The sequence below is a fragment of the Euleptes europaea genome, chromosome 3 (assembly GCF_029931775.1).
Source record: "Euleptes europaea isolate rEulEur1 chromosome 3, rEulEur1.hap1, whole genome shotgun sequence".
Taxonomy (NCBI): domain Eukaryota; kingdom Metazoa; phylum Chordata; class Lepidosauria; order Squamata; family Sphaerodactylidae; genus Euleptes; species Euleptes europaea.
Genome location: NC_079314.1, coordinates 10098500 through 10221641, shown reverse-complemented (window position 1 = coordinate 10221641; position 123142 = coordinate 10098500). Strand labels below are relative to the sequence as shown.

The 123142-nt window shown below is 46.1% G+C and overlaps 4 protein-coding genes across 5 annotated transcripts; 1 reads left to right on the top strand and 3 right to left on the bottom strand.

The window, feature by feature from the left end:
- Nucleotides 1-2939: 2939 nt before the first annotated feature.
- LOC130474268 (cytochrome P450 2F3-like) lies at nucleotides 2940-14827 on the bottom strand. The gene is made up of 9 exons (XM_056845810.1): nucleotides 14651-14827; nucleotides 11755-11917; nucleotides 10546-10695; nucleotides 9739-9899; nucleotides 9049-9225; nucleotides 8453-8594; nucleotides 5425-5612; nucleotides 3807-3948; nucleotides 2940-3121 (listed from the first exon to the last, which is right to left on the bottom strand). The coding sequence occupies exons 1-9, from the start codon at nucleotides 14825-14827 to the stop codon at nucleotides 2940-2942; spliced, it is 1482 nt and encodes a 493-aa protein (XP_056701788.1).
- A 14304-nt stretch (nucleotides 14828-29131) lies between these two features.
- Nucleotides 29132-49568, top strand: LOC130474276 (cytochrome P450 2F3-like). Its single transcript, XM_056845822.1, has 9 exons — nucleotides 29132-29305; nucleotides 32464-32626; nucleotides 37458-37607; nucleotides 38484-38644; nucleotides 39882-40058; nucleotides 44407-44548; nucleotides 45298-45485; nucleotides 46556-46697; nucleotides 49387-49568. Exons 1-9 carry the CDS (start codon nucleotides 29132-29134, stop codon nucleotides 49566-49568), a joined length of 1479 nt encoding a protein of 492 aa, XP_056701800.1.
- Nucleotides 49569-62278: 12710 nt separating this feature from the next.
- On the bottom strand, nucleotides 62279-78107 carry LOC130474269 (cytochrome P450 2A13-like). Of its 2 annotated transcripts, XM_056845811.1 has the most exons (9): nucleotides 77928-78107; nucleotides 72187-72349; nucleotides 69344-69493; nucleotides 67335-67495; nucleotides 66988-67164; nucleotides 66301-66442; nucleotides 65405-65592; nucleotides 62579-62720; nucleotides 62279-62460 (listed from the first exon to the last, which is right to left on the bottom strand). In XM_056845811.1, exons 1-9 carry the CDS (start codon nucleotides 78105-78107, stop codon nucleotides 62279-62281), a joined length of 1485 nt encoding a protein of 494 aa, XP_056701789.1. The 2 variants fall into 2 exon arrangements, with proteins under 2 accessions (XP_056701789.1, XP_056701790.1); XM_056845812.1 differs by lacking the exon at nucleotides 72187-72349 and having other exon boundaries at nucleotides 69344-69502; nucleotides 77927-78107.
- A 32496-nt stretch (nucleotides 78108-110603) lies between these two features.
- LOC130474266 (cytochrome P450 2G1-like) lies at nucleotides 110604-121212 on the bottom strand. The gene is made up of 9 exons (XM_056845809.1): nucleotides 121031-121212; nucleotides 120452-120614; nucleotides 120029-120178; nucleotides 119778-119938; nucleotides 117135-117311; nucleotides 115999-116140; nucleotides 114955-115142; nucleotides 112462-112603; nucleotides 110604-110785 (listed from the first exon to the last, which is right to left on the bottom strand). The coding sequence occupies exons 1-9, from the start codon at nucleotides 121208-121210 to the stop codon at nucleotides 110604-110606; spliced, it is 1485 nt and encodes a 494-aa protein (XP_056701787.1). The 5' UTR covers nucleotides 121211-121212.
- Between the last annotated feature and the right edge of the window lie 1930 nt (nucleotides 121213-123142).

The window sequence follows — 123142 nt, the reverse complement described above, 5'->3', positions numbered from 1 at the left end:
AAGCCTAAGGGGCCAGGAGCTAGTCGTGGGGGGGTGTCTAATAAACAGCATCTCAACCAGACGACGTGGAGATGCTGTGGGTGGGTCACTCGGCAGTTCATGTAGATGCCTATCAACCTGCTTCAGGTACGCATGTGCTCCCCCTGTGGAAATCAGGTTTGCAGCCGGAGGAGGCTCCTTGCAGTAGGCTGAACCAAGCACTCCTGTGGCCATGAGCCCTTTGGCAGCCTCCTCGAAGTTCTCGTGGCCCCGCATCAGGCCAGCTGCACACCAGTGCCCTCTGCTGGGAGCTGCCTCTGAAGAAAACCTCAAGGGGCCCTGAACATGCGCTAGCCTCGGGCAGATGTGGTGGTGGGGCTTTCCCGCATGGGATTTTATCATCGGCTCTGGCCTTGTACTGCTTTGCTTTATTCTCAGATTTCTGAATGCATTTTTTGTGCCTTTAATTTTCACTTCAGTTTTTCTGTTCCCCTCCCGCCAGTTTTTTTCTACCTCTTTTGAGAACACTTGTGTGTTAAGTGCCGCCAAGTCACTTCCGACTCATGGCGACCCTATGAATGAACGTCCTCCAAAACATCCTATAATTGATGGTCTTGCAGACTGAGGGTTGTGGCTTCCTTGATGGTTGTTGTTGGGTCTCCCTCTTTTCCTGCTGCCTTCAACTTTTCCTAGCATTATTACCTTGTCCGGTGACTCTTTTCTTCTCATAACGTGACCAAGGTGTGATAGCCTCAGTTTCATCATTTTAGCTTCTAAAGAGAATTCAGACTTGGTTTGATGCAGAACTTACCGATTTGTCTTTTTGGCGGTCCACGGTATATCTAGAACTCTCCTCCAACGCCACATTTCAAAGGAATCTACTTTCTTCCTGTCAGCTTTCTTCATTGTGCAGCTTTCACAGCACGAATTAACTTGATCTTGGTTGCCAGTGAGACATCCCAACACTTAAGGATCTTTTCTAGCTCCTTCACAGCTGCCCTTCCCCAGTCCACCTTTACCCCAATGTTTTTCTGGAAGCGGATTTTGAATTGGCTTTTTCCTAGAACGTTGAGTGTTGCTCTTGGTTTTCCTCGTCCCACCTGCCTCTAGCTCACTGTCATCATGAATAAACCGCCCGCTCTCCTCCCAGATGAGTGATTTCAATTAAACAAAAAAACTGGTCTTAAAACAGTGATATAGCACTGTAGTGTTGTCGTGATAGTTTAAGCAGGTTCTCTAAATTCCCAGCTTTCATTTTTTTAAATAAAGGACGTATCTATTCCCCTCTCCACTGCGATATAAGGAAAAAGGCATCTCTCTGTGAGAGAGATATATAGAGACTTTTTACAATGAAACCTGGGAATTCAGAGAACCTGCTTAAATTATCATGGCCACACTACAGTGCTATATCGCTATTTTAGGGCCTTTTTTTAAAAAAGGGGGGTGCTCTGACCCCACCGATAAAGACACCCATGACAACAGCACTTTCCCTTGAAAATCCTCATTATTTAAGCTGCATGCGGAAGAAAATAAACTGACTCCACATCTGTAAAAATGCACAGGGGGCAGAAGTGTGGAAGAACCCTGCCCAAACCAGTTCCAATGCTTGTGATTGACTCCCAAGAAAATCAGGAGTAACTCTAGCATACAGAAAAGGTCGGAGTCACTCTGGAATGAAACCTCTTGATGGGTATGTGTAGGAATTTTGTATTATTTATACTGCACCATCAGAGTACATGGGGACTGAGCAGAGTGACAGGGCAAAAACAGTAAAGTCCCTGCCCCCAGCTGCTTACAAATGAAAACAGACAGTGTGTGTGTGTGTGTGTGTGTGTGTGTGTGTGGGAGTTACCAGCAGGGGAGACAGGAAAGAGAGGAGGACATGTGGGGGAAAGACCACTTTCACACATACTTAAACCTTGGCTGGAGTTGCAAATCAGGGGATAAGCCCAAGACCACATGTAGAAGGTGGGTTTGGAGGAGGAATGGTGTGTATGGGTGGCATCACAGAGGTATTCTGGGGTGGGGGGTTGTGGAGCACCGCACACCCTTGGTATGCAGGAATGGAGAAAAGGCAGCAGCAGACCATTGGGTGCCTGAAGGTGGAAGAGCAGAAGGGACAGGAGCAGAAAGAAGGGCTGAAACACCTGGGGGTGGTGGTGGAGGAGGGCTTCTAAGGCCACAGGTGAGGGGGTTGCATGGGGCACAGATGGGAAAACAGTGCAAGGATCTGAGGGGGACAGAGGGGAGGTGGGATTCAGCTGGGTCAGAGAAGACCCTCCAGGGAGCAGAACAGGGATGTTGGCAGCCCAGCCAGATGGGACTAGTGTTGCCAGGTCCCTCTTCACCCCGGGAAGGAGCTTTTTGGGATGGAGCCTGAGGAGGGGAGGGGCTTCAATGCCATAGAGTCCAATTGCCAAAGCGGCCATTTTCTCCGGGGGAACTCATCTCTGTCACCTGGAGATCAGTTGTAATAGCAGATCTCCAGCTAGTACCAGGAGGTTGGCAACCCTAGATGGGACAGAAAGGGGGAGGGCACGCAGCAGCACAGCAAGGCAGAGAAGCGAGAGGGAGCGGAGATGCATAGGAGGAACATGGACGAGAGAGCTGTCAGGGCTGGAGTGAGCAGAAGGAGAGGATGGCGTGTGGCTGCAGGTGGGTGGCCACATCGAAGCGTGTGCCCCCCCCCCCGCACTAGATCACAGTGGTGTACCCACAGACAATCAGCACAGCCTGCAAAACGCTTGTCTAGAAACCAGCCTCTTTGCCATGCTGGCTTGGAATCTGCAGGGATATGTTACATGGGGAAGGATCCGGAACCAGTCTTTCCTACCTGCCATCTGAAGTGGGGCAAGCATCCTCCTGCCTCCACCCCACCCCACCCCACCCCCCTTTTCCTTCTCCTGCATGTGTGGACCTGGCTCTTGTCATGCTCCGATGGGGGGGGGTCAGGCCAGGTTTCACCGGGGGAGGAGGCAGAACTGATAGGGTCGGGGGATGCTCCCCAGGCCCGTGGATTCCGGGGTGATGTCAATGTCTGCGGGGTCCATCAGGGGCTTCAGCTTGAAGTTCTGCAAGATGGTGGTGAGGAAGATGAAGAGCTCCATGAGGGCCAGGCCTTCTCCCAGGCACACCCGCTTTCCTGCAGGGGAAGGAGAGGAAGAGAGCTGCCTCCAGACTCCGCGAAGTGCCTCCGAGGCCCGGTCCTCTGGCCACGCCCCACTGCGCTATGGGGGCCTCGGCAAGGTCTCGTGCAGAGAAAGGTCTTTCCCAGCCCAATTTCTTGAGATGTTTCCCAACCAGACATACTGGGGGATCACAACCTGATCCTTTTACCTGGAGCTGCCGGGAATTGAACCTGGGACCTTCTGCATGCCAAGCAGAGCCTCTACCACTGAGCCACAGTCTTTCCTGAAACATGAGCCCATGTGAAGCTACCTTATACTGAATCAGACCCTTGGTCTATTATAGCCAACTGGCAGTGGCTGTCCATCGTCTCAGGCAGAGGTCTTTCATCTCTGCTACTACCTGATCCATTTAAGTAGAGATGCTGGGGATTGAATCTGGGGCCTTCTGAATGCCAAGTGGATGTTCTCCCAGTGAGCCACGGCCCCTCTCCAAGGGCTTGGGTCTGGCAAACAGAAGGGTAGGCCCAGGAGGTGAAGGGTGTGTCTTACTTGGGATCAAAAATTTACCCTGGGTTAGCCTTGAGTGAATGGCTGGAACAAGGGTAGGTGGAAAAGGCAGGTCAGCACAGTCCAGGTGCCCCAAACCTGCTCCTGCACCTATGGTGATGGTTTAACCCACCCCTGCTCTGCTCTTGTTACCTGCTGAGAAGGCCATAAAGGCGTCGTTCCTCTTGAACTTCCCGTTCTCATCCAAGAAATGATTCGGGTCAAAGGTGTTTGGATTCTTGAACTGCGTTGGGTCGAACTGAGATGTGCACAGCAGAGGGATGATGTTCAAGTCCTGGAATTGGAGCAAGGTGGTCAGTACAGAAGCCCTGCCCAAAGACCCAGGTAGCCCAGCCTCCTGTTTCCCATGAGGGGTCAACAAGGCCCCCACCCCACCCTGAGAAACCCACAGAGATAATGAGCATGCTTAGCTTTAAAAAAATAATACTCCATGGGCAACAGCGCAGCCTGGCCCGGACACTCCTTTTCTATCTCTGGCCCTCCCTTTCACGGCCCATAGCATTCTAAGGTGAGGGACAGGGCCTCTTCTGTGGCTGCCCCATCTTGGGAATGCACTCCCCCTTCACCTGGCATCAGTCAGCTTCTAATTGATTGGTGGGTGATTTATTTTCTCCCCTCTTGCTTTTGGCTGGTTGCTGCCCGTGACTTGACTGTTGCTGTTATGCTGCTATCCTTATGAAACTTGCTTTATAATTTATGGAATTGGAATGTATTGGTATTGGAATAGTGACAATATTGTATTTGATACCTGTTGTTAACCATCTCAAACACTTTGTTGGAGAGGCACTGATAAATATTTTAAATGCATCCACATAACAATAATACTTAACAGTCCTATAATGTACATGTAATGTACTTGGGCCCGGGGAATCTGAAGGACCGTCCTCTCCCATATGTTCCCACCCTGGAATTGAGATCACAGGGAAAGGCTCTCCTGGCTGTCCCACCAATCAAAGAAGCTGTCTCGGTGGGCCTTTTCAGAGAGAGAGAGGGGGCCTTATCAGTGATTATGGAACAACCTCCCATGGTTATGGAACAACCTCCCCAGGGAGGTGCGCTTGGCCCCCTCGCTTTTGATCTTTAGGAGGCAGCTGAAGATGGCTTTATTTAGGACTGCATTTGAATAAAGCAACCGTAAACTGTTATATTAACTTTTGGTTGAATGTATTTTTATGTACTGTATTTTATGTATTTTATATATATTATAAGCTGCCTTGAGCTCTGTAAGAAAGAAAGGCGGATAATAAATGTTTAAATAAATTAAAAGCATAATGAATGTAGGCCAGTATTATTTTGCCAAAACTGAAGACTGGGTGGGGGTCATGGGCAGTTGTGGCAGAGGTGAGATTGCTTTGAACAAGGGATCTCTGAGATCACAGCATGTTTTCTCAGCCATCACACTGCCCCAGCCCCTTCCCCAGTTGTCGTCGACCCCGGCAGCAGGCCTTCTGAACAAGCAGATTCCACGCATGCACCGTAGCTCTTCCTAGACCTGTTCTCCACAAATCCGTCTCTCTTTCAAAGTGATCCAAAGTGAGAAAAACATCGAGAAAGGTCTGGATTAGAACTCAGGAAGGTGACATTCATGTGGTGCTGGCTAATGAGGAAGGCAGGACTGAACCCTGATGGGTCTGGTTTTCGAAAACAGCCCCCAAGAAATCAAAGTGGAGAGATGGGACTGGTTTGGGGAATCCCACAGCATCTGAACCCTACCGTCATGGAATCATGAACGCTCTAAATTTGTGCCGACCTTTGGGAGAGAGTATCCACGGAATTCAATGTCCCGTGTGACTGTGTGGGGCACGCCCATGGGCACGATGTCAGCAAAGCGCTGGATCTCATGGACGACAGCGTCCGTGTAGGGCATCTTCTGCCGGTCCTCCATGCAGGGGCTGCGGTTCACCCCGATCACCTGGTCAATTTCCTCATGGAGTTTTTCTGCAACAAAGAAGAGAGGTTGGCAGTGGCCAGAGGGGCCAACACAGGAGGGATCTGCTAGTAGAGCCTCTGCTTTCCTCCCTACTAGGGGGCTGGGCAGGAGCAGAGATCTGCCAGGGGGAAACCCTGGCGAAGCCCACAAGTGCCTGTGACCAACGCTATCGTGACATTATTTTTAGTCCGTCTTTCTTGCTGAGGCTCAAGGCAGATTACACAGGATAGGTCCATGCTAACAACAGGACGGGACAGCCAATAACATGATTCAGAAAACAGATTAAAATGCAGTGCTATTGAAGTGCGACTCAGAAGTTGCTGATGGACCCAAACCACTAATTGCCAGAAGCCTGAGAGGAGTACAACACCTCCACTTCTCCAGCCTCCTGCTGCCTGGCTTCACACAGGGTTGCCAACTCTGGCTTGGGAAATTCCAGGAGATCTGGGGTTGGAGCCTGGGGAGGGGAGGGTCTTCAGCTGGGTACAATGCCCCACATAGAGCCCACCTTCCAAAGCGGCCATTTCCTTTAGGGTAAAAGATCTCTGTCATCTGGAGATCAGTTGCAATCCCAGATCTCCGAGCTGCACCTGGAGGGCGGCAACCCTCAGCACACTAGAGACCGAAGCTCCATCTACACATTACAAAGTCCTCACGTCCGTCAGGGAACTTTGTGTCATGTGTGTGATGTGAGGTTTGGGCCTACCTGACACATAGGGTTGCCAACCTCCAGGTACTGTAAAAACCAAACAGGGCAGGCTCACAACTACAAGAGTATCAATCGTGTATTCAATGTCACAACAAGTGCAAAACATCAACAAATGATACAATGTGATGAAAATATATATACAGTTCTATACGATATGTACAAGCTCTCTAACAAATAGACACACTGGTAGTTTCTACAGTCAGATGTGAAGCAGAGTCCACTTCGTTAGGTGAGCAAAAGTCACTTCCAAATAGAGAATGTTGCTGCAACAACGATGCGGACAAAGAGCAACAAGGCAACAAGGAAACGCTTTTCCGGATATTTGTTGGCGTTTTCACCATCAAAGCTTCATCAGCCAAATGGAATCACCAAGCAGAGCGAAGAGGCCAGGCGAAGCCGGCTCAACTCAGGACTTCTTCAGCTTGTTCTCCAATCAGGAGTTTAGAAATATAGAAATTTAGAATGCTTTGTATGCTCATGAAAGCTTTGTTCTCTTGCAGAAAGGCGGAAGAGAACAAAGCTTTCATGAGCATACAAAGCATTCTAAATTTCTATATTTCTAAACTCCTGATTGGACAACAAGCTGAAGAAGATTTCGAAACACAACTGGATCGACTTTGCGTTCTTGTCTGATCCACTCGTCCTGAGTTGAGCCGGCTTCGCCTGGCCTCTTCGCTCTGCTTGGCGATTCCATTTGGCTGATGACGCTTTGATGGTGAAAACGCCAACAAATATCCGGAAAAGCGTTTCCTTGTTGCCTTGTTGCTCTTTGTCCGCATCGTTGTTGCGGCAACATTCTCCATTTGGAAGTGACTTTTGCTCCCCTAACGAAGTGGACTCTGCTTCACGTCTGACTGTAGAAACTACCAGTGTGTCTATTTGTTAGAGAGCTTGTACATATCGTATAGCACTGTATATATATTTTCATCACACTGTATCATTTGTTGATGTTTTGCACTTGTTGTGACATTGAATACACGATTGATACTCTTGTAGTTGTGAGCCTGCCCTGTTTGGTTTTTACAATATTGTATTAACAGTGGTTTTTGAGTCCTTTTGCTGCTAACCTCCATGTACTAGCTGGAGATCTCCTGCTATTTACAACTGATCTCCAGCCGATAGAGATCAGTTCCCCTGGAGAAAGTGGCCGCTTTGGCAATTGGACTCTATGGCACTGAAGTCCCTCCCCTCACCAAACCCCGCCCTCTTCAGGCTCCACCCCAAAAACCTCCTGCCAGTGGCAAAGAGGGACATGGCAAACCTACTGACACACCCCAGCTCTTTTCTGTTGGCAACTGCAGCCTGCAGGGAGAAGATGGCCTGATTGGCTACACCGCTGCCATCCGCTGTCTTCAGGTCCTCAGGCCACCCAGTGGAGCTGTGATTGTCTCTGTTGTGAAACGAACATGTAGCCACAGGAGCAGTGAGATTTTACATGGGAGCCAACAGTAGCCAGAGCACAGTCGGCCGGACCAGCAGCTGCATCCGGCAGGCAGCTCAGTGGCCGGCAGTTTGGAGGAGTTCGTGTGAAACACAGCTCAGTCCTGCTCTGCTTTCTTCTCCTCTGACAGCACACAGCCTGACCTGGATGGCCCAGGCTGGCCCAGACTCCTCAGATCTCAGAAGGGGCCGTAGCTCAGTGGTAGAGCATCTGCTTGGAATGCAGAAGGTCCCAGGTTCAATCCCCAGCATATCCAGTTAAAAGGACCAGGTGACAGATGAAGGGAAAGACCTCTGCCTGATTCCCCAGAGAGCCGCTGCCAGTCTGAGTAGACAATACTGTCCTTGATGGTCCAAGGGTCTGACTCAGCATTAGGCAGCTTCATGTGTGTTCATGTGTTCAAGCTAAGCAGGGTCGGCCCTGGTCAGTACTTGGAAGGGAGACCACCAAGGAAGTTCAGAGGCAACGGCAAACCACCACCTTGAAAACCCTGCGGGGTCACCATAAGTCAGCTGTGACTTGATGGCACTTTCCACCACCATCAACAGCTCACACCATTCCTTGTTGCTGCGCATGGCTTGCTCCCTGCTTCCCGCCCCCCACTCCCTTTTCACTTTTTGGCCCTCAAGCTACAAAACAGAACAGAAGAAATGCCCCCATTGTCCTCAAAGTGCGGCTGCCCCACCTGCCCTGGTTACCTTCCACCTCGGGGTGCCTCAGGAGGATGCGCAGCCCGTATTTCAGGGTGGAACTGACAGTCTCTGTTCCCGCAAAGAAGAGGTTCACTGTGGTCTTGGACATGGTGTCCTCGTTGAAGTAGGAGTTGGGGTTGTTCTTTTCCTGCAAAGGGGATGAGAAGTGGCTGTTGGAACTTGCTCATCCGCCCACATGGCAACCCTGGCTTCCAAGGTTTGCTCTGGCTCTTGCGTACCCTTCTGTGAGCTCCAGGCAGCTGGCCTTCAAGGTTCTGTTTCTCAGAAGTTTATGACTGCTTTCTCTCTGTTTGTGTGATAACTGTAATCTACCATGGGAACCAGGCTCGGCTTGGTAACCAACTGTGTATTTGGTTTTCTGTATATGTTCCAACCTGTCTGAATCCCCCCCAGTAGAGTCCTCGTACCTTCCCCTGTAAGTTCCTGCTACTCACCTTATGCTTCCCAAATAAACCAGCCTCTTAGAATACCCTGTCTGGACGTTTGGTGATTGGGATTCCACAGGTGAACTCAGACCTCACACCTTCTCAGAGCTCCCTGTGGGACAGGTGGCCACTGTCATGGGTGCCAAGGGAGGGTACCTGCTGGATTTTGATGAGGAAGCAGTCGATGAAGTCCCGCGGGTTGACGGGGTCCAGCGTTTGCCTGTTCATCTCCAGCCGCTCACCCACAAACTCCGCCAGCTTCAGGTAGTTCTTGTAGATCTGGCGATGGGGCCCTGGAATGTGCTTCATGATCTCTGGGAAGGTGAAGAGCAGCTGCAGCAGCGGGGGGAGAAGGCAGGGGGTTACGGACCACTAGGGTTGCCAGTCCCGCTTCACCACCGGTGGGAGGTATTTGGGAGGTACTATCACCAGCTAGTACCTAAAGGTTGGAACCCTGTGGACCACACCTTAGTACTTAACACCCTATGGACCACACCTTAGTACTTAACACCCAGCACAATAGGATGGGAAGGTAGGGTTGCCAACCTCCACATACTAGCTGGAGATCTCCTGCTATTACAACTGCTCTCCAGCTGATAGAGATCACTTCACCTAGAGAAAATGGCCGCTTTGGCAATTGGACTCTAGGGCATTGAAGTCCCTCCCCTCCCCAAACCCCGCCCTCCTCAGGCTCCACCCCAAAAACCTCCCGCTGGTGGCGAAAAGGGACCTGGCAACCCTACATGAAGAAGAGGCTGGGATTGCATTACCCGCCTTTGCAGTTTTTCTAGGGAGATATCCCAGGAGGCAGGAGCCCTGAGACTCCCCTTCCAGCCTGGGACTCACCTGCCCCCAGGTGGAGCTCATGAGCTTCCAGTTGCTGTTGATGAGGTGCTGCAACATAAGGAATTTCTTGTCTGTGTATTCAAACCGGTTTCCAAAAACCAGGGTGCAGATGATGTTGGATCCAGCGCAGCTCAGGAAGAAGGTGGGGTCAAAGGGCTTACCTGCGGACACAGCAGGAGGTTTGGAAGGATTCTCGTGCAGGAATGGCCCATGGAGCTGGAGGGAGGGGGGCCTCCTGTGCAGGGCTGGTTGGGGGCATCTCCTCCCCTCAAGCAAGCAAGGGGGAGGCCCATCCCCTCCCGGGGCCCTGCTGTCGCCAGCCTAAGCCAAGCTCTTCAGCCACGCCGTTGGCTCAAGTCTAGAAGGGGCTGCAAGGCCCCTCCCATGCCGCTGATGGCTGGGAATCATTGGGGGAGGGGGCTGCAAAGCACAACCTTATGCTTCCCCAGGTGGGTGCCCGGAGATCTGACTGGAAAGCCAGCTCTGGCGGGGAGCACAGAGCACGTCTTTCTGCTGGACGCAGGCCTGGGAATGCTGGGCCGTCAGAGCGGCCACCTTGTTTTCTGTCTTGGCTTCTGGGTCTTTGCCAGCAGCCTCGAATTTAGCGAGTGAAGCTTTTCTGTGCCCACCTGATTTCCTCATGCCCGTCGGCAGTCCAGGACCATCCAAAAGAGGCAGCCACTCCACCCAGGAAGGCCGTTCTGCTGCCACCCTGAGCAGGGGTGCTCAGTCCATCAGGAGAAGAAGACATGGAGGTGGAAAGTAGGTGGCAAAAAAAAAACCTTCCCCCCCAGCCCCGAGGCCAACCTTGGGTTCTGTGGAACTCCTCAATCAGGAACTGGGCCTCCTCTTTGATCCGCTCCTCGATGGACCGCTTCCCCATCCCAAAGTTCTTGAAGGTGGTGATGGCGAACCGGCGCAGCTGCCGCCAGCACTCCCCCGTGCCGTACACAATCCCTGAAGAGACAGCAAGGCGAGGCGGAGGGTCAACCGCGGTGGGCAGCAGCCAAAGCCCTGGCAAGGGCTTAGGCCCACCCAGAGAGGCCGAGGGTCCAGCTGGGGAAAGGGCTCTGGGCAGAGGCTCCACCTGTGGTGCACGTACAGCTGCATCTAGGACTATTAACCACTCCAGCGCTACCAAAAACATGCAGCCCTAATAGGGTTGCCAGGTCCCTCTTCGCCACCGGCGGGAGATTTTTGGGGCAGAGCCTGAGGAGGGCAGGGTTTGGGGAGGGGAGGGACTTCAATGCCATAGAGTTCAATTGCCAAAGTGGCCATTTTTCTCCAGGTGAACTGATCTCTGTAGGCTGGAAATCAGTTGAATTAGCAGGAGATCTCCTGCTACTACCTGGCAGTTGGCAACCCTAGGCCCAAATAGGGTTGCCAGGTCCCTCTTCGCCACCAGTGGGAGGTATTTGGGGTGGAGCCTGAGGAGGGTGGGGTTTGGGGAGGGGAGGGACTTCAATGCCATAGAGTCCAATTGCCAAAGCAGCCATTTTCTCCAGGGGAACTGATCTCTATCAGTTGGAGATCAGTTCTACTAGCAGGAGATCTCCAGCTAATACCTAAGCCCAAATAACCCATTTCCTGTGCAACTTGGGAAGCACCCAAACTCCCCAAGACATGGAGGCTTGGCTATCCAGTGGCTGCTGGGTGGTGGACAGACTCAGCCAGGGCAGCTCTGGGATCTCCTTCCCCAGCCCTGATGGCAGGGTAGGGTTGCCAACTTTGGGTTGGGAAATTCCTGGAGATTTTTGGATGGAGCCTTAGGAGGGCAGCCCTACTGCAGGTTGGCATCCCTACTGCAGGCACCTGCCTCCAATGGCTTTTCTGTGCTGCAGTTCAGCTCCAGGAACACATGGAATACAGCGGAGAGCTCTCTTGAGCATGCACTGAGTGCCCTTCCCTCCTAACTGAGGCTGACAACTGTTCGGCAGCTGGGGCTGGGAACGTGGGATTGGGGGCCCTTGGGGGTGTGCCCACTTCCCCAGCCTCTTGGCCCCAGGCCTTCCCCACCATTGCCTTTGCTCCACATCTGGACAGCAGGGAAGTCTCCGCGGCCACTGAACTCTTCTGCCTTGTCAATCAAAGCCTCCTTGAGCACCTGGTAGCCAGAGAGGACCACGCACGGCCGGGAGCCCAGGTGGAAGGTGTACATTGGACCGTATGTCTTGCTGAGCTGGAAAGAAGGAAAGAGGGGTGGCGAGTGAAGCGGGGCAGGTGGCCCCAAACCAGAATTTTGGAGGGGGGGTTGTGTGTATGTGTTAGGGTTGCCACGTCCAGGATAGGACATACCTGGGGGTTTGGGGGTAGAGCCTGTGTAGGGTTTAGTTTGGGGAATGGAACATCTCAGCAGGGTATCAAATCCACCCTCCAAAACAGCCATTTCTTCCAGAAGAACTGATTTGTGTTGCCTGGAGTTCAGTTGTCATTCTAGGAGATCTCCAGGCCCTACCTGGAGGTTGGCAACCTTAGTGTGGGTACACACATGCACGTGCAGTTGACTGCAGGCAAGAGGAGATTAAAAAAAATGAATATGAGCAGCTCCATGAAATTCAGATGGGCCTAAGAGTCTAAAATGTAATAGAAGACAATAGAGAACACCCCCCAGTTCAGGGCTGCCCCCAGATTTACATTTGGTTACATTTATGATTTATTTTGTACATAACACACTGTCCTTGTACAAATCTGTGGTGAGACCACACTTGGAATACTGTATACAGTTCTGGTCACCACACCTTAAAAAAAGGATATTGCAGAGCTTGAGAAGGTGCAGAAAAGAGCAACCAAAATGATCAGGGGACAAGAGCAACTGCCCTAGGAGGAGCAGTTAAAACACTTAGGGCTGTTTAGCTTGGAAAGAAGGCCGTTAAGGGGAGACATGATAGAGGTCTACAAAATTATGCATGGCATGGAGAGAGTGGACAGGGAGAAGCTTTTCTCCCTCTTTCATAATACTAGGACGTTGGGTCATCTGCTAAAGCTGGAGGTTGAGAGATTCAAAACAGATGAAGTATTTCTTCACATGACATATAGTTTGTGGCAAGAATTTTTCCTTGCCTCTTTCCTGGTTCTTGGTGTAGAATGGGTTTCTCTGTCAGCCTACTCACCAGAGCTTTCCCAGAGAAAGTAATAAGGTAGGGAGGGTCCACACTCTCTCAGCACAACATTCTCACACATACCACTTTGAACATATATTGGTCAAACACACAGATTTATTTAAGTTTTTAAGCAAACATATAGAGCAGGCAGGAAAAGCAAGAATAATTCAGTAAACAGACAAATATAAAAGGTAGCAGACCCACACAAAGACTGACACACTAACAATGACAGTTATCAGAGCGCTCTGAGGTCATTCCACAAGGAGACAGAGATGATCTCTTTCTCTCCTAGGAAGGACAAAGAACTGGGGTTTTGGGTTAGCCTTATGTGTGTTAGACCATGAGAAGGGTCTCGATAAGTGCCCCCTCCCTTTAAATTCCTTAGGATATTAGTTTTCACAAATCATGGCTATAGTTTGTTTAGACCACTGGTTCCCAACCAGGGGTCCGTGGACCCCCAGGGGTCCGCGAGAACTAAATTAAGGTCCGCGAAACAAACTTATAAACTCATAATAAATTAATATTGTCAATTACAAGTACTCTATAATAAAAATATATATTCAAATATTATTCTAAGTTTAATGTTTAACTAACAGTTATGATTAAAGTTTATTTTCAAATTCTCTGAATTTTTATTTTGAACCTTGGGGTCCCTGCACCGAACAAAAAAGTCCTAGTGGTCCCTGGTCAAAAAAAGGTTGGGAACCACTGGTTTAGACGATCCCGTGTTCCATAATAATTTCCCTCAGTGTCGCTCTGATATCAGCTCGTCAAGCCTATCAGTCAATGTTCTGAAAACAATTACTCCCTTAGTGAACAGATAATTTGTTGTCTGTTTTAATAACCTTGCATAAATTTTGGGGCATCCGATGTACATAGGGTGATTAATTACTGGCAAGGCAAGTACTTATGACCCTTTAGGTCAGAGTCCTGATTGGAGCGAAGGTCAGCTAAAAGTCAGGTTCCCATGTGTGGTTTTAAGTTGTAGGTTAATATAGACTATAGATCTATAAATTGGTTTTTCTTAACACAAACTAGTAATACTCAATATGATAATAATATGCAGTGTTAAAAATTCTCGCGACATAGTTAAATTGTGGAACTCCCTGCCCCAGGACGTGGTGATGGCTGCCAACCTGGAAGGCTTTAAGAGGGGAGTGGACATGATCATGGAGGAGAGGGGTATTCATGGCTACTAGTCAAAATGGATACTAGTCATGGTGCATGCCTATTTTCTCCAGGATCAGAGGAGCATGGCTACTATATTAGGTGCTGTGAAACACAGGCAGGATGGTGCTGCTGCAGTTGTCTTGTTTGTGGGATTCCTAGAGGCACTTGGTTGGCCACTGTGTGAACAGACTGCTGGACTTGATGGGCCTGGGTCTGATCCAGAATGGCCTTTCTTATGTTCTTATATAACATCCCTGCTGTCTTTCTATTCCCGCCTCCCACCCCACCATGGGGCTCTCCAGGCGGTTTCAAGTGAATAAAAGGTAATCTCAAGCCCCATGAAAGTATGACAGCAATGTTGAAGAGTAGCAATTAGAGCAATAAACACTTCATAACAGATGAGTTGGGGCTCTGGTGTGAGGCTGTGGACTTCTGCACATGCTCAGAGGCACTCTTGTCTTTAATTGTTCTTTCCCCCGTTTCCACTTTGACCACTAGTTTTAAGAAGCGATTCTGTGAGGGAGGCTCAAGCAAAGATGCCCTCAGATGCTTTGTTGCCTCTAAGCCCAATCCACTCTCCTCCCCTGCCCAAAGCAATGCATGCAACCTCCATCGCCCAAGGGGAAAGAGCTCTTCCTTACTTCTCTCAGGGACTTGATCAGCTCCTTCACATCCACCTGCAGCATGTTGCCAATGAACGGGAGCGGGGTGGGCCCTGGCGGGAGGCCATGGATCTTCTTCTTCAGTAAGAAAACAAAATAAAGGAGGCAGGAGATAGTTGTGGCCAACAGAATGGTGAAGGAGCCACTGGAATCCATCCCGGTGGAGAACTCCATCTCCTTGCGGATCTCCTCGCAGCAGATACGAGAACTGTCAAGTCGCTGGTGATCTTCCCTTATGTTGAACAGGTATATATATAGAGAGAGTCAAGTGGGTTAGGGAAGTAAACTGGCAACTGCTCTTGGCAAACAAATGGTATCTTGTGACCTGGCGTTCAACAACCTCAGCTGCAAATGTTTGCAACTCCCCAGCAGATGTGTGGGGCTTGAGCAAGTCCATTCCTGCACTCGGGGGCAGAATCCTCTCACAGAATTGATTTTCTGATAATCCACCTGCATCTGTTCCACATTTCACGCAGGATGTAGGGTTCCTCAGGGCAACCTATTTTCTGTTCTGGCAATGCATACATCGTGTTGTGGTTGTTGTTCAGATAGCCCTGATAGAGTCCTGAAGAACAATTATTGCAACATGTATTTGGTGTTAATCCACTCCTTACAACAGATAGAACAAGATAACAGGGGCAAAAAGCCCCAAAGCATGGTGGAAACTCCCACCACTAGAACAGCCAGTATCATGGATATATCATCTGAGCCTGAGCCAAAATGGGGCAGGGGGAGGCACGTTATGAAAAAGTTGCTTTCTGCAAAACGTGCCCCTCTTTTGCCAATAGTTCAGGGGGACACACGAAATGGAGTGATGATGGTCTCTCGTTCAGAGTTTAGAGGGAACTCTTTGCTCTGGCTCTGATATGGTCCTCTGGTGTTTTCCCACTTATGTGGCACTTAGAGTTGTCAACCCCCAGGTACTAGCTGGAGATCTCCTGCTATTACAACTGATCTCCAGCCGACAGAGATCAGTTCATGGCAGCTTTGGCAATTGGACTCTATGGCATTGAAGTCCCTCCCCTCCACAAACCCCATCCTCCTCAGGCTCCGCCCCAAAAATCTCCCACCAGTGGTGAAGAAGGACCTGGCAACCCTAGCGGCACCAGGACGTCATCACCCCAGCAACAAGATCCCTGATTGCCTCAATCACGGAGCCAAAAAGGAAAAGAACCTTCTTTATTTAATTTCCAAAAAATGGCACCAAAGCAGCTTCCAAACAGAGTGAAAGTGAAGAAAATGGTTTGGAATAGTAAGGAGAAGGTGTTTTAGAAAGCATTTTGGACACGTTTGAACTTCCCTTTTTGGATAAAAAAAATTTCTGCCCTCTTCCAGGTAAGTGAAAAAATCGAGAATGGAAAAAGTAAGCAAATATCACAAACCCTGACCTTGCCTTGGAAATAGAGTGTGGCCAGAAATGCACGTCAATTCATTTAGAACCCCTCTTCCTATCACCAACAGGAATCGTCCCTCTCAATAGTGGGACTGTCATTCCTTTATAACCGCAGCGCACAAAGATGCCATTCTCCAGATTTGCCATCTAACCAGAAATTCTTGAACAATGATTGGCATCATCACAAATACAGGCTTTGTGGTAGCCAGTTCTCACCTGAACAAGCACCAGGGCTTCTGAGGATAAAAAGCATAATCACTGTCATAATTGACAGGAATGTGCCGTTGGTTTCCTGGGACTGTGGTCAAGAGCAGATTCGATACATGTTTGGTGGCTGTGTCTAAAATTCCATTTGTATGGGAGGGACGGGGAAGAGGGGAAAAAGTAGTGGAGACTACAGACAGTATATCCCCAATGGATCCTCTAGCAGGGTGGCCTAAAGGAACTTGAGATCGAAGCAAGAAGTAGAATGAATGTATTACCAACTGCTAGAATTCTACTTGCTCAGTTCTGGAAGAAAAGTTTTAGAACAAATCATCAGTCAGTCCTTGAGCATTTATAAAGGATGGCTATAATTACTAAGAGCCAGCATGGGTTCTCAAGAACAAGTCATGTCAGACTAAACTTATTTCTTTTTTTGAGAAAGTTACTGCCTTGCTGGATCAGGGGAAAGCTGTGGACATAGTTTATCATGATTTCAGTAAGGCTTTTGATAAGGTTCCACATAATATTATTGTTGACAAGTTGGCAAAATGTACTTTGGATCCTATTACTGTTAGGTGGATCTGTAACTGGTTGACAGATCACAACGAAAGAGTGCTTGTTAATGGTTCCTCATCCTCTTGGAGAGGAGAGTGACTAGTGGAGTGCCTCAGGGATCTGTCCTGGGCCCTGTGTTGTTCAACATCTTTATAAATGATTTGGATGAAGGAATAGAGGGAATGCTTATTAAATTTGCAGATGATACTAAATTGGGAGGGGTAGCAAATACAGTGGAAGACAGAGTCAGGATAAAGGGTGATCTTGACAGGATGGAAAACTGGGCTAAAACAGTTAAAATGAATTTAAATAGAAATAAATGTAAAGTTCTGCATTTAGGTAGGAAAAAATCAAATGCATAATTATAGGATGGTGGAGACTTGTCTTGGCAGCAGTATTTGCAAAAAGGATCTCAGGGTCTTAGTAGGTCAAACATTGAACATGAGACAGCAGTGTGATGCGGTAGCTAAAAAGGCAAATGTGATCTTGGGCTGCATCAACAGAAGTATAGTGTCCAGATCACGTGAAGTGATGATATCGCTTTACTCTGCTCTGGTTAGGCCTCACTTAGAGCAGTTCCTCAGTGGAACAGGCTTCCTCGGGAGGTGGTGGGCTCTTCTTCCCTGGATGTAATGCCAATTGCCACTTTGGGGTCAGGAACCGATTTTTCTCTAGGCCAGATTGGCCAGGGATCCTGGAGGGTTTTTTTTTTTCTTCTTTTTTGCCATCTTCTGGGCATGGAGTAGGGGCCACTGGGGGTATGGGGGGAGATAGTTGCGAATTTCCTGCATAGTGCAGGGGATTGGACTAGCTGACCCTGGTGATCTTTTCTAATTCTATGATTCTAAGAGACTTCAATAATTTAGCAATAGGAAAAGTAGACTTGACCAATCATTGGCCATTTGAAGCTGATGTTGCCATGACCATTCTGCCTCCCCAAAGAGAACCTGACTCAGCCAGGAGGAGGCCATTAGCTCTGCAACGATCAGTCTAAACATTTTGATTAAATCATGATCCAATGTCTTGTTATTTGGCCTCAGCCTTGCCTGGAAGAAAGCACCTCCTGTGCTCTCTGCCTGCAGCTAAAGGCTGTGGAGAAATGCCCTCTACACTGGAACTCACCCCAGTAACTCAGCCCTAGGGACTGCACTCTGCCTGTGGGCTGGGACCCCATTGCCGGCTTGCAGCTAACCAAGAATAAAGGGGATGGGGGTGAGTCTTCCAAGCCCCAAGCACTCTAGCGCTTAGTGATGCGAATGGCTCTGGCTTAGGGTTGCCAACCTCCAGGTGGTGGCTGGAGATCTCCTGCTATTACAACTGATCTCCTGCCAGTAGAGATCAGTTCACCTGGAGAAAACGACCGCTTTGGCAATTGGACTCTATGGCATTGAAGTCTTTCCCCTCCCCAAACCCCACCTTCTCCAGGCTATGCCCCCAAAATCTCCAGGAATTTCCCAACCCAGAGCTGGCAACCCTACTCTGGCTGCAGTAGGACAAAAAGTGTACCACTGTTGAACTCATTTGTTATGAAAGCCAGGTATGACATAAATGTCATTTGGTCAGGCCTGGCCATGTGTACCATAAAATTTAATGCCAGGGACAGGAGATACAAACTTTATTGAAGACACAGGCAAAGCCAATTAATTATATTAATTAAAACTTTATTTTTTTTACATATACATTTTTTTTTACAAATATTTATTTATTTTCCTTATATTTATAGCCTGCCCTCATTCCCTTGGGACTGCAGGGGGTGGGGGGTGGGGTTGGCTGCTTCTGCTGTGGTTTCGCCAAGCCAGATTCGGAGCAGGCCAGATAAGAGCTCTCAAGGGGCGGGATCCAACCCACGGGTCTAGGGTTGCCAGGTCCCTCTTCGCCACCGGTGGGAGATTTTTGGGGCGGAGCCTGAGGAGGGTGGGGTTTGGGGAGGGGAGGGACTTCAATGCCAAAGAGTCCAATTGCCAAAGCGGCCATTTTCTCCAGGTGAACTGATCTCTGTCGCCTGGAGATCAGTTGTAATAGTAAGAGATCTCCAGCTAGTACCTGGAGGTTGGGGTAGGAAAGACTCACAAAAACTGTAAAGTTAGCTTGCATTAAAGAACAGCAATAGGCTCAGCGTTCTAATGACAAATAAGAACACAATTCAGGTAGAAATCTGAATCAACAAGATATATTCAAGCAACGCTCCTAAGGAGCCAATATCACTAAGCAAGAAGGATACAAAATTACAATATTACAATGAATACAAAAGGTGAACAAGCATCAGAAACAGCTGACAGCCAACAGAAGCTCAACAAAGTTGTTAAGGAACGGAATTGCTCACTCCAAAACACAAACGGCTTGTCTTGTCGCAAATTGCTTGGTAGTATCAGGCATAGGTGATCAAGGAAACGCCATCCCAGGTATTCGAGGTGCTTTCATCATGTAAAAGTGGCTTCTTCGGCCAAACAAGCTTGAATTTTTGAATTTATAATCAGCAATAGCTCATATGCTCCCCAGACAGGCTGCTTCTCTCATGGAGTTATTCTTGTTGATTCAGATTTCTACCTGAATTGTGTTCTTATTTGTCATTAGAATGCTGAGCCTATTGCTGTTCTTTAATGCAAGTACCTGGAGGTTGGCAACCCTACCCTCTGGGGACCTTTGTGTTATAAAGGAGAAGGTCTCAGTAGGCCAACGTGCGACTGACCTCTGTCACCGGTGGGAGATGGGCATGGGTGTGGTTGAGCTGTACTCCCTCCTGTTGTGAAATAGGACCTCCTGGCTGTCTTTGGACCAGTCCATTGAGACAAGCTGTCCAAGAAAGCCCGGAGATGACAAAGTAAAGCATTTTGCAAAGCTGTTCAGTTCTTTCGCAAGCTGGTGCCACAAATGGCTTTGCTAGCTCAAATACAAGCTCCTTGCAACATCACCGCTCTCTTGCTAGCAAACTGTACACAAGCTGACTCACTAAGGTATTCATTTGTTTAGTTCTCACAGATTTGTTTGTGCAAGTTTCTGGTCAACGAGCATGGGGAGAGTCACTTCTCCTCCCCATAGAATCCACCCCAATGCTGTGGTAAGTAATTTCTGGGCGCTCCTACCGTCTTCACAACATAACTTTGTGGATGAAGACTATAGGGAGATCTTCCATATCTTGGGCGTTCCCCAGGGCTGTATTTTCCATCCAGATTTGGCAGGGTTAATGCTTCTGCTGCTCGCATGGCCCATTTTGCTTGTCCTGCAGAAGTAGGATTGCCAACCTCCAGGTGGTGGCTGGAGATCTCCCACTATTGAAGTGCCTAGTTGTCTTATAGAGTCCAATGAAGACAACTAGGAGGAGGTTAAAATAAGCAACAGTTCTTTATTTAGCTAAACACAGACCTGGGAGTGAAATAACCCACAATTAAGATGCAGAGTTACTCACCCGAGAAACAAAGGAAGCTCAGAAATATTTATGCATTTGCATGGGGCAGGCCCATGGCTGCTGACAAGCAGATTAATACACAAAAGCACCAATGCACATTAGGTGTCTACTTCACTCTAATTAGCATAACCTATAGATATTGGCCGAAGGTTGTCTCTAAGTAAGTGCTAGGTCTTGTGACCTTAGTAACTAGAAACCACATACCTAAAGATGAAGGTAATTCAGAGCTCTCTACTGGTGAAAGGCCATACCAGACACAGCATGATTTATTGGTTCATGGCTCCCGGATGCCAACTTCCCCAAAGCTTCCATGTGTGTGCATATGAATACATAGTGTTCTAAACCAGCCCTTATATCTGGGCATTACACTATTACAGCTGCTCTCCAGGTGACAGAGATCAGTTCCCAAGGAGAAAACGGCTGTGTTGGCAGTTGGACTCTATGGCATTGAAGTCCCTCCCCATCCCAAACCCCTCCTCAGGCTCCACCCCTAAAATCTCCCGGTATTTCCCAACCTGGAGCTGGCGACCCTATGCAGAAGACTTCTGGTAACGTGCCCCATACCGAAGCTGCAATGAGCAGGCTGCTAGAGGCTTGTAGCTCCAGGCTGAGCTGAGCAACGAAAGCCAGGCGGTGCCTGAGGGAAGAGAGCAAGAGAAGTCTTTAACTCTTCCCCTTCCGTTTCTGTGATGAAATCTGTTGCTGGAGCTGCCTCCCACCCCCACCCCCATGGAGTATAGTTGGGTTGCCAAATTCAGACTGGAAAATTCCTGGGGATTTGGAGAGTGGAGCCAGGGGAGAACAGAGTTTGAGGACAGGAGGGAGCTCTGCAGGGATGAGATGCCAGAGCCTCCAGCCTCCAAAGCTGCTATTTTCTCCAGCAGAACTGATCTGCAGATGTTGTAGTTTGGGGGATATCTCCAGGCCCCGCCTGGAGGCTGGCAACTGTAGCCCCTCCCTCTGTCCCAAGCACTGCCCTTGCCGATCACTCCCAGGGTCACATGACTCTCTGCCATCCTTTTCCCTAAAGAGGGGAGGGTGTTTTTGCTGTGTCAGCAAAAGATTCAGATCTAGGGTGCTGCAGGTGGAGGCCAGGTGGGGGCCAGGCGTGGCTACTGTGCTACTTCGGGGGAGGTTCTGTCCTTGTTGAGCTGGAAAAACTCGGAGTTCTTTGTTAGAAATGAGCAACTGAGCATGCACCAAAATTTTCTGAATGCACAAAGCTGCCGCAAATGGACTTATCCCTGTGACCCATGGCGCTCAGAACTGCCCACTCTGCCGCATAGGAAGTCTCCAGGGCCACAGGGAGAGAAAGGTCATTCCCCTGTTCTTGCTCCCTGGAGGTGGCAGGGATTGGGGCCTTCTGTGCATGCCCTGCAGGTACTCGACCACAGAACCACAGGCTCTCCCAGTCACCCCACAACAGACTCTCTAGGATTGACTGGCAAAGTGATGTTCCGACCCCTGGCAGTAGGGCTGGGGGTGCATTCTCCAAAATGCCCCCTCTGTCCAAATTAACAGCAGCCAACCATGTTCATTTATTTACTTTATTTATATCCCACCTTTCTCCCCAACAGGAAACCAAAGCTGTTTTCATCATTCTTCTCTCCTCTGTTTCAGCCTCACAACAGCCCAGCAAGGTAGGTTAGGCTGACAGTGTGTGACTGGTCCAAGGTTGCCCAGCCAGCTTCCATGGTACGAGTTACCCAGATCTTAGTCCGACACTTTGATCACTACACCATGCTGTTAAGACAAGGCATTAATTTGTGTTGCTTCCGTACAAGCCCCTTTTTCTCAGAACAGACACAGTTTCTTCACTCAGCAGGACTGCTTAGGATGATATAGAGCAACATACTTGCATAACTGGATGTGTGTGTGTGTTAAGTGCCATCAAGTCGCTTCCGACTCATGGCGACCCTATGAATGAAAGTCCTCCAAAATGTCCTATCTTTGACAGCCTTGCTCAGATCTTGCAAATTGAAGACTGTGGCTTCCCTTATTGAGTCAATCCATCTCTTGTTGGGTCTTCCTCTTTTCCTGCTGCCCTCAACTTTTCCTAGGATGACTGTCTTTTCCAGTGACTCTTGTTGTCTCATGACGTGACCAAAATACGATAGCCTCAGTTTAGTCATTTTAGCTTCTGCGGTCAGTTCAGGCTTGATTTGATCTATAACCCACTGATTTGTTTTTTTGGCAGTCCACGGAATCCGTAACACTCTCCTCCAACACACATTTCAAAGGAATCTATTTTCTTCCTATCTGCTTTCTTCACTGTCCAGCTTTCACACCCATACATAGTAATAGGGAATACGATGGCATGAATTAATCTAGTCTTGATGGCCAGTGACACATCCTTACACTTCAAAATATTTTCTAGCTCCTTCATGGCTGGCCATAACTGGATAGTACAGCAATATGTAGCTGCCTGCAGGTAACAGAGGTCGGTCTGGCAGACAAGAAGGTGAAGACTGCGTCCCCCTCAATTAGAAGAAGAAGAGGTTGAAAAGAGTTGACTTTATACCCCGATTTTCTCTACCTTTAAGGAGTCTCAAACTGGCTTACAGTCATCTTCCCTTCCTCTCTCCACAGCAGACACCTTGTGAAGTAGGTGGAGCTGAGAGAGTTCGGCGAGAACTGGGTCATCCAAGGTCACCCAGCTGGTTCCACGTGGAGGAAACCAACCTGGTTCTCCAGATTATAGTCCACCATTCTTAACCATTACACCATGCTGGCTCTCCAGTACAAGGAATCCAGATTCCAGGGTCTCGAGCATATTCTAACTTGTAAGCCAGTTACATTTCAATCTGAGTTTCAACCCCTGGCATCTCCAGTTTAAAGAATCTGGCAGTAGACGATGTGAACAATGTCTGCCCGAGACCCTGGAGAGCCACTGCCAGTCTGAGTAGAGGACACTGATCTTGATGGACAAAGGGTCTGATTCAGGATAAGGCAGCTTCCTGTGTTCAGGTGCACAGCCCCAGATTGTCCAGTCTGGATTGGCATAGTGCTCTTGGGGCACCTGGCCGGAAGCATGTCAGGCTGACCTGGGTGCTGGTGTGCCAGTTCCCTGCACTGCCCCACCCTGCCCCACCCCGTGAACAGTTTCATGCTTTTTTAATTAAAAGGATTATGCAGGGTGAAACTGCTGGCATCCCCTATGTGCCCTAAGGAAAGGGTTTAAAAAACCACTGCGCTCTGCTCCAGAGCAAGAACAGCAACAGGGACAGCAGTGGAGAGAAAGGAGTGGAGAGGAGCAGGCAGAGGAGACAGGCCCCCCCTCTCTCTGTAAAAGGGCAGGGGGCTCTGCAGTCCCCTCCCTCGCAGGAAGAAGCTGTAGGCACCTTCATCTGCCTGCCTGCCTGCTTTCCCTCTCTCCTTTGATGCAGATAAGCTGCCCTTTTGCAGCAGCAAGTCCCCGTCCCCCCGCTACTGCGGCTGCTCCCTGCCACTTGCTTGGATGGAGGGGGGTTCTCCTTTCACTCTTTTTGTGTGTTAAGTGCCATCAAGTCGCTTCCAACTCATGGCGACCCTATGAATCAGTGTCCTCTAAAACATCCTATCGTTAACAACCTTGTTCAGGTCTTGCAAACTGAAGACCATGGCCTTCTGATTTCTTGGTTGCAGTCTACCTTTTGGTTGATGATGGAGCCAAGGAATAGAAAGTCTTGAATAACCAGTTTCCTCATTGTCCACCTTAACGTTGTGTAATTCTCCAGTAGTCATTACTTTTCTCTTCTTGATGTTCAGCTGTAGTCCTGCTTTGGCATTTTCTGCTTTAACCTTCATCAGAAGTCATTTCAAGTCTTCACTATTTTCTGTCAGTGATGTGGTGTTATCTGCATATCTCAAGTTGTTAATGTCCCTCCCAGCTTTCACCCCACCTTCATCTAAATCTAATGCATCTTTCCTTATGATATGTTCTGTGTGTAGATTGAAGAGATAGGGAGATAAAATACATCCTTGTCTGACACCTTTGCCAATTGGAAACCATTCTGTTTCTCCATATTCTGTCCTAACAGTAGCCTCTTGTCCGGTGTACAAACATCACAACAATCAGATGTTGTGGCACACCTTTTTTTAAAAAAAAAGGCCTAGTTTTTCATGATCAACATAGTCAAAAGCTTTACTGTAATCTATGAAACACAAGCTGATTTTTTATGAAATTCTCTCGTATGCTCCAGTAACCAACGTAAATTTGCAATATAAATGCCTCTTCCTTTTCTGAATCCAGCTTGAACATTTGTCATTTCTTATTCCATGTATGGTAACAGTCTTTGTTGTAAGATTTTGAGGATCGCTTTACTTGCATGAGAAATTCATGCGATGATCTGATTGTTGCTGCAGTCTTTGACATCTCCTTTTTTTGGAACTAAAATGTAAATTGACGGTTTCCAGTCTGTGGCCCATTGTTTTGTTTTTCATATTTGTTGTCATATTCTTGTCAATATTTTGACGGATTCTGTTTCTGTGGCTTGGAATAGTTCTGTTGATATTCCATCTGCTCCTGGTGATTTGTTTCTCAGCACAGCTTTCACTTCACTTTCTAAAACTGTAGGTTCCTCTTCAAAAGATTCTTCTTGGAAGGAATCTGTCATCCTTTCATCTCTTTTGTATAGTTTTTATAGTTTATGGTTGTATAGTTCACTCTTATTAATCTTCTTTCACACTTGTGCCCTAATTCAAAATGATTAAAAGCAAACAGACAAGTGAGCAAGTGTACAGACCTTTATAAAGGGATGAGATGGGTGGTGACTTTGCTACAGGGTCAAAGATTCAGACATTGCTAAGGGGAATGTAGGGGTACTTTAAGTGAGCCGTTGAGCCCCTTTTTAACACCACCTCCCAGGCATTGCAGAACAGCAACACCCCAGCAGCCTAAAGGCCCCCAGTGGATGCTGTGATGGTGGATGAAAAGCCTCAGCTGGGAGTCTCCAGGGGTGAACAAGGGCCCTCAGCCCCGTGATGGGCAACGGCTTAAGCCGGGAGCCGCCGAACCTCTAAGTTCGCTTTGACCTCCTTCGGCCACCTGTCCATTGCAAAACTTGTTGCTTCTCAAAAAACACATTTATGTATCTAAAATATTTATATGCCGCCTTTCCCCCCGAATAGTCTCTCCAACGTGATGAACAAGAAGGCATTAAAATATTTAGGACATTAAAAGCAGTTCGGGGGGTTATGTAACTAGTTAGCATAGTAGAGTCTTGCTTGGTTATTGGAAACCGCTAGACAGTCATCGACAGCCATCAAAATCCTGCAGGGAGACATGAGCTTATTTGCCACCTTGCAGAAGATCTCTGTCTCAGAACTTTCCAGATCACACAGCCATGGAAGGATTTGGCACCGAGGAAGGGGGCTAATTCTTCCCTGTTTCGTTGTTACTACTGAACAACCCTCTCCCCCCAACTTTAGCTCTAGCTAAGAAAACAGGCAGAGAACTTCAGTGTTACTCCTCTGAAGATGCCTGCCACAGCTGCTGGCGAAACGTCAGGAAAGAAAATACCAAGACCATGGTTACACAGCCCGGATAACCTACAAGAAGCAGAGAACTACGGCTTTGCAAAAGCTAAAGCAACTGTTTGGGGAGGGGACGTTTCAAGCAGGAAAGGAGCCCACGGGCCCCTTCTTCCTGGCTGCTTTTTGAAGTTAACAGATTTGGAAGATTTTATTTATTTTTTAATTTTATTGACTGTATTTATAGCCTGCCTTCCTCACTGAGAAACTGGGCAGTGTAGTTTGCCCCTTAGGAATAGGTTTTAATTAATGTGAATTATAAATCACCCTGCAGGGTGTTTGGCTTTGATTTTATCAAAGGCTAAGAAAAGGGAGCAGGTAGGGAACAGGATGGAAAGTTTCCTGTTTTGCATTCTTGCATGTTGGCACATTGGTGGGTGCAAATTCCACTGCCGGATTCCACTTGCCCTGCAGAGATGGGCACGTGATCCTAGCCTTGGCACTCTGCCTCTCCTCTGACATTGCAAAAAGGGAGCACAAGTCCTGGATTTGCCCTGCTCCTGCTCTGAGCCAGTTGCTTCTTTGGAACCCAAAGCGCAGAATGCAGGGGAAAGGAGCTGGCACAGGAGAGTTGAAAGCTTGCCCAGAGATGCCTGACCCTGCTGGGGCTCCTGGCACGCAGAGCCCCTTTCTCAAGAGCCCTGGCAGCTTGCTGTACAGCTGGGCTCTGCTGCCACTTGGGGGTGCCAGAGATTACCCTAGGATGTATGTGCGTCCCCTCCTCCAGCAGGTTCACAATGACCATTGAAGCTTTGGCTGGACAGTTAGATGTTCTGAAATAAAGTCACAGAAGGATGAACGGCTTCAGCTTCTCAGTGTCTTTGCAAGCAAAAGAAAGCCCAAAGGCCCCCTCTCTGTTCTTGCGAGCTTCCTCTCTGTCCAGTATGCCTGGCCATTGGACTAGGGTTGCCAGCCTCCAGGTAATAGCTGGAGATTTCCTGCTATTACAACTGATCTCCAGCCGATAGAGATCAGTTCACCTGGAGAAAATGGCCATGTTGGCAATTGGACTCTATGGCATTGAAGTCCCTCCCCTCTCCAAACCCCGCCCTCCTCAGGCTCCACCCCAAAAACCTCCCGCCGGTGGCGAAGAGGAACCTGGCAACCCTAAGTTGGAGCCATGTCCCAAATTGCACTTCTGCTGGCTGCTGGGCCTCTGCTCCTTCCCCTGCTCTGGCAGGTCGAGCTGATAATGAGGCCACAGGGTTCGACTTCTTCTCAGGCCAGACAGTTGAAATCCTCAGGCTGCCAGGCCAAGAATTTTGCCTTCCGGAGAATAGCCAGTTTGGGAACTTTGGAGGAAGAGGTGGGAGAGAGCCAGTGAGCTCCAGCCTTCCAGAAGAACCACAGAGAGGACTGAATGGATCCCCCATCTCCCCCCCACCAGGTAATGTGGAAAAGAGCCCCATCACAGAAGGAACACTTTACTTGCAAGTCAGTTCAATAGTCTTTCAATTTTTCAAGACATAGAAATACAGACATATTCTGAAAAAAGTTAGGTGCATTTATCTATCTTTCATATTTGCACACATGCACTCATGAAGCTGTCTTCTACTGAATCAGACCCTTGGTCCATCAAAGTCAGTATTGTCTACCCAGACCGGCAGTGGCTCTCCAGGGTCTCAGGCAGAGGTCTTTCACATCACCTCCTTGCCTAGTCCCTTTAACTGGAGATGCTGGGGATTGAACCTGGGACCTTCTGCATGCCAAGCAGAGTATCTACCACTGAGCCACAGCCCCTCCCCATTTGTCACCAACTCAAGAAAAAGTGCTGTAAGAAAGAGCGGTGTCTTGAAATGAAGGTTCATGCCCCAGAGCCTTCCAAAGGGCCTGCCTCAAAGCACACTCTTTATGTGACAATGGGCCTGGGAAAGAAATGGGTGGGTTTCTTGGACCGAACGGCAGAGGCGGCAGTTGTGACAGCTGATGCCATGCTGGAGTATTGCTAGAAAATCAAACTCCTTTCATGCATCAGAGTGCTTTCCTATCCTCTGACTTTTTTGGAAAGACCAGCATAAAAGAAGGAACAGATGTAAGTGCTGCATTGGGAAACAGGTGGAGTCATGCGCTGTCTTGCTCACTCGACTGCTCATTTTGTGTGGACGGCACCTCCAATATGGTTATTATGCCAATAAAGGTTCATGTATGTGTGTGTGTGTGGACGGCACCTCACAGTTCTGCTTCAGCTGCAAGGAACAGAGTAGTAGAATCCTGGCTATTGCCAATGCTTTGGCAGGCTGGCACTGATGTCTTCTGCGGGTTGCTTGAAGAATGCCAACATGTCCTCTTGAAGTCCACTGCTAGTATCACAGTGGTGGAAATGTTTTCTGGTTGCCCTTGTCAGCAGCATCTGTGGCAAAGAAAAATGATATTCTCTTCACGTGGAAATGAAACGTGCTTTTCAGATGGTGCTCACAATAGTGCAGAAGTGCCCAGGGGACAGCTTTGGGACCTGGGAGAGCCACCATGCAGGAGCCATGGCATTTTTTTCTTTCATCTACACTTTTTTCTTTAATACAAAATACATATCAGGATTTCTTCCCTCATGTTTTTTTCTGACTTAATTATGTCCCAATCAATAACAAATGACTGCCAAATTTTAATGAATTAATTTTGTATATTCCTCTGCCCACCCCTCACTATTATACTGCAGTTGTCTTCTTCATTAAGAGGGAGAACCAAGCTTTATGGATCCAGACAATTGAGTTGGGGAGCTTATCTTTTTTCCAACTCTAGCAGCCACAAGTTAGTTCCTCACTAGTATCCTTCCATCTGGTTTCCAATGTCTAGGAACCATACCTAATAATGAACATTTAGGATCATTTGAAACTTTTACCCTTAACTACTCTCATGTTTTGATTCTACTTCCAAAATGGCTGGATTCACTTTCAGGAATCAGGCCTGCATACAAATGTTTTGGGAAGACAGTGATTCTGACAATCAGACCATCTTAGCACATATTTGTGTGGTTAAAAACGGGTGTGAATTCTATTACCCTCAAAGGCACGTACATACAATCACCTCCATCCCTAACCCGCTTGGCACCTGGTCTCTTCGTGGGGCTTTCTAATCTGTTCTTTCTTCCTGGCAGAATTGCCAGTATTCAGGTTAGCATTAACAGTGGAGGGGACGGCCTGTGCATGGTTACAGTGTAAGCCCAGATCCTTAGACCAAGAAAAGAATCACCTTTCCCCCTGAAAGCACGTCTTTGGCAGAGCTTGGGAAATGTTTGGGAACCAAGCCCAAAGGCAGGTTACCAGATAACTTGCCCTCTTTGGTAAAGTATGCCGAAAGGAAGCAAGACACGACGCGTGCCTTATAAAGACAACTGTTTCCTTCGGCCCCTTCTAGATAGCCTATGCATGTCTTGGGGAAGCTTCCTGCATCCTAAATGGAGATGCTCTCGGGCTTGTTGCTGCTCCTTGTGGTCTGCTGCATCCTTCTCATCTTGAGGTGGAAGAGTGCCGCAAGCAAAGGCCTCCTCCCCCCTGGGCCCACCCCACTCCCCCTGCTGGGGAACTTCTTCCAACTGGACCGCAAGAATGTGATCAAGTCCCTAATGAAGGTGAGTCCCAGCCCCGTTCCTTTGCATCCTTTGGGCATACAAAAAGTTTAGTCTGCAAGCAAGGTCGTGTGATGCCAGGGCTCCTGGGACAAAAGTAGGGTTGCCAACTCGAGGTTGGGAAATTCCTGGAGATTGGGGGCGGTTAGAGCCAAGGTAATGCAAGGAATGCCTGAGTAAGGTACAATGCCATCGAGTTGAGCTGACAAAGCAGCCATTTTCTCCAGGGAATCTGATCTCTGTAGTTTGGAGATTGGTTGTAATTCCTGGAACTCTCCATGCCCCACCTGGAGGTTAAGGAAAATTCCTATTCAGGAAAATTAATGATCAGCGCACAGCCACTACTATTTACATTAGAGTTACTACTTCAAATTTATATTGCATTTATAACGTATCAACATAAGTCAAGCAGTTACAGTAAATCAATTAACACTACAAGCACAACGGAACTCTTACACTCAAGAACTGCCGTGCATCAAAGTCCATGTAGCAGACGTTTAGATGGTAAAATAAATATCCATCCAGACCTTGAAATTCTTCTGTAACTTATTAATACACCAGGAAAATTAGCAATGACCTATCCTGCAGTATAAATCTTCTGTGCCGAAGATAGAAGATGTTTCCGTGGTCAGCTGGTGATCGCTGGCCAATCCTGTGCTAATGCTCGAGTTCCTTGCTGTTGTGTTCAGCTAGCATACACACGCTGCTGGCTGAAACTATGCACTCAGTACACACAGAACGCTGCTGGAAAAAGCTATGCGTTTAACCACATAGATAGTTTTCAATTGCTATTTTTTAGCTGGTAAGTATTCTTAATATACTTATATTTACTTCCACTTTTATATAATAATATGCTGCGCCTCTTCTAACGGAATGCTGATGCACATTCACGTCTATGGATGCCAAAATAAAACCTTCAGGGACCTGAATGCCTTCCACCCTCTGTATGAAGTGTTTTGTATCTAGTATGTACGAATCAGTTTTAACTGAAAAGGGATGTAGTATATTTTCCAGAGATTTCGCTAAAGGCTCAAGTACTGAGTTTGAGCCAGAGACAATAGGTCTCCCTGGAGGAGGGAATGTGTTTTTGTCCTTAAGTCATTCACAAATTGTAACTCCAAGGGAGTGATTTACATTGTTAAATGTGTGTAAAATTTGATTTATGTGGGTAAAACCTTAAGATCATTGAAGTACAGAATCGGTGAGCATTGTTCGAGGATTCGTAATCGAGTCCAAGACTCTCCCATGGTCTCACATTTTTTAGAAAAAGGACATAGAGACACAGATCTCCAATTTTTTGACATTTGGCAATTGCATAAAAGCCCATATACTGATGCAGAGAGGGTACTTTGCCAGCAGGAGGCACAATTTATCCACCTATTTAAATCTGTACATCCCCATGGATTGAATTCTGAGTTAGACTTGACCTGTTACTTATGATCAATGTTGGAACTGCTTGATGTTGTACATAATGTTATTGTGCAAATCAAAATTTTGGAAATGAAAGTTTTTTTTGTTCCAAATTAACTTACCATTTACGTAGAGATCATGTTGTCACTGCCTGTATAAATAAGTAAATGTAATGATGTTAACACTTATAAAAGTGGAAGTAAATATAAGTATATTAAGAATACTTACCAGCTAAAAAATAGCAACTGAAAACTATCTATGTGGTTAAACGCATAGCTTTTTCCAGCAGCGTTCTGTGTGTACTGAGTGCATAGTTTCAGCCAGCAGCGTGTGTATGCTAGCTGAACACAACAGCAAGGAACTCGAGCATTAGCACAGGATTGGCCAGTGATCACCAGCTGATCACGGAAACATCTATCTTCGGCACAGAAGATTTATACTGCAGGATAAGTCATTGCTAATTTTCCTGGTGTATTAACAAGTTACAGAAGAATTTCAAGGTCTGAATGGATATTTATTTTACTATCTAAACGTCTGCTACACGGACTTTGATGCACGGCAGTTCTTGAGTGTAAGAGTTCCGATGTGCTTGTAGTGTTAATTGATTTATGTTGATACGTTATAAATGCAATATAAATTTGAAGTAGTAACTATAATGTAAATAGTGTCATTAGTGGCTGTGCGCTGATAATTAATTTTCCTGAATAGGAATTTTCCCACCTGGAGGTTGGCAACCCTAGCTGTGTTTTGTCTTCCAGAGTGGAACCAGATGCGAGGGATGCAGCTGTGCCTGTTGCTCCTGTGTTTGCCTGTTGATTTGTAAAGCGGGGCGGTATTGAATTTAGCATCGTAAGAGGCATGAAGATCAGGGGGGGAGGGGAGAATCCCTCTCCCACCATAATGCCCCACACTTTGGTTTCTGGCACTTTCCTCCTAGCTAGGGTTGCCAACCTCCAGGTAGTAGCTGGAGACCTCGTGCTATTACCACTGATCTCCAGCCGATAGAGATCAGTTCTCCTGGAGAAAATGGCTGCTTTGGCAATTGAACTCCATGGCATTGAAGTCCCTCCCCAAACCCCACCCTCCTCAGGCTCTGCCCCAAAAACCTCCCGCCAGTGGCAAAAAGGGACCTGGCAACCCTACTCCTAGCCTGGCCAAGGTCTCCTGCCTCAGCCATGGTGGGAAAAGGCACCTGGGATGACCCCAGAAAGTAGCAGGAACTGAGGGGAGCAGAGGCCGGGGGGAGGGAGGCAATCATGAGACCCCTCTCTGTGCCCTGCATCGTATGCAAACAGGGTAGATGCCACAACCAACATTCCCTTGCCTTGGGCCCTCAAGGACACCTCTTAAAATTCTTTCTGCTGGGCCAACGTTCTGTCCACAGGAACGTCAGTTTCTTCACCTGGTGCCAGCTGAGGTATCAGTCTTGAATGCTGGAACAAAATTGTAAACAAATTTGGGAGGGAAATTTTCAAATCCATATGTGAATGTTTCAGTTTTCAAGTTTGCAGTTTTGATTTTGAGGGGCACTTTAAAGAATAGAAATCTGTTTGCCTCCTTCTGTAAACGTAAACAGCCCTGTAAGCACACTGGCATTCATGTCTGGAATTCAAAAACCCATTCCAAATAGAGGGGTTCAGCTTTTAAAGTAGAATTTGAGCAGAGAGGTTTGGCTGGTGGTTTCCTCTTTCCCTTTGAGACACCTGGTACCTTTCGGGACACCAGAGGGACTGATGCTTTTCTCTGGGCAGATGAGCGAGGAGTATGGGCCGGTGTTCACTGTGCATCTGGGATTCCGGCGAGTTGTGGTCCTGTGCAGCTACAAGGTGGTGAAGGAGGCCCTGGTGGAGCGGGCCGAGGAGTTCAGTGGGCGTGGGCAGCTCCCAGCCTTCTCCAAGGATTTCAAGGAGCACGGTGAGGGAATCTGTGGGGCTGGGCCCCAGAGATCTTTCTAGGAAGATGGGGAAGGTGTAGCGAAGCCCTTCAGAAGGAAGGGGGTTGACTGCCCCAAGGCCTGCCTGCCTTCTATGCTAGGCTTGCTGCCTGTTTTGAAGGTTTCCTTAGATACAATACGATAACGTTTATTGGGTAGGGGCTGTGGCTCAGTGGCAGCGAAGCGGGTCAGTGCCTTTCGAGTGACTATGCTCTTAGAATTGACCCCTTCCTGAGAAGTGGTATGTTATCTTATTCAGTTAGTCACTTACTAAGCAGGACTCAACTACTTTACTCACTTAAAAAGTAAGTCTTTTTATTGATGTGCTCCAATGTAATTGTGTATATATATATATATATGTGTGTATATGCAAGTTTTACAAAGTCTTAAAATTCAGTAACAATGTATACAGTAAAGCAAGAAAGTTCTACATACTATTCAGTTTTAAAACCCAACACTTAAAATATAACAGTTAAAGAAGTCTGATTTAGTTCAAAGTGTCTAATTCACATTCTAGAATTATATATTTGTAAAGCCATACATACCAATACCATCTTCTGAGCCTCCCTTAGAGGTCTGAAGTTCTAGACCTCTCCCTGCTTACATTTATACTGTTTCAGTCACCTTCAATGAGCTTGAAACTAGAGCTCGAGCAGGAGACAGTTGTACTGCACATGCTCAGTGGCTTCCCTTTAGACTACCAAATAAGGACTTCCACCAGGCTAAGCATACTATTTCTTAAATGGTCAGTGTTGAGTTTTGTTATACTTTATATAATCAATTTTATCATCATTCTCATCTCCAGAAAAATACGTTGAGATTGAAACTATTCATTAATTTCTAGCGTCATGCCTGCATGTTTAAATCATAAAATACAATATATTGTTTACATTACATCATTATATCTTAGTCAGTATAGAATACCCTTGGAATGGAGAGCATTTCAGTACTTGAAGTCATTGGAAAGGCAGGAAGCAAACACTCTGTTCTGTAGCTTAAAGAATGCAGGAAGTGTTGCAAAGGCTTTGCTCTCTAGCCATTGAGAAAGCTGAGAAAGGTCATAGAAAAAGGCAGAAAATGCTGCTAGCAAATCTGCACTGACACTGAAATCTTTGACAGAGTAATTCAGAAACATAAGCCTCTGTCAAAGGATATCCAGGCTCTGTTTCCTTTTAAAAGGAAATTTAAGCCTCTGCTGTATAGTTTGTAGTTCATATGTGTAGTTTGGTTTTACATTGAATATTTCTGCATATGTACAACACTAATTCCATAGTTCATGTGCTCTAATATGTCAAAGCCTGTAACAGTAGAGCATCTGCTTGTCATACAGAAGGTCCCAGGTTCAATCCCTGGCATCTCCAGTTAAAGGGACCAGGCAAGTAGGCGATGTGAAAGACCTCTACTTGAAACCCTGGAGAGCTACTGCTGGTCTGAGTAGACAATATTGACTTTGATGGACCAAGGGTCTGATTCACTATAAGGCAGCTTCATGTGTTCATATTGTTTGCAGCAAAAGGCCATTACAATCTGTCATATAAAACCAAGTCATAAATGATAACACTGAAGCAGTCTGGCAAAGAATGCTAGTCATTAAATACATTAAATGCCCTCATTAAATACTTCTATAGGAAACAGATGGATCAACATCTGAGAGGAGCAATAGCAGCTTCTCTGAAAAGAGATTTAAGTAATTTAAGAGTGCTGTAAGAAATTTAGTTCTGGGCTCTGTATAGAGGACAGAATAAAATGTAGTGCTAGAGCTTCCCAAATGGTTAGACGAGAGGCCCACGGTGATTGGGATTAATGTCCAGCCAGCAAAGCCGTTGGCATGGTTTGAAACTGGATTGAGGTGAAAGCTATTCTGACATTGTGGAAGGGGATACTGACCAGATATGAGACTCTGGCATTATCCCTTTTAAAGAGTTTAAACCATGGGGAGAATTTGGACTGGGAGATTAATTGCCTGTCTGATGCAGTGTCACACTTAAACACCCGATCGCAAATGTTGGGACCTGCCATGGGGACACCTGGGTGTCATCCAATATGGAGTAGCAATGCAAGATGTTGTTACAGCAGGCTAACTGGGCAGCATCATTTTGCATCATCATATTAAGACATTGCCTGCAGTGTAGATTGTGGTGCTTTCTCCAAAATCTTAACAAGGCTACAAGGACATGGGCCTTGATTGAGGGCAAACCGGGTTCTCTTCGCATCACGGCTGCAGGGGTGCCTCTGGGTAGAGCTAGAATTCTCTTTAAAAAACATTTTGGATAGATTTCAGTTTTATGACCAGATGATCTTTCCAACCCCGAACCTCTGCACCATATAAGAGTTGGGGGAACCGCCTTACTTTGATATAGTTTCAGAGCTGGATCAATCAGGAAACCTCCTGATGCCTTCTGCCAAGTCAGAGTGCCCTAGGTTTGCCAGGTCCCTCTTCACCACCAGAGGGAGGTTTTTGGGGTGGAGCCTGAGGAAGGTGGGGTTTGGGGAGGGGAGGGACTTCAATGCCATAGAGTCCAATCGCCAAAGCAGCCATTTTCGCCAGGGGAACTGATCTGTATTGGCTGGAGATCAGTTGTAATAGCAGGAGATCTCCAGCTAGTATGTGGAGGTTGGCAACCCTAGAGCGCCTGCTGTGGGCTCTCTCCAGTGAGTCTTGTACTCTGGGGTCTGAGGGAGAGGTCTTTCCCATCAATCACTGCCTGATCCTTTCAACTGGAGATGCCAGGGATTGAACCTGAGACTTCCTGCATGCCAAGCAGATCTGCTCTACCACTGAGCCACAGCTTCTCCCCAATAAGACAAACTAACATGGCTACCACTATGCAGGCTGCAGTAATTATTTAGGAGAACTGGAGACCAAAAAAACAAACAAACGTGCAATCAACTGTGTGTTCAAGGCTGCAATTTTTAAAGTCTCGGGGAAATTGTCCTTGCATGATGCAGAGGAATGGACTTGAAAGCCCTTCCTTGCTCCTTTTGACTGGCTGCCCCATTTAACCCTCCCCCTGTTCCCCAAGGGTGCCAATTAATGAGTAAACACTGACTGCCAACTAACGACTCTTAGGAGTATCTCCTGCTGGACAAAATTATATACCTCACACACTCTGCACCCCCATGGCTGTTTAAAGGCCCCCCACCTTGTAGTTGCAAGAGCACAACTTTGCCTTTTACATCTCTTGCATTCCAGGGACAGAGAGGTTGTCTGCTGCCCCTCCCCAGGACCACACTTCTGATAGCAAGAATGAATAGGTGTGCTGAGTCTGCAGAGATCAGACTTAGAGGGTTCAAAATATAAGAAAGTTTAATAAATGAATAAAATAATAACATGTTCTATTCCAGCTTTCAGGCTGAGTAAGGGGACGAAGAAAAGATAAAAACAAGCATCATCTCTTGCTTCTCTGGGTACTTCCTGATTGATGTTTGAATTAGGATGATGGGCTTTACAGTAAGTTAGTTCATCATGGCCTTTTATCTCCAGGCTGGGACTCCTCTCCATTGTCTCCTGGCTCATGGGCAAGTCGGAGTTCCTTGGGGAAAGGACTGCCCATCATGGCTTGTACACATCCAAAATGAGAGAGACTGTCAGGCTCTCTGCTCTCTGCACTCTGCAGCCTGCCAGACTGTGAATGTTTTGTTTCGCTGTTCCCAGGTGCAAGCCTTATAGCTGCCAAGGCCAACTGTTGAATTCCTATTCCAGTGCTATCTCCCATGGGAACTGTTCTCTTTAGGAGGGGGGTTACCATGGCTGCCAGTGTTATCTCGATATGACCAGTACTATTCTATTTAGGCCCTATGCTGTGCTTCTAGTTCCCATTCATGCCTATTTACCTGTTAGCTCTGTAAACCTATACGTTTTCTAATAAATCAACTCTCTTTTGGACTACTCGTCTGTGGATGTTGTCTATGGGATTACTATAGGGACAAGTGCTTACAGAGACCTTTCTCCCATGTGTCTGGAGTTTTTATAACCTTTCTTCCACCCCCACCCCCACTTTTGGATGGCCTTCCTGTCCCAAAGGAAGAATTTTCCTTTTATCATGTTAGTCAGCTTTCTGGCTGGAGCTGTGACTTACTAGCAGAGAGTGATGTGCACAAGCACAAGTCAGTGCTGGCATGCTCTGTGCTGGGAGCTTAACGACTACTATGTCCAGCCCCCCTTCCTTCTGCAGCAGGGCTCCTGTGCAGGGGCAGAGGGCAGTCTCCGTATCTGAAACATTGGGCTGAATTCATGAGTGGAGAGTGTTTCGCCATACAAATGCCAAAGTTTAAAGGATATTGTTTATCTATGTGGACTTTGTGATTACGATATAAAGGTCAGAAGAAATATCCCCTGTAAACTGGAAGGAGGAAAGCTGTCCCATCTGCTGGATACCTTCTAGGTTTTTCTCAAAGTCTTCTGGAAACTCATGAGTTGACGCTGTTGAGTTTACAATTTATTTTATTTATTTTATTAGATTTATCTCCCACCCTTTTCCTGACTACAGTCAGGCTCAGGGCAGCTGCCAACAGAAAACAACAACAACAATTCAATATAAATACACATTATAAAATTTAAAACCTTATATATGCTAAATTTCAGAAAGGTGCCCGAACAATAATCAACAGTAAGGGATAATTAAACAGGAAAGGGCAGAGAAAAAGGTGAGGGAAACAGCAACCAAAACCAGCTAATAATTAAAGGAAAAATAAATAAACATGGGGGTAAGGATAGGGACGCCATCTGCGATATTCAACAACTATGATGTCTTCGGGAGTCATCTCCCTTGAGTTTCTATGACTGAAGTTGATATGGGTTCTCCTTGCCAGGAGTTGTATTTTCCAATGGGGAGCGGTGGAAACACCTTCGTCGCTTCTCTCTGCACACACTGAGGAATTTCGGGATGGGAAAACGATCTATTGAGGAGCAAATCCAGGCAGAGGCCCAGTTCCTAGTGGAGGAGCTTCGTAAAACTGAAGGTAAATGGTATTCCATTTTTTTCTTGCTCTCTGGGGAAGACTTAGGAGGCAATCCTAAACTGGGCAGCGGGGGCCTACTCCCAGGAAAGTGTTCTTAGGATCTACTCCACAGACATAAACTGTTTAAGTATTCATTCTGTGTCCAAAGGGGAATGTGCTTTTGGGAGAGGAGCTTGTGAGATCTCTAGCAGAGAATGCTCAACTCTGAGGCAAAACTACAAATTCTGAAATGCCTGTGTTATAATATTAATTTCGAATCAATATAACACAGTGGGAGGTTGATAGTTCAAAGCAGTTGTTTATTGAGCCCAATATACATACCGGCTGAAACTGCCCTAATGCGCAGGACAGTTTTCACACCCAAACAAAGGATTGCAACCCCAATTATAACTTCTGGTTAGGGATGTTCCAATTACGTTGACTCACTAGACATTGGCTGTCTACCTTACTTTAATTAACATAGTATATAGAGATTGGTAGAAGCTGTCTCTAAGCAAGCACTTGGTCTTGTGATTCACATTCCTAACAGTGAAGGTAAGACACTGTTTTTCTCTACAGGGGAAAGCCTGTACCAGGCAATGTGTTCTGTTAGCCTCTTATAGTTATGGATACCAACGTTCCCAAAGTTTCCATGTGTGGGCAGAATATACCTGCCTGATGCTATACTCTGTTCTTGAGCATAGCACCTCATGAACCTATGAATATTTATACATATGAAAGAATATATGTTTTCCCATAAATGAAGTTTATAGGCACTTCAATTCCAGGATTTTTCAGGGCGAAGCCATGACACTTAGGGCCGGATAGAGTGGTAGCAGTTTATAGAGCGGACATGTCTTTCCTTTTATTGACATGGCTTCTTTCTGACCCCCTTAGAGGTGCCCTTCGACCCAGTCTTCATTATCAGTCGTGCCGTATCCAACGTCATCTGCTCTGTTGTTTTTGGGAATCGCTTCGAATACGACGATGAGAAATTCCTCATATTGAACAGGCTGATAACAGAGAGGTTCCGTGTTGCTAGCTCACCCATGGCTCAGGTGAGGCCGGTGGGACAGCCCCCATAATCAAACCCCACATTTCCCTGCTACTAAACCATGCCAGAGTTGCCAACAGAAATGCTTGGCTAATTCCCATTTAGCTATTGCAATAGGAACGCCACACTCATCACTAGTCAGAGCTCTCTTCCTCTCCTACATCCTTGATGCTGGCCTCCAGGTCAATATCTCAGGATGATGTGGGCAGGTAGGGAGAAAGAAGAGGGGCTTCTCGCTCATGTGGTTTGTGAGCTCTTATCTGTGGTCTCCTTCCAAGCAAAGCAGCTCAGGATGATACAGACGGGTGGAAAAGAAAGTTCTGAGGATCGGAAGGCTGCATTTGGCCAAGAACTACCAGCTAACTTCACTGTCCCCAAACTGGCTGAATCTGCATGTCTGGCTCAGGAACTGTGAATAGGCCAGGATTTCTCGGTTTGGTGGGTTTGCAAGGCCCAATCTCTCCAGCAACTGTTTTGAGCTCAGCAGAGAGTTCAGGACTATATGGCTTTTTATGCATGGGTAGTTTCTGCTGGATATGCTGCTCTCTCGAATTCTCTGAACTCAAATTCACAAATCATTATGCCCAGGGCCTTTTTTTCTCTGAAGAAATTCCCAGAGTACTTAGGGTTAAATTTATGCATCACCAGGGAAAATGTGGAGCTTCAGTACTTCTCACAAGCATTCTGGCTAGCTGCAAACAAAAAAACCCTGTTCAATGAGGCTGAGGTCTGACACTGACCACACTCACTGTGAAGTTTCAAATAAGACCAAATAAGCAGCCTCATAGTATTCTAGCTTTGAGGGGAGGATTGGATGAGGGGAAAGACAAGTGGGAGGGAGAAAAGAGAATGGGCATGGGGAGAAAACCCCAAATTGATAAGTATGCACAGGACCAGCTTTTGATTTGGGGAGGCAGACGGTAAACTCGGGGTAAAATAGCATCCACAAAATGTGGGGAAAACATGAGGGGAGAGCAAGGGAACTTCTAAAGGTTGGAAAATACATACATAATGAAAACAAAGCCCTGAAGTACTTGGGGCTTGATGGCGATGGAAACAACCTGTGCATAAAAGGCCTATGAAGGAATAGTGGAGACGATTGTGCCAGGAAGCATATGCAGAAGTTGCCTTTCAGGCCAAGATGAGTCCCAGCACCTTTTTGGAGTCAGAACTTAAAGGGATCACTCAGCGAAGAAACCCCAATGTACCAACACAATCCTTCCATCTCCTCCTACATACAGCTGTACAACATGTTCCCAGAGATCATGGACAAAATCCCTGGACCTCACCACAGAGGCAGCAAATGCTCCCAGGGGATTATCAGCTTCATTCTGGAAAGAATCGAGATGCAGAAGGCCTCGTTGGATCTCTGCATGCCCAAGAATTACATCGACTGCTTTTTAGCTAAGATGGAACAGGTAATTCATTAACAAGCTAATGAATGAAGGAGGACAGCAAATTGCAGAATGGACCTCTGTCATATTTGTCCCTCTAGAGCTCTCCTCTAGGTATCCATGTTCTCTCTATTTGGGAAAGCAGCTATGTGTGTTAGTGTGTTATGTGCCATCAAGTTGCTTCCAACTCACAGCAACACTATGAATTAACAACCTCCAAAATATCCTATCATTAACAGCCTTGCTCAGTTCTTGCAAACTGAAGGTCATGGCTTCCTTTATTGACCCAGTCCATTTTATGTTGAGTTTTCATCTTTACCTGCTGCCTTCAACTTTTCCTAGCATTTTTCCTAGCTAGAACCCACTTATTTGTCTTTTTGGCAGTCCATGATATCCATAAAACACTCATCCTATACCATATTTCAAACTAATCAACTTTCTTCTATACGTCAATTGTGGTTCCTCTTTGTTCCTGGCATTACCAGTTCATTACCAGTAGGTCTTTCATTTCTCATGTGGAAATAGGAAAGGAAGGTATGAGAAAGCAATTATTAGTGAGTAGTTCTCCATATGGAGGTTTGTGTGTGTCAGCGAGGCTGGGAGCAATCCCCAAAGGGGTGGAGACTCTGTCAAGAGGCTAAACTCCTAGAAGGGTCACTCAAGGCGGAATGGTCACAGCTGAGACACCAGACGAAGATGCGTCCACCCACTTCAGGGATCAATGGCAGCATCAGCAGAAGAGAACAGACAGTCCCAATGGTGATGGGGGGCAGAGGAATCGTTGAAGGCAGCAGCAGTAGTGGAAGGTGACACTGGCAGAGGATCTTTTGTAGTCAGCTCCAATGCCACTACAGCTAACCCTGGTTAGTACTGTGCAGAAGAAGGCAATGGTAAACCACTTCTGATCAACCCTTACCTCAAAAACCCTATGATGAGACAATCCAAAATGAAAAAAAGATATAGTGTTGGTACCCCCAGGTCGGATGGCACTCAATCAGCTACTGGGAAAGAGCATAGGACAAGTAAGAGTAGCACTGTTCTTAATGACGTGACTGGACTAAAGCTAAAAGGATGTTCAGTTGTTGACATGAATGGATGCAAAAGGATAGTCCAACACTGTTTGACATATACAATAGGAACGTGGAACGTGAGAAGCATGAATCAAGGTAAGCTTGAAATTGTAAAATGAGAAACAGAACATTTAAACATTTCAATCCTGGGAGTGAGTGAACTCAAGTGGACTGGATTAGGATATTTTCAGTCAGAAAATTACAATTTTTTTTACTTGGGGAATAACACAAACAGAAGAAACGAAGTTGCTTTGATAGTGATGCAAGATGTTGCTCAGGCAGCCAGGAGCTATAATGCAAAGTCTGACCAAATAATATCAATCAGACATCAGGGAAAGCCTATCAATATAACCATAATTCAAGTTTATGCCCCAACTACAGATGCTGATGAGGAAGCAACTGAAAGCTTTTATGCAAGTGTCCAGGAAGAAATCGATAACACACCTAAATAAGATGTGCTGGTAATTATAGGTAACTGGAATGCAAAACAAAGCAGAATCAAATATTGTTGACAAATTTAGTGTAGGAGCACGAAATGAAGCAGGAGAGCGACTCATAGAATTCTGTGAAGACAACAATTTGTTCATTGCAAACACATGTTTCAGGCAGCCAAATAGATGATTGTATACATAGACATCACCAGACGGCCAGTATAGAAATCAAATAGATTACATAATTGGAAGCAGAAGATGGAGAAGCTCTATTCTGTCTACTAAAACAAGACCAGGAGCTGACTGTACAATACAGACCACAAATTGTTAATATTGAAAATTAGAATAAAGCTGAAGAAAAACACCAGAACATTCATAGCGCCAAAATACAATCTAAGCGACATTCCTGAAGAGTTTAAAGACCGTGTAAAGAACAGATTTGCATTACTAAATTTAAGTGAATGTAGACTAGAAGAACTATGGGTTAAAACTAGAGATATTATCAAGGAAGAATGCACAAAGATTATTACTGTAGCCAAAAGAAATGAAAAGGCTTATTGGTCCATGGATGACTGAGGAAACTCTTAAAATTGCTAAAGATAGACAAGAAGCAAAAGTAAAAGGTGACACAGAATCAAAAGTCTAAATGCAGCGTTCCAGTGACTCGCACATAGAGACAAAGCTATTATAATGACCAGTATAAAGACATAGAAGAGAACAACAAAAAAGGAAGAATAAGAGATCTGTTCCACAAGATCCAAGAAATCAAAGGGAAATTTAAAGCATGGTTAGGCATGCTGAAAGATCAACAGGGAAATACATTAACTGAATAGGACAAAATAAAGAAAAGGTGGGGAAAATAAACTGAAGAACTATACAGAAGATATGAAAGGATAACAGATTCCCTCCAAGAAGTATCTTTTGAAGAAAAACCTACAGTTTTAGAAAGTGAAGTGAAAGCTGTACTGAGAGCAATTGGGAGAAACAAAGCACCAGGAGCAGATGGGATATCAAAAGAGCTATTCCAAACCACAGAAAGAGAGTCCATCAAAATCTTGACAAGAATATGCCAACAAATACCGAAAACAAAACAATGCCCCTCAGACTGGAAATGGACAATTTAACAAAACATTTACCAATTTCCAAAAAAGGAGACATCAAATATTGCTGCAACTCTCGGACCATTGCATTAATTTTTCACGCTCGTAAAGTGATGCTCAAAATCTTACAACAAAGACTGTTACCATATATGGAATGAGAAATGGTAGATATTCAACCTGGATTCAGAAAAGGAAGAGGCACTAGAGACCATATTGCAAATCTACGTTGGTTACTGGAGCATATGAGAGAATTTCAGAAGAAAATCAGCTTGTGTTTCATAGATTACAGCAAAGAGTATGTAGATCATTAAAAGCTATGGTTTTAAAGGAAATGGGTGTTCCGCAGCATCTGATTGCTTTGATGCACAACCTGTACCCTAGACAAGAGGCTACTGTAAGGACAGAATATGGAGAAACAGAATGGTTTCCAATTGGCAAAGTTATTATTATTATTTACTACATTTCTACCCCGCTCTCCCCAACCCGAAGGTCGGGCTCAGAGCGGCTGAGTTGTTAGACAAGGATGCATTTCATCTCCCTATCTCTTCGATCTGTATGCAGTAGATATGAAAACTGGATTAGAGTTAGACAAAGGTGGATTGAAAATTGGGGGGAGGAACATTATCAATTTGAGATATGCTGATGATACTACGTTACTGGCAGAAAATAGTGAAGACTTGAAACGACTACTGCTGAAAGTTACAAGAGAAAGCGCCAAAGCAGGACTACAGCAGAACATCAAGAAGACAAAAGTAATGACTACGGGAGAATTACCTAACTTTAAGGTGGACAAATTTTTTTAACTTGTTCAAGACTTCCTACTCCTTGGCTCCACCATCAACCAAAAGGGAGACCGTAACCAAGAAATCAGAAGGAGATTGAGACTGAAAATTTAGAAAAAAATCTTAAGTGAAGGATGTGTCACTGGCAAGCAAGATCAAGTTAATTCATGTCATAGTATTCCCTATTACTATATATGGGTGTGAAAGCTGGACAATGAAGAAAACTGACAGGAATGTGGTGTTGGAAGAGAATGTTACAGATACCATGGACCGCCAAACCCCCCCCCCCCAAATAAGTGGTTTGTAGATCGCATCAAGCCTGAACTGTCCCTAGAAGCTAAAATGACTAAACTGAGACTAACATACTTTGGGCACATTATGAGAAGACAAGAGTCACTGGAAAAGATAATAATAAGAAAAGTTGAAGGCAGCAGGAAAAGAGACAGACCCAACATGAGATGGATCAACTCAAACAAGGAAGCCACAGCCCTCAGTTTGCAAGACCTGAGCAAGGCTGTTAATGATAGGACATTTTGGAGGACTTTAAGTCATAGGCTCGCCATGAGTCAGAAGAGACTTGATGGCACTTAAAACACAAACAGTTCTCCACATTGAATGGTCTCGTCCCCATGGAGAATACACAGGTGGTGGACCTCTACAAAGCAGACTCCATTGCCAGAAGGAGGTGTCATCTTTCTGTGGCCACCAAAGTTTATGTGCACCAGGCCTACAGTATCTGGCACCTGTCATTGTCCACTCAGATGAAACTGTCTTCTACTGAATAAGGCCACTGGGGTCCACCAGGGTCAGTATTGCCTACTCAGGCTGATAGTGACTCTCCAGGGTCTTAGGCAGAGGACTTTCACATCTCTTACTGCCTGGTCCCTTTAACTGGAGATGCTGGGGATTGAACCTGGGACCTTCTGCACGCCAAGCAGATGCTCTACAACTGAACCACAGCCCCTCCCACCTCATGTGACTCTTTACAGGAAAAACAGAACCCAGAGTCTGAATTTTGCTTGGAGAATTTGGTGATGACCACATTCAATTTATTCTTTGCTGGTACAGAGACAATCAGCACCACCCTGAGATATGGGTTCCTCATCCTGCTGAAATATCCACACGTACAAGGTAAGGGGGGGGAGTACTCTGGGGAACAGCTCTGGCTCAGTGGGCAGAGCACCTTCTTTGAATGCAGAGCAGCCTAGACTCAGTCCCAGGTTCTCCTGATAAAAGATACCTGGTACCAAGTGTTAGGAATGACCTTTCTCTGAGATGGACTAGTGGTGTCACTCGGTATAATGCAATTTGGGATGTTTGCCCCTCATCAGAAATGGTAGTCCTATTCCACAGGCTTTTGAGTTCCCATGGTTTATAGATTCAGTTGATGGCACATTGCAACCCAAACTTTAATCAGGGGTGGAGAGAACTCTCCCATCCTGCCCACACTGGGTGGTCTGTGCAGGAGATTCCAGTGTGGACAGCAGAGGCACCACACTTCCATACGTTGAGTTCAGGAGGTGTCCCCTGGTGGCTTTTTCCTCACGGAGTATAAAAGTTCCTTATGTCTGTCAGTGAGAATTAGTTGGTTTTGAGAAATGGAAAAAAAATCACATAACCTTAGAATAAAATTCTGGCATAAATATTTGGATGGTGTGTGTGTTCACATGCTGATGGGGCAGGGGGTTAAAGCAAAGAGTTTCAAAACAGTCTCCCTCTTTTTCAAAAGCTAAAATATAGATCCCAAACATAAAAGGCGTTTTGTTTTGAGTCCAAGAATCCCAGGAGAAAGGGTGTTAATGTTTGGTGTGCTCTTATTGTGTCCTCCCAATTTAGAGTACGTTCTTTTCCTTTTCAATCTCTGCCATCTGTTCCCTCAGAAAAGATTCACGAGGAAATTGACCGAGTGATCGGGCGAGATCGGATGCCAGCCATCAAGGACAGGAGCAAAATGCCTTATATGGAGGCAGTGCTGCATGAGATCCAGCGGTTCAGTGATATCCTCCCTATGAGCCTTCCTCATGCAGTCACCCATGACACCCACTTCCGGGGATACGTCATCCCTAAGGTGAGGCTCCCCCTCCAGAACAACGGTCAGAATCCAGCTGCTTAACCTCCAGAAGACACTCTGGATGGCTCTTGGAAGAAGGTGGCAATTCATGCTGGATTCGTTCATTCCCCCTCAGCTCGTGGGTAGCGTGAGCAAGCCCTTAGTTCGCTGGGCACAGTTCTTTATCAGGGGTTTTGTGGCACCTGAATTAAGTTTCCCTGACCTGGATGGCCCAGTCTATCCTGATCTCCTCAGATTTCAGAAGCAAAGCAGGGTCAGCCATGGTTCGTATTTGGATGGGAGACCCCCAAGGAATGCCAGGGTCATTACGCAGAGGCAGGTAATGGCAAACCACTTCTCAGCATCTCTTGCCTTGAAAACCCTACAGGGTCGCCATAAGTCAGCTGCAACTTGATGGCACTTTCCACCTCCACCAAAGCACGTTATCCATCGAAACTCCCAGATAATGCTTGCTCCTAAGAAGTCCAATCCACAGAGATGCTCCATTCATAAGTGACCGCTTCACCACTTTCCACCTTCAGGGTCTAATGCAGGCACCAGATCTTTCTGCCGCCTCTGTGCTTCTCTCTGTCCCCTCCCACTGCAAACTCCTGGGCATGTTTAGCCTGGAGAGGAGAAGACTGAGAGGTGATATGATAACCATCTTCAAGGACTTGAAGGGCTGTCATATAGAGGAGGGTGCCGAGTTGTTTTCTGTTGCTCCAGAAGGTCAGACCAGAACCAACGGGTTGAAATTAAATCAGAAGAGTTTCCATATAAACATTAGGAAAAACTTTCTAACAGTTAGAGCCGTTCCACAGTGCAACAGATTTCCTTGGGAGGTGGGGAGCTCTCCTTCCCTGGAGGTTTTTAAGCAGAGGCTAGATGGCCATCTCTCAGCAATGCTGATTCTATGGCCTTAGGCAGATCATGAGAGGGAGGGCACCTTGGCCATCTTCTGGGCATGGAGTAGGGATCACTGGGGGTGTGGCAGGGGAGGTAGTTGTAAATTTCCTGCATTGTGCAGGGGGTTGGACAAGACGACCCTGCTGGTCCCTTCCAACTCTATGATTCTATGACTTCTCCAGGGAACTGATGTCTACCCGCTGCTCACCACTGTGCACTTTGACCCAGAGCAGCACTCCAACCCCCATGAGTTTGACCCCAGGAGATTCTTGGATGCCAGAGGCTGCTTTCAGAAGGTGGACGCTTTCATGCCTTTCTCAGCAGGTAGGGAGGGCGTGTCTGTTTCCGAGAAGGCAGGCCAACAGAAGGGGGCGGGCTCTCATATCTCCTTTTCAGATGCATCACCTCTGTGTCCTGGGGCTTCAGGCATCGTCATAACCAAGGCCAAATCTGTTATGGATAAAGTGGGAGAAAGGCAGAGAAGCTAATTTTACAATGGGCTGTTTTGTAGCTGTGTCGTGGGAATCAAATGGTTGGTAAAAGCACTAAAACATAGGGTTGCCAATAGGGCTGTTGAATTAAAAAAAATTCGGTATATTTCGGATTCGGCCGAATTCAGCCCGTTTAGATTCGGGATATGCCGAAGTCCGAACTCCCCCACTTCGGATCCGTTCAATTCGGCGGGAATTCAAAGTTCGAAAAAAAATTCGGCCGAATAAAGCCATTAAAAACACAATCACGCCTTTCCGCGGCTCTGGGGGGGGGCATTTTTGGGGTTAGAGGTCCCAAACTTTCGGCAGAGCTTCAAAGGACGTTTATTGAAAGACTCCCCAAGTTTTGTAAAGATTGGGTCAGGGGGGGCTGAGATATGGGCCCTGAAAGGGGTCCCCCCCACCCTTAATGTGCATCTCTCAGCAGAGCTTGCCGCCCACGCACAAAGCTCCCAGCCCCGACAACAGCTGAGAAATTTGCAAAACAACTGCAAAACAACTGCAAAACAACACAACCTTGTAAAACAACACCTTTGCAACACACAACTGAAACCTCCCCCCTCAAACCAGGGAGCGAGAGACTCGAGGGGGAACACACACCCCAGGCAGAACCGACGAAAGCCCCCTTTGGCTTCCCCCCCACCCACAGAAACTGCTCCCTCCCCACACACACACAGACTCTGTTTTCCCCACACACACACACATACACAGGAGAAAAATTATAGATTAAAGCCCCCAAAGGTGTCTTACTGTGGCTGTCTTCTGTTCCATCAAGAGGGGCTGGGGAGGACTTGTAATCCAAGATGATTCCAATTAGGTACGGGACGTTTTGCTCTGGAGAAGATGCACAGGATCGGCTGATCCATTCATCCCAATAGGGAAAAGGGGAAAGGGGAAAGGGGAAAGCCCATATCTCGGGACCCCCTGACCCAATGTTAACAAAACTTGGGGGGTATCTTAAGAACACTGGTCTGAAACTCCGCTCAAAGTTTGGGATCTGCACCCCCAAAAATGTGCCCCCTGCAGTCATGGAAAGAGAAAAGGAGGGGAGGCGATATTTCTGCTTCCACTGAACCCATCTTTACAAAACTTGGCTAGTATCTTAAGAATAATTGTCTGAAGCTATGCTGAAAGTTTGGGGGCTATATCCCCAAAAAAGCACCCCCTGCAGCCACATAAATGGAAAAAGGGGGGAGGGAAAAGGGGGAGAGCCCATATCTCGAGATCCCCTGACCCAATGTTTACAAAACTTGGGGGGTATCTTAAGAAGCTTCATCTGAAGCTCCACTGAAAGTTTGGGGTCTGTACCCCCAAAAATGTGCCCCTGCAGCCATGGAAAGAAAAAGGGGAGAGCCCATATCTCGGGACCCCCTGACCCAATGTTTACAAAACTTGGGGGGTATCTTAAGAAGCTTCATCTGAAGCTCCACTGAAAGTTTTGTGTCTGTACCCAAAAAAATACGCCCCCTACAGCCACAGAAAGGAGTGAATGTGCACAAGCACCCCCCCACACACACACGAGGATTTCGCTCTCTCTCTCTCTCCCTGGCCGGGCCGCACATCAGCTGATTCCTCCAGTACTCAATCCTGACTGATTGGCCAGAAGAAGACCCAGCTTGGCTACCGATTGGCCGGGGGAGGAGAATGCTGCTTACTGACGGTTATGCTGCTTACTGACGGCCCCGAATTTGCCGAATTTATTCACGAACTCCCGAACTCGATGAATTCGGCCCCCCCGGTTGCCCGCCAGTTTTGAGTTCGGTTCCTCCCGAACTAAAAACCACCGAATCAGGGGAAATTCGGCTGATTTTCAGTTCGGGCCGAACCGAATCAACAGCCCTAGTTGCCAGCTTCCAGGTACTAGCTGGAGATCTCCTGCTATTACAACTGATCTCCAGCAGATGGAGATCAGTTCACCTGGAGAAAATGGCTGCTTTGGCAATTAGACTCTATGGCATTGAAGTCTCTCCCCTCTCCAAACCCCGCCCTACTCAGGCTCTGCCCCAAAAACCTCCCGCTGATGGAGAAGAAGGACCTGGCAACCCTACTAGCCACATCTAGTCTCCCCCTGTAGGTGTTTCTCCCAGGCCTCTCTTTGCTAACTGGGTCTAGGAATACCCTCCACTCTGCTGTCTACAGTGGAGCTTCCCTCAGGAAGGATCTCAGGTTTTCCCCACTCAGGGTTTAGTCTGTTCTAGTTGGTCTCTTTACGCAGATCTTCTGGACCTTCTCAGCAGCCAGAACTCCATGCAGGAGTGTCCTCTTTAGATTCAGTCTTCGGAATGGAGCCTTGCTCTCTCTCCTCTTCTGCCTTGCTACCTCAGCTGCACACACAAAACTCTGCCCTCTCCCTCCAGTAAAAAAACCCCACTCTATTGCCTAGTCCCCTGGCAGGTTGGTCTCCTCTTCTCTCCTGTACATTGTACCCTAGATATGGTAAACAGATGGGCCAAGGCCAGTGGCCCATCAGCCAATCAATCAACCAATCCATCAGTTGTCCTGGTTTACTGCTTTTCCCCCAGGGAGGCGTGTATGCCTGGGCGAGGGGCTGGCCCGCATGGAGCTGTTCCTCTTCTTCACTGCCATCCTGCAGACCTTCACCCTCACGTCTCCCGTGCCGCCTGGGCAGATCAGTCTTGTGCCTGCTGTGAGTGACCTCGGGAAGGTGCCTCCTCTGTATCAGCTCTCAATGCTCCGTCGCTGATGTTGGTCTTTCGGCCACAGGAATTCTGTTCATCTCAACATATTCATAGTACGGAATGTCTAGGCTTAAAAGGTTTTATGGATAAATGCTTTTCCTCCCCTCAGCCCCACAAATCCATGGGAAACTGTCATTTTCTCCAAGTGATAGAGCTGTCTAGATTTGGATTCTTAGCCATTCATCCTCTCGGTGCTCTTCTGGATACTTACAAGTAGGTTGTGAAATGTGAAATCGGAACCGGACTGTGCTTTTAAACCAGTCTAGCTTCTCGTTAAGATGTTTTTGTTTTGTTTTGGGTTTTTTGCTAAGTTGGCAATGTCACTATGGCTATTTTTTTAAATTTCAGGCAATACTATTTAAAATAGATATTGCTGAGATGAATTTGTGCCAACAATGAATAGTTACATCTAATTGCAGTTAGCAAAGGTGGAAATTAAATGTTCAAGATACAAAATGATATCAACACACAAAGTGTTTAGTCTGTTTAATGGAATAGCTCCTCTGTCCTGGAAAACGACCTGCTTCCATCGTGAGCCTGTCCTGGGGAATGAGAGGTTTAAACTGGAGCATGACAGCCAAGCATCTCCCCACAAATTTATAATGGTACCAAAAATATGTGTCAGTTTATTCAACTTCAGCACACATTTAGGTACAGTTAAATTATGGGAGGAAGGAATCCAATCTGGACCTTTATCAAATCAATGGATCTCCCAGTGATGCTGTAATATGTCAAAAAAAAATAGAAGGAAAGGAAGATAGAAGTCACTGTGCCTATGACAGAAGCCACTGTGGTCACATCATGCAAAGACGAGACTCACTGGAAAAGACCATGCTAGGAGAGTCGAAGGCAGAAGGAAAAGAGGATGACCCAACAGGAGATGGATTGAAGGAAGCCACAGCTCTCAGTTTGCAAGACTGGAGCAAGGTTGTTAACATAGAACATTTTGGAGGTCATTAATTCATAGGGTCACCATGAGTCGGAAGCAACTTGATGACATTTTCACTCACACGATTAGAAGTTTTTCAAACATTAAAAAACTCAGAATTTATCCAAAAGAGATTACCGATTCTGGACAAAAAAAATAAGATTACAACTGAAGACAAAACACACACACATTAAGTCTAAATTCTAAGATACTGCTGAAGCCGGGCTAGAAATGCGGTAAGGAGGAACATGCAATTTGGGAAATCAAATGTTATGTCCTCACTGAGGGTATGCATGCAAAAATATCAACAACTTCTCTTTCCGTCCCATCCTTAGAAAAAACTATCCAAGTGATTCCTGGACAGTGTATTAAGCTTCATAATGTGACTGTTAATTACAATCCAAACGGTGGGTGAAAAAAGGAAGGAGGGCATTTCCCATTCATGGTGTTCATGATCCACTGCAGTCTGGAATTAAAGAGCAATATTTTACTGAATTAAAACTGAATTGAAGCCCCTTATCATTTCTTTGAATTTACACAAGGTGTATCCAAATATTTACTTGTTCATGCTGCCTCTCCAGAACTGGTTGAGTCAGCTCACAGACTAAACGAATAAAAACAAATCATGCCAATAAAACAATCCAAAATGATGTTGATAAAACAGTCTCCAGGCTAGCGGCTGATGGTGGGGGTGGGGGTGGGACGTTGGGTTGGCAACATCATGGGATTAATGGTGGGTCTGCGAGCATGGCTGTGGAGCTTGGGCGTGCCACGTCAGTCGACAGCAAATATTCGGGTTCCAGGGTTGGCTCTAAGCCATCACTTGGCAATTAGCGGCCGGGGGCAGGACCCCCCCACCAAAGTCACACGCGACCTGAACAGATGCGTGTTTCCACGGCTGTGCAATGGCCGAGAAGGCCGATCGCAGATATAATATGAGCGGCCACGGCAAAAAAGCCGCAGCCGACTGCCTTCTATTGGGTGCAGGTGTCAGGATGGCTAGCATTGGAGGGCCGCCTAACATAGGGTGGGCACGGGTGAGGGGGTGATAGGGGCGCACAGATGTGCACGGGGTCATAGACAATAGCCTTGTGTGTGCTCGGCGTGCCCCAGAGGCGTGTATAGCCGGGTGGGCACGTATGGCCTGCCAGAGGCCACTATTGTTGGATATGCAAGTGAGGCAGCTGCAAAGGCTCAGGGCAGCCACAAACTCTCAGCAGTAGTAACCCCCGGTATCGAGGCTCATTGCAGTGCTGATTGCCCCCCCCCCATCACCCTCTGCCCTCTTGACAGGGCTCCCTCCCACTACATGGCCTTTGCTCCCTCGCCTCCCCCCAGTTGATGGGGACTGAGTTCCGAGAGTGAGGAGGCCATCCCCACGGTGATGCTGGATCTCCTGGCTGGGCAGCATGTACCAGGGCAGCCAGACCCTCCCGTCCACTTCCCCAAGCACTATGCAGGCAGCTGGAGTAACAGACACAACTTTATTTTAACACGAGTTGGAGAGTGGCAGGTGACAGGGCAGGGGTGTAGCGGGAGGGTAGGGCACGGCTTGAGTTCCAGGTATCAGACTGGGTGTTGGTGGGGGCCAGGGGGTTGGAGATCCACCATGGTGCTTGGAGGCAAAGGTAGTGCTCCCTCGGTGAACTGCTTCTGACCTTGTGAAAGCATGTGTGTGGGTGGGTGAAGGCGGGCAGTTGGCCATCAGAGAAACCTGCAACGAGAAAGACGGGTCTGGGGGGAGACGGGCAGCCAACCCCTGGGAGGCATGGCGGTCGCCCAGGGGTCTAGTTCCAATGGCTTGGTGGTGGTCCCAGCCCGTGGCTGTGGCGCACGTCACCAGCATCGTCAGAAGGCTGTCCGTGGAGGCTGGAGGACGGCTGAGGGTGAAGGTGGCGTGAGTTCAGGCAGTTGGGGTGTGGGCATCAGCAGTGATGGAGAGGCAGAGCAGCAAGGAGGTGGCGGCGAGCCCCCAGGCTGGCCAGAGCTGCTCTGGAATCTGAAAAAGAAAACACTGAGAGGGATGAGAGGCTACCTTGCCCTGGCCTTCCACGAAGGTTCTCTCTTGAGTGAGGCCAGGTGTGAGCCTCGACAATGCCAGCAGTTAGAGTGGAGGGGGATAGTATGGCGGTCTCCTTCAGAGCTGGTCCCCCCCCAGAAGCCCCTCCTGGTCCCCCCCCAGAAGCCCCTCCTGGAGGAACCATAGCTCCAAGCCCCCCCCCCAGGAGAGCAAGAACCATGCACAGTTTCCACAGAGAGGGGAGTTGGAGTGAGAAAAATGCAAAGTCCCAACCCCCCAGCACAGACCGGCAGCATGCTGGCCCATGTGAGGCTTATCTGTCAAGTGAACGCCGCCTTTGAAGTGCCACTTATGAGGGAGGTTTCCGCCTCCGAGACCCCGCCTCTGGGAGGGTACTGCCACTTCCTGCCCTGGCCCCATTGGCCAGCCTCCTAGGCGGGTTCCAGTGGTGCCAGGCTGAGATGGGTGGTGCTTGGGCGCAGCGGAGAGATGAGGATCCAGAGCCATTGCATGGCAGTCAATGGGCTGCGCCAGGTCAATACCTGCTGTAACTTTTTGGCAGCAAAAATGGGCGTTCCTGGGCTGAAAGGGCCTTAGGAGGTCTCCTAGCCGGCGGAATGCCCCCGGGAACACCCCCTTGGCCACCAGCAGCCGCTTCTGTGCCACTTGGGCGCTAGTGCGACCCTTGCACTGGCACGGCCGCGCCGTCCCCTTCGCCGCCTAGCACCACTGGAGTAACTTTCCTGATGCCGGCGCCCAGGCCGTTTGTGCCAGCATAAGTGCCTTTTATGCCAGCACAAGGCCCCTCAGGCCTCCTAAGCACTTTCGCCACCCAAGCTCGGGAATGGGCTGTTAGAGTGGTTTCTCAGTAGAACAGGCTTCCTTGGGAGGTGGTGGGCTCTCCTTCCTTGGAGGTTTTTAAGCAGAGGCTAAATGGCCATCTGACAGCAGTGCTGATTGCGTGAACTTAAGCAAATCATAAGAGGGAGGGCAGGAAGGGTTGCATCAGTGTTTGGCCCTCGTGGCCCTTTCTTACATGCCCAGGGTAACACCGATCTATCTTCTCCAGGAGACCTCAGTCTTTTCCCCTGAATAGATTGTCAGGCTAATTCAGCTATACTGGCTCTCTTGGCAGGATGAAATTCTCAGGGGCATGTGAGGGGTGAGCCCTGCCCCTTCTGTCTCTTCATGTGCTGCACTCTATTTCTTTCAGTATTTTTGGTCTAGCTGACTGTTTATTGGAATGTGGCATGGAGAAAAAATGTTTCAAAGAGGAGAGGAGAGGAGAACTAAGTTAGCTCTGAAGCGGGTCAGTGCCTTTCGGGTGACTATACTCTTAGAAATGACCCCTTCCTGAGAAGTGGTATGTTATCTTATTCAGATAGTCACCTACTAAGCAAGACTCAACTACTTTACTCACTTAAAAAGTAAGTCTTTTTATTGATGCATTCCAGTGTAATTGTATAGATATATATATGTATATGCAAGTATTACAAAGTTTTAATATTCAGTAACACTGTATACAATAAAGCAAGCATGTTCTACATACTATTCAATTTTAAAATCCAACACTTAAAATATAACAGTTAAAGAACTGATTTAGTTCAAAGTATCTAATTCACACTCTAGAATAATATATTTGTAAAGCCATACATACCAACTGCCTCTTCTGAGACCCTCTGAGAGAGGTCTGAAGTACTAGCCCTCTCCCTGCCTGTATTTATACTGTTTCAGGTACCTTTAATTCTCAACTAATTGAGAAACTAATTCTCAACTAATTGAGAAACTAATTCTCAAGCAGTCAGCATTTTTACTGCACATGCTCAGTGGCCTCTCTTTGCATTACCAAATAAGGACTTCCTTCCTTACCAGGCTATTTCGCTATAAACAATCAGTTTTGAGCTTTGTGATCACTCTATATACTCAATTTTAGTATCATTCTCATCCTCAGAAAAATGCGCTTTGATTGAACCCATTCGTTAATTTCTAGCATCAAGTTTACATGTTTAAATCATAAAATACAATATATTGTTTACATTACATCATAGCATAGTCAGCATATGTATACTTGAAATCATTTATGAGAATAAGAATTAAGCACTCAGTTTTGCATTTCAATGGTTATATAAGAAGTTGCAAACCGTTTCTCTTTTTTTCAGAAATGGTTTCTCATTATCAAAACTGCTGAGAAAGGTCTTTGGAAATAAGCAGAATATTCTTACGGTAAATCTGCAATACCTTTGACAGAGTATTATGAGCAGAAGCCTCTATGGCAAAGACTATTTTCCCTTCTTTTAAAAGGAAATTAAACCTCTGCTATATATTTGCTGTTTGTATGTGAGTACCTGGGTTTTATAATGAATAATTCAGCATATGTACAACTCTAATTCCATGTTCATGTGCTCAAATATGTCAAAGACTGTAACAGCTCCCTTCACCCACACAGTCTGGTTTGGTTGAGAAAAGAGATAGCCCCGTTTTACATGTGAATGGGTTGGTTTGTGCCTATCATAACCCTTGATGGCTGCAGCGCTTATGAAAATGCCTGAAAGGCTCCCAAACGATGGACTGGTGATGTCTTCTAGCACATTTTAATCACACTATTTCCCCAGGGAATTCAGATCAGCATGCAGGAATCTTCCCTCCTCAGTTTATCCATACGACAGTCCTAAGGTGTTAGACAAGGCTGAGAATGACTGGTCACCCAATGAGCTTCATGGCGGAGAAGGGATCTGAGCCCAGATCCTAATCCAAAATTCTTTCCTTTCCACCACACTGGCTCTGATCCTTCATTGCTACGGCTCTTTCTTATATGTTCTGAGTGTATGTGTGTGTCTTAATACTAGGAGATGTAGAAGCAAAACATCTTCCACTGCCTGGCAGGAAGTAGGCACAGCCCCAGAGAATGAAATAGAATGAATGTGCTTATACAAAATCAGAAATTTCTCCCAGTGCACATGAGATGTTGCAACGATTAGCAGAAAGATGGAAGTGCTACTTCGAATAATAGAATCACAGAGTTGGAAAGGGGCCATAGAGGCCATCTAGTCCAACCCTCTGCTCAGTGCAGGATCAGCCTAGAGCATCCCTGACAAGTGATCATCCAGCTGCTGCTTGAAGACTGCCAGTGAGGGGGAGCTCACCACCTCCCTAGGTAGCTGATTCTGTAGCGGTTGGTTTTTCCAATCGCAAGACTTTGAAAGAATATGAACTGAAAATTTCTTCATGGCTCTGCTTTGAATGTAATTCACAGTTTCATATCAATCTTTGCTTTACCATTCCAGAAAATGGCTGAAACCCATTCCAACTTTGATAATACAATGTAATCTCTAGGACAGTGAGCCCATTGTCTCTCTTATTTGAGTAACCAACGATTGACCAGATACCAGTTTGAATCTTTTTTTTAATCTTTTATTGAAAAGAGAATAGATTCTTTTTATTAAACAAGACAGTACAGTATAAAAGTGTAATGAATAAACCCACAGTAATTGTGGTCAAAGAGGCTAATAAAATCAGGGTTCCTTTGTTCTAATTACATGTCAAAATTGATTATAACAGTTAAAACAATTTACATTTCAGTCTCTTGTCTATTGCTCTTAAGGATCATCAAATAAGCCAAAAAGAAACCAATGTCTTACCAGGCAGGGTTTCTCCAATCTCATATCCAGAGTTTCAATCCGGGGAAATCCAGTTTGCCATGTAACTTTATAGAGAAAATCCATCGATCTTGATTAACCTTAGAAATTGCTAGTTGCAACCATGTGACTACTTCTAAGTATGTGAATGCATCTATTGTTAAAAGTAATAGACTCATCTGCTTATGTCAACAGATATTTCTATGCATATTAAGATAGCCATGTAGAAGGCTATACACTTCTCAGGCCTAAAACTGTACAACAAAGTATTTCATAATTCTAGTAGGTGTGCAAATGCCCTATACTGGGGAAAAGATCATTGCTACTGTGACAATTCCACTGATTAACAACTCTTACTATAAAATTTCCCCCTAATATCCAGCCAGTACCTTTCCTCCCATAATTTAAACCCATTCTTCTGAGTCCTCTCCTCTGCTGCCAAACAGCTCCCTGCCCTCCTCTAAGTGACAGCCCTTCAAATACTTCAAGAGAGCAATCAGGACTCCCTTCAACCTCCTCTTCTCCAGACTGAATCTCCTGTCCTGTCCCTTTAAAAGGGCTTGCTAGGATGTTATTTACCAGGTGAAGTTTATTTACTTCCATACCATGAAAAGCTTCCACTGCTCATTTCCACACATTAAAGGGGCAGGACATTTTTTCTTCAGGTCTGTTGGTAACTCTAGCTGGGGAAGGAAGGTAATCTATATATTTTTTCCATATAAGGGGAATACAAGGGGGGGGGAGGGAAATAAGGGTTTCAGCAATTACCATTGAAAATGACAAAAAATAGGAAAGCAAGTCAAACAGATTACATTGCCATACTTATTCAACACAGTTATACAATCAAAATGGCTTCCCAGCTTGAAAAAGAAGAACTTTAACATTACTAATAATACAACCTAAAACTAATCGCCTTATCAGACATATTTTATGGCTGCACAATCAAAATAATATTCCAAATATAAAACTGCACAACACCATAATCACTATAATCATTGGCATCTACTCACTTATTTTTATTATAGTTAAACCTCAACATAATGATAAAATAGTTTCCATTATTCATAAAATTGCTCATAATTCTTAACACGATTTACCATATTGGTCATTTTAGCCATAATTGCATATTCCAATAGCTTTTCTTTCCATTCTTCTATGTCTGGAAGGAGTGCCTGCTTCCATTTCCTCGCTAGAACCGTTCTGGCAGCTGTTGTACAATATTTAAATAAATCTTTAAGATGCAAATGCAATTCTGATGGTGTAATGCCTAACAGCATGTTTTTTGGATCTAGGGGAAATTTTTGTTGGAACATCTTTTGAAGTACATGATGTATATCCTTCCAATACAACTGCAACTTTAGACAGGTCTACCATACATGAAAATATGGTCCATCTACTACATTACATTTCCAGCAGACCGCTTGATTTGTATTATTTGTATTGCACATCTTCTTTAGTACTTTTGGAGTGAAATGCCACCTGTAAAACACCTTGTACCAATTTTCTCGTATATCCTGGCTTGCTGTAAACTTTAATTCTTTGGTTCATAACAATTCCCATTTTTCCATTGTAACAATTTCTCCAAAATTCTGCATCCACTTAATCATGCTGGTCTTTACTTGTTCCATTTCTGTATCATATTTTAAAAGTAGTTTATAGATCCTCCCAAGCAAATGATCTTGATGTTTAATTATTATGATTTCGAATTCTGTTTGTGCCGTTAGGGCAGGGGTGGGGAACCTTTTTTCCGCCAAGGGCCATTTGGATATTTATAACATCATTTGCGGGCTGTACAAAATTATCAACTTAAAAATTAGCTGACCAAGCCCCAAGCAGGCAGCTGCCCCAGATGACACCCCCACCCCTGGCGTGGGCAAGCAGGCAGGTATCCAACTGGTGGTGCACTCGCCCACCTGGTGGCACAGGATGGTCTGTTGCACCAGCTGGTCGTAGCCGTCTAGCCACATGCCAGAGTTGCTCCTGCTCCGCACGGTCAGGGCTAGATTCTACAGCCGGCTCCTGCTACCTCCATCTGCAGGGGTGAAATGAGGACACACTGGCTAAGAACTTGCCCTCCCCCACGCATTCTGGCCCTGCCCCCTTTAAACCCTCCATTGTTGCTACTTCCACCCCCAGCCCTATTGTAGTACAGAGGGAATATGTTTCTCCACGGCCCGGGTGGGAAAGGGTTAACACAGTTTCTTGGCCGGTCCTAGCAGCTCCATAGCTAACGACTCTTCTGCAAAGGGGAAAAAGCTTCCTTTTCTCAGCAAAACAAACGCACATCTGCCTTGAATAGAGGCTATCCCTGACTGCGGGAGGGGGCGGATCACAAATCTTAGATCCTTCTGAGCTAGAGATCTGCCAGGACCCACAAAGGGCCAGACCAAATGATTTTGTGGGTCTTAACTGGCCCCCGGGCCTGTCGTTCCCCACCCGTGCTTTAGGGCACTGGTTTTGAAGCAATCTTCCTTCAATCTTGATCTCAGCTATAAGTATGTTAACCAGTTTAGGTCCTTATTCTCTTTTTTTCCAAAGTGGATAGTTGTTTAATTTTCCTGGATTCATTAATCAAATCTTGATATGTTAGGTACTTGCAACTCTTCCAGATGGATTGATCATAGTAAGCTTCCAAGGGAGACATTATTGTAGGTGGAGATGGACTTATGCTTTTTTTATAACTGTTCCAAACTTTTAAGAGTGAAGGCTTTACATCACAGTCTAAAGAGGTTTGTTTTGATACAACTAAAATTTTTGGTGCTTTGGAAGGCCATAGCAGACTATAAAACCCAACTGATATATCTGCTTTTTCTAATGTCAGCCTCCTGTCTATTGGGCATTGAATTCAGTCCGTTATCCAAACTAAACACGAGGCTTGATAGTAGAATTTCAGATTAGGTAATCCCAGCCCTCCTCTCTTCTTGTCATCTTGAAGGACTTTAAATCTCACTCTTGGTTTCTTCCCATTCCATACAAATATGTTGATTTTTTGCTGCCAATTTTTAAAAATATTACCCTTTAGAGCAAGTGGAAGAAACTGAAACAAGAAATTAACTCTAAGGAGCACATTCATTTTTACTGTTGATATTCTATCCATCCAAGAGATATTGAATCTTAACCACCTACTCAAGTCTTTCTCTATTTCTTTCTGTACTTTTTGCATACTTAGTGCATATCAGTCAATATTATTTGTTCTTCTTCAGTGAGGTTAAAGGTTAAGATTTTGGTTTTTGCTTTACTAAGCTTGTATCCTGAATATTGTGTGAACCTCTCAATGTGAGATTGGATTGCAGAGACCAATCTGAGTGGATCTTGACATGTTAGTACAACACCATCTGCACAACTTTTAATTTTGTGCTCTTCTCTATATTTCAAACCCCTAATCTGAGGATCTGCTCTGATGTTGTTTGCAAGAACTTCCATTGCAAGGTCAAATTAAAACGGCGAAAGTGGACACCCTTGTCTAGTGCCTTTTTGGATGTCAAAGTTCTCCGTGAGTTTCCTATTTATCAAGAGCCTAGCCTGTCGATTACAGTATATTGCTTTAAATACACGCTCAAAAAAATGTTTCCACAATCAATTTGTTCTAGGATTGCAAGGATAAAATTCAAAGAGACATTATCAAAAGCTTTTTCTGCTTCAAGAAAAATGAGTGCCACTTTTGAAGAACTGGGTTTTATGTGTTTGATAGCACTGAGGACAAGTCTAACATTGTCCTTCATATGTCTTTTAGGGTTAAAACCAGTCTGGTCCGGGTGTATTAATCTTGCAATACATCTCTGTAGTCTTTTTGTGAAGATGGAGACGAATATCTTGTAATCAACAATAGATGAAATAGATCTATATGCTTAAGGTAAATACTGATTGGCACCTTCCTTTGGAATTAGTGAAATATGGACTTCTCTTCAAGAATCCAGAATGTTCTCTTCTCTAATTATGTCATTAAAAAGTCTCAACAGATTTGGTGTAAATTGTTGCTCTAATAACCTATAAAATCTGGGAGTTAAGCCATCAGGATCTGCCACTTTATCCATCTTAACCTCTTTAATTGTATTCACAATTTCTTGAGTGGAAATATTTTAGTTTAAGCTACCTTGGTCTTCAGACAAATGTTCTGGTAAATGTGCACGGGAAATGAATGGTATAAGACCTTCTCTCAAATTATCCTTAGCATATAAATTCTTGAAAAAATTGGTAGAAGTTTTTTCAATATCTTCTTGTTTGCTCAGTATCTTTCCTTCTCTTTTAACTCCAAGAATCCTTCTTTTCAAGGTTTCTTGCCTCAGATAGTTAGCCAAATATCTGCCAGGTTTATCGGCCTTTTCAAATAATCTTTGCTTGGCATATCTGATTTTCTGTCTCTATGAAATCAATTTTGTGTTTCACAAACTTAATTTTTTGAAGAGTTTTCTTATTCTGTATGTTCCTATGTTTCATCTCTAGGTCTTTAAGTTCATTCTGGAGTTCTCGATACGTTCTTTCCTTATCTTTTTAAATTTTGGCATTAATTGAAATAACTCTTCCTCCTATAAAGGCTTTGCTGGCATCCCAAATTGTAGGAGTATTGTTGAACTTAAAGAATTCCTTCAAATCTTTCTCACATTGGGCGGCTACATTCTTTTGCTGCAGAATATGGTCAAGTTTCCATCTTCTTAGGCCATGCTCTTCTAAAATCCAAGTTATCTCAATAGGACTATGGTCAGAAAAAGTTCTAGGAGCAATTTCGATGGACCCTAGATTGACCAACATTGTCTTAGAAATCCAGCACATGTCAGTTCTAGAGTAGGAGTCATGTCTATCAGAATAGAATATGTAATCTCTGGTGTTAGGATTCTTAATCCAGAAAATGGTAGGAGGGAATAGTTAAACATTCCAGTTCTCAACACCTCTGCTCTGATTTGTAGCATACCACAGTTACTTTAAAGGGAAAAAATGAAAGAAATTGCAGCAAAGATACATTTCCAGTATATTTTGTCAAAAGCTTTTTCAGCATCAAGTGAGAGAATGGCAACTCTTACTATTTAAAGCAATCAAACCTAAGATTATCAGAGTCTTGCCCACCTCATATAAATCCTACCTGGTCTACATGTATCAAAGTTGCAACAACCTTTTAGCAAGAATAGGAGTTTTATATCTTAGCATTTACATTAATCAAAGAAATAGGTTGAAAATTTGCACACTTTGCCAGGCTTTGGAAGCACAGTAATATAAGCACCTATAATATAATGTATATGACCATAGCAATGAACCAGACTAAAAATCTTGTCATAAAAAGAAACTGAAAATTCCTGGATCTTCTGTGTAACAAGTAGTTTGATCCTAGTTGCTCAAAGTGAAAGTATCAGGAATGGAAAGATGATGAACAGTGCAGATTGTGCAGGAGAAGAAAAGGGCCACTGAGAGAGACATTTTCAGCATGGCCATTGAGAGAGACATTTTCAGCATTTTTGGGGGGGGGGTCGGTTCTGGCCCCGTACTGCTTTGGTTTATCCCTATTTTTGCATGCATTTTTGAGTTTTCACTTCTGGTCTCCCCCCTCCCCGTTTTTTTTCTGGTTCTTTTGAGACCACTTTCACCTCAGACTTTTTCTGAAACCCAATCTTGAGTCACCTTTCCCCTCATAAGTAATATTTCCATAAGTTTTCTTTACCCCATCGACTCCCACACAACTCGAATCCACTTTTCCATGATTGGGCTGTGGTGGTAAAACCACTCTCTTAACGCCCCCCCCATGACGAGTGGTTTCATGTTCTTTTTTTAAAAAAATGGCACCAAAATATTGATGTATTACTAGAGCACTGTAACTATAGACTTACAGGCTCTCTGAATTCCCAGCTTTCATTTAAAAATAAAAGTAAGGCTGAAGGAAGGGAGGCAGAGTAGAAGACCAAGACTCAAGAACGTGTGGTTGACATTTCCCATGCTTCTTTCTCTGGTGAGTGTTGCATTGCAGATGAGGAAACACAGGTGATATGGAATAACAGAATGTAGGTGGATATTTGGTAAGGAAAAGTCTAATATTAGAACTTTACACGGATGTTTCGTATTATTGATAAGGTTTCATTTTTTGTTCTTTGGGTGGCCAAATTCGGTAGTGATTAAGTGGTTTTTATCAATATTGTTGATTCTCCTTCAGCGTGGGATCATGCAGATCTCATAACAACGTGGAATGGTAGCAAAACCAACCAGGATGGGGGAGATATCAATTTCTTCCGGTGGGATCAGAGATTTGAAGCGGAAGTTCTGAAGGATACTGGTGAAGAAAAGGAAAAGTTCCATACGGGCCAGCTGCTCCCCAAAGCAATATCGTTTGCCTAGTGAAAGGAAGAAAAGAGAGTTTGCTTATTGGCATGCCTGGCTAACAATGCCCCCATGTGGTCTTGATTTGGAAAGATGGAGGAGACAGGGGGAAGGGCTGGAAAGGGAGCTCACCTATGGAGAATGGCATGAAAGCATCGCTCCTCTTGAACTTCCCATTCTCATCCAGGAAGTGTTGAGGGTCAAATACTTCAGGTCTTGCAAAATGGTTGGGGTCACTCAGCACAGAGCCCAGCAAAGGGAACACCTCAGTCCCCTGAACACAGAGAAAGAGAAAATAATGGGGGTGATGTGGGGGAAGGGCAAGTAATTACTAAACCATAAGACTCCACTGATCTACTGGCAAACATAGATCTCCAGTGTGGAAGGCTGTTTGAGGAAGTGCAAATCAGGATTGTTTGGCTAGCTGGTTGTTATTCAGTCTTTTTGGAGGGCTGTTATTGGAAAGGATGAGGCCCGGGCAGTCACTTGGGACTGCCGTCCTAATGGTAGCATTTTCACCTGGGATATGTGAGCGTGTGTTGTCTTTGAAGACATGGCACACTGGCCACAACAAATAATAAAAAGACAAATTAGCTGTGTGGTATATGTAAAATGTAGTTGATCAGTTAGTGCCAGATTATTGCCTCTGTCCGCAGTCTACATGTACAGGAGATACAAGAAGCAAGCAAACACAGAAACCTGAAAAGAAGCTTTGGGATCACATGTCGTGCTAGCCCCATGGGGAGCATGTCAGCGAATCTCTGGATCTGGTGTTCCTGGGGCAGGCTGTGGGGAGGAGCTGCAGTTAAGCACCTTCCTGTCCCCTTTTGCCCCAGGAACGCCGGCGCAGAGAAGAGTGAGGCTGCTCCTGCTTTTTAGCAGCCTTGCTTTTCTCTATGGGGTGAAAAGGCCCCGTTTCACCAAAAAAAAAGCCTCTAAAAGGCTTTTTTGTTTTGTTTTTCGGTTTGCGGGGAATGGTTTTAGGAGGCGGCACGGCAGCGCCTCCTCCCTGCCATCCATGCAAGCCAAATCTCAGGAATGCGTTGTTAGTGAATGGAAAAAGCAAAGACACTGACAAGGGGTGGGGGAGCCCTCCACCTTTTAAAACTCCATTTCCTTCACTATTTATAGTATTCTGTGCCTTAGATCATTTGTGGTTCTCATTGTTCTCTCATCCTGGAATCCTAATCCCTAGTGCACTGTGTTAATTGAATGTCTTATGCTGTCTGGCTGCATTGTTCTACATTCTGTTATACACCTTGAAGAGCCAGCGTGGTTTAGTGGTTAAGAGTGGCAGACTCTAATCTGGAGACCTGGGTTCGATTCCCCACTCCTCCGCATGAAGCCTGCTGGGTGACCTTGGGCCAGTCACAGTTCCCTCAGAACTCTCTCAGCCCCTGCGGGGGCAGGCCGTTGCAAACCACCTCCGAACATCTCTTGCCTTGAAAATCCTACGGGGTCGCCATAAGTCAGCTGTGACTTGGCGGCACTTTCCACCAACATTTGCCTTGAGCCTCAGGGAGAAAGGTGGGCTATAAATAAATGAATGAAGGTAGTTATGAGAAGAGAAGACTCTTCCGGTTCATTTCACACGTAACATTTACCACAGGTTCTGTTTCAGTGTGGAGGAAGAAAGGGAGATTGAAGGAGAAACTGGGCGCTGTGTTGTCCTGCAGGCAATAGAAATTAAGAACCAATTTGAAATGTCAGATATCCTGAGGAGGAGGAGAAGGGGGCCAAGGAGGAGAACTTCTGGAAAAGGCAGAAAATTGCATAATGAAAGATGCCTGAGGCGTGTCGGTGTGACATACATTTACCAATGGAGCAGAATAGGGGAAGGGCTGAAAAAATAAATCAGGTGTACTAAGGAATAAGTAAGAATAGAATAAGTAATAGAAGTAATAGAATAAGTAAGGCAAAAGGCTGAAAAGGAGAGTGCTAAGAAAGCAGAAATCTGGGGCCAAAAGGCAGAGAGAGTTTCTCAGAGACCAAATGCCTGGAGGTGTGAAGGCTGGCAGAGCCCCTCTGAAGGGTCAAAAAGCCCCAGTGTGTGCTGACAAGGTACGAGCGGTTTGGTAACTGTGGGGCAGGGTGGCTGAGCCAAACGTTGCAGGACTGAGGAACGCGGTGGCTGCTCCATTCAACGAGCGGTCACAAACAGTCACTCTAATGGTCACCAGCAGGCACTAATGTTGGTCCAGCAAAAAGTGACATGAAACTGTGTGGAAATAAGTGGCTGTAATGGGGGCATAAAGATGCATGGGTGGGTGAGTGGGGAGTGAAGGGAGATGTGGAAAAGATGAGTCGTGTCATAAGTAGTCAGGAAAGGTGGAAGTCTAGCAAATAAAATGCCTGTGTGGTTAAGGTTGACTGCAGGGGTGGAGATCTTTGAGGTCCTGGGAGGGAGAAATTGTCGAAAAGGCAAAAAACTGAAGACGGGAAGATGCCTGAGGTGTGTCAGTGTAACACATATTTCCAAACTGATTAGTACAGGGGAAGGCTTGAAAAAGAAAGAAGACAAATTAGGAAAGAAGGAATAAGCAAGAAAAACACCTGAAGGAGTGTTTGGGTATGTGCGGGGGGGGGGGGCATTGAGCAGAAATTAGGGCGAAAACCAGCCATATGTCAGCACTGCTGAAGAATGCACTATCATTCTGGTTCCTAAGCGCCTCTCCTTGTTCCTGTCATTCTAATTTCAAGATTTTCATGGGTCTTTGGAAGAGAAGAATAGTACAGGCAACAACTCATCTAGATCATTTCCATTTCTGCCATGTGGAAAGTTAATGATTTCTCAATATTGCTTTAATAAAGTATTTTGGTATTTAATAAACTATTTTAGTGTTTACCGGTAACTCCTTGCAGCTGAACCAAATTCCCCATTTTTATCTCACTAGTCCCCCAGTGATAACAGGATGGATAGTAGCTTCTTGGGAAGGTCCACTGAGCCATAAACCATACCTTGGGAATTGTGTATCCTCGAAACTGGATGTCGTGCATCACGCGTCGTGCTAGCCCCAAGGGGAGCACGTCAGCGAATCTCTGGATCTCATGGATCACGGCCTCAGTGTAGGGCATTTGTGGGCGGTCATCCACGTTGGGACCACGGTTCCTGCCAATCACTCGGTCAATCTCCTGATGGACTTTATCTGTTGAAAATCCACAGGATGTAAAGATGGCATATGTATGGGTTCATTTACAGTCATACCTTCCTGAGAACAACAAGGAATACAATTGGCTTCTGCTTTTGTATTCCCAGTTCAATAGCATGGTGCACAGCTGGGAATGCAGGAAGTGTCGTGGAGAAAGTGTTCTGGGAACACATTTGCCCCTCGACTGGAACTCCCCATAACAAGAAGGGGAGGCTAGCTTCATGGACAGCTTACACAGCCTTCAGTGGTCTCTAGCAGACATTTTCTGCACATGCTGAAGAACTCACACATCTGGAAGCCTACAAAATTATCTGAAATTTAACCCTCTTGGAAATAGAATCATAGAGTTGGAAGGGGCCATACAGGCCATCTATTCCAGCCCCCTGCTCAATGCAGGATCAGCCTAGAGCATCCCTGACAAGTGCTTGTCCAGCCTCTGCTTAAAGAAGGCCAGTGAGGGGGAGTTCACCACCTCCCCAGGTAGCTGATTCCACTGTCGAACAACTCTTACTGTAAATTCTCCCCCCCCCCAATATCCAGCCGGTACCTTTCTGCCCACAATTTAAACCCATTATTGTGAGTCCTATCCTCTGCTGCCAACAGGAACAGCTCCCTGCCCTCCTCTAAGTGACAGCCATGTTTCAACCAAAGCCTCTTTTGCCCTCCTGTAAGGGCTGCACCCTCCCTCCCTCATTCCACAATCACCTTCAATCTCTGGGTATTTGAGCAGAATCAGGAAGCCGTAGCGCAAGGTAGTGCTGACAGTTTCAGTGCCAGCAAAAAATACGTTGACCGTTGTCATAACCACATTCTTCAGAAAGAACTCTGTGTTTGGGTTTTCCTTTTCCTTGGCAGAAGAAAATGGAAACATATTTCACTGTTCATGCTGGAAAAGCTAAGCTATGACTGGCACTTTCTGAGACACTCTTTCCCCCTCACCATTGCTTGGGCTGCTGTGAGGTCATGATCAAACACCAGAGGAAAATGATCAATCATGGAATGCTGAAAATCAACATGCTTATTGTATGTGAAGTTAAAAGGAAACTTGTATGAGGGAAAACTTCACATAATGCTCTGGGACAGGAAGGCTGATGAGATGAAGGGAGCAGAAAGCCAGAGAGAAGAAGAGAGAAACCTCATGTGATGTCTTTGGAAAGGAGAATCGTATGTGTGGGTGGTGGGCGGGATGAACAGGATCAGCACATGGCATTTTCATTCCCAAAACTAGATTGCTGTTTTTATTTAGCCTAACACACACTCTAACACATCATCCTTCCTTTCATCCTTCCCTTCCAGATACTATATCTTCTCTTTTCTTGCATCTACCAAATTTCTACTAGCCGTTTCAAATAATATAAAACAATAACGATAATATTAATGATATAATAATACTTGGTGCATTTTTATCAGGAAGCTGTCTATGAAATCTCGAGGGGAGTTCAGGTCCAGGGTCTTCTGGTTCTCTTTCACCTTCCTTGCGATGAATTCTTCTAGCCCGGAAAGCTGCTTGAAGGCTTTCTGCTGGGGCCCAGGCATGTACTGCATTGGGCCAGAGAACATGTCGTAGAGCTGTACATCGGGGTTGCCAGGAAGGGGTAAGGGAAGAACAAAAATCCTTATTTGTGAGAGACATGCCATGCTTGCCAAAATAAAAATACATACATTTGTGTACAAGCGTGATCAAATTTTTAAAATTTGAGTCCAGAACGTCCTCCCTTCCCCACTGCTTCTAAATTTACCTGCCCCCATGAGGTTGCAGTAAAACGGAAACTTTCCGTGATCATGTTCAGCAAAGAGAGGAACTGCTTATCTTCATAGTCAAAGCGGTTGCCAAAGGCGATAGAGCTGATCACATTGGACACAGTACGACTCAGAACATAGGTAGGGTCAAAAGGTGCACCTAGAAAGATAGAGATAAAAACACTTCAACCAGAGCCTCAGTCTAGATTACAAACCAGTTCAATACTTGCATGAAAACTGGGTTAGGGAACAGAGTGCATGAACCTCTGTGCTTCATATGTCACAGTAAAATCAGACAAGAGTTGATCTTGCCATTTGGCAAATCACTCATAGAATAGCATCACAGAATCATAGAGTTGGAAGGGGCCATACAGGCCATCTAGTCCAACCCCCTGCTCAATGCAGGATCAGCCTATCCCTGACAAGTGTTTGCCCAGCCACCGCTTAAAGACTGCCAGTGAGTGGGAGCTCACCACCACCTCCCTAGGAAGCTGATTCCACTGCTGAACAACTCCCCCCTAATATCCAGCTGATACCTTCTGCCTGTAATTTAAACCCATTCTTGCAAGTCCTATCCTCTGCTGCCAACAGGAACAGCTCCCTGCCCTCCTCTAAGAGACAGCCCTTCAAATTCTTAAAGAGAGCAATCATGTCCCCCCTCAACTTCCTCTTCTCCAGATTAAACATTCCCAGCTCCCTCAGCCCATCCCTGGACTGCAATACACCACATCTTCACAATAGTTCCAAATTCTTGTAAGCACCATGGCAGATACTGTAGTCCTGTGTTGGCGAACCTATGGCACGTGTGCCAACTCCGGCACGTGTAGCCCTCTCTGCCGGCACGCAGCTATCTCCCTCTCTCTCAGCTGAGCTGCAGCCGGCACGAGAGAGGAGCACAGTGAGGGACCTCCCCACAAACGGCCGGGAGACAGGAGGACGAGCGAGGGGAGGCGAAGACACGCGCCGCCAGCTTCTGAGCGGCCTGCCGGCCAGCTGGGTTAAATTGCCGTGTTGGCACTTTGCGATAAATAAGTGGGTTTTGGGTTGCAGTTTGGGCACCCAGTCTCTAAAAGGTTCGCCATCACTGCTGTAGTCTTTGGATGTAGGAGAACCAATCATGAAGCACACTGGGTGAACATGAGCAATCATAAAGCTTATTTGGCCTTGGTATGTTACACTTTCTCAAATAACCTACCTTACAGAGATATCTTGACAATGAAAGATAATGCGCTGTATATTTTCTGTGTGCGTGAGAGAGAGAGAGGGAGAGAGAAGCTGCTATAGACCCAGTCTGCCAGCACAGCAGCCATACCTTCCAGTTCCTAAACAATTGTGATAATCCTCCTTCTCACAAGAGCTGGGCCACCCCTGGCATCTCCAGTTATAAGGATCAGGTGGTAGATAGGGTTGCCAGCTCCGGGTTGGGAGATAATTGGAGATTTTGGGGGTGGAGCCTGAGGAGAGTGAGGTTTGGGGAGGGGCGGGGCATCAATGCCCTAGAGTCCAATTGATAAACTGGCCATTTTCTCCAGGTGAACTGATCTCTGTCGCCTGGAGATCAGTTGTAATAGTGGGAGATCTCCATCCACCACCTGGAGATTGGCAACTCTAGTAGTAGGTGATGTGAAAGACCTCCACCTGAGACAATGCCAGCCTGAGTAGGCAATACTAATCTTTATGGACCAAAGGTCTGATTCAGTCTCAGGCAACTTCATGTGGGTTCCTGTGGATTCACTATTTTTTTGGTTGTCAGGGCATCAAAAATGTTATCCTCCTACAAGGAATCTTAAGAGTTTGGGAAGCCTGTTAGGGCTGGGGAATGAAGAGTTAAAAAGGATTTAGCTCCTTCAGCGTAGAGGTGTGATGGCCGTGGTCCCTGCTACCACCTCCTTGGGCAGCAAGATACCTTGAGCTGCTAGTGGACCTAAAACCATTAAGTGAACTGTATTCATGGCTGTTGTTTATTTTATTAAGCAAGGTTTCTGAAGATACCCAAACTCTTGATCACCTTTGATGTTTCTAAGTGCCTCCAGCAGGAACTGGGCCTCCTCCAGGATCCGTTGTTCAATGGATCGCTTCCCCATACCAAAATTTCTCAAGGTTGTGATGGCGAATCGGCGTAGCTGCTTGGCTCTTTCCCCTTGACTGAATGCAACTCCTTGGAATAAAGGCAGGAGACAGTGGAAGGTTATTGGAAGAGAACCCTTCTGGGAAAACACAGTGCTTTGATAAGCAATGGAGAGCAAAAACAAAAGAAAACAATACAATAAAATCGTTGTATTTTAAAATGTTACCAATTTATGACAAGCATTTGGAAGCCCTTTCTGATGGTAAGGGTGGTCAGAGGGCTTTACCCCAAAATGGGGGGAAACCATCTCTGAAGGCAGGATGTACATTTGACCTTTTTCATTCAGGTGGAGTTTAAAGCCCTGTCTAACTCCAAAGTCCAAAGTGCTCCTCACAGTAATGTGAGCAGGTCAGCCCATCCCCAACACAGCTGTTTAAATACAGGTCAATTACTGCTGGGAGTAATAGTGAAGACTTGAAACAGCTACTGTTCAAGGTTAAAGCAGAAACTGCCAAGGCTGAAGTACAGCTGAACATCAAGAAGACAAAAGTAATGAATACTGAGGAATTGCACAACTTTAAGGTAGACAATGAAGAAACTGAAATTGGTCAAGATTTTCTATTCCTTGGCTCCATCAGCAACCAAAAGGGAGACTGCAGCCAAGAAATCAGAAGGAGATGCCAAGAAATCAGAAGGAGATTGAGACTGAGAAGGGCAGCCATTGAAGGAGCTAGAAAAGTTTCTTAAGTGTAAGGATGTGTCGCTGGCAACCAAGATCAAGATAATTCATACTAATATTCCCCATTAATATGTGTGGATGTGAAAGTTGGAGAACGAAGAATGCTGACAGGAAGAAAGTTGGTTCATTAAAAAATTTCCTTTTTATTTCCTTCAAAAAAAGAACTGAAAAAACAAAGAAAAAACTTAAAAAGGAGGATCTTCACATGTTTCTATAAATGGTTTCCAAACATCTAAAAACAAGTCGATGTGCAATTGCCGTCTATGTGCTCATATATTGACAGAGGTGTAGGGTCCTCAATCCATTGATTTATCAGCGGTGGGCTTTTATCTTTCCAGTGTTGTAATATAAATCTTTTAGCTGTAGTAAGGGCACAGAGAGTCCATTTTCATTGACCATTGGTTAGCCTCCAAGAGTAATAGTGTTTAAACTCCAAGGCCATTTATGCAGGGTTGAATCTGCTCCACGCCAATGCTGATTTTTAAAATCTGGCCTTTAGAATGACCATTCACGGTCCCAATGCAAGAGGAGAAAGTCAAACAAATTCCACCACCTCCCCACTCGCCTGCTCCTTTGTTCCTTCGTTTGCATAGCCATTAGCAATCATTGTTTGTGTCGCTTTATGCTTGCTTGAGTGGATGCCTCGAGGCAGGGGTGGAGCAAATTCAAAAGGTCGTGTTTAAGGGGCTCTTAAGAAATGCAAAGTAGGTATGCGCTGGCTTTGCAGTGACTTCTAGAATGATGGTTCAGCGTGAAGAACTCAAAAGTATGTAGGGGACTTCAGCCTGGATCACGCTGCTAATTACCAAGCATAAACGGCCCAAGAGTTTAAAAGTACATAGACATCCTCAAAAATCAATGAACATTCTAATACAAAATTGGTATGAGTAATAACTTTCCCCCAGAAAAACTGAATGAGTGGACACACCCAAAATATATGTTTACAGGACACATCCGGTGAGTTACAATGCCGACAATTAGACACTTTACTCATTCCCTTGCAAAAGACTTGCTGTGGTGTCCAGTATATCTTGAACATAATTTTTTACTGAGTAAGTCTCAACTTAAAATCCATGGAGAGAGCAGGTAGGACAAAGGACGACCTGGTTTAGACCAGATTCCTTTTTGGACAATCTGGTTTAGACCAGATCTATTTGCCATGGACATTCAGAGCCATTACCAGAAGCTTGATGGAGGAGAGACTATATTGTACATGGACATTACTGGTAAAAGTAGCCTCTGACATCAGAGATTAAGATTTGCATGCAATTGGAGAAATCTGCTTGTCATTCTTAGAAAGGAGGTTGGTTTAGGTCCAACTCTATTTAGCAGAATTATTTGGGATTTTCCTTTGTCCAGTTTTCAGTCTTCAGTGGAAACTGGGTCCACAGGAAGTTGGCTAGTGGTTAAAGACTCCTTCAATTTCTTGTTACCACAAGGAACTCTGCACATTCCCTGAACCAACTACAGCATAGGTACCATGTTTACTTTAGTTAATGCAACTGTATTGCTTTTCATTTGAATATCTCTGTGTTGCTGTTGCTGGGTGTTTTTTGTTATATTCTGTTTTGCCTTTTTCCACCCCCTTTTTGAACACAACTACCCTTTCCCTTTCCCCCTCTTTTTTACAATAAATCTTTTTATAAAGGCTTTTTTGGCTTCACATAGTACAATCTATTTCTTTGGGATATTTCTCGTAATCTCTTCCCCATGTGCTCGAGTGCATGGGTTCTACCAGGTTGGCTATGAGTTATTTTGCTATTCTAGTAATGCGCTGGAAGCCTACCTTCTCAGCAGGTCAATCTAGCTAGAGGTTCTGAGGAAGTCCTGAGTGGTGGTGGTAGGTTACCAGGGAACTTGCATGGGAACCCTTGGTTTAAGTGAGTTTCCCAGCAAGGAAAGGCACCATTTCCCCCTTCCTACCGTAACAATCTATTTTACAGAGCTGTTGATAGAGTAGATGGAATTAGGACTGCATAATAAAAGTTTCATAGAGATGCAAACCACAATCAAGAATGAGCTCCCTGCCAAAGAAGAGACTGACCATAGCCACGAAAAAGCCAGTCAAACGTGGCCTGTTCCCCACGGCCACTGAACTCTTCAGCCTGGCCCACCAAGGCCTCCTTCACTGCATTGTATCCACACAACACCACAACCCGTCGGGGCCCCAGATGGATGGTGTAGACAGGGCCATATTTGTCACTGATCTGAAAGAGAAAAAGGAGCTTGGTGTGAAAGGAAACAGGAGGAAGGGAAGGGCATTGTTGTGAAATTAGACTGGCTTAATAGCAAGGCAAACAAGTTATATATGAAAGAAAGCCCCAAAACCTGGGATGCTCACCAAAATATTGCTTGAATTGTTTTCATTTGTCCTTTAAGATTTTTATGATTTTCCTTGTTATGGCTAACACACCTGTTTGGATTCTTTATTCTATTTTGTTTGCTTCCATTGAATAATGATGAATGTTGTAGAGAAATGAGATTTTGCTGGGGATATCATTACACAAGACGCAAGGGTATGAGAAAGGCCCAAGGGTTGAGTCTAGACATGGAAGGGGCTACTTGGTGTCACTGTGGAAGGACTGGATGCAAATGGGAGCCACAGAGGATGAGGAAGTGTGGGGCCCAGAGATCTGAGGGGTAAGGGTGCTAAAGATGGGGATCTTTATTTGCACACATTGGTCATTTACACATGGGTACTTTCACTCACGTTCGCCCCCAGTCTGTCTCAGTTGTTCCTTGGAATTATGCATGAGTTTTCCAATCATTAGAGATGATCTTGCGGCCGGACCTCACAAATCCCAGGACATCTCATTCCTCTGTTAACCCGATTCTTCCCCTCTCTCTTAACCTCTTTGTTATCTCTGGAAGGGTTCCATCCCTTGTGACCACCAACCTCACCTCTGAAAGATGCAGGAAAGACAGTGGGACCTTAGATGACCATCTAAGCAAACAGGCAGAGTCTTGTAAATGGAGGGGTCCATCAGATGCCCTAGATTAGATACAACTTTGAGTTAAAAGCTGTACCTTGAACTGTGCCCAGAACTGGATATGACTTCTAGACAAGGGTCAGAAGAACCTGCCATCATCAATTTGTCTTTATTCTGATCCTCCCCCCCCCCCAGTTAGTGTATATATTAAAGAATAAATCCAAAATGTACAATATGCTGATCATATTGCAATTTGCAATTTGTTGTGCTGAATTGGCATGAGCAACTTCGATGCATCGCTCTTCCAGGACAAGCAAGTACAAACTGTGTGTAACTTAAAGAATATTTTGAGACCAGTACTTCCACTGGGATCAGCAACATTGTTCAGCAGGATGTTTGCAAGGCTTTTTATGAGAGGACAGTTGAAATTATTAAATAGTAGCCTGGGTACTTTTATGACAGAGATTATAAAACATGAGATATGATTATTAGAAAATAAATATAAACATGCAGGATCCATTCCAGCTTTATCAACAATTATTGGCTGCTGGGAAACAACTTCAACAGAAGAAAAGTGTTAAAATCAAAAGGGGCTGGCTATTTAGTAAACATTTCCAAGCCAAATGTATTAATTGGCTTGCAGACCAATTCCAGAGCAAATATTCCAGTTCTGTGTTTGTGGAACATGCATTTCTAAAATATAGGATAATCCCTAATAAAAGTTCAGTTTTGGTGATACTACTTAGGAATTGGGACATAAAAAAATATGTATTGGGTCAGAGAGATCATTTATTTCAATCACTTATTTTAAAGAGGTTGGAATTACATTGGGTATATACAGTGACTGGACAGGAGAGTTAGATTTTAAACTCTTGACGAAGGCCACTGCTCCAGAACATCTTCAGCTCAGGCATTCTTTCTTTGAACTTGTGGATCAGTATTCTCTCAATGCAATCCTAAGAACACTTTCCTGGGAGTAAGCCCCTTTGAATAGACCAGAGTAGGATTTTGAATAGACCTGCTTAGGATTGGTCTCTGAATACTAACTAGGACAGGGGTCTCAAAACTGCGGCTCTAGAGCCGCATGCGGCTCTTTGGCCCATTGAGTGCGGCTCTCCGAACTTAGTTCAGAGCCCCTGCTCTTGCGCCTGCTCGCGCCGGCAGCCGGGCTGCGGAGCCGGCAAGCCTGAGAAAGAGCGAGAGCGGGCGCGCTGTCTCCCCCCCCCCCCGCTGTGGAGAATGGCCGGGTCCCCCTTTCCCTTGCCCTCAATGGTTGGGAGGCTAAAGCCTCCCCTCTAGCCGCGCGATTGCTGGGTGGGCGGCTCGGAGTTTCCTGGCCCCCCCACCTATCAGCTGTTGGGCAGGGCGGGCTTCCTTTGGTAGACCTGGCCTCCGGTTGAGTCCCATTGGGAGGCCATGTCTACCCACTGGCTTTCCTGGACTCCGAGGAGGGGGGGAAAGTCCCCCTTCAGAGGCCAGGTCTACCAATTGGCTTCTATGGGCCTCCGGAGACAAGGTCTACTGTCAAGAAAGCCAGTGGGTAGACCTGGCCTCCCAATGGGACTCAGCCGGAGGCCGGGTCCACCAATAGGCTTTTATGGCGGTAGACCACGCCTCCAGACGAGGACTCCGAACTGGGAGGGGGAAATGGCAGGGACTTACAATTTAATTTTTATCAATAAATAAGATCACTATTAAGTATGATGCCCTGACCTGGATGGCCCAGGCTAGCCTGATCTCGTCAGATCTCAGAAGCTAAGCAGGGTCAGCCCTGGTTAGTATTTCGATGGGAGACCACCAAGGAATACCAGGGTTGCTGTGCAGAGGAAGGCACTGGCAAACCACCTCTGTTAGTCTGTTGCCATGAAAACCCCAAAAAGGGGTCGCCATAAGTCGGCTGCGACTTGACGGCACTTTACACACACGCACACATTAAGTATGATATCAAGTTTTATTCAGTGTACCTATAGTTTAATTAAGACTTAAAACTTTATTAACTTAATAAACTTTAATTAAACAGTGTACCTACCTATATAGTTTAAATAATTTGGCTCTTAAAAGAAATCTCAATCGTTGTACTGTTGATATTTGGCTCTTTTGACTAATGAGTTTGCTGACCCCTGAACTAGGATAAAAGATCTTTTGATAACAAAACTTGTCATTTGTTGCGTAAGATATATTGATGTCTGTTAAAAGAGAAAGAAGATCAAAGTTTTGTTAAAAGAGGGGGGAAAGATCTAAAGTTGAAATTTGCCTTAAGCTAAAACTATTCTTACAGCCCATTCCTGAGAATTTGGGTGAAACCTCATAGGAGCACTTACGCTGGCAGCGAGGCCAGTTCCGCCGGTGGCCGAGCACCGCGGGACCGCGCTTCGCCCCTCCACCAGCGTGGCCTCTCCGTGGTGCAGGCCATGGTGTAGAGTGGCTGCGCCGGTGCCGGGGGGCGTTCCGGGGGCGGGGTGGGGGGAGGAGCCACCGGTTAGGCGGCTTCCCATCCCATTTCAGCCTGGTACACCAGTACCAGGAATGGCGGTGCAGCCTCGCTGTTCCCTATGGGGTGAAAGGCCCCAGTTAACAGCATATGCAAAACGGCTAAGGAGGAGGCGCAGCTGTGCCTCTTCCCCGCCATCTGCGTACGCCGTCATTTCAGGAATGGGCTGTAAATTGATCTCAGTGTGGCTACAATACCTTGGGGAAGCATGAGAAGTGCCTCCCAAGGGGATTTTATTACTTGCTGAAGACTTAATCAAGTGGCAAAGAATTATTGGAAACTATTCTAGGGAGTGGTAGGCAGGATAATTACATTCTGCTTACGTAAGTATCACCTGTCTGTGGAAAGTTACTGGTAGATCAAACCCATTTGGCCAGGTACCATGAGAATTGATAAAAGTCAATTTGTGTTTACATCTAAGCTGCTTTCCAGCTTCCAGTTTCAAGACAATCTTCTGAAATCTATCTCTGTAATTGTGTGCAATTCAGACTTTAAGAAAGAAAACATTCGGAAACACAAGGCATTCTCCGGAAAAAGACCAGGTAGACATGTGTTTTGGGTTAACTCAGGGTTGAGTTATAACATCCAGTTAATCCTCTGGCACTGGTTCTCAGCCTAAACAAGCCTAAACACATGGACTTTCTTGGTTTGATTCGACACGGGCCCCCTTTCCCCCCACGGAAACTGCACTGTGTGCAAAGAGTTTGCAACTAATGCTGACAAGTCAGGCGCCTTAGAGCTCAGTCCTAAGGGGGTGGGCGAATGGGCTGAAGGAGCTGACTGACCCTTACACTGGCGTATCTTGGAGCTCTGCTGCCTCACTACAACACCTCCACGGAACGCTGCAGCATGATTCTTGGGGATGCTGATGCAGTTGCACCCAAAGAAAGCTGAAAAATTCCCTCTCTTTCCCCGCCGGCCATAGCATAAGTAAACCCTACAGGGAGTGGACTAGTTCACTGCAGCGGCACAGATGGCCCTTAGAACTGCACCGCCCATCTCTTTTGTCAGTGTAGAATTTAGTTATCAATCTCATTTTTGTGCCCGACATCCTTGAAATGTCTCAGGGCAATGATTTATTCTGACAACAATCCTGTGAAGTCGGTCAGTCGGGAAGACAGTGGCTTCAGGACTACCCCAAGTGACCAGCTGAATAGGTGATCAGCCTCTCCCCTTCCAAGCTCTGTTCTTCCTGACTTTCCCAGCAGGATCTGAGTGGAGATTTTGAAGATTCTCAGATAAGCACAAAAGGTTTGGCATGACCGGCGAGACTCGGCAGTTTTTCAATTTTTTTGCTCGCTTCACATGAAGACTTTATCTACAGTGACCCAGGACCGGTGAGAGAGCTGCCCACCGTGTCTGAAAAGCTACCCATTCCAGTGGCTATCATGTTTAATTTCAGGCCAGCTGTTTAACTCCCAGTTTTGCTCCTTAGTTGCTCTTTTGTATGTTTGGGAATGGTCGATAGAGCATTTCCTTTCTAGATTCCGTAGGGCCTGTAAGACAGAGTTGTTCCACCAGGCATTCCACTGGGGATGGTCAAACCCAGTTTTTTTTACCACCTATTATTAGTGCCGCCTGTTTTTGTCAGCATTCTGGGTTGTTGGTTGTTGGGTGCCAAATGATTGTGTTTTATTCTGGTGCCTGAGCTAGGATGCTATTTTACAGATTGTTGTTTAATGTTTTGTAAATATGTCTTATCTCTATAGATTGTTTTATTGAATGTTGTGAGCTGCCCTGAGCCCTGTGACCCAGGGGAGGGGCAGGGTATAATCTAAAAATAAATAAATAAAATTATGGTCCTACTGAATTTTGTGAACAGATACAAATGATTTAACTAACTTAGCAACTAAAATACCACAGCATCTGTGATAGTGAACTGTGTAATATTGGAACTTTCTCAACTTTTGGCATTTCACAAGTATTGATTCTCTGAGAGGGAAAGAATAACCTCTCTCTACACACCCTCTCTCCACCTCGTTCAGGACTCTGTGAGCCGGCCTCCCTGAGTTTTCTACTTAAAAAAACCCCAACCAAAACCAGCAGCTTGAACCTCACTTCCAAAAGATGCACCCGTTGGGCAGTATAATCAGCCAGCAATCATATTGAAGAAACATATTAAATCATAAAGCAGTGTTGTACATGGAGAGATTTAAAGCTGAGGAGAATGAAGGGTTGGAGACAGGAGACACTAAAGGTGTGAAACAAGAGTGAGAAAAGGGAAGAGGAGATGGACGGTTGGATCCAGAGTCGCCTTCAAAAGCAAACCAGAAGTATAACCAAATGTTTAAGGAATGATTGGATAATGTTGTGTTTTAGATGTGTGCATGAGAGAGAAAGAAGGGAATGTGTATAAGGGATTACCTTCACAAGCGAACGGTGCATGTCTTTTAAGTTGACCTGGAGCAAGTTTCCAATAAAGGGCAGAGGAGTCGGTCCCGGTGGCATTTTGCTCTTCCCACGCAACTGTCGCCACGTCGAGAGGACCATCAGGCAACAGAGGCAGATGATGAGGAAAACGGTCCCTGCTCCCAATAGATCCATGGTGGCTGAAAGAACTCTGTGGGCAACTAACTGAGCCTATACAGCTGAAGAAGATCTTATATAACCTCTGTCAGGAAGCCTAATACCCGTCCCAGCTCTTATGCAATTCGCTTCTGCTCTCCACATTGGTTCTCTTTCAAGCCAAGCCAAAGTTCAGAGACTTCTCTTGACATTGTCAGAAGTTGCAGAATCAATTTTTTGTATTTCCTGGGAAGTGGGAAGGAGAACAGAGTAGGAATAATACTGGGAGGGGGGAGGGATTTCCCTCAAGATAGAGCATGACTTTAGGGGATGGGCTATGGCTCAGTGGTAGATCATCTGCTTGATATGCAGAAGGTCCCAGGTTCAATCCCCGGGAAGTCCAGTTAAAGGAACCAGGCAAGTAGGTGATGTGAAAGACCTCTACCTGAGACCCTGGAGAGCCGCTGCCAGTCTGAGTAGACAATATTGACTTTGATGGTTTGATTCAGTATAAGGCAGCTTCATGTGTTCATGTGTTCCTTTCAGTATAAATGATCTCCCTCTTGTGCAGAGATGGTTGAGACTGTACAGCTGAACTTAAGGATGTTCTATCTAAAATGATTTACATATTTATGTAAGCTTGATCTTAGTCATCATAGAAACCAAGTGCATTTATAGACATAAAAGCATATAAGAGTAGCCATGATAGATGGTCAATCAAGTCCAGCATCTTGTTTCATACAATGGCCGACCAGATGTCCCCAAAGATTTACAAGCAAAGCCTGTTGTTGCTCCCAGCAGTAGTACACAAAGGGTTTTTTGTACCGCTGCCTCAAAACTTGGAGGTTGCATGGAGTCATCCTGGCTAATAGCCATTGATGGCTCCATCCTCACTGAGTTTGTCTAATCCTTTTTTGTCCTGAGGCAATGAATCCGACTAGTGAAGAAGTACTCATTTGCCAGTGAATGCTAACAGTAAATTGACAGTGCTCCCTTTACCTTCTTCCCATCCCGCTGATCTGAAGAATATAAATATTTTATGCTCACAACAACAAAACTGTCATGGTGAGAAAGAGTGACCCAGTACCTCTCAGGAAGAAACTGTAACCTCCAAGGATCAAACACGATTCTCTATCTGAGAATACACTCTGAGGCGTTTCTTACTGTTGGGAATCATTTGTCAGGGAGAAGTCAAGAAGGAAGCAGAGGCTGAGGCTAGGGTTCCCAACTTCCAGGTTATGGTGGGCGATCTACTGCCCATTGCTTCCATTGCTCGCCTACTCTCAGCTGGTTGGCGGGCGGAAGTAGGTCACTTACAGTTTAAGTGGAAGTGCTGGTGTGAGGCTTTTCCTGCCTGCCCCTGTTCCCATCTCAGTCTCCAAGCAGCCGGTTTCGCTCCCCCCACCCTACCACCACTCAGCTGTTTGGCAGTGGCACAGGCTTTCTCTTTTCCTCTGTCGCATCTCCGTGGCTTCCCTGGCCGCCCTAGCAGTGCGAGCCTTCTCCGCCACTCTGCCTGGCATCCCTGGTTTCCCAGGCAGCTCCCCCCCACCCCAGTTTCCCCCCATGGTTTCCCAAGCAGCTGGAAGGACACTCTAGCACTCATGAGAGAAAAAAAACACTCCATGGAGTTTTTTCTCGCAAGTGCTAGGGCATCCCCCCAGCTGCCTGGGAAACTGCAGGGGAAAGCTGTCGGGGAGGAAAGTTGCCTGGGAAACCAGTAGGGTTGCCAGGTCCCTCTTTGCCACCAGCAGGAGTTTTGGGGGGCAGAACCTGGGGACACAGTTTGGGGAGGGGAGGGACTTCAATGCTATAGAGTCTAATTGCCAAAGCGGCCATTTTCTCCAGGAGATCTCCAGCTAGCACCTGGAGGTTTATTTAGAAATGGCAACTACTATGGCTCAAAATAAAGAATAATACCACTTTGTGTATACAAATATTTCTTAAGCCAAGTACAATGTTGCTGAATATGTAAAGACAATAAAATAAAATGAAATTCTGACAATGAAATGTTTCCTTTGTATTATTATTTCTACCACAGGAAACTAATGCTCGTGAGTATTCTTACAAAAATTATAAAATACCTTTGAATGTTTTGATTTCTGTTTAAAATTATAAGATGACTTAGCAAGCATTCTTTATTTTTAGCAAACAATCATCTCACAAGAAGCTTAGGCTCTGGTTACAACCACATTACATAAAGCTTATGCTTTGAAAAGAAATTGTGAAATTACTATAATTTATTGCAACATAAGAAGAGGACACGGGACTGGACACGGGTGGCTGAAGAAGGAAGAAACAGGATCTTTTACCGGGGACTTGTCCCACCCCTTTGTGTCCTTGTTTACCATAGCAATCATTGTATGTTGTACTATAGATTTGTAACAAGATGTTGATTTATTGCTTTACTGACTCAATGTAAGACTTATTACATTGACCATATCTTTATATATGTTTGTAAAGCTATTTGTATGAAAATAATACAAAGGAAACATTTCATCGTCAGAATTTCATTTTATTTTATTGTCTTTACATATCCAGCACCATTGTACTTGGCTTAAGAAATATTTGTCTACACAAAGTGGTATTATTATTTATTTTGAGCCATAGTAGTTGCCATTTCTAAATAAGCCTTTCCCTAAAGCAACTCAGTTTATATATTTTTGCATAGCACCTGGAGGTTGGCAACCCTAGAGACCAGGGATGCCGGGCAGAGTGGCATAACATAACATAACATTAACATAACACATAATAAACATTGTTTTAGTCATTACCAAATGTGTCTTATATTTTGTATCTACATCCCTAAAAAGCTCTTTATGTTTATATGGACATATTGATTGTGCCATATTTGAGATTCTTAAGTGACTTTTCTAAGTTATCTTAAACTACTAACATTTATGTTGTATTGTGAATTTCTTTATCTTCTAATCTATAGTATTAATTTATTAACATCAGAAATATATTTTGGCTTATTTAATCTCACAATTTACAGTGGAAATAATAAAAAAAATATTTATATCATGCTTGAATTTCTTGTGCAACTATTCTTAACTGTTTTAAGCTATTTAAGTTTTTCCTCTAAAACTTATATCTGAGACTTCAAAAAGCATTAATTTGTTAAAATTAACTATATATTTTTAGCTTGTTAAATCTCTTAACATACTCTGAGAATTACAGTTTTGCATAGCCATAATAAAATTTCCATTTTCTTTGCAGTTCTTCCAGTGGTCTTTTATTCAACAGATGCGTCAGCTTGGCCACCACTGCCTACTCTGACATTTTTTCTTGCCAGCTGTCTCTTTCTGGGATATCTTCTTGTTTCCACTTTGTTCCTAGTGTGACTCTGGCTGCAGTTATCATGTACCTAAATATTTCTCTTATTTTTTTTCAATGTCTGGTGGTAATATTCCCAATAACATTGTTTCTGGGTCTAGAGGAGAGTCGGTTTTAAACCTGAAGTAATATGGTCTGTACTTCAATCCAAAACTTTTTGATTTTTTTACATGACTGCCAAGAATGAAAACAAATCCCATCTATTTCTTTACATTTTCAACAGTGGCTGTCTGAAGTATTAATTTTCTTTATATCCACTGGAGTTATATACCATCTATATGTTTGTCCAAGTTCTCTCTCAAATTTTGACTGGCTGTAAATTTAATTGATTTTGTCCACAGTTGCTCCCACTGTTGCATCGTTATTTATTTTCCTAGATTTTGCATCCATTTTACCATGCATACTTTCACTTGTTCAGTCTCCATTTCATATTTAAGTAAAAGTTTGTATATTGTGCCTAGAAGGTGGTCCCTTTCTTTACTTATCAAATTCTCAAAGTCCGCACTGTCCCTGATTTTCCCTTCTTCTAAGCAATCTTGTCTAAATCTCCCTATCAGTTGGCCATAGGTTAACCAACCTATTTTCTTTTTCTCCATTCTTGTCTTATCACATGCTTGGATTTGGCCTTGTTTAGTAATCATGCCCTGGTATCTTAGTCCATTGTTTTCTTTTCAGCTGTATTATAGTATGCCTCACTTGGAGACATCAGCAAGGCCGGTGATGGGCTCAGCCTCTTTTTGTTTTTCAGCCAGATCTTCATAAGGCCATCTTTAATCATGTGGCTGCATTTTGCAATTTCATACTTTGTAGCTTTTCAGAGGAGAAAGCGAAAAACTTGTCTCCATTCTCCTTTTTCCAGTTTCTGTATATTCTCTGCCAGAACTTTGATCTAGTCTGTAATCCACACTAAGCCTGCAGCCTGATTTTAAGATCAGGCATGCATCTTGATATGCATGATGTCCCTTCTACTCCTCATCTTTCTATAAGACAATCCAAAGATTTTTCAGTCAATCATGCTGGGACATTTTGGCAAACTTTATTATGTCCTCTAGTAAATCCACTTTAAACGGTGCATTTCCCCATGATAGCCCAGGTGAATTTACATTCTTTTGCCCATCGGGGAGTAGTGTTGTTGATTATATAACTGTCTCCCCTCTAAAGAGGAGATCTATTCAGGACTTCTGTGTGGGCGATCGTGTAGATAGTGATCACTTCCCATTAATTGCTATTCTAGAATGTAAGTCCCCCATTCCTCTAGAACCCTCCCCTTCTCCAGTTCTGAGCTCTGTTCCCCATTTTGGAAGAGTCCAATGGAATGGAGAAATGAGTGAAGATATCTCTAGGCTTCTTAATTCAAAAACTTTTATTGATCTTAATCAGCAATTATCCAATACTTCCAATGAGACTCAAGCACTTTCTATTTATGATCATCTCATTGCCAATATTAATTCCAACCTTTAGCTCACAAGGGTAGAACAGATGCCGGTAAACCTTTTCCTTGGTTTGATTGGGAATGTCAGATGTTGAAAGTCCAGCTACAGCCACTGTACCATCTATATCAAAATAGTGGTGCAAAAACTCTCCCTGCTAGACTCAAAAAGCAGCCCCAGACTACTGTAGCTCAAAAACAAACAACCCAACAACAACATGCAGCATTAAAGGAAAGATGGAGATTAATACATAATGCATCACTAAGCAATAATAATAAACAATTTTGGGCCCTTGTTTTGGCACTCTTTCTGACAGATCTATTCCCCTTGATTGTTTAATCCAGCTCAAGCCTGGGAGGACCATTTTACTAATTTTTTTTTTGGTTGCCTCCTCAGATCACTGTTCTGAGTTATCAGACCATATTATTTCAGGCCTTCCTGAATGGTCCCCAGTGAGTTGTAATGAAATCATCTCCTTGATCAATCAGCTTAAAGTGGGGAAGGCCCCAAGACCTGATGGACCTCTTCCTGAATTGTTCAAAGAATCATAGAGTTGGAAGTTACTAGAGATAGAGTTACTAGATAAGCACTCTCTATGGATGAATGACAACAAAATTCTGGGCAGGGGACAGATTGGTTTCTGTGCTGACAGGTAAACTCTAGGTCACTGTGTCACCCCTAGCCCATCTGGCCAAGAAATATGGCGGTTCTGGTGGGAAGAAACTTTTTTTGCAGCTTTCCTTGATTTAAAGGGTGCTTTCTATTCTATTCCCAGAAAGGTTCTGTGGGAGAAACTGAATAAGACCTCAATTTCTTATCCAGAAACTACATTTCTCAACCAGCTGCCAGGTTCGATATGGCCCTCAAGGTGAACTAACTGAAATGCCTCAATTACTTCAATTGCCCAATAAAGTAATTCAGGAGAGGTTATCAGGAGTAAACGATTCTTTTATTAGGCCAATAAAAGAAGCAGCGCGTGTGGAGCTGTTCTCAAGAAGCATCAGAACAGTCCACCCAGAACAAAGGCATACATAGTGTTTTATAGACATTAGGATGGACAGCAATAATCACAATTACGTAGAACATTAGAGCCAATACACATGAGATTCGTGTATATACGATCATTAGCATATCCAATTAAAGTGGTCTTAAGGCATTTAGGTGGCCATATGATCCCTAATGAAGAACCGAAACTGAACATTCTTATCTGACACTCCTGGTGTCTTAAATCACTGCTAGGCCTTGTTAAGGCGGCTAGCGGTACCAGGCCTGCAAGGATGATTTCACTGGTACCTGATAGCAATGGCTGCCAGCTTATGCTAACTCATATTCACACACTAGTGAATATGAACCAAAGATTAATTTTTTCCCCTTATACATGGGGCAGTGCCTTTACATATGTGTGAAGAATATATGTGCCTGATGCTATGCTCTTACACCTGAGCATAGCACCTCATGAACCTATGAGTATACATACACGTGAAAGAATATATGTTTTCCCATAAATGAAGTTTATAGGCACTTCATAACTAAATTGAGGTGTGAAACAGGGATGTGTATTGGCCCCCTATCTTTTCAACCTTTTCATAAACGATCTTGCACTAACTTTAAGAACAGTAGGTGGCCCTTTCACCAAATTGGATCCTTCCCCCATCCCCTTATTGCTCTATGCTGATGATGCTGTGGTATTATAACTAACACAGAAGGGCTTAAGACCTTTGCTATCTTTGTTTGGCATGCTGAAAGGTCAGCATGGAAATACATTAACTGAACAGGACAAAATAAAGAAAAGGTGGGAACAATACACTGAAGAACTATACAGAAGAGATGAAAGGATAAAAGATTCTTTCCAAGAAGAATCTTTTGAAGAAGAACCTATAGTTTTAGAAAGTGAAGTGAAAGCTGCATTGAGAGCAATCGGGAGAAACAAATCACCAGGAGCAGATGGGATATCAATAGAGCTATTCCAAGCCACAGAAACGGAGTCCATCTAAATTTTGACAAGAATATGCCAACAGATATGGAAAACAAAACAGTGGCCCACAGACTGGAAACGATCCTTTTACATTCCAATTCCCAAGAAAGGAGACATCAAAGATTGCAGCAACTATCGGACCATTGCATTAATTACTCATGCAAGTAAAGTGATGCTCAAAATCTTACAGCAAAGGCTGTTACCATATATGAAACGAGAAATGCCTGATGTTCAAGCTGGTTTCAGAAAAGGAAGAGGCACTAGAGATCATATTGCAAACATACGCTGGTTACTGGAGCATACGAGAGAATTTCAGAAAAAAATCAGCTTGTGTTTCATAGATTACAGTAAAGCTTTTGACTGTGTGGATCATGAAAAGCTATGGCTGGTTTTAAAGGAAATGGGTGTGCGACTACATCTGATCGTTTTGATGTGCAACTGTAAGCACTTGTCCCATGACAATTCCATAAACAACATCCACAGACGAGGAGTCCAAAATAGAGTTGATTTATTGGAAAAAGTCTACAGGTTTACAGCAGCTATAGGTAAGTTGGCACGAATGAGAACTAAAGGCATGGCCTAAGGCCTATATGGAAGAGCATTGGTCATATCAGATAGCGGTGGCAGCCATAGCAAACCCCCCCTACGAGAGCAGTTCCCACAGAGTTAGCGAGAGGAATTTGACAGTTAACAGGCTCGACCTTGGGCTGCACCTGGCGAAACAAAAACATGCATAGTTTGGCTGTCTCAGCAACGAGCGGGCCTGACATCCTGCTCCCCTTAAGGCCCCCCTCCCACTGTCCTGTGCATGGGCGCAGGTTTGTGAGGGTAAGCCGTATGGAATTGATGGACTAAACGAGGTGCAGAAACATCATGTGCGCGTACCCACTCATCATGTGCAGAACTGAAGTGTTTCCAATGAACAAGATACTGGAGAGAACCATGATGGATACGCGAGTCCAAGATTCTTGCAATTTCAAAATGTTCATCCCCCCCTACCATCACCTGAGGTTCAGGAAGAGGTTCATGATGCCATTCCGGGGAAGGAACATGTGGTTTCAGCAAACTGATATGAAATACTGGGTGGATACGCCTTAATGATTTCGGGAGTGAGAGTTCCACAGTTACTGGGTTGATGATTCGAGAAATGGGAAAGGGCCCCACGTATTTGGCACTGAGTTTGTTACACGGGCGGTTGGAATGTAAATTCTTGGTGGACAAATAAACCATGTCTCCCACAGTATAGTCCTTCCCAGGTGAGCGATGTTTGTCAGCTTGAGCCTTGTATTTACGTTTGGCTCGTTCAAAGTTCTTTACCAGCCAAGGCCAGGTTGTTTGAATTATGTGTGCCCAGTCAGCAATATCATCACCTCCCTCCACCCTGGAGACATCAGTGTGGCCAATGGGGCTGAAGTCCTGACCATATACGGCCTGGAAGGGGCTATACCCTGTGGACTGGTGCACAGCATTATTGTATGCATATTCAGCAAAGGGTAACAATTCAACCCAATCATCCTGATGATAGTTAACATACCAACGCAAGTAGCACTCTAAGACAGCATTTACCCGTTCTGTTTGGCCGTCGGTTTGGGGATGGAAAGCACTTGAAAGACTTTGTTCCACCCCCACCAGTTTTAGGAAAGCTTTCCAGAACTTGGCTACATAGCTACTTCCACGGTCGCTGACCACCTTGCGTGGGAAACTATGGAGTCGGAAGACATGTGATACGAAGAGGCAGGCCAGTTTTGGGGCGGACGGGATACCTGCGCAAGGGACGAGATGCACCTGTTTAGAGAACAGGTCAGTGATTACCCAAAGTACAGTTTTCCCTTCCCTTCACTCCCCTCCCAGTTTTCCCTTCCCTTCACTCCCAGTTTATTCCCAACACCACTTCGTATTTGATTGGGGCTATGGTGAAGTTTATTTGCTCCCAATGGTGGCCAATGCCCATCGCTACCCCGTGAGTACGACGATCTACTGGCCCACCCTTAAAGTCACTGCCATCCATTTGGGCAAATTGAATGGGAGCTGACAGAGTCTCGGACTTAACTTTGAGCGCTTTGAAAGTGGCCTCATTGATTAGGGAGCTGACACATCCGGAATCTACTAGTGCTTTGACTTGTAATTGGGGGCCCTTTTCGTAGTGTTGTAACACTACGTCCACATACACAGTATCTTTGATCTCACTCACCATTACAGGAGCCTTGGGTTTTGCAGGAACAGCTGCAAGGTTCCGTGGTGTCGCTCCACTCACCGCAGACCCCGCCCGTTTTTTGACAGATCCAAAGGAGACTCTAGATTTAAAGCTGGGGGGTCCCAGCTTCTGTCCTCATTTGAGGAAGGTGAGCTGTCCCCTCCCGAGGCACTTGTAATCCAAGATCCCGGTGGGTCCGTTGGTGCAGGCTCGTTGGGTGCATCTCCGACTTGAAGCGCTGACGGCGCAGTCCGTCCCGGTGCAACACTACGGTTGGCCGCGGTGCCTTTTCACTGAGTTTGCCCCCGATTCTGGGGCGGCCCATCTGGTCGAGAAGGGACTAACCGGTCCGGTCGAAGCGGGCAGGCTGCAGCAAAGTGGCCCATGGCTCCGCAAACAAGACAGGCTCCCCTTTGAAACCGAGACATGCGGTCTTGTGAGGGTTGAGCAGGTCTCCGCGGTGTAGGAGTTGCAGCCTGAGGTGGGGGCTTTTGGTTGCCCCCCTCCCTGGCCCAACGTCAGGCCAGCGAAATGAATTGGCGGAGGCTTTCCACTTCTTTAGCTAATAAAATCCATTCTTCTAGAGTGTCTGGGTCTCGTTGCATATAAGCCCAGTTCAATATCTCAGGGTGTAAGACTTCCCGGAAATAATGTATTCGAGTAGCCTCGGTCCAGTCCACTATTTTACTGGCGAGCCTTTGGAATTCGTCCGTGAATTCCCGCACTGGTGTAGAGCCTTGTCAAAGTTGCAGGAGGGCTGCCTTGGCCTTCTCTCCCAGGAAGGGGTCTTCAAAACATCGCCGCAATGCTCGCATGAAATCATTGAGTGAGCGTATGGATCAGGCCCAAGTGTCAAACTGGAGAACCATCCAGTCGGCGGCTTTTCCAATCAATAGTGAGGCAACGAATCGTACTCGGCTGTCTTCGGTGGGGAAGTGCTGCCCCTGTTCCCTCATATAACTGTCCACTTGGTGTAGGAAACAGGGCAGAGCCTCAACTGAGCCGTCGTAAGTCACCCTTAACCATGGTTGCTTCCACTGCATGAGAGGGGGCGCTGGGGGTAGTGCTGGCGGTTGCCCTGGGGGCGGCAAAACTGGTTGCCCCAGAGGCGGTAGGACTGGTGCCCCCGGGGCTGGCTGGGCCGTTTGCCCCGGAGGGGGCAGAGTTGGCGGTCTCAGCGGCGGAACCTGTGGCCATGGAGCCGGCTGAGTTGGATGCCCTGGCATCGGTTGAACTGGGGGCGTTTGAGCTCGCTGTAAACGTTCGTTTTCTCGCATTAGGAGCTCCATTTGGTCCTGCAGACGGGCCATACGAACAGTCAAGTCCCGGTTCTGGCCCTGTAAGAGATGCATTTTGTCCCCAGTTCCCCCAGTACATTGGGCCTGGCTGATTCGGAGGCCAGTAGCCCAGTGAGACTCCTCACAGTATAAGTCCTCCTCATCCGAGTAATCCGGTTCTACCCAGTGACCAGTGAGCTGACGTGCACGTTGCACGTCTCGAGGCGGGCCATAGGTCGGGGAAAACGAGGGGAACAATCGAACCCTGTGCTTTCTTTGGGACGCTGAGCTGCTTCGAGCGTTAGCCGCTTGAGCCAAACGTAGCTCCTCAGCCTTGTTCAGATCGGCCAGTGTCTGAGCTGCAGCCGCATCTGTGGCCTGCAACTGTTCCTCGGCTCACTTCTGATCGGTGAGCGCTTGGTCGGCCTCGAGCTTAACGGCGATCGCCGTTGTGACGATCGGGAGGGCCTCTTGCTCCAGAAGCAGAAGGAGCTCAGAGGAATTTTGGTCCAACAACGGTTGAACCCGGACTGCCAGAGCAGCTGCGTCCAGTCCAAACTCCGGGGTTAATCGTTTCACGATCTTGGCCACCGTGGCCGTGGCCGAGGTCAGTCCCACAAATTGTAAAGCCGTCTGGGCCGCCACATCCTGTGCCTCCTTCAGGCACACATGGGGATCGGAAACGGTTGACATCGGGACCTCCTCCTCCCGCATTCCCGCCATGGGAGAGCTGCACGCAGGGCGGATCGGGGCCGCTGCTGACTCCTGTTCCGTCTCGCGTAAAGTTAATCCCGCTAACAAACGGGTCAATGTTGCTAAATCCTCCTGCGCCAGCCGAACTTCCTCCAACAAACTATCCAGTGTCCGGAGGTCGTGCTGGGCACTTTGATCTGCGTCGTGGGTTGTCCAGGGGGTTGTTTCAGCAAGGCAATGCCACTGAATTCGAATAAGTACAACTAGGCGATTGATCTCCGCGTCAGTCCATAGCGCCTCAGCAAGGGTGTCTTGCAGCAGAGTAGGGTCATCAGGGTACTCGTCCGATGTTCCCAGGGGAAGACACCAGTGTTCAGACAAACCCTCCAGGGCTCCAGCCAGGAACACTCTACCCGGGGAGCACTTTCCTTGCTCCCACCTGGGGCCCAGGCGAACCCTCCGGGGCTCCAGCCATGGGCAATTCACTTGGAGAGCACGTCCCCTGCTCCAATCCAAGATCCCGGCGATCCCTCCAGGGCTCCAGCCAGGAAGTAGAGTTAGTCAAAAGGTAGAGAGGGATTCGTGCCAAAATGTAAGCACTTGTCCCATGACAATTCCATAAACAACATCCACAGACGAGGAGTCCAAAATAGAGTTGATTTATTGGGAAAAGACTACAGGTTTACAGCAGCTGTAAACTGAGGCTATCGCATTTTGGTCACGTCATGAGACGACAAGAGTCATTGGAAAAGACAGTCATGCTAGGAAAAGTTGAGGGCAGCAGGAAAAGAGGAAGACCCAACAAGAGGTGGATTGACTCAATAAAGGAAGCCACAGCCTTCAATTTGCAAGATCTGAGCAAGGCTGTCAAAGTTAGGACATTTTGGAGGACTTTCATTCATAGGGTCGCCATGAGTCAGAAGTGACTTGACAGCACTTAACACACACACACACATCTTTGTTTGTTAGCTACTGCAATTCTAATTTATTATCTATAAATTTTAGAAAAACTAAGATTCTGATTTCCCCCCAAAACTTGGAGGAGCCACTGTTGGGAAATTAATGGACATGAAAACAATTTAGATATCTGGGAAAGAACTTCTAATATAATAATAACTGGACAGTCCACAGAAACTATACTTTGTCCCTAGCCAAATGCAGTATTGAGGCCGTAATCTGCTTTTTCTACGTTCATGGCAGTCAAATAGGTCCTGCTGCCTTACATATGTTCAAGGCTAAATCTATGGCCCAGTTTCTATATGGAATTCCTATCTGAATAAGTGCCTTTAACCAGAACACTGAGAGGGTCCAGTCTTTTTTTTTGCATCACATTTTAGGTGTCCCTAATTGTGTTGGGTATGCAGCTCTGTGCCTTGAAACCGGGCAAGGGTTCTTGGAGACCGAGGCCTGGATTCAGACCATTAAGTTCTGGTTGCGTTGGCTTTTTCTAACTGAACACCCCAGTTATATCTCTGCCTTGCTCTCAGACTCCTATATAAGTAAGTGGTTGAAGCTAATTAATAGGAAAATAACATCTATTGGAATTTCTCTTGCTGCTTGGCAAAGAGCAGGCCTTTAGATTGCTGCATCAGCGCTGGCTAGATATAGAAATGCAAACTTTATTTCTTTAGCGAACAGACATTGTTCTTCCATGTTTCATGGTGTTATTCTGGACTATGGTGTTGTTCTGGTGTTGTTCTGGACTATGGAACTGTAGCTTCTTACTTATCTCATTTGGAATCACCTGATGTCCACAGAGCATTTACAGTTGCCAGGTTTAATGTGTGTGTGGTTGGGGTGCCTGAACAATTCATGTTTTACTGTGCTGTAAGTTTTACTTGAGGCCAAGGAATATCGGTCCTTTGTTGTCAAGTGCTTAGAATTTCTCAGACCAGATACATGCTACCTATATCAAGGATACACAAACTGTTTGTACGCACTCCCTGATAATGCTATTAACAATGTTATTCTAATGCTTCTATAAACTATTTGGTTTTTGTAATCTTGTTTTATACCTATGGTGTAATAAATACCTAATAAATAGGGTTGCCAGGTCCCTCTTTGCCACCAGCAAGAGGTTTTTGGGGCGGAACCTGAGGAGAGCGGGGTTTGGGGAGGGGAGGGGCTTCAATGCCATAGAGTCCAATGGCCAAAGCGGCCATTTTCTCAGGGTGAACAGATCTCTATCGGCTGAAGATCTCCAGCTAGTACCTGGAAGCTGGAGATAATAGCAGGAGATCTCCGGCTAGTACCTGGAGGCTGGCAACCCTACTAATAAAGGTGATGATAATGATGATGTATCTGAGAGGCTGTCACGTAGAGAGCTGTTCCTGTTGGCAGCAGAGGACAGGACTCACAATGGGTATATTATATATATAAACCAACCAAGTTGTTGCATCTTCAGTCTTTATTGATTATTGAATCATACCTCTGCACCCGTCTAACTGGTGTCTTGTACCAACAGTGTGGGGTATTTTTCACGGTGGATTTTGCTTCGGTTTCGAATCGGAGCAAACAATAAATCGATTTAAATAGCTTTTTCATGGCAGCGCAGATTGCCCCCCCATTCTGAGGCATTTTCAATTTTTCACGGGAGAAACAGCGCACTTCTCTGCGCTGCTTACGTCTGCTGCCTCTCATGACTCACCGCTCCACTCTTCCCATGATCCCACCGCTCACTCTTCCCATGATCCTGTGTGTGTGTGTTAGGGGGGCATCCTGAGAGCGGCAAATCCAAGCCAAAACTCCCGTCACCCTTCTGAAGAGGGGCAGCCAGTCTGCTCTGGGTTTCCCTCCAGCCGGTGCGATCCTATGTGTGTGTGTTGGCGGGGGGGGGCATCCTGAGAGCGGCAAATCCAAAGCAAAGCTCCCTCCCCTCACCCTTCTGAAGAGGAGCAGCCGGTCTGCTTTGGGTCTGCCGGGGTGAAAGAGCCACGGCCCAGCTGCCAGGAGGTCCCGCTGCCCAGCGCCAAAGTTGGGGCAAGGAGTGCCCAGCTTCCCCTCCCTGTTTGTGGCGCCCCCTCCATTGTTTTCCATCCTATGCATGCTTTCCCTGCCAGTGTGATCCTGTGTGTGTGTTGGGGGGGGGCATCCTGAGAGCAGCAAATCCAAGCCAAAACTCCTGTCACCCTTCTGAAGAGGGGCAGCCAGTCTGCTCTGGGTCTCCCTCCAGCAGGTGCGATCCTATGTGTGTGTGTGTTGGGGGGGCATCCTGACAGCAGCAAATCCAAGCCAAAACTCCCATTACCCTTCTGAAGAGAGGCAGCCAGTCTGCTCTGGGTCTCCCTCCAGCTGGTGCGATCCTGTGTGTGTGTGTGTGTTGGGGGTGGGCATCCTGAGAGCAGCAAATCCAAGCCAAAACTCCCATCACTCTTCTGATGAGGGGCAGCCAATCTGCTCTGGGTCTCCCTCCAGCTGGTGCAATCCTGTGTGTGTGTGTGTTGGGGGGGGGCATCCTGAGAGCGGCAAATCCAAGCCAAAGCTCCCATCACCCTTCTGACGAGGGGCAGCCAGTCTGCTTTGGGTCGAGTGGCAACTCCCCCAGCCAATCACCGTTCTTGGGGGAGGAGAAAGGAGACGTCATGGGGAGCAAAGCAAACATTTTTTCATGGGCATCCGAGCAACAAAATGCTCTTCTACTGGAAAGTACGGCTCAGAAGTGGTTTTGTTTGCCGCTGACATAACGCGGCTTTTGTACCTCTATCAGGGAAAAGCCGGATCTGCAGTGAATAACCAAAATTTGACTCCGACGCAAATCAGCGTCGAAACAGCAGCAAATCTCCATGAAAAATTCCCCTGTGTGTATGTTGTGTGAGAGAAGGCTTCTCCCCTCCCACCAAGAATGAAGAGGCCGTTCCCCAAGCCTCCCCCTCACCATCAAAGCATGTTCACCAGCCAGGGTCACCAGTGCCCACCTCTCAGCACCCTAAAATTCATGGTGCCAGGCTGTTTTTATTTTGCAAAGGGTGGTGGTGGTCTACAACCATGCTTGCTATACAATGAGAAGGTTTAATGTTGATACAATGGCATACTGGCATACTGGCAATTTTTTTTTAAAACTTGTTGTTCAGTCAGCCCTTAACTGGCATCAGCCAATCACAGAGCACTGACGAAATGATGATCACTTCCCTACTATCCCACAGCGCTTCGCTTGGGAACATTCCTTCCTGAACTTTTGTGGGATTGATGCAGGATGGAGTTCACCATGCGCCCAGTTTGTGGATCACGGGATGAAAAAACATGAGACAGGACAGGGAGAATCTCAAGACAAAACGGGCATGCGCTTACGGCTTAAGGTAAATCACCCTGGGGATGGGTCAGCCAGTTGTCAGCCACTGAACATCTGGATGGACTGCCTGTCCTAGAGTTGCATTCATAGAATCATAGAGTTGGAAGGGACCACCAGGGCCATCAAGTCCAACCCCCTGCACAATGCAGGAAATTCACAACTACCTCCCCCCTCCACACCCCTAGTGACCAGAAGATGGCCAAAATGCCCTCCCTCTCATCATCTGCCTAAGGTCACAGAACCAGCATTGCTGACAGATAACCATCTAACCTCTTCTTAAAAACCTCCAGGGAAGGAGAGCTTACCACCTTCCAAGGAAGCCTGTTCCACTGAGGAACCGCTCTGTAAGAAAATTCTTCCTAATGTCTAGACGGAAACTCTTTTGATTTAATTTCAACCCGTTGGTTCTGGTCCGACCTTCTTAGGCAACAGTAAACAACTCGGCACCCTCCTCTTTATGACAGCCTTTCAAGTACTTGAACATGGTTATCATATCCCCTCTCAGTCTTCTCCTCTTCAGGCTAAACATACCCAGCTCCTTCAACCTTTCCTCATAGGAAACCTTTCCTCCAGACCCCTCACCATCTTTGTTGCCCTTCTCTGGACACGTTCCAGCTTGTCTACATCTTTCTTAAATTGTGGTGCCCAAAACTGAACACAGTACTCTAGTTGAGGTCTAACCAGAGCAGAGTAAAGCGATACCATCACTTCGCGTGATCTGGACGCTATACTTCTGTTGATGCAGCCCAAGCCTGCATTTGCCTTTTTAGTTACAGCATCACACTGCTGACTCAGAAGAAAACAGAACCTTTATTGGCATTAACATTAACAAAGCAAACATGCAAAGCAGCTAGACATGGATCCAAAAAGAATGAATACACTGCTGACTCACGTTCAGTGTTTGGTCTACCAAGACCCCAAGATCCTTTTCACACACACTACTGCTCAAACAAGTCTCCCCCATTCTATAATTATGCATTTGATTTTTCCTACCTAAATGCAGAACTTTACATTTGTCTTTGTTGAAGTGCATTTTATTAGTTCTAGCCCGTTTCTCCAGCCTGTCAAGATCATCCTGCATTTTGGCTCTGTCTTCTACCGTATTTACTACCCCTCCCAATTTAGTATCATCTGCAAATTTAATAAGCATCCCCTCTATTCCTTCATCCAAATCGTTTATCAAGATGTTGAACAACACAGGGCCCAGCACAGATCCCTGAGGAACTCCACTAGTCACTTCTCTCCAAGTGGACGAGGAACCATTAACTAGCACTCTTTGGGTACGATCTGTCAACCAGTTGCAGATCCATCTAACAATAATAGGATCTAACCCACATTTTCCCAATATGTCAACAAGAATACTATGTGGAACCTTATCAAAAGTCTTACTGAAATCTAGATAAACTATGTCTACAGCATTCCCCTGATCCAGCAAGGTAGTAACTTTCTCAAAAAAGGAGATAAGATTAGTCTGACATGACTTATTCTTGAGAAACCCATGCTGGCTCTTAGTGGTCAGATCCATCCTTTCTAAATGCTCAAGGACGGACTGTTTGATGATTTGTTCGAACACTTTTCCTGGTATAGAAGTCAAGCTGATGGGTCGGTAGTGTCCTGCCAAGGCAGGGGTTCTTTAAGATTTGGAGGCAATGAGCACACCGGTAATTGAAGGAAAATCAACAGTTTAATTACCAAACTACACATTCAGCAGGCAAAACAATACAGCATGTGTACCTTGCAAGAGTTTATCCCCTTTCTAGCTGCTGGAAGCCCCGAATAAAGCAGCAGGAGATGCCCCAGGCCGTCCGTCACTTCACACAGCATCTGAACTTTGATCTGTGTTGAGGCTTCTTCTCTCTTCTTCACCTTCGATTCTTATTACTCAGGCCAGGTGCCTTAACAGGTTGATTCCATGCACCTGGCTCACAATGCTTCATCCTAATCAGGCATACCGCCTGACTCCTGAAACAACTTAGGCCGTCTAATCGGGCTGAGATTCCACCTGGGGCACAATATTCCCTTGTGACAAGGAAGGAAAAAAACAAACTATGTATAGAGGGAAATAGGGGGGAAATGTGGCATGCCAACCTAAACTCCTCGCCATCTTCTGCGTGTTCCCACTACAGGTAGTTACCTGGATCCTCCTTTTTCCCCTTCTTGAAGATGGGGACAACATTTGCCCGCCTCCAATCTTCTGGCACACCTGTTTGCCAAGACTTTTCAAAAATAATGGACAGAGGTTCCGAAATTACATCTGCAAGTTCTTTGAGTACCCTTGGATGCAATTCATCTGGCCCAGAAGATTTTGTTTCATTTAAAGAAACAGGTGTTTGTGCACTACCCCAATGCCAATTCTAGGCTGCAAATCCCTTCCCTCATCACATGTTCTGTTTATGCCATGTTGAGCACCACTTCCCTCATGAGAAAAAACTGAGGAAAAGTAGGAATTGAGGAGTTCTGCCCTCTCTTCATCTCCTGTTACAATTTCACTTTCCGGTCCACGCAATGGGCTTATCTTGTCCTTGTTCTTACTCTTACTCTGTACGTAGGAAAAAAAAACCTTTTTGTTGCGTTTAGCATCTCTCACTAGCCTAAGTTCATACTGAGCTTTAGCTTTCCTAACACTCTCCCTACAAGCACTATTTGCTTATATTCCTCTTTGGTTATAAGGCCCTCCTTCCACTTCCTAAATGAGTCTTTTTTATTTCTCAACTCTTCAAAAAGCTGTTTATGGAGCCACCCTGGCCTCTTTAGGCTCCTCCCATTTTTCCTTCTCGTAGGAATGGTTTGGGATTGCACCTTCAGTATTTTATTTTTAGGAAATGCCCACCCTTCTTGAATTCCCTTCTCCTTAAGTATTTCTGACCATGGGATTCTACCTAGCATAAGTTTAAGTTTGTTAAAATTTGCTCTTTTGAAATCCAACCTACATGTCTGACTACATACAGGTTTTCTCTCCCCAAGATTGTAAATTCCAAGAGTACGTGGTCACTACTACCCAGGGTGCCTACTACTTTAACCTCATCGACCAGTTCTTCCCTGTTGGTGAGAATCAAGTCTAAGATAGCAGACCTCCTTGTTTCCCTGTCTACCTTCTGGAATAGAAAGTTGTCAGCAAGACAAGTCAGGAATTTATTGGATCTTGCATTTTTAGCAGCGTTGGACTTCCAACTGATATCCGGGTAATTAAAATCTCCCATGACCACCATGTCCCGTCTCTTTGAGAACTTTTTGATCTGGTCTAGCAGCGTCCCATCCAAGTCCTCTGCCTGGTTTGGTGGTCGATAGCAGACCCCCACCAGAATATCACGATTATTTCTTATTCCTTTTATGTTTACCCATAGAGTCTCGACTGCACTACCATGCTCAGATTCATGTACTTCTTCACAAGTGTACACATCTTTGACATACAGTGCTACTCCTCCCCCCTTCCTTATCAATCTATCCCTTTCAAACAAGTTGTACCCCTCAATCTTAATATTCCAATCATGAGTGACATCCCACCAAGTTTCAGAAATGGCGAGCAGAGCCTGTTTAAATACTCTCAGCCCCACCCTCAGCAATCAACAGCACAGCAATTACCTTCAACCAGCTACAGCTAGATAAAACAACAAAGAGAACCAGTCAGAAACCCCCCTCCAGCAGTGGTTCCTCCAAGTGGGGCCTGGAGATCTCCCAGAATTACAACTGATCTCCAGATGACAGAGATCAGTGACGCATGGCAACCAGTTGCAGTTCTCATCCTGGTTAACAGTCTAGTTTTGGGCGAGAAATTGAGATTAGCAACTCCAGCTGTGTGACAATTTCTATGACACCAGTCCCAGTTCCTACACAAGAACATAAGAACATAAGAAAGGCCCTGCTGGATCAGACCAAGGCCCATCAAGTCCAGCAGTCTGCTCACACAGTGGCCAACCAGGTGCCTCTAGGAAGCCACAAACGACTGCAGCAGCACCATCCTGCCTGTGCTCCACCGCACCCAAAATAATAGGCATGCTCCTCTGATGCTAGAGAGAACAGGTATGCAGCATGACCAGCATCCATTCCAACTAATAGCTATGAATACCCCTTTCCTCCATGAACATGTCCACTCCCCTCTTAAAGCCCTCCAAGCTGGCAGCCATCACCACATCCTGGGGCAGGGAGTTCCACAGTTTAACTATGCGTTGTGTGAAAAAATACTTCCTTTTATCTGTTTTGAATCTCTCACCCTCCAGCTTTAGCAGATGACTCCACGTTCTAGTATTATGGGAGAGGGAGAAAAACTTCTCCCTGTCCATTCTCTCCACACCATGCATAATTTTATAGACCTCTATCATGTCTCCCCCTAGCCGCCTTCTTTCCAAGCTAAACAGCCCTAAGCGTCCTAACCGCTCCCCATAGGACAGTTGCTCTAGTCCCCTAATCATTTTGGTTGCTCTTTTCTGCACCTTCTCAAGCTCTGTAATATCTATTTTTTAGGTGTGGTGACCAGAACTGTACACAGTATTCCAAGTGTGGTCTCACCACAGATTTGTACAAGGGCAGTATGATATCAGCAGTTTTATTCTCTATTCCTCGTCTAATTATGGCCAGCATGGAATTTGCCTTTTTTACAGCAGCCGCACACTGGGTTGACATCTTCATTGAACTATCCACTACCACCCCAAGATCCCTTTCTTGATCTGTCGCTGCCAGCACAGATCCCATCAGTGTATATGTGAAGTTGGGATTTTTTGTCCCAATATGCATCACTTTACACTTGCTCACATTGAAACTCATTTGCCATATTAATGCCCATTCTTCCAGTATGTAGAGATCCTTCTGGAGCTCTTCACAGTCCGATTTTGTTTTAACCACCCTAAATAATTTGGTGTCATCTGCAAACTTGGCTACTTTACTGTTTAATCCCAACTCCCGGTCATTGATGGTTGAAAAGCACTGGTCTCAACACAGATCCCTGAGGCACCCCACTGCTCACATCCTGCCATTGTGAGAACTGACCATTGATTCCTACTCTCTGCTTCCTATTTTTCATCCAGCTCTCAATCCATAAGAGGACTTGTCCTCTTATCCCTTGACTATGAAGTTTGCTTAGCAGTCTTTGGTGGGGGACTTTGTCAAAAGCTTTTTGGAAATCCAAATACACAATATCCACAGGCTCATTCCTATCCACATGCTTATTGACGCTTTCAAAAAACTCTAATAGGTTAGTGAGACAGGACCCTCCCTTACAGAAGCCATGTTGGGTTTAGCCCAGCAGACCTTGCCCTTCTATATGCTTGACAATTCTATCTGTAATCATGCTTTCCACCAATTTACCTGGAACAGATGTTAAGCTAACTGGCCTGTAATTTTCTGGGTCTCCCCTGGAACCTTTTTTATAAATAGGTGTTACATTGGCCATTCTCTAGTCCTCTGGTACAGAGGCTGATCGAAGGGACATATTACATATCTTTGTTAGAACTCCCAGCAATTTCCCATTTGAGTTCTTGAAGTAGGGCTGTCGATTCGGTACGGCCCAAACTGAAAAACAGCCGAATTTCCCCCGATTCAGCGGTTTTTCGGTTCAGATTGAACCAAACTCAAAAAAGGGAGGGAAATGGGGAACCGAATTCGGCGAGTTCGGGGTGTTCCCGAATAAATTCGGCAAATTCAGGCCCTTTAAACAGATCTGCGCCTTCCAGCTGGAAGGCGCAGATCTGTTCCCTCCCCCCCCCCCCGCGCATGCCTTCAGGGAGCTTCCCTTAAGGCGCGCAGGGGGGCCCTTTAAATAGATTTGTGCCTCCTGGCCGGGAGGCACAAATCTGTTTCCCCCCCCCCACGCGCGCCTTCAGGGAAGCCCCGGGAAGAGGGGCGGGGGGTCTTTAAACCCCTCTCCCCTGCCTGTGCAGACAGCGCAGAGGGGCTTGACAACCCACCGCCCCTCTTCCTGGGAGTCACAGGAAGAGGGGCAGGGGATCTTTAAACCCCTCTGCCCTGCCTGTGCAGACAGCACAGAGGGGCTTGCCAACCCATCCCCCCTCTTTCCGGGAGTCCCGGGAAGAGGGGTGGGGGATCTTTAAACCCCTCTGCCCTGCCTGTGCAGAAAGTGCAGAGGGGCTTGCCAACCCATCCCCCCTCTTCCCGGGAGTCCCGGGAAGAGGAGCGGGGGGTCTTTAAACCCCTCTGCCCTGCCTGCGCAGACAGCGCAGAGGGGCTTGACAACCCACCGCCCCTCTTCCTGGGAGTCCTGGGAAGAGGGGCAGGGGTCTTTAAACCCCTCTGCGCTGCCTGCACAGACAGCACAGAGGGGCTTGCCAACCCATCTCCCCTCTTCCCGGGAGTCCCAGGAAGAGGGGCGGGGGTCTTTGAACCCCTCTGCCCTGCCTGCGCAGACAGCGCAGAGGGGCTTGCCAACCCATCCCCCCTCTTCCCGGGAGTCCTGGGAAGAGGGGTGGGGGTCTTTAAACCCCTCTGCCCTGCCTGCGCAGACAGCGCAGAGGGATTTGACAACCCACCGCCCCTCTTCCTGGGAGTCCCAGGGGTCTTTAAACCCCTCTTTCCCTCCCCCCAGCTGGGAGGCGCAGATCTGTTTAAAGGCCCCCCCGTGCGCCTTCAAGGAAGCCCCCTGAAGGTGCACGGGGGGGGGGATTTCCCCCAAACTCCGGATCTTGCCCAAATTTCAGGGATCCGAAGCAGGGAAGTTCGGACTTCGGCACGGCCCGAATCAAAACGGGCCGAATTTTGCCGAATCCGAAGTATTCCAGATTTTTTTTTCAACAGCCCTATCTTGAAGAACTCTAGGATGAATACTGTCTGGTCCCTGTGACTTGTTAGTTTGCAGTTTGTCTAGACGTTATAGGACTTCCTGCCTTGTTACCACTATTTGCCTCAATTCCTCATTTTCCCCTATCCAAAATCTCTGTTCAGGAGAAGGAATCTGCCCTGTATCTTCAACAGTGAAAACAGATGAGAAGAATTCATTTAGTTTTTCAGTAATCGCTTTATCTTCCCTTAGAGTTCCTTTACTCCCATTGTCATCTAATGGTCCAACCACTTCCCTAGCTGGTTTCCTACTCCTAATATACTTAAAGAATTTCTTACTGTTTGTTTTGATGTGTTTAGCAATATGCCCCACTGTGTTTGCAGTCTGGGTATTGCAGGCCAAAATGCCCAGGCTGATGCATCTCTGGCTTCAAATCCCAATTCTTTGTAGTCTGTATTTAATTTATATCCTGCCTCTATTTACTCTTGAATTGGTTTGCAATCAAAAACATAAAATGCAGGCATAGCCTTCAACCCCTAGGGAAGGCAGGATATAAATGTTTTAACAAATAATAGAAATAAACAGTACATGTGGTAAAAGAAAAATATTCCAGTCACCCAACCAGAACCACCACTTAAATAATAATCAGAGTCATCAGCCCCATCATCAAAGATTTACTCCAATAAAAAGCAGATCATTTGCTGCAACCAGAAACGAACAAAAAGAATCTGGTGCTAGCCTGAAGTTCAATGAAATAACATGGCCTTGTGCGGTTTATGAAATCTGGCCAGGGAAATTGCTCTTTGCACCATCGGCTTAGGTTTCTGTGCAATGCCGTGGTGTGCCAGAAACCGTTCTGCTCCATTGGCTCAACAGAATAGGCTCCTTAGGAGGAGGTGCCAGTGTCCACCCCTTTTGACTTGGCTACCACTGATGAGGGATGGCTTTTGGGGTGGAGTTTGGATGCAGAGTGTGGTAATGAGCACAGATATTGAAATTCTACAGTGACAAACAACCCACATTTTCTGGCTGGTTTTGAAAAACCTATCAGTCTCCACCTGGTTTGCCTTCTGGGCAGGGCTGGCTTGATGAGGTTGGCAATGGCTGGTGATGCCCTCTGTCAAAGTGGCAGTGCCTAGGCTTCATGGATGCCACACGCCCGCCTGTCACTTTCCAAAGAGTGGGTGCAACCACTGAAAGGGTTTATGATCTTACAGAAGCCAAATTCATCTCCAAGAAAAGCACCTTTAAGCTAAGGTAATGGATGTCAGGCAGGTACATCTAGGGAGAGGCGGTCTTTTGAGGATGTCCCTCCCAGGCTGTTAAGGGGCTGAATCTTGAATTGTGCCCAGAAACACATGAGCAATCAGGGCCGCAGTTGAAAAATTGGTGTGATATGCCCCACACTGCTCAGTACCAGCCATGGCCCACTCTGTCCTGCACAGCTGAAGTTTTCAGGATAGCCCCACATAAAGCATGTCATAGTAGCGCTGTCTGGATGCTACTGAGTAGGGTTGCCAAGCTCCAGATTAAGAAAATGTGGATCGCTATTTTAAATAAGTTTCTATTGACCTTATGTTGTTACTAATTGAACAAGCTAATGCGGAAGCATCCCTCCTTAAAGTGGATGCAGACAAACACAAAGATAAAATTGAAGAGGATCTGGCCACCTCAGAAGCTAATAATCTTATTGAAAAACTTGATTCTGACTTAAAAACATACAGTGAGAATATAAAAACTTACAAAAAATTTTTTGACAGGGACTCATCAGATTACACTAAAATATGGTTGATACGTGGTTCAATACCTCAGAACCTAATGTTACTGAAAAAAAGACTGCCCCTCGAGGTGGAAGGAAGCAGGGAAGGAGATATCAATCTGATAGTGACCCTTCTAGCTTGTTGAGTCGCTCCTCTACCCGTGACTATATGTTAAGATCACGGAACGTAGAATGGGATGATAGGGATTTTTTTCCCAGGAGGAGAAACCGCAAGAGACCAACTTAGTGGTCAACTTATCAGACAGACCGCTTTCAGCTGATGAAATTAGGGTATTAAATTTTGGATTGGGGTTTGTGCCCCAACCCAAATATTCAGCAATCCAAACCAGAATTGATTTTTTTAAAATTACGCGACAGTTAAAATTGCGGGATTTTTTTGGCAAACTCTTCTTTTTTAACTAGTAGGTTTAGACCAAGGTCTACTTTTGTCCCGGCATCATGTGGACATCTGATTTCGACTTTTCAGCATTTAGTTTTGAAAGATATACATAATTTGGAACGTAGAAAGAAAAATACTTGCGATAATTTGTCTTTGGAGGATCGGAATATTATTCAGAACTTGGCAAATGACCCTGAATTAATCATAAAGGAAGCTGATAAAGGGGACGCTATCATCCTGATGAATCGGAAAGACTACATTCAGGAGAATTTGAGACAGTTGGAGACATGCATGTGTATTAAAAACTCAATAGTGACCCTACTCATCGCATTATGATGTCTATTAAGACAGTTGCACAGGAAGGTTTGTCTTTGGATTATATTAACAAACGGGAGGCAGACTTCCTTATTAATCTATTTCCCTGAATACCGGTGTTTTACACCTTACCGAAGATACATAAGGGTATCAATCCTCCACCAGGAAATAATTCTGTGTTAGACCCCATTGCACAGTTTTTGGAATTTCACCTGCATGAGTTTGCCACACAAACACCTTCCTATATATTTGACACCAAACAATTCATTAAAGATATGGAAGGTCTCAAAATCCCTGAACTATTGCTATTCTGATGACTCTTGATGTTACAGCATTATACACGAATGTGCTGTTAGAGGATACACGTGGCATCATAGAGGGTCTACTTAGTAAACGTGTTGATCAAAAAAATCCCCTGTCACATTTCTTACTGGATTTGTTGGATTTAATTTTTTTCATTTTTGATCAATTGTACCTGCAACAACAAGGCGTGGCGATGGGCTGTGCTTGTGCGCCTTCAATAGCGAATATTTATATTGCTAAGTATGAAGAACAACACATATATAACAATAACCCCCTTTTGCAGCATATTATTACTTGGAAATATTTCATTGATGACATTTTTCTCATTTATTACCCTGCAGATAATTTGGCTGAATTTTTGACTTGGATTAATTCACAGAATAATCACATAATATTTACAGACACTCAAAGCACTCAGGCAGTGAACTTTTTAGATATGACGGTCTATGTTGATGAGAAACAACAATTGGGATTTAAACCTTTTAGGAAAGTCACCGATAGAGGTGCATTATTACCCTTTCAGTCGTTTCATCCTTACCATCTGAAAAATAACTTACCATTTGGACAAATCCTACGTTTGAAACGAAATTCAACTAGAATAGAAGATTATCAACACAAATCGGCCACATTAAGCAATATTCTAAAAACCAGAGGTTTCCCGAAAAGTACTATAGATTATGCCAAAAAGAAAGCGGACAACACCATGAGGCAAAATTTATTAGCAGATAGAACTAGAGATAACACTCAGAACTGTTTATCTGTTGCTTTGCAATATTCGCCTCTTTCTAGAGATGTTCAGAAAATTATAGTCAAACACTGGCACCTTGTAAGTAACTTGCCAGGCTGTGCACGACCGCCTAAATTTGGCTTAAGTAGAACATGTTCCTTTAAAGATCGGCTAGTACGCTCTGACGCGTCATTTTCTCTGCCTAGCAACCAACCGGTAGGTCATTTGCGGTGTGGGGAATGTATAGCTTGTGTTCAGGCGCTGCCTGTTAAAGAATTCCAGGATACTCACACCGGTTTCAAATTTAAATTGAATCATTTTAGTAACTGCAATAGTAAAGGGGTTATTTACATAATTAGATGTCCATGTGGTTTGCTCTACGTGGGCAAAACGAAATGCCCTATTAAATTGAGAATAGGTGAACATAGGTCTAGGGTGAGAAATAATAATTTGGAGGCGCCGCTTACTGCACACTCTAAGGAATTGAAACATGCAGATCATGAAATGCAATTTTTGTTGTCTGGCTCTATCGGAGTAGATCCTATCAAATACAAAATATGGATCGTATATTAGACCAGCAAGAGGCTCACTTTATATTTCTTTTTAACTCCCTGCATCCTAATGGGTTAAATATGCATTTTGAGTTGTCCAGTTTCTTGTAAAATTGTGGTCACTTACCTGTTTGTATTTTTTCATTGGAAATATCATAGTGTTTTGTTATATTCATGTGGAACATGCTAACTACAATTAGGGACAGCTGTCCTCAATTTGGTATTTGTCACTTTAAATATGGGAGGGGATTTTGCATCAGAAGATGACGCAGAATTGCCATCCGCTAGGAAATATGTGGCTACGTGCCTTCTTTCTTGGTATGTATATTGCATTATGGGCTTTTTGTTATGATTTCCCTGGGCTCTGTGTGTATATATTCTATAATTATGGTTGTATGTACGTTATAGAACACATGTTCTGAATTTCATACATTGATCGTCGTGGGATTGCCAGAATTGAAAAAGCGGACTCGAAATAGGACTAACTACCGGATACCTATTTTACTCTTGGCATCCTTGGACTTTATTTTGCTCATCAGGAATTTATTTCCATTGTATTGCATTGTACATTGATTATATACTGGATTTGTATGGAATATATTGATGTTGAAACTTTTTGAGTAATTCTCACATCTTTGTCATAAATGCCTTGTTCGTCTTTAGCAACCTCCAGGTACTAGCTGGAGATCTCCCGCTATTACAACTGATCTCCAGCCGACAACTGATCTTCCCCTGGAGAAAATGGCTGCTTTGGCAATTGGACTCTATGGCATTGAAGTCCCTTCCCTTCCCTCCCCAAACCCCACCCTCCTTAGGCGCCCTCCCTAAAACCTCCTGGCAACCCTACTACCGAGGCATAGCTAGGCTGGCAGAATCCAAGGGGGAAGAATGTTTCTGTAATTTGCCAAGTGGTCTGTTTGTTTATTTGAGAGCCAAAGTGCCCTTCGTCAGACACTGAAGGTCCCCTTGTCCTTGAAACTACAGGCAATCTCTGTAGTTAATCTCCTTCCTGTTGACCAGGTATGTGAGAGAAGAAATTCCTTTAACATAAGTCTTTGCTGAAAAATCCTTCCCTGGATGAGCTGTCTTTGGGGGGGGGGGGAACATGCAGGGAACAATTTTTTCCTAATATCCAGCTGGTACCTTTCCACCCATAATTTAAACCCATTCTTGCGAGTCCTATCTTCTGCTGCCAACAGGAACCTCTCCCTGCCCTCCTTCAAATACTTCGAGAGCAATCATGTCCCCCCTCAACCCCCTCTTTTCCAGACTGAACATTCCCAACTCCCTCAGCCTTTCCTCATAGGGCTCGGTCTCCGGGCCCCGGATCATCCTCGTCACTCTTCTTTGCATAAATATAACTTGGTTGGGCTGGGCCATGCCTTGCCAGCCCAGAACGAGAGTGGGGCGGTGGTGGCTGGCTCGCGGGCTGGAAAAGAGCTCCCAAGGGGGCAGATCTGGACCCCAGCCTGTATGGTTGACACCCCTGGTCTAAGGCCTGTGGGTGGCGGCATATGGACCCACATGCCATTAAGTCAGCTTGGTTAACTTAGCGCTGTGTAACCGAGCTTCGTGCAAGGCTGCACTGAAGGGCACAAGTCAGCCCTGAAATGCCGGCACCAACGAGCGAGACTCCTTTGAGCCCGGAGCCCTCGAGTTCAGCCCTTGCTCCTCCCTGGCCTGGCTGCTTTGTGGCCCTGCTCCTTGGGTGGTGGAGGGCAGCTCTGCCGTGCCTTCGAGGGGCTGTTGGCCACTCTCGTAAGGGTTTTCCCAAGCTTTGAGCTCTCCAGGATCCAGGAGTCAGTTCTCATCCCTGTGGAAGAGCCTCTTGGGCTGCTGGTGGGAATCAACACTTGGCAAATGGTGCCGGCTTAGTCTGTGCTGACAGATGAAGATGGCCTTTGGGGCGTGTGTGTGTTGTGACAGCCAGGCGCTTTCTCAGATACCTCCACACCCCATCACTCCCTCCAGTAGCGGGGACCAAGTCAGTTTTAGCTATGGCGTGGGATTGTGAGCCGCCAGTAAGGCGATTATAATGAATGACTGTGCTGGATTACATGCTGCTAACATAGAGGAAGCCTGAGGAGATAGAATAGGAATCTGAGGTAATTTCTGCTACTTCCCTAACACCCTCTCTCCCTTCTCCTGGAGCGATTCGCACCAACACCTTTTTACAAAACAAAAAATAAGTTTATTGTCTCTTCTTTAGAAGGGCTCAGTGGTTTGGTGGATAAGACAACGATCAGAACAAGTTATCAATTATTTTACAGCAAGGGACAGAAGAGTTTCACACACCCACAGATTAGCAGGGGGTTCTAGAGAGAAAGAATTATTTTATTTTGAACTCCTCCCAAAATCCAACCCTAGATTCCCCCCCCCCAAATCCAGCGACGGAACTTCCCACCCTACAGCAGCAAGACCACTGAGGTTTGTGAAGAAAAAGCATCAGGGCAGTACGTAGGGTTGCCTGCTCCAGGTTGGGAAATACCTGGAGATTTTTGGGGTGGAGTCTGAGGAGGGCAGGGTTTGGGGAGGGACTTCAATGCCATAGAGTCCAATTGCCAAAGTGGCCATTTTCTCCAGGGGAACTGATCTCTATCAACTGGAGATCAGTTGTAATTGCCAGAGAGCGCCGGCTACTACCTGGAGATTGAGGAATCAAAGTTATGCACTTGTTGAAAGCTCAATAAAGCACATAAGAGCAATATGCAAACAATTGTATTCAGAGAAAAAAGAACCTCACTGCAAAGGTATCCAAAGAATATAAATACTGAGCAAGGTAAGTTAATACACAATAAGAATACAAAAAATGTGTACAATAAGTCAGGTATACAATAATAGACTATCCAGAATGGTAAAGTCCAAAGACCTTCCGGTCCCGGATTAGGAATTCTAATCTAGAAGCCCCATTGACTGCCCATTATAAAGAACTCAAGCACTTATACACGGACATGCAATTTTTTGTTATTTGGCAGTATCAAGGGAAGGTTTTTCAGAATCAAAATATAGACAGGATTTTAGCACAACAGGAGTCCCGCTTCATTTTCCTTTTTGACACTTTAATGCCAAAAGGATTAAATTCATTTTTGGATCTCTCCAGTTTTCTTTAATGTTCTATTGATTTGCAGTAGGTTTGCCTCTTCACCATAGCTTAAGGTAGCATGACCTAGCACTTATGAGAAGATAGCATACACCTGTGGAACCATTAAAGCCTTAAGAGAGAGTCAGCCAGTTTTACTTCAGACGCTTACCAAGCCTCTTACATAGAATGGCAGAATAGACGTCTCTCTCCAATTTTGGTATGTAAAATGATATATTTTTGTAAGCATGATATTTTAATAATTTGTAACCTTTAATTAATTTATATCAAATGTTGTCTTGTAAATTTGATTGGATATTGTGATAGCATGCATTTTATTACAGGTGATATTGGCACGTGGTACTTCTTGAAGCTTGAGGAAAGCTCTGAAATGGGGATTTTACCGGAAGCCCATTGCGTCTGATATTTATTCCGTGCTCTTTTGGACTTTACCATTCTGGATAGTCTATTATTGTATACCTGACTTATTCTTGTACACATTTTTTGTATTCTTATTGTGTATTAACTTACCTTGCTCAGTATTTATATCCTTTGGATACCTTTGCAGTGAGGTTCTTTTTTCTCTGAATACAATTGTTTGCATATTGCTCTTATGTGCTTTATTGAGCTTTCAACAAGTGCATAACTTTGATTCCTCATTCTCCTATTTTGTACTTGGAGCCCGATTTTGAATACTAACTACCTGGAGATTGGCAACCCTAGCAGTATGCCGAATCCCAGCATCCTCAATGGAAGGACACCGTTGCAGCACGACCCCATGTGACTGGCAACCCCAGGCAAAAGAGAAGAGCCCAGGATGGGACCGGGGCCTATGTGATCTGTTTCCTCATCTTCCACCCCAGCTGAACGTCCTTTCCGACTCCTTTTGTCAAGGAATGAGCTTCCCAGCCTGAGCCCAGCTGTGTATCTAATGCAGACTTCCAGCCACCTGAATGGGGAACTGCCCACGGTGTTTGGTGGCCCTGAATCAATGCCACGCAGTTCAAGAAAATTCTGTTTCGGTTCTGCACTGCTCCCTGGTGGCGAGGCCAGCGTCTGGAGAAATCCTTGCAGGCAGGGACAAAGTGCCGGCCAGCCTGGCCCATGGGAGTTGTCTTTTCACACCCGCTTGGGAGGCTGCAGCGACTGTACTTTGCTGTTTGGCCAGTGCATCAGCTGGAAGGCATGCTCTCGGCCTGTGGCGCAGCACTCAACGCCGAACTGGTGTGTGCCTGACACACACACCCTCGATTTAACGCTCGCCCACCACCAGGTGGCTCTTGGGCAAAGAGACACGGAATGGCGACAGAGAAGGGATCGAAGGGCAGAATTCAGTTGGGCAGCAGTCTGTGAAAAGACCTTCTGAAGCACACTTTGCACCTCCAAGCCAGAGCCTATATTCTCTCGGTGATAAAATATCTTTTATTCTGGTTGTCAGTACAACATTAAGGCGAAAAAGAGCCAACTTTCAAACACCTTTGTATCTATACAGCATCTATAATGACATTTTAAAAACTCCAGACTAGGAAAAAAAATCTCATTTTCCCAAGTAAATTCAAGTTGGGAGGATTTACTCAAGATTCCCCTCCATCCCCGATTTGTTTCAGTCTAATGCTTCAATAAGCCATTAATAAAAGGACCGATTTCTCCCTTATCCTCTCCCAAACTGCATTTAAATGGTGGAATGCAGATTCTAATCTGCATTAGTGATCATGAGCATTCACCCATCCTGGTAGATTCTGGATCAATCTGGTGTAAGAGACTGGGTGTTTTTCACACATGAGATTTAAATTGCCTTTGGGCCTGTCCCATGCTACTTGACCAAGAGAAAGCAGAGAAAGAGAGTTTGGAATGCAAAAGAGCCTCCTGGCCAAAGTAGCCTGTTGAAGTCCAAACCTGGCTGAAGTAACAGCAGCTTTTGGTTTCATATGCAAAAAAATTGGGAGGGGCTGTGGCTCAGTGGCAGAGCATCTGCTTGGCATGCAGAAGGTCCCAGGTTCAATCCCCGGCATCTCCAGTTAAAGGGGTTGGACAAGTAGGTGATGTGAAAGACCTCTACCTGAGACCCCGGAGAGCCACTGCCGGTCTGAGTAGACAATACTGACTTCCATGGACCAGGGGCCTAATTCAGCATAAGGCAGCTTCATGTGTTCATGTTTCTTTTTGTCACTTCCTCTAGAAAGGATGCCTAATGATGGGGAGAGGGGACAGGTTCTGATCAAAGCTGTGTTGCTAGGAAGCCTGGCCTTGGCTATGTTTCCTGTGCTCATAGAGAAAAAAAGAGAGAGGCTGTGGTGAATTTTCGTGTCGGGGTGGGGGGGACACACACAACTAGAACCTTGGTGAAGGACAGCAGAAGACCTTTCCCAGTGCTTTGTCTGAAAGGTATGGCCCCTGAGAGCCTGCGTGGTATAGTGGTTAAGAGCAGTAGACTCTAATCTGGAGAACCGTGTTTGACTCCCCACTCCTCCACATGAGCGGCAGACACTAATCTGAGAATCAGGTTTGTTTCCCAGCTCCTCCACATGAAGCCTGCTGGGTGACCTTGGGCTAGTCGCTGTTCTCTTAGAGCTCTCTCAGCCCCACCTACTTCACAAGGTGTCTGTTGTGGGGAGGGGAAGGGAAGGCAATTGTAAGCCACATTGAAACCCCTTAAAGGTAGAGAAAAGCAGGGTATAAAAACCAACTCTTCTTCTTCAGTATCCCATAGGAAGGGTGTTGGGATCTATTGTCTAACTCAAAGGTCCCCAACCTTTTTGAGCCTGTGGGCACCTTTGGAATTCTGATACAGCGTGGTGGGCACAGCCACAAAATGGCTGCTACAAAATGGCTGCTGCAGGAGGCAGAGCCAGCCACAAAGTGGTTATTTCAGTCACACAGTGAAGGTCCGTGTGCTATAGTGGCAGCTACTGCCAAAGTAATGTGTTTAAAAATCTGCACAGCCAATCAGAAGCCCCCGTTAATAGTTTTTGGGGAAGAGAATTAGAATTGTCCAGCCGGTTCAAACTATGGGTTCCTGCAGTCCAGCATACTGTTACCAACAGAGGTTGCCTCCAAAAAATCGACAAGCAGGGCCAGACAGAAGAAAGCCACAGAGCTAGGAAAGTTTGCTGTCTTGAAAGCTCCATGGTTGTGTTCCTGCATCTACTTCGGAAGCAGCTCAGGAGGAAATGTGCCAGTGCAAGAGTTAAGAGAAGAAGAAAAAGAAGAAGTTTTTATACCCCGCTTTTCTCTACCGTAAGGAGCCTCAATGCAACATACAATCACAATCCCTTCCTCTCCCCACAACAAGCACCTTGTGAGGTAGGTGGGGTTGAGAGAGTAATGAGAAAACCCAAGGTCATCCAGCAGCCTTCATGTGGAGGAGCAGGGAATCAAACCTGGTTCTCCAGATTAGAATCAGCCCCTCTGAACCACTACACCAACGAGTACACACAGGGGTCTTTTCTTCCCACCCCTCACATGGATGCCAGGATGGGATTTAGCGAGGGATCAAGCACAGCTGGTACGTGGGGGGGATATTCCCAAAACCGCTCATTTTTGGGGTGATGTCAATGTCCTTTGGGGGCACGAGGGGCTTCAGCGAGAAGTTCTGCAGGATGGTGGTGAAGTAGAGGAAGAGCTCCATGCGGGCCATGGCTTCCCCCAGGCAGACACGTTTCCCTGGCAGGAAAAAGGAAAGCGGTGTGAGTGGAATCGGGAGCAAAATGGTTCCACTGGGACTTACAGCACAGTTTGTCCCAAATGGATCTGCAACTCTGGATCAAGTGTGTTGCATCCAGCTTTTCTCCATGTGTTTCTCCATGGAGAAAGACTGGGTTGGATTCCAAAGATCTGTTCCCCTGTTGCTGATGCAAGCCACTCTTCCGAGCATTAATAGAACGCTTCCTCTACTTCCGGAAAGTGCCTCTCTGTTAGCAGAACAGTGCCAACCCACAATCCCTCCTCCCATCACCCAGAATTATCAGCACCCATCGCATTTGCATCCCGTTCTCCGCCAGGCAGTGTGAGGAACCAGAAGTGGAACCTGGGGTCAGCAACTCTGGAGCCCTGCTGTGCCTTCCACCTGGGTCGCATGTTTTCAGAGGGAGTGGCTGACTAGATCTCCCGTGCACCAGAGTGGCCTCCTCAAGCTGGCCAGCAGAGGATGCATACCCTCCCTGTCTGGAGGGACGCAGTGTTTCTGGGAACAGCTGGCTGAAGGGTTCAGTCAGATTTGGCCTGCAGACGGAATGCTGCTTGTCTCCAGGGTGCTCCTTCTCTTGGTCAGCTTGTCTGTGGTGTGAAGGGCTGCCTTTGTATGACCTCCTGTCTTGGGCTGCTGGATGGATTCCTTGCTTGATCCTATGTGTGTTTCTGCTTACTCCCAGGCTGCCTCCCCCAGATCCTGACTTCAGCCTGACCTGACTTTGTTTCTGCCATATGCTAAAGCTCTCTCCACTACTTCTGATCCTCTTGCCCTAACCTCTGGCTTGACTTGGACCTCTTTGCTCGGAGTGGCCTTTCACCATGGCACCAGGTACCCTCCTTCCTCTAAAGCAGTGGTTCCCAAAGTGGGCAGTACCACCCCCTGGGGGTGGTGGGATTACCTAGGGGGTAAGAGGGCAGCAGGGGGACACTAAGAGACAAGAGGGCATGGGAGGGCACTAGAGGTGGGGCCCTTCAACGGTGTTGTTAACTAATTAACAAAAGATCAAGCCATGGTACTATGCTGGCAAATTTGGTGAAAACTATCAGAAATTTTTTCTAAGACTTTGAAGAGCTGGTACCACTGGATCAAGTTCATCAGTTTTGTTGCATAAATTTCAACTTAAAAGTTTTAATTTGAATTTGAATAGATGTGCAATTAATTGTTACTGTTTTGAAACTTTATTGTTATTATCTTCTTTAGTGAGTCATGCAAACCCCTATTTTGAATAATGCTTTTTATAGGATAGGGTAGGGGGCGCTGGGGCTGAGTTTGTGGAACTGTGGGGGCGGTGGCCCGAAAAGTTTGGGAACCATTGCTCTAAAGTCTTCAGGTTGTCTACATGGAGACAATCCCATTTTGTACATAGGTCTGGTTGAGGCCAAAGGTCAGCTGGTCAGCTTCAGTGGCTGGGAAGGCATCTGAACCTGGGCCTCTTCGGGTCACCAACATTCAGCACACCACATTTGCAGACTACATTCTAAGCAAAAGTTCAGACGGAGGGAGGCCCTGTCTTCTGAAGGTTATTCTGTGAACACATTCAGACTTCTGGCCTCATCCGTGAGGGGTAACTCTGTATTGTAAGCGAGCTTGCAGTGTGCTTTCAGAGCCAGGATACCAAGCAGTTAGGAGCAGAAGAGATAAACCCTACCTGAGGAGAATGGCACAAAAGCGTCATTCTTCTTAAAGCGGCCTTGTTCATCCAGGAAGTGTCCGGGGTAGAATTTCTCAGGGTGGCTGAAGTATTTGGGGTCACGTAAGACTGAGCCTAACAGGGGGAAAACATCTGTGCCCTGGAAAACATGGGTCAGAGATCATAACATAAGAAGAGCCCTGCTGGATCAGACCAAGGCCCATCAAGCCCAGCATTTTGTTCACACAGTGGCCAACCAGGGGCCTCTAGGAGGCCCACAAACAGGAAGTAGATCTGGACATGAAGAGATCTGGTCATGAATGGAGGGTTTCATCCATGTGGTTCCATCCATTGTCCAATTCAAGGGTCCCCAGCCTTGCTGAGCCTGCAGTCCCCTCCAGAATTCTTGGAAGGGTCGGGGTGCCATTACAAAAAGGCTGCCATTCAAGGTCTCTATTCCCCACCCTCCAGCTTCAATAAAATGAAACAGTCTGGAAGAAACATGGAAGGCTTCAGTTTTTGAAGGTGCCAAGACGACTTTTAGGTAATAATGCAGTTGCCTGAGCTTGCAAAGATTTGTCTTACTAAAGAAAATTGATAGGCAGCCTTAGCAACCACCTGGAATGAGTCAAATTCTCTGACTATGTGGATCCAGTTGAAGCCAATACTGTGGAGTCCATCTACCTGCACACCATGTATTTTATCTGGCATGCCCACAAGGGATTCTGGTTGTGGCCAGTGCTGGGAAGGTGGGGTGGGTTTTCCTGGCTGAGTGTGGGGGAGCATTTTACTCCTCCTTGTTCTCTTCCTTTATCTCTTCTAGTTCTTCTGTTTACTTTCACCTCTTCTAGGGAGGGTCCCTCTTCCACCTTTCCACACTTTGTTTCTGCTGTTATTGCAGCAAAGTTATTTCAAGCAAACACAGACCCCTAATGAAGCCAAGCTCAGGCATCCTATAAGCTGCCTCTACATAAGGTTACCAATGTCCAGGTGCTGCCTGGGGGTATCCCAGAATTACAACTGATCTCCAAACTACAGAGTTCAGTTCCATTGGAGAAAATGGCTGCTTAAAAAGTGGTCTCTATGGCATCCCTTCCCTGCTGAGCTCATAGAATCAGTGTTGGAAGGGACCACCAGGGTCATCTACTCCAACCCCCTGCACAATGCAGGAAATTCACAACTACCTCCCTCCCACCCCCAGTGACCCCCTACTCCATGCCAACAACAACCAAGATGCCCTCCATCTCATGATCCGCCCAAGGTCATAGAATCAGCATTGCTGACAGATGGCCATCTAGCCTCTGCTTAAAAACCTCCAGGAGAGGAGAGCTCACCACCTCCCGAGGAGGCCTGTTCCACTGAGGAACCGCTCTGTTAGAAAATTCTTCCTAATGTCTAGATGGAAACTCTTTTGATTTCATTTCAACTCCCTCCCCTTCCTGGGTTCTGCCCTCAAATCTCCAGGAATCTCCCAACATGGAGTTGGCAACCTTTGGTTACTGCCTGCCCTGGACTTCACAGGAGGTGCCTGGAGCTCGGCTCTCTTCCCCTCCCTTGCCCCCACCCCACTGCTGCCTTTCCCACTGCTGTACAGCAAACGTCTCCTTTTATGGCACCCCTCAAACCCAACTGGATCGGAGAAGGGTAACAACAGTTTAGGTAGAGAGGTTCAAAGGAAAAAAAGGAACAAAGAAGGAATGTGCAAGATGGAAAGGGAACATGTGCGCAGGGTGAAGGAGGATGAAGGGAAGATGCAAACTTGCCAAAAGGTAGGGAGAAGGAGGGAGTCTGGAGGTGAAGCAACAGGAAGGTGCCAGGAATTCCACGGGCAGTTTCCCTGGCACCTGCAGCACCACCCTGGGGGACAGAGGCCTTTCCTTTCTTGCCTGCCTGCAGATATCTGTCCCTTTATTTATTTATTTGGAAAATGCACATGCTGCCTCACCAAAGACCTGCTTAAGCCAGCTTACAACTCAAACAATAAAACAAAACATTAAAAACAGGCCAGGGTATAAAGACATCATAAAACAAACACTTGAAATGAGATAGAGGAAATCAGACCTCAGGCCAGAGTAGATGGCAGAATGGCTAAAAGAGATTAAGAAAACCCTTTGTTAAAAGAATGGGTGAAAAGGAATGTTTTCAGGGGTCCTCTATCTTTTTGAGCCTGCAGACACCTTTGAAATTCTGATACAGCCTGGTGGGGGCAGCTCACATTCTGTCATACCGTGATGATCCTTGTGTTGTGGTGGCAGCTGCTGCCAAAGCAACATTAAAAAAATTCTGCACAGTAATCAGCTCTCCAAAGGCCAATAGGGCCCACCGGGCCTGCCCACCTTCTAAAAACACTTTGCAGGCACCAGGAGATGTACCAGTAGGCACCGTGGCACAGACGGGGACCCCACGGGGGATTCCTGAATGTTTTGATCTGGTGCCTCCGACTCTCCTCCTGCTTCTGCTATCTACCAAACTGTTCTTGCCTCTGAAACACCAACCCCACAGACACCTCACCTTGGGGAGGAGATAACCCCGGAACTGAGTATCCCGGATCACAGTGTGCGGCACTCCCATGGGGACAATGTCTGTCAGCCTTTGGATCTCATTGATGACGGCATCTGTGTAGGGCATCTGCATCCTGTCCTCAGAGGCCGGGATGCGGTTGTGTCCAATGACATGGTCAATCTCCCAGAGGACCTTCTCTGCCAGGATAGCAAGAAGGAAAAAGCTCTTAGGAAATCAACTAATATGGGCACCTCCACATATCAATGAGAGGCCGTGACAAGGAAGGAGGGTAGGAAGAGGCATATAAACAGAAGAAACCAATGAATGAATCATGTCTTCCAAGGGCTGGGGGCATAGTTCAGCGGCAGAAGCACCTGCTTCGCATGAAGAAGGCCCCAGGTTCAGTCCCTGGCATCTTCCATTAACGGAACCGGGAGTAAAAGATGGGAAAGACCACTGCCAGGACAAGCAGAGAATCCTAAGCTTGATAGACCAAGGGTCCTGCTCAGTGTATGACAATTGTTATGTTTTCCAAGGGAATGAAGCACAGCTTGTTACATGAGTGGCTTCCCACACTACTGCAGAGTTTATGTCACATTCTTGCTTGCAGGTCAAGCAGTATCTTGCTGCCCTGGGCCATTTGGAACAAACAGTACAGATGAGTCTAGAGGGGGGTGTCATCTCTTCTTAGCTAGGAGAGGAGTGTGCTAAAGGGGCCCCTTTCCACAGGCAGCCCCCTCTATTTCCCCACGCACATTGGAACAGGGGATGACTACTTTTCTTGTTGCCATTGGCCTAAAACATAGAGGATGCCCCCTGAAGTTTCATCCCAACTCAAGCAAACAATTCAGGAAAGGAAGGGATACCCCCTTCCTCTGAATCTGGCTTTTAAGGCAGGAGACCCTTTTTCAATCCTAGTCACGGGGGCTAGAAGCCTCTAGTTAAGAAGTCACATCTCCAGTTAAGAAGTCTGGTTCTTAATTTGGCTCAAGAAAGGGATATTGTGCATCTAGTTCTCGCTTTCTTTAATTTCCCCTGTTTTTGCCATCCTACCTTCTACTTCAGGGTACTTCATCAGAAAAAGAAATCCATATCTCAGGGTGGAGCTGACAGTCTCTGTCCCAGCGAAGAACAAGTTGAGAGTGGTGAGGATTAGATTCTTCAAGTTGAATTCACTGGAAGGGTTTTCCTTTTCCTTTTGGGGAGTGAAAGGAAAGGGCTGTCATAAATTACCAAGCAGGGGTGGGAGGGTCACATCACAATGAGGGAAAAGGTGAAGAAACTTTGTATCGCAGCCCCAGATTAAGCTTAACACCTGAACAGGAATTCATAAATGAAAGCTACAAGAATCTGTTGTATCAAGGGCAAAATGGACATCCAGCTGTCATTTGTCTGTTCACAACACTGTCTACTTATGGGAAGGAGGGAGAGACAGCTCTGAACTGCTTTGGACTCTGGTGGTAAGAATTTTCTAATGTCGCCACTCAGTGGTGCCTTGTGATACAGATAAATGCTGCATTGTGTTCATCCTCACATTTGCCCATTTTACAGATGTGAATCGGAGTCTGAGAAGGAGAGGGTCATCTAAAAGAACCCAGAAAGTATGGAGGATGAGGTGGGATCTGAAACCACAGATGCCAGTTTTAAAGAAAAATGGCCAGACTCTAGCCCAGGAGTCCCCAACCTTTTTGAGCCTGCGGGCAACTTTGGAATTTTGATGCAGGGCGGTGGGCACAGTCATGTTGCAGGAGGCAGCACCAACCCAAAATATCAGGGGTGAAATTATGCATAGCTCTCATAGTAAGTCTTCAACATTTCAGGCAGAAGTTCTGTTTAAAAGGATGGCTTTTAATCTGCACAGCCAATCAGAAGCCCTGCTAGGACAAAGCCCCTGCCTAGCCCCACCCACTTTCCCAAAGCACTCGCAGGCACCATGTTGGGGACCCCTGCTCTAGCCTTTTCTTGTGTGTGCCCTTGATCATTAGGGTTACCCCTTTCTGCACCTTTCTCAGCTCCTTTTAGGGAAGGGGTGGTTAGAACCGTGCACAGAATTCCAAACGCAGCTATTATAAAGAAGCATATAAATAGAGAATTTCTGCTCCCCTGTTCTTTCCCCAGATCTCTGAGAACACAGCCAATTTGGGTTCTTCCTGGCCATTCCATGGGTCCTAATGAATCCATTTTAATACCTTCTCCATCTGGATGAGGAAGCAATCTATGAAGTCCCGAGGGTTGTTAGGATCAAGTGTTGCTTGGTTGGTTTTGACTTTCTCGGCAATGAAGTCCTTCAGCTCCTCAATGAGGTAATAGATGCGGTTGTGTCTCCCGGGCAAGTACTGCATGACGCCAGAATACATATCATAGAGCTGGAAGAAAGTGCAAAGATTGTGAGTTGACATTCTTGCCTGATCCACACAATAAACATGGCTTTGGTTTTTACAGCAACTTGGTAATTGTCTGTGTATTATTTCCTGTCCCATTAACATTAGACTTAAATGTTTGAGCTCCAAGAGACCGTCTTCTCCCCAGAGTCTTTCTGTAGAGCTCCTCTGAGTACCCAGCTAGAACCAGAGTGCCTGGAGAACTGTTCTGCATGGTTGGTTTTTCCCTAGCTTGGAACCTCTTTCCTGTATATCAATTTTTTCCAACCTGTATTCTGGGAACCTTGGTGTTACTCAGAGGGTTTTAGCTTCTTAATGGGAAGGTCGGTAATGATGAACTGGTGAGAGACAGATCTGAAGAAGTGAGCTGTGGCTCACAAAAGCTCATACCCTGCCAGAAATTTTGTTAGTCTTTAAGGTGCTACTGGACTCTCGCTCTTTTCTGCTGGTGAGAGACAGTTTGCCTATTGCCACTAATCTTCTCCCTTTGATTAGGTGCCCTCTCAAATCACATGGGGCAAGCATAGAATCATAGAGTTGGAAGGAGCCATACAGGCCACCTGTTCCAACCCCCTGCTCAATGCAGGATCAGCCTAGCATCCCTGACAAGTGTTTGTCCAGCCTCTGCTTAAAGAATGCCAGTGAGGGGGAGCTCACCACCTCCCTAGGTAGCTGATCCCACTGTTGAACAGCTCTTTTTGTAAAAATAATTTCCCAATATCCAGCCAGTACCTTTCCACCCACAATTTAAACCCATTATTGTGAGCCCTATCCTGCTGCCAACAGGAACAGCTCCCTGCCCACCTCTAAGTGACGGCCCTTCAAATACTCAAAGAGAGCAATCATGTCCCCCCCAACCTTCTCTTATCCAGACTAAACATTCCCAAGTCCCTTCAAATACTTAGAGAGCAATTATGTCCCCCCTCAACCTCTTGTTCTCCAGACTGAACATTCCTAAGTCCCTTCAAATACTTCATGAGAGCAATTATGTTCCCCCTCAACTTCCAGACTGAACATTTTTACGTCCCTCAGCCTTTCCTCAAAGAGCTTGGTTTCTAATCCTCTGCACCCACTCGATTCTGTCCACATCCTGTCCTAACAAGTCTGACCAGGGCCCCTAGATTAGGGTGTTCATCCTCCAGGAGGTGGCTGGAGATCTCTCACTAATACAGCTGATCTCCAGGTGACAGAGATTAGTTCACCTGGAGAAAATGGCTGCTTCAGAAGGTGGACTCTATGGCATTATATCCCACTAAAGTCCCTCCTCCTCACCAGACCCTGCCTTCCTCAGGCACCTCCCCCAAAATCTCCAGGTATTTCCCAACCTGGAGCTGGCAACCCTACCCATGATGAAGGGTGCACACATGTGCCCGAACCATTTGCAATAAGCAGGGCTTCCTCAGCAGACAAAGACTGTCTAGATAGTGAAGGCCCCTGATGCAGTATGTCAGGAGCTGGAGTCCTAGGGCTGCCAACTCTGGATTTGGAAATTCCTGGAGATTTGGGGGTGGAGCTTGAGGGAGACTTCATCAGGGAACAATGCCATTAGAGTCCACTCTCCAAAGCTGTAGTTTGCAGATCAACTGTCGTTCCTGGAGAACTCCAGGCCCCACTTGGTGGTTGTCAACCCTATGTCAGGCCCCAACGAACTTCTGGAGGAAACCTAAGGACATTTCTTCTTTGTGTAACCATCATGTATCCAGGGATGTGATAAAGCTTCTTTTCAACTAAATGTTTTACCTTGGAGATTTTATAATAATTGTGATTTTTATATCATTATTATTAACTCCGTTCTCTAGAGTCTAGAATCATGAGATTTATGGAATTTCTACCTTGAAACTTCTAGCTGGGCTGTACATTTGAATAAAGAAAATGGAATAAAGAGCAGAGATTGGCAACTACGTCTCAGCAGCAGTAGTATGGCATCTGATACTCCCTTCCCCTCCAGCCTCTTCTGAAGCTGAAGATCCCTCAAGGGAACAGAAGCTCTCTCAGTAGGGTTGCCAGGTCCCTCTTCACGACTGGCGGGAGGCTTTTGGGGCAGAGCCTGAAGAGGGCGGGGCTTGGGGAGGGGAGAGACTTCAATCCCATAGAGTCCAATTGCCAAAGTGGCCATTTTCTCCAGGTGAACTGATCTCTGTTGTCTGGAGATCACCTATAATTCCAGGAGATCTCCAGGCCCCTTCTGGAGGATGGCAACTCAACTGCAGCATGTCCCCTTCAGTAGGGTTGCCAGGTTTTGGGGGCAGAGCCTGAGGAGGGCGGTGTTTGGGGAGGGACTCCAATGCCAGAATCCAATTGCCAAAGCGGCCATTTTCTCCAGGTGAACTGATCTCTGTCGCCTGGAGATCAGTTGTAATAGTGGGAGATCTCCAGCTATTACCTGGAAGTTGGCAACCCTACCCTTTCAGAGTGCATGGAAGGAAGGGCTCTTCAAGCCCTGCTCATTACCTGAGCCCACGGGGTGCTCATCTCAATGAAGGATTCGTTGATCATGCGCAGGAGGGAGAGGAAAGTCTTGTCTTCATAGTCAAACCGGCTGCCGAAGACAACAGAGCTGATGACGTTGGAGACTGTGCGGCTTAGGAAGAAGATGGGGTCAAACGGCAAACCTGAGAAGCACAAAGATGGTGGCAGTTTGGGGCTGCAGCCTTCCCCCACCCCCCTCTCTGGCGGGAGGGGATGCTGTGGCCAACACCAACCTCTGGTTTTCCTGAATTCTTCCATCAAGTACTGGGCCTCTTCCTGGATCCGCTCCTCAATGGACCGTTTCCCCATCCCGAAATTTCTCAACACGGTGAGAGAAAAGCGACGGAGCTGCTTCCACCGCTCCCCGTTTGCAAAGGCAACTCCTGGAAATGAAGTTATTCAGGTCGGCTTCCAAGACCTTCTCCCTCAACACACAGAACAGTTGCCCCAGGTGGAAATTCAAGCATTATCCAAGCAGGTGGGAAAGGGCCCTTAATGGGCTCCCTCTCGTTCTTCAGGATGTACTTATTTACTCTGTTTATACTTTGCTGCTCTCGCAGATAGTGAAAACTGACTCAAGTAGACAGTCTGTAAGTTCCACCATGTTTCATTTGCAATTATCCCACTCAAGCACCAAACCAATCAAGGCCACTCACCAAAGCCGTTGAAGTTCCGGTCGATGCTGGCCAACTCTCCCCTCCCGCTGAAGTCGTCCGCTTGATCCACCAGGGCTTCCTTCACCGCCTCGTGCCCACACAACACCACAACCCGCCGAGGCCCCAGGTACACTGTGAACACCGGGCCGTATTTGTCCCGGAGCTGCAGGAAACATCGTTAGTGGGGGATTTTGTGGAACTGGCAGTGCTTTGATGGGTGAACATGCCAACAGGGAAAGCTGCCTTATATCCAAGTCAGACCAATGATCCACATGTCTCTGTATTGTCAACTCTGAGTGGCTCTCCAGGTTCCCAGGGGGAAAGAGGTCTTTCCCAACATCTCCTCCAACTGGGGCTGGCAGGGATTGACTCTGGAACCTTCTGCATGCAAAGGAGGTGTTAGGAAGAGCCACACACTTCTCAGAGTTTAGAATTGCCTGGCTGAGTTTGGACAATTTTAAACATAGGGATTCTTTAATAATAAGACCTCCCTTCCCTCTGGCGCTTTGACTATCTGCCAACTATGCTTCCCAATCCCTTTTCTTCTAAGCTCGCTATGTCAACAAGGGCCCAACTCACCGCCAGGAAGGACTTGAAGGTCTCCTCTGTGCTCACTTGCAACAAGTTGCCAATGAAGGGCAGGGGTGTTGGCCCTGGGGGCAGCTTCCCCTCTTTGTGCATTCTCTTCCATGCCGTGAGGAGGACCAAGCATGAGAGGCAAATGCCCAGGAAGACAGTCAGCACCCCTCCAAGCTCCATGGTGGGCAGGTGCCGAACTCAGCCAGGCGCCTCGGCTAAACGATTATATGTAGCCTGCCCTGTAAGTGAAACCGGCCTGTCCTACTTGAGATTGTATACACCAGGAAAACAAGATTGGATTTCAGTGCCATGGTTTTGGGGCAGTGCCCACCTTGAGACAAGGTTGGATGGGCATTCCCCTTGGATGTGCTCTTCTTATAGAGGGATTCCTGTACAGGGGGTAAAGCTGTGGTGTAATGGATCAGTTCAGGAGAAGAAGAAGAGTTGGTTTTTATACCCCGATTTTCTCTACCTTTAAGGAGTCTCAAACCTGCTAGCAATCACCTTCTCTTCCTCTCCCCACAACAGACACCTTGTGATGTGGGTGGGGCTGAGAGAGTTCTGAGAGAACAGTGACTAGCCCAAGGTCACCCAGCTGGCTTCATGTGTAGGAGTGGGGAAACCAACCCGGTTCACCAGATTAAAGTCTGCCGCTCATGTTTCTTTGGGGGACGACATTTTGTTGCCTCGCAATCACAGCAACAGATGAAATGCTGCATGAAAAACTTCTAGATCTTAAAAAAGCCCCTTCAGTCTCCTGTAGGCATGTTTGGGAAATGGCTCAGCCCAGCCCCTACTGGGAGCTGGGGGGGGGGGGAGGCGGGCATATGGAAGTTTCCACAGGGAGGCATCCAAGCACTCACCACTTGGTTCAGCCACCAGCCCCGTGCAGCTTTCAAACATCTGGCACGGCTGTGAGCATCTCCTGGGGCCTGATTCTCCCGAAGGGACTTTCCAGGAAAACGAAGACGACGACGAAGAAGAAGAGTTGGTTTTTATATGCTGACTTTCTTTACCAGTTAAGGAAGAATCAAATCGGCTTACAATCAGCTTCCCTTCCCCTCTCCACAACAGACACCCTGTAAGTACGGTTGCCAACCTCCAGGTAAGAAGAATTCACCAGTACTGCAAGAGTTGGTTGGTAACAATGACCAATACACACTCAATCATAAACAATTCTCAATATTAAACTATGACAATAAGTTACATAACAGCGTGACCCATGTGTAGAACAGTGATAAATGGTGACAAACAGCCCCAATACAAAATCAAACAGTAAACATACATGCAAAAGCAAAGTTTTTACCAACCTCCAGGTACTAGCTGGAGATCTCCTGCTATTACAACTGATCTCCAGCCGATAGGGATCAGTTCACCTGGAGAAAATGGCCACTTGGGCAATTGGACTCTATGGCATTGAAGTCCCTCCCCTCCCCAAACCCCACCCTCCTCAGGGTCCGCCCCAAAAACCTCCCGCTGGTGGCGAAGAGAGACCTGGCAACCCTACGTGAGATAGGTGGGGCTGAGAGAACTGTAAGAGAGCTGTGGCTAGCCCAAGGTCACCCAGCTGGCTTCATGTGGAGGAGTGGGGAAACCAACCTGGTTCCCCAGATTAGTCTCCGCTGCTCATGTAGAGAAGTGGGGAATCAAACCCGGTTCTCCAGATCAGAGTCCGCCGCCGTTAACCATTGCACCACACTGGTGACCTCCCTTATAAAGGATGTTTTCCTTCCAGTTCTTCATTCCCAGCCCCATTACATTATGCTCTTTCATTAGGAATCCTTGCAGTTAGATTCCAATGTTACTGTTCAAATGTTACCATATTGTGTAATCAGTTGACTGATTTGCTTAATAGTCCTATTGTACTTGTAATGTGCCTTGAGTCCCGGTGAGAAAGATGGATTACAAATGAAAATAAATGTAAAAATAAATCCAACTGCTCTGTGCATGTTGGGAGCATGGGAGTCTTCTTTGCCTGAACCATTTTGAGGCTGCACCCACCACCCTGTGTCAGAATTCAGATTGTGCCCTCACCACTAGGGTTACCAGATCCCTCTTCGCCATCGGCGGGAGGTTTTTGGGGCAGAGCCTGAGGAGGGCGGGGTTTGGGGA

Bases quoted from the DNA above. Each gene is read 5' to 3' on its own strand.
- LOC130474276 (XM_056845822.1), top strand. From the start codon at position 29,132: ATGGAGATGCTCTCGGGCTTGTTGCTGCTCCTTGTGGTCTGCTGCATC. The intron at 37,608-38,483 runs GTAAATGGTATT...TGACCCCCTTAG, and splicing joins GGAGCTTCGTAAAACTGAAG to AGGTGCCCTTCGACCCAGTC. The intron at 38,645-39,881 runs GTGAGGCCGGTG...TCCTACATACAG, and splicing joins CTAGCTCACCCATGGCTCAG to CTGTACAACATGTTCCCAGA.
- LOC130474268 (XM_056845810.1), bottom strand. From the start codon at position 14,827: ATGGATTCCAGTGGCTCCTTCACCATTCTGTTGGCCACAACTATCTCC. The intron at 11,918-14,650 runs GTAAGGAAGAGC...CCTTCTTTCCAG, and splicing joins TGATCAAGTCCCTGAGAGAA to CTCAGCAAGACATACGGTCC. The intron at 10,696-11,754 runs GTGGGGAAGGCC...CTGTCTCTTCAG, and splicing joins GATGTGGAGCAAAGGCAATG to GGATTGTGTACGGCACGGGG.
- LOC130474266 (XM_056845809.1), bottom strand. From the start codon at position 121,210: ATGGAGCTTGGAGGGGTGCTGACTGTCTTCCTGGGCATTTGCCTCTCA. The intron at 119,939-120,028 runs GTTGGTGTTGGC...TGTGCTTCTCAG, and splicing joins AGAATTCAGGAAAACCAGAG to GTTTGCCGTTTGACCCCATC. The intron at 116,141-117,134 runs GTATTAAAATGG...ACTCCCCAAAAG, and splicing joins TCCTCATCCAGATGGAGAAG to GAAAAGGAAAACCCTTCCAG.
- LOC130474269 (XM_056845811.1), bottom strand. From the start codon at position 78,107: ATGGATCTATTGGGAGCAGGGACCGTTTTCCTCATCATCTGCCTCTGT. The intron at 72,350-77,927 runs GTAATCCCTTAT...TTTCTCTTTCAG, and splicing joins TGCACCGTTCGCTTGTGAAG to ATCAGTGACAAATATGGCCC. The intron at 67,165-67,334 runs GTAAATTTAGAA...CCCGATGTACAG, and splicing joins CTGCAACCTCATGGGGGCAG to CTCTACGACATGTTCTCTGG.